The sequence below is a fragment of the Podarcis raffonei genome, chromosome 6 (assembly GCF_027172205.1).
Source record: "Podarcis raffonei isolate rPodRaf1 chromosome 6, rPodRaf1.pri, whole genome shotgun sequence".
In the NCBI taxonomy this organism is placed as follows: domain Eukaryota; kingdom Metazoa; phylum Chordata; class Lepidosauria; order Squamata; family Lacertidae; genus Podarcis; species Podarcis raffonei.
The window spans coordinates 98,419,697-98,557,648 of NC_070607.1; the positions used below are offsets into that span (position 1 = coordinate 98,419,697).

At 49.8% G+C, this 137,952-nt stretch overlaps 1 protein-coding gene across 1 annotated transcript; it reads right to left on the minus strand.

Moving 5' to 3' along the window:
* Window positions 1-5,274: 5,274 nt before the first annotated feature.
* CTNNBL1 (catenin beta like 1) lies at window positions 5,275-103,728 on the minus strand. Its single transcript, XM_053394748.1, has 16 exons — window positions 103,670-103,728; window positions 72,977-73,162; window positions 72,213-72,319; window positions 67,479-67,618; window positions 62,628-62,725; window positions 58,342-58,435; window positions 56,794-56,885; window positions 54,820-54,892; window positions 54,456-54,514; window positions 53,071-53,219; window positions 43,161-43,342; window positions 21,822-21,919; window positions 19,041-19,121; window positions 12,283-12,420; window positions 11,037-11,109; window positions 5,275-5,514 (listed from the first exon to the last, which is right to left on the minus strand). The coding sequence occupies exons 1-16, from the start codon at window positions 103,697-103,699 to the stop codon at window positions 5,426-5,428; spliced, it is 1,689 nt and encodes a 562-aa protein (XP_053250723.1). The 5' UTR covers window positions 103,700-103,728; the 3' UTR covers window positions 5,275-5,425.
* Window positions 103,729-137,952: the final 34,224 nt, after the last annotated feature.

Sequence of the window (137,952 nt, forward strand, 5' to 3'; positions counted from 1 at the left end):
TGCTGGAGGAGGGATAGATTTGCTCGCAGCCTGAACTCTGTGACCTGACCGGTCTCGCCTGTTTCCAGGGCTTGTAGTCAACCGCTTGTCCCCTGTTCCTCCCCTCCAGGTTGGCCTAGTGGTTAGAGTGTAGGACTAGGACCTGGGGGGCCAGGGTTCGGATCCCCCCTCATTGGCCATAAAGCTCCCAGGGTGTGACCTTGCTCTGCTCACTGCCTCCCAGCCTAACCTACCTCTCAGGGTCGTTGTGCGGATTCAATGAGGAGGCGAAACCCTGTATGCCCCCTTGAGCTCCTGAGAGAGGAAAAGGTGGGTTATAAATGCAATACATAAACAAAATAGCAATAAATAAGTTTGGAAGGCACTGGGATTGCAGGAATTGTTTGACAGTGGAATTTGCTGCCAAGGAGTGTGGTGGAGTCTCCTTCTTTGGAGGTCTTTAAGCAGAGGCTTGACAACCATATGTCAGGAGTGCTCTGATGGTGTTTCCTGCTTGGCAGGGGGTTGGACTCGATGGCCCTTGTGGTCTCTTCCAACTCTATGATTCTATGATTCTATGAATTTAGCAGCGTTGGTTAGTGACAGCCACTCCTGGCCCAGATAACAGGAATTGTGTGCTTAATGCCTGCAACATATGGAGCCTCGTTCAGCATCCATCACACGGACGAGATACCAAGATTGCTTTGTACTCCGATAAGCTATGGCATTTCAGGTTTTTTTAATAATCCCCTCAAACATTTCTTTCATTTGGGAGAAGAAACGCAGAGAGGGGGCGAGGAGGAAGACAACAAGCAAGAATTATCTTTGCAGGCTTTGGGCGGGGGGAGCTCCCGCTGTTCTTTAGAGCCTCCTTCAATGCGAAGGGAAGCACTTTCATCTTTAAAGGTCGGTGCAAAGCACTCCGTGTCCAGAGATCTGGCGTGTGAACTCCAAGGGTCAGAGCAGGTTCTTGACTCATCCTTTCCATTGCAGGGGGTTGGACTAGATGGCCGTTGGAGCCCCTTCCGACTCTGCAATTCCATGACTCATTGGAGTTTCTTTAAACAGGTTAGATGGTCACCTGGCAGGGATTCCTGAACTGTGATTCCTGCAATGCAGGCGATTGGACTAGATGACCCCCCAGGGTCCCTTCCAATTCCATGATCCTTAATGAAAGCAACTGTGTCAAGGAGGTCCCATTCCCTAGAGCTGGGCTGTGGGGCAGCCCTTTCCTCTGAAAACCTGCCAGGAATCTCTCAGTGGCCCAGAAGCCGACACGTCTGTCTCATCAACTTCTGGGAGCAGCTGCACAATTCCTTTACCTGCAGCTCAAGAGAGCAGCAAGCAACACATGCATGTGGGCGGTTTTTGTCCCCTGGTGTGTGTGTGTGTGTTGTCAGTCTGGATGATGCCCTGAGTCCCTTCCATTTCTTGGGGTCCTGTACCCACTGAGGGTTAGAATCCAATAGAGGGTTCTGTTGTTGAGCTGGTCAGGCAAGTCTCTTTGTGAGACAATGGCCTTAAAGGTAAAGGGACCCCTGATTATTAGGTCCAGTCATGGCCGACTCTGGGGTTGTGGCACTCAACTTGCTTTACTGGGCGAGGGAGCCGGCGTACAGCTTCCGGGTCATGTGGCCAGCAGGACTAAGCCGCTTCTGGCGAACCAGAGCAGTGCACGGAAACGCCGTTTACCTTCCCGCCGGAGCGGTACCTATTTATCTACTTGCACTTTGATGTGCTTTTGAACTGCTAGGTTGGCAGGAGCAGGGACCAAGCAATGGGAGCTTACACCGTCACGGGGATTCGAACTGTCGACCTTCTGATCGGCAAGTCCTAGGCTCTGTGGTTTAACCCATAGCACCACCCAGTTAAGTGTCCTCATCAGTATCCCAAAAGAACGAGCTAGGCTGCAGGAGCTGCAACCCAGCTAGCAAGGTCCTAGTGGCTGGCGCTGATGGGAGTTGTAGTCCAAAGCATCTCAAGGGCACCAGGTTGGGGAATGCCAAATCCAAATTCTACGTGTGCGTTAGGGCATTTGATCTCCAAATATTCCGTAGCTTGGAGAGATGTTGGGAAAAATGCAAGTCAATACAGTATGACCACATCTTACACAGGGGTTTATGTTTCAGATGGCGCATATGCTCAAACCGCCCTCACGTGAGCATCCCTAGTGTGCTGGAGACGGTGGCACGAGAGAGACTTGCCCCCCCCCACTCCCTGGACCAGAGAGCTCAGAAGCTCCTTTTGCACCAGGTTATCCTGGCAGGAAAAGCGCTTTTCAGCTCTCTGCCTTGCTTGCATTTAGTTGGAATTTCAAGCATTCCTGCTGCTAATGGTTGAAATCAAGTGAGCTTAATGCATTTAAGATGCAATTGTTCTGAAAAGTACTCTGTCTCTCTCTGACACACACACAGGTACTCATTCCATATTAATCAGTATTTTGCTTTTCTGGACGCTGCTGTTTGACACGTCTGCAACATCTCCGAGTGGGCAAGACGCAACCCACGCAGAAATGCACAATATGGGTCCACACCTCCCCACCATCTGGTTTTCTCGTGGTTCTGGAAGGAAATGAGTTGCCTGTGGCCTCATTCAACGTGGGCCCAGGTTCTTTTGGACCAGCTTGCAGCTGCCAGTAAACAGCGCTGCGTGGGGAGGCCACGGGGGGTCTCTCGCATGGACTCCCTCCAGCGCTCCAAAGAATGGAGGGAGGTTATTTGTACAGAACGAGGAAGGAGGCAAAGGCCCCGAGAGCCTCCTTGGAAATGCTTCCACTGCTTTTCTCCAGCCAGTGGGCTCTGCAGATCCCAGGCTGGTGACCAAAATAACAGCCTCCCGGCCTGCGATGCCAACAGGCGCCTCTAAGCTTCCCTGACAAGGCGCTTTTTTGCAGATAAGGAACAAATGCTGCCAGCATGTAAATCTCTCCAAATGAGGCCCAGCCCAGGTCCATGGGAGAAGCGGCGTGGCTTTGTGCCGATGGACAGGGACAACGCTGAGAGAGCGGAGGCAGAGCAGCCGCGGCAAATCCCCTCCGCCCCACAGGGGGCACCTTGAAGGGAAAGGCACAGGAGGACCCACACCCAGGAAGGAGCCCCACAGCAGGAGCCGACCTCTTTCGCCACCTTGGAGGAAACAGGGCAGGACCAGAAGCTCAGGCTGGACAGGAAGGTCAAAGCTCTGGGGAGGAAAGAGAACTCTCTATGGCACGGGTAAGCAAACTAAGGCCCAGGGGCCGGATCCGGCCCAATCACCTTCTCAATCCGGCCCACGGATGGTCCGGGAATCAGAGTTTTTACATGAGTAGAATGTGTCCTTTTATTTATAATGCATCTCTGAGTTATTTGTGGGGCATAGGAATTTGTTAATATATTTTCTTCCTTCAAAATATAGTCCAGCCCCCCACAAGGTCTGAGGGACAGTGGACCGGCCCCCTGCTGAAAAAGTTTGCTGACCCCTGCTCTATGGGGATGGCACAAGCCTTGGGGGATGGAAAGCGACTCCAGAAAAACCAACCGCAGCAGGAGAAAAAGTTGGTTTGGCTCTGGTCCTCAAGGAACTTTGAATCATGGAGTCAGAAGGGACCCCAAGGAACATCCTAGTCTAAGCAGCTATTACCAAAGGAGCAACAGACACATCTTATGTTGGACTCTGTTCCAAGAGTTCAGCATATGCATGAGAAATGTGTGTGCCAAGACCCTTGGAGCTGCCCCCGTGGCCAGTGGGGAGAGAGAAACCTCCATACTTCAGGAGTCCACATACCAAGCAGGTCTTGCCCTTCTAAAGGAGGTTTTCAAAGTTCTTTTTGCCAGGTCTGCCCGGGGTTACCCAGCACATAAAGAGCTTTAAGGCTCTCCGCTTTCCGGGGAGGGGGGTGGACAAGGCTCGCTCCGCATGGTGGCTGGGCGATGCTTTCGCTGGACCTTGCCAGGGCTATTCAACTTCTTAGGGAGAATCCCAGGGCAGCCCTTGCCCCCACCAGGAGGGCAGAGAGCTTAAAAGCTCTTTCTGTGCTCAACTGGCCACTCCAACCAGCAGAAATGGTGCTGCTACAGAGGCCACACAACACGTATTCCACTTCTGTACAAACTTGATCATTTAGTGTGGCAGCGCCTACACTTTGGAACTCCCTGCCTATTGAAATAAGTGTTCATTTTGGCACCTGCTAAAAACATTCTCATTTAGACAAGCCTACCCAAATGCTAAGAAAGTTAAGGTAATTTTTATATGTTTTAGTATTTCATATTTTGTAAGCTTTTAAGTAAGGTAAAGGTAAAGGTACCCCTGCCCATACGGGCCAGTCGTGTCCGACTCTAGGGTTGCGTGCTCATCTCGCTCAAGAGGCCATGAGCCGGCGCCGTCCGCAGACACTTCCGGGTCACATGGCCAGCGTGACGAAGCTGCAGCTGGTGAGCCAGCACCAGCACAGCACACGGAAACGCCGTTTACCTTCCCGCTATAAAGTGGTACCTATTTATCTACTTGCACTTAAGAGTGCTTTCGAACTGCTAGGTGGGCAGGAGCTGGGACCGAAAGACGGGAGCTCACCCCGCCGCGGGGATTCGAACCGCCGACCATACGATCAGCAAGTCCTAGACGCTGAGGTTTTACCCACAGCGCCACCTGCGAGTAGGGTTGTACCTTTTTTTTATTTTACTGTTTTCTCTTTTGTAAACCACTTGGAGATTTTTTTCAGAATCAAGCCGTGAATAAATTTTATGAAATGAATAAATATTGTTTACTGATGGTTTAGCAGCTGGTTTTGATTTTAGGAATGCATCGTTTATTTATTTGTTGCATTTATATTCCACTCCCCCCCAGGGGGGGCTTCAGAGTGGCATAGCACATGGCTCTCTTCCTTCCCATTTAATCCCCACAACTGCCCTGTGACGGCCACCCCCAGTGAACATCATGGCTGCGTAGAGTTTTGAACCCTGGTCTCTCTCCCAGGCCCTAGTCCAATGCTCTAACCACTACACCACACTGGCTCTGTTCACAGCTCTGAGCTCCTGTGGGAGAAAGGAGAGTATAAAAATGGAATCAGTCAACCCAAAGGCACCCTGAGCTCCATACTGGGGGGTAAGGAAGCTGGGAATGCAGAGCAGCCACCATCACAAGATCTAATGGATGCTGCAAAGGACCATCAAATTGCATCAAGAACCCCTCAACTTTTAGCCTGCCCCAAACATGCAAATAAAGTGGGACAATAAAGTTGCCCAAAGCAATCCATTCCACTTCAAGGAGGTGGGCCTCATCCTGTGCTCCCACAGCAGAGAATCAGTCGGGAAACGTAAGGAAAAAACCAAAACAAAATATCCTTTAATATCTCAAAAAGCCGCCCAGAGGCTTATTTCCTCCAGCAAGTCCTTTCTGTGGCTCCAGAGTTGCAGCACAAGGTCACAGGGTCCTGAAAGAGGTGGTGTTGCAGTCGCTGAGTGGGGGACCCTCAGAAATTCTCCAGCAGCTCCACAATCCGCTTCTGCTCGCTCTCCCGGAATTCGGGGTTCTTCCCGTCCCCGATGTTCTCCGCATACTCTGCAGGGAGACAAGAGGTGGCTCTCAGGAGAAGAAGCAGCGGCTATAGCTCCACATCTGGGGCAACACGCCCCCCCTCCCCGCAGGTGAAACCCAGGTTAAGAAGGGGAGAAGCTTTGTCTTCCAAGCTTCAATTAGGAGGTAAGGGGCCCTATTAAGCAATGCCTCACAGCCCCCTAGAAACCAGCAGATATACTTGGCGCCATGTTTGGGGGCTAGTCATGGGGGTGGGATATTGATTACGAGAAGGAGGGCAGCTGAGGGGAAGCAGAGGGGGGCAGCAGGGCCCAGAGCCAGGAGCTGAGCAGGGCATGGCAAACCGGCCCATCCTGTGACCACATAAGAACTCAAGCAGATTCTGCTGGATCAGACCAGTGGCCTGTCTAGTCCAGCATCCTGTTCTCACAGCGCCACCCAGATACCTGTGGAAAACCTGCAATTCTCCCAGTAATTCCAGAGGTACCTCAGAGGGAAAAGGAGCAGCTTTCTCCGTTCCTGTGCAGGGTGCCACCCGGTCTCCAAAACAGAGCCGTAACAGCTTGCAGGGCAAAGGGCTCCCGTTAATACAGGGCAGGGGGGTCCGTGAGCCCCCTAATGCATAGGGACGCTGCTCCCCCCTCACCTCCAGCAGCACACACAAACAACGCTGCTCTGCTGCCGCATCTGCCAGGGCTCCTGGGAGGAGGGCCTTGAATATGCATGAAGCACAAGCCTGGCAGCAGCTGCTGCAATGGGGGCTGTGCCCTCCGTGGCTCGACTTGCTCCAACAGGCAGGGCAGGCTCTGCTCCTGACTTCCAGAGATTGCGGGGATGAGGGGAACTGAGCGGGAGAAGTCACAGCAGCAAGCAGCAGCTGCCCCCTCTGGGCTTATGTGAAAGAGAGGGGAGACCTGCCTGCCCAGCAGCCCTTGCAACATTTGCAGGCTGGAGGGGGGCAGAGCGATGGCCTCAAAGCTGGGCTTACATCCCTGGACCATTTGCACATCTCTCTCGCTCCCCCAAAAGGGTGGCGCTGTGGGTTAAACCACGGCGCTTCAAATCCCCGCGACGGGGTGAGCTCCTTTGCTTGGTCGCTGCTCCTGCCAACCTAGCAGTTCTAAAGCAAGTCAAAGTGCAAGTAGATAAATAGGTACCGCTCCAGCGGGAAGGTAAACGGCGTTTCCCTGCACTGCTCTGGTTCGCCAGAAGCGGCTTAGTCATGCTGGCCACATGACCCGGAAGCTGTACGCCGGCTCCCTCGGCCAGTAAAGCGAGATGAGCGCCGCAACCCCAGAGTCGTCCACGACTGGACCTAGTGGTCAGGGGTCCCTTTACCTAGCCCCCCCCCCCAGTAACTGGGGCACTGGAAGCACAAAAGAAGCAAGAACTGCAAAACACTTTGCATGCTATTAAGTGGTGTATCGATTCTACAAACCAGCCCCCCAATCTGGGCTTGCTCATCCCAACTTCTCCAAACAGCACCTTCTCGTCTCTGGTCACGTTCCACCACAGCCTCCCTCAGCTTGACCCCCTGCAGATGTTTCAAACTACCACCCCAGTCAGCCCCAGCCAGCAGGGCTGGAGTCCAAAAGGTCAGCAAGACACCAGGCCGGGAAAGGCCGTTCTTGGCTGGGAGTCCTGGGAGACCTGCTCCCTGCCTTGCAGGCCTTTTCCATCTGGCAGGAGAAGTGGGACCGGGACTGACTCCAGCTGCAGAAGTTGAAGCTGCCGAACAGGCTCTTCGGAAGGGGTCTTGTTTGTTTTTTTTCCCTTCAGGTTGTTGCTGCTGCTATCAGTATTAATTTGTTGTATCTTTAGATTTTATTATGCCATATGTGGAAAGTGTTCAGTTTGGTTGCATACTTTTTGATGTTTTATTTATCGTTTCCGCTTTTGGTTATGTTTGTAATTGTGTGTGTTTTTCATGCTGGTGCAGGTTGTGGGGTGCCAGTGGGAAGTGGGGCAGGGGCTTGGTTAGAAGAAGTCTGGGCTGAAATCTGCTCCTTTGCAATTCTTTCTCCCTCTCTGTCTGCCTTATCCTACCACACAGGGCTGCTGTGTGGATAAGTAAGAATTTCAAAGTCATTTTGCACACAACCGGTACAAGAGATGTTATTTTTGCATGAGCCAATTCTGGCATTTCTCTTACTCTGCTTGGACCTCAGACAGGAGGCTCTCCTATCACGCTCAGAAGAAATGCTACAGGCACCATTTCCTAAGGTGTGAGTCTCACCCCCCTTCCCGTTCGGCCAGAGAAAAGCCTCCACACAGTGCTGCTCTGTGCCAAACAAAGGCATCGGCAACCGAGAGCACACCTGGCAAGACGTGTCAAACTGCAGGCCCATCACTCAACTCCTGGAGAACCGATTCTGGCCTTACACGCCCCACGGACCATGTCCACGAGTCCTGAGCACAACGAGGCACCAGCTAGCAGCCCCATTAGGGAGAGAAATGGCTTCTCCGCATCACTTGCCAAGGCACCTCAAGGTCACTGCTCTCCCCTGCATCTTCAGCGCTGGGCTGTCGAGATGCCATTAGCCACCTAAGGAGGCTAAACTGGAAGAAGCAGACAAGCGAGCCAACACTCTTCTCAACCAACCGCCAGGAGGCCACTCTTTTGGGGTGGCAAATTCAGCAGCAGCAGCAAGTCAAGTATTCTTCTGGAGAAGATGGGAAGCCCTGTGGGCTTCTGATGCCTAGGGAAGTTAGGGTGGGGGTGGAAATGGGAGGGCGACTCATTGCTCTGCCGGGTGGGATGTGCCCCTTTCATGTTCCTCTACCTCCTGGGAAGTGAGCGGACGCCCACACCGAGGCACCCAAAAGGAATCTGCTCCCACACTTTGATCTAAGGGCAGGATCCACACACAGCCAAACTGATTAATCTGCGCTGTTCAAATGACTATGTGTCCCAGGGAGTGAACGAGACACAGAAGAGGCAGGAAGTATCTGCAGGCAAGGAGCAATTTAATGCATTCAAGCTCAAGCAAATAAGCAGAGGCCACTTGGAGAAAAATATACGAGAACACGAGAAAAGCCTCCTGGATCAGGCCCTGGGCCCATCTAGTCCAGCATCCTCTTCTCACAGCAGTCAACCAAACGACCCAAAGAGATGGCAACAGCAATTTCATCTGGCTCTCTCTTTTTCATTACTATTATACCCCATGTAAGAACATAATCAGAGTCTGCTGGATCAGGTGATGGCAGGAGGAGGAGGAGGAAACCTGCTTCATCTTGCAAACTGAGAAGGGGAGCCCTGGCTGGCAGGACTAAGAACATAAGGAGAGCTGGCTGCTGGATCAGGCCCATGGCCCATCCAGTCCACCATCCTGTTCTCACAGTGGCCAACCAAGTGCCTCTTCTGGGAAGCCCATGGGCAGGATCCAAGCCCAAGAGGCCTCTTCCCTCCTACTGTCTCCAGCAACTGAAATTGAGAAGCATGGCTGCCTCTGACTGTGGAGGCAGAGCCGAGCCATCCTGATTAGGAGTCCTTGATAACCTCCTCCTCCTTCTTCATGAATCTGTTGCGTCACCAACAGGGCTCCCCCAGGTGCCCTCTGCTTGAAAGAACTGTTCACCTTTAAGTGCAGACCCAGGTCATGGAGCCTGAGCCTCCACAGCCACCATCTGCCACAAACCACCATTGGAAGGACTGTCAGCAACAACAGCAGATACGTACTGTGCTTAAGATGATGTTTCAGTCTCTTGCTAGCTATGCTGTTTTCAATGTGCATGTTATATCTTATTTCCTTTAGCAATGTTTTCTTTTAAAATGTCTACTTTTTTGTTAACTCTGCTGCATAAATGTGCATTTTGTAGTTGACCTGTTTTGCAATGTTTTATTTTGCAAATTTTAAGATAGCATTTTAGTTTCCTGTTGATTCCTGCTCTGAATGTGTACTTTATTCAGTAATGTTTCGTTGTAGATTGTTTTAATGTGTTGTAGACTGCTTTGATATAAAGTGGTATAGAAATGCTAATGCTAACAATGTTATCTAGCTTGGTGGCACCACTCCCATCAATACAGCTTTAACAAATCCCAAGAAACATGACCCCATACATGGCACTCAGAGAGAGGGAGAAGGAGCTAAGCCCATCACTACCACTTGCTTCAACAGTTATTGGATCTCTCACACCCCAATCGACACCCCAAAGTCCCCTGCCTCAGTGGGGCACCCAGGGTGGTCTGTCTCTCCTAGACGCTGTCGGTTCCCACACCAAAGCAGCTGCACCCCCAGCTCCAAAATTTCTCCCCAAAGCCCAGCCTGGTCAGCCATCAGAGAGGAGCCTTAATGAGGCTGTTGCCCCTCCCTGCTTGCCTCCATCCCCACTTAAAATAAATGGAGAGCCCAATTTCTCTCTCCCTTTGCATCCGAAGCAATTCTTGGCCCTCCCCAGGGACCCATCAGCTGTCAGGCTGCCAGAGAAACAGGGAAAATATGTAGGCCATAAAAATCAAACTAAGAAACAGGCTTCCAATTAGCATGCAAAAAAGCAGGAGAGAGAAGGGGACCAGAGCCCTGCATGCAAAGCGGGAAAAGGGAAGGAGGCAGAAGATGCTGAATTAGCTGAGCCTCCGCTGGTGGGGGACGGGGGGAGAGACGAGAGCGGCTTCTGCTGCTGCTTGGGTGCTCCTGCCACTCCCCACCACCATCTGGCTCCAAGCCCCAGAGAAACCCCCTCCCTCCAGAAAGAACCTGTCTTCCTGCAGCAAGAATGGCTTACGACTCCAGCTGTGCGAGGCTCAAGGTGAGCAGAATCCCACACCGGAGGAGAAAGGCAGGAATCCAGCTCTGCCCCCCCTACGCAGGGGGAGGGGGTGGCTACCTGGAGCCTGATGGAGGACTTGAGGAAGCCCCGCTTGCCCCGGACCCTTCTAGGGTGGGTCAGACCGCCTGGGTCAGAAGGTGAACTGTGAATTTCTCAGGGCGACTCAGGACCCAGCAGTGGGGAATCTAGGTCTGGGGGGCTAGAGGTGGTGGAAGAGGAGCTCAGCAGCAATTTTATTTATTTCATGTTTAGTTATTTATTGCATTAATAGTCCGACCCTCTAACCACTACACCACACTGGTTCTCTCCCCAAGCCTTGCCTGCCATCAAAGCATCCTGCATCTAAATTTAGGGGTCTCCTAAATGCCGCCGCTCCTCTTCAGTGCAAAAGCATAGCTGTCAACTTTTCCCTTTTCTTGCGAGGAATCCTATTCGGAATAAGGGAATTTCCCTTTTTAAAAAAGGGAAACGTTGACAGCTATGTGCAGAAGCCCACAGGCCAGGAGCCACAGAGGCCAGCCCAGACTTGCTGCTGGCGACGGCTTTGCACCGAACACTTCCTTTCGACAATCTCGCAGGCAGCACAATGGGGCTGGAAGGCAGGGTCTGCCCAAAGGGGTCGTGGCGGCCGGATGAATAGGCAGAGAGGCGGTCTCTTGCCCAGTTCCATGTACCTGAGTCTGCAAGGCTGGCTCCCTGCTTTCTGCTGGCCAAACAGGAGCCTGGGTGGGGCCTCAGAGGAAGCCATTCCCCCACTCCAGGGCTCAAGGACTCACCTTTGATGATGTGCCGAACTATTTTGATGGAGCTTCCCCTCATGTTCAGGATCTGATGGACTCGCTGACGAATCTGGCCAGGGAATGAAAAACAGGAGAGGGAGAGAGAGAGAGAGAGAGAGAGAGAGAGAGAGAGAGAGAGAGAGAGAAAGCTGCAGTAATTGTAATGGACACAGAGAACAAAAAACCCACAGGAGAGTTGGGGTTTTTTTTCCAGGGAGGCAGCTTGGTTGAACTGTGCCAGGATCTTGACACAGCACACTCACACGCCCCCAAAATGGCCAGAAAGGAAAGTGCCTTTATCTGTGTGAGCAGGAATGAGCAGCCCTGCATATCTGGCCTTGGGATCAGGGCATTGCAGGGAATTGAACCCAATGACCCTTTGGAGGCCTTCCAATTCCATGATTCTGCATGTGGCAGGAAGCAGCCCATGTGGGCAAAGGAAAACCTTGCCGAATCCCTCCCTCCCCCCACCCAGGTGTGTTAGCCCAAGGAGGGGAAGGGAAACAGGGACACCCACCTTCTAGAAAGGCTGCCACCTTAATTAATAAATAAAATAATAATAATAATAATAATAATAATAATAATAATAATAATATTTATTTATATCCTGCCCTCCGCAGCCAAAGCCAGCCTCAGAGCGGCTAACAACAATAAAAGTAACACAGCATTCTAAAATCAATTCATTCTAAAATCAATTCAGAATCAAATTCATGGCAACCATTGGGCTAGAGTTCTGTCGTGATTACAGAAGGAGAGAAGGGGTCAGACTGTGCCTTGGCCAAAGGCCTGGTGGAACAGCTCCGTCTTGCAGGCCCTGCGGAAAGATGTCATGTCCCGCAGGGCCCTAGTCTCTTGTGACAGAGCGTTACACCAGATCGGGGCCACAGCCGAAAAAGCCCTGGCTCTGGTTGAGGCCAGCCTAACTGCCCTGTGGCCCGGGACTTCCAAGATGTTTTTGTTTGAAGACTGTAAGGTCCTCCGTGGGACATAGCAGGAGAGGCGGTCCCATAGGTACGAGGGTCCTAGGCCATATAGGGCTACTGCCTTCATCCCAAGCCAAGGGGAAACTCAAAAAAGGGGCTGCAACATAAAATGTGTGCACCAAGCACCCCCTGATGCAGATGCGCTGAGTTCTAGGTCCTCCCAGGTAGGGAGGGACAGAAGCAAAGACACAGTCCAGTGGGGGCCCCCAGACAATGAACACTGGGGGTGGGGAGTAACGTGGTAGCCGTGCTGCCCTCACCTGGGGAATGCTGGCATTGCAGATCTCCGCCATGATGTAGCAGATGAGCTGGAGGACGAAGAGGCCGGCGTCCAGGCGGCGGAGGTAGAACTCATCTTCCATGTCATCATCAATGATCTCTCCCCGGCGGACCATGTCCTGGAATCACAGAATCACAGAGTTGGAAAGGTCCCCTAGGGTCCCCTGGGATGCGGGTGGCGCTGTGGGTTAAACCACTGAGCCTCTTGGGCTTGCCGATCAGAAGGTCGGCGGTTCGAATCCCCGCGACGGGGTGAGCTCCTGTTGCTCGGTCCCTGCTCCTGCCAACCTAGCAGTTCGAAAACACATCAAAGTGCAAGTAGATAAATAGGTACTGTTCTGGCAGGAAGGTAAACGGCGTTTCCATGCACTGCTCTGGTTCGCCAGAAGCGGCTTGGTCATGCTGGCCACATGACCCGGAAGCTGTACGCCGGCTCCCTCGGCTAGTAAAGCGAGATGAGCGCCACAACCCCAGAGTCGGCCACGACTGGACCTAATGGTCAGGGGTCCCTTTACCTTTACCTAGGGTCCCCTAGTCCAGCACCCCACAATTCAAGAGTCTCAACCAAAGCATCGCTCAAGACCCGGAAGAGAAGCACCAGGAGCAGCTCCGATTGCAAAGTCCGCAGAAATCCCTCGTGCAGTGAAAGAGCCATTTGTTCCCGGGCAAAACACGTCCCTGCGGGCCCCCCACTCCCCGGCGCAAGCCTGCCAGCCCACCCTCTGCTTCTTGCTGGCCCTGCTCCAACAGTAATGCATGCCACACGTGACCTTTTGCTATCCTCACGCTGGAATTTTGTTTTGCCAACCCGCGAGCTCCCTGCTGCTTCTGTGATTTATTATATGGCGGCCCAGCAGGTGCGTGGCAGTCCGCCGGAGCAATGTCTCCTCATTAGAACGGGCACCCGCTGTACCTGCAAGACTTGGCAAGGAGGGACCCCCCTCCTGTGTGTGTGTGTGTGTGTGTGTGTGTGTGTGTGTGTCGCAGGCAAAAATAGGGGAAAGGCAAGGCTGTGCGGCAGCGGCAAGCTCCTCTGCCCCCCCCCCCAGCCAACTGCCCAGCCCCAGACCTTCCTTCCCCAGAGCCCACATGAAGCAACAGAGGTCCCAGACGGAGGAAGGTCTGCAAGCAAACTGCTGAGCAAAGCACCAGCCCACAGGAAGAGTCCAGGGGCAGCAGCGATGTTAAGAACTTAAGGCCCTAAGAACAGCCTGCTGGATCCGGCCAATGGCCCACCCAGGTCAGCATCCTGCTCTCACAATGGCCGACCAGATGCCTTTGGGAAACCATGCAAAACAACAAAACCTTCTGCCTTCCTGCGCTTTCCAGCAATGGGAATTCAGAAGCCTCGCTGCCTCTGACCTTGCAGGCAGAGCCCAGTCATGATGGCTAGTAGCCACTGAGAGCCCTTTCCTATGTGAAACTGTCAAAACCCTCTTTTAAAGCCATCCATCCTGTGGCAGTGAGTTCCATAGTTTAACGAAGGGTATTATCAGGGGAGAATGGTTTCTATTTACCTATTTATTTATTAACTTTCACCAAAAGAGCACAGGGTGGTTTGCAACAGAAAAATACAAAACGAGAACACAAAACACATAATAAAAACAAAAACAAACCAATAACCGCCCCCCGCCCCCACCAAACACACTGGAAAGGACACAGAATGTGAATCAGTCAAAGGCCTGATGACAGAGAAACGTTTTTGCCTGGCGCCTAAAGATATGTAATGAAGGTATGAGGTGAGCCTCCCTGGGGAGAACATTCCACAAATGGGGAGCCACCGCAGAAAAGGCCCCGTTCTCATGTTGCTGCCCTTGGGAGCTCTCGTATTCCTATACTGTCCTCCGACTTCCACCCAACGGGCTTCTTTTGCCCACCTGACCAAGACCGAAAGCCAAGCAGCACAGCGTAGGACTCGCCCAGCTTCATCTTGTGGTGTGTCGGGGCCTTGAAAACACCCCCTCTTTGCCAAGGCAGGTGACAAAAACAGGTGTGCTCCCCTTCCCCTGAGAGTTTGAGACTCTAAAAGGGACCGCCCTGTTCAGCTCCATTCCTGACTTTTCACTTCTTCCACTTCCCTACTCCAGCTTTTACAGGACCACACCTTGCAGTCTGGGTTTTGGATGCTCAAAACCCGCCGCCTTTTAGCAAGCCACCACACCCTTTTCTGGTTTGATAGTTTTAAGGAGAGGTTGGGCCGCCATCTGTCAGGGACTCTTTAGGTGTGGCTCCTGCATGGCAGGGGGTTGGACTAGATGATCCCTAGTGCCCCTTGCACCTCGACAGTTCTATGATTCTATGACGCAGACCCTTTGCTACAACCAGGTCCTGCCCTCTTGTGACCAGGCACTGACCTGGCTTGTGGCGGCTGCCTCTCAGGGGATGCGTGGAGCCTCAGAGACCCTTAAAACCCTGGCTCAGGATTAGCAGGAATGTCACCGGCAATCTACAAGCCATGGCACGAGGCTCTCCGCCCTTGCCTCTCCAGCTCCTAATTTCTACCCTTCCGCCTTGACAGCTCTTGATTTTCATTTTTTAGAAATGCGAATGGCAAGTGTTTTCGAAGCCATCAGCCGTGGCAGCTCAAGCTGACATCTGAGGCACAAGGCGCACGACACCTGCAATCCAGGATAACGAAGTGATTTGGAGGCCGGATCCGCTGATTGCGCAGGCGGAAACCGGGACGGCTTTTCTCTCGTGCAAAGCGGGAGCCTCTCCCTACGGGGCTGGCAGCAAGACAAAAAACGCGGTGAGCTCCGGCAAACTTATCCAAAGCTGCTTGCCAGTGCGCAGGGAGCTGGTGCCTGGATGGCTGCGACACCACCATGCCATTTTTTAAAGCCCTGTTCACAACCACCATTCCTCCCCCTTCAAACTGTTGTTAATCTTTTTCTCTCTCTCTCCCCCACCCCAAACCGCTGCAGCCGTCAAGATGCTAACCTCCAAATGAGTGCTCAGGTGCCATTCCTTATCTGCCGCGAGATGCCCCATGCTGATGGGAGACGACAGCAATAAGATGGGCTCCTGTGAAACTGAAGCAAGCTCCCCTCAGTAATGAGGCTGGACTGACAGTCGGGGAATGGCAAAATGACGACTGCCAAAGCCCAGCGGGGCCTGCTGCAGATTCAAGCAGGGAGGCTTCCTGATCTCAGTGGAGATTCTGCCCCTGCTCCTCTCCTCTCAGCCACCCTGGCCTGCCACAATGGGTGGCAGGATTCTGGGTGCTGGAAAATCAAGCATCAACGCCATTTCCCTTGGGTACTCCGCCGGTGTGCAAGGGGACAGGAAGTGGCTGGCTGCTTTATTGCGGCTTAGGAAGGATCTTCCTCCTAGTCCTCTGCCAGGGGGTCCAGAAATAATAATAATAATAATAATAATAATAATAATAATAATAATAATAATAATAATAATTATTATTATTATTATTATTATTATTATTATTATTATTATTATTATTATTTCCCCGCCCATCTGGCTGGGTTTCCCCAGCCACTCTGGGCAGCTTCCAACAGAACACTAAAATACAATAACCTATTAAACATTAAAAGCTTCCCTAAAGAGGGCTGCCTTCAGATGTCATATAAAAGTCTGGTAGTTGTTGTTCTCTTTTGACATCTGAAGGGAGGGCGTTCCACAGGGCGGGCGCCACTGCCGAGAAGGCCCTCTGCCTGGTTCCCTGTAACTTGGCTTTTCGCAGCGAGGGAACCGCCAGAAGGCTCTTGTAGCTGGACCTCAGTGTCCGGGCAGAATGATGGGGGTGGAGACGCTCCTTCAGGTATACTGGGCCTTTGAGGCCGTTTAGGACTTTAAAGGTCAGCACCAACACTTTGAATTGTGCTCGGAAACGTCCTCGGAAGGCTACTTTGCTGCTTCTTCCACTGCTTAAAAATGAAAGAGGATTGTGCTGGATCAGGCCTGTGGCCCATCTAGTCCAGCATCTTGTTCTCCCAGTGGCCAACCAGGTGTCTGTGGGAAACCCACAAGCAGGATACGAGCTCAAGAGCCTTCCCGTCTTCTGCAGTTCCCAGCAACTGATATTCATAAGCATTGCTGCCTCCAACTGTCCATAGTCTCCTCCACAAATTTGTCTCGTCCCCTTTTAAAGCTCAAGTTGGTGGCTGCCACTGCCTCCTGGAGGAGCAACTTCTGCAGGACGTGGCTCGGTGGCACATGCCCTGTTGGCACACCTTTTCGCGGCCAGGGGGCACAGCAGTGCAGACCGCTCCGGCTGCTCTGTGCAAGGTAAGCACGAGTGTCAGGCTAGATTATCTCTTCCCGCTTCCCAATTAAAATCAGCTGTCAGGGTGACAGACAGGTTGGGACAGCCCGTCAGGCCCGTCAGGCCAGCTGGGGCGTGAGGAGCAACTGCGGTGAAGCTGAGCAAAGGCTGATGAAGGAGGCTGGCAGAAGCAAGATCTTCCTGCTTCCACCAGCTGGGGCTGCTGGCAGAGGGGAAGAGGCCAAGGGGGCCAACCCAAATCTATGCCAGGCGGGGAGGGAGGAGGACTGATCCTTGAAGGCCGGCAAACACACACAGACACACATCAAACCAAGGGAGGAGAAAACTCTGGACTGAAGGCCTGATTTCTCTCTCCAGCTTCCAGAGTTGGCACTGAAGGGGCATTTATGTAACACCTGCAGCCTCAAGAAGAAAGGCTCAAAACTTCCTTTAGAGGCTGAAGTGTGAGGGAGAGCTGCAAGTTTGGCACCAGATGTGAGACCCGACACTTGGAGGGCAAAATGATAAGCAATGCAAAACGCACACAAATGTGGAACCCCTGCAGGATGAGTCGGTGTTGGCTAATGGGAGGGACAACGTTGCTTGTTGCTGGTCACATTTGCAGAAGAACATAAGGAGAGCCTGCAGGATCAGGCCCGTGGCCAATCTAGCAAAGCGTTCCCTGTGAGCTGAGTCGTCCCATATAAAACAGGCCTTGCAAGTTCTTTCACTCTGTTTGGGATAAGACGTCATGGGGCTTTTAGGATGAGCAGCTGTGCTCTCAGCCGGCAATGGATGTAAGGGGCTTCAGCTCAGAGCCCAGGTGAGGAAGGTCTGAGCAGCTGAGGAAGTTCAGCTGGGCTGCGGAGCTGAGCCTCCAGCAAACGCTGCTGTTCCTCACGCTCCGCATTAACCCCTTTCATGATCACCCTCTCGCAAGGCACTTCCGTGCAATTCAAGCCATTTGCTGCCCCACTCAAATGCCAGGTTAATTCCAAAACCCCATTTAGGCTATCAAAGCCCACGGAAGCCGATTCTCCCTTTCAAGGATGGAATGACTTAACAGTGGCACAATTAGCATCTAATTTGTAAGTCGTTATGGCGCAAAGTATCCGGTGAGAGCGCTTTTATTGAATAAACCTGCTGAGCATAATTTCCTCGCAGAACTAAGAAGAAATGCATTAAGTCATCACCTGCCTCTGCCTCCCTTTCTGCAGAGATCACCGCTGAGGCTCTATAATTGCACCTCGTCTCTGAGGGAGTTAAAGAGTGTGGTGGCTTGCCACCTTTTTCTCAAATAAAACATGAAATGGACTGGGGAAGAGGGGAGACTTTTTCACCACAACCTGACACATTGAGATTTTCTGAGCGGCAGCATTCCTGGGGTTCTTGCCATGTCCTACCTGGGGGGACACCTGCTCCCTCTCTGACTCTCTGCCGCGTTTCAGGGCTCCAGTGCACAGGGACGGCTGCCTTCTCCACGGGACACTGAGAAATCTGGCTTCTCTAAGTACTCTACCAACCAAATATAAAGCCACTCTTGGATACACTGTGCTGCTTTTTTGCTATTATTTTTGAATGGATTTGATAGACTTAGATAAAATATTTTTTAAAAACTTTAAAAACCAAACTCGTGGTAGGTATTATTTTTATTATTAATAATAATACTACAGTGGACCCTCTGGATACAAATTTAATTCATTCTGGGGGTCTATGCACCCCCCGAAAAATTCGTACCCAGAGGCGCCGCGTCTGTGCATGCGCAGCGGCGAAACCCGGAAAAATACTTCCAGGTTTGCTGCATTCGAGAGTAACGTAACCCGAGGGTCTACTGTATTATTAATTGAATTTATAAACCACCCTATAACTACAGGTTTTCTGCAAATTATCTCCAGTGCTTCATTGAATGGAGAACCACACATGCATGCCCCCTCGCTTAAGCTGGGCAGCAGGCCTTCGTGTCTGGAGGGCGCTTTGGTGAGCTCGCAGGCAGTGTGGCAGGAAGCACGTGAGCCCTTGAGCAAACCACAGCTGCCTCTTTAAGAACCGAAAAATTATTAATACTATTATTTATTATTAATAATATTAATTAAATGTGTTAGTCACTTTACCTTGCCCGAAGCAACTCAATGCACTAAAAGCACAAAAAGGTAAAAGGAACCTGACTTGTGCATCAAATTTGGGGGGGGGGTTACATTAAAAACACCCCACCCACTTCTAAAAGGCCACTGATAGTTAAAGGCTGAAGGCCTGGTTACAGAGCAAAGTTTAAGCTAGTGCCTAAAGATAATGTCATGATGGCGTCCAGCAAGCCTCTCTGGGAGAGCGTTCCACAAAGGGGGAGCCAATGCAGAAAAGGCCCTGTTCTCGTCCTCTGGATCTCTCACAGAGGGGGCACACAAAGAAGGGCCTCGGATAACGGCTGCAGGGTCTGGGTTGGTTCATATGGGGAGCTTTTAGCATTTCAGGGAACTTGCAGGCACCATCTCATAATGAATTGACAGGGGTGATGACACCTACATGCTTTTCTCCTTCAATCTTCTTATCAGCTGCTTGCATTGCATCCAGGTACTTGAAATATAACTCCATCAGTCTGTCAACCTGCCGGGGGGATGGGGGGGGGAGAGAAGAAGAGTGGAAAAGGTTTGAACTCATCACACAGCCATCCCACAATAATAATAATAATAATAATAATAATAATAATAATAATAATAATAATAATTTATTATTTGTACCCCAACCATCTGGCTGGGTTTCCCCAGCCACTCTGGGCGGCTTCCAACAAAGATGAAAAACACATTAAAATGTCACACATTAAAAACTTCCCTGAACAGGGCTGCCTTCAGATGTCTTCCAAATGTCAGGTAGTTGTTTATCTCTTTGACATCTGAAGGGAGGGTGTTCCACAGGGCGGGTGCCACTACCGGGAAGGCCCTCTGCCTGGTTCCCTGTGGCTTTGATTCTCGCAGGGAGGGAACCGCCAGAAGGCCCTCAGAGCTGGATCCGGGCAGAACGATGGGGGTGGAGACGCTCCTTCAGGTACCCTCGCAAGACGAAGGGCCCACGGACAGCGAGGTGCCTCTGCATTGAACAAGCTGGGCTTCTAAAGCCAGGGTGCCACATCCGTACTGAATGGGACACCGGAAAGCAAACAGCCTGCAAGGTCCTGCTCACAGACTGCACGGCACCCAACAGCCCTGGATGCTCTGAAATCGCACTGATTCTGCTTACCTCAGCACCCAATTCCCTTCCAGCCTCCTTGATCACTGCTCCTCCAAGCTGGCCTAACTTAGGGGCTCCCTTTACACCGTTCTCCGTCTTGCCAAAGCAGCTGCATCCGCGTCTCCCGAGAGGAAAGATTTCCAAGGCCAAAAGGGGAGAAATCAGCACTAGGCTCCCAGGCAGGTGCTGCCAGGAAACTCACAAGGAGGGCACGGGAGCAACCTCCCTGCCTCTGCCCCTCGTTGACAGCTATCTTGGCCAGCACCCTTGCCAGACCTGCTCTCCCACATATATTTCATGGTGGGTGCCTGCGGAGACGGCAGATTTTATTCCAACGGCAGACGTCTGAAGCTCTCAGGATGCATTAGCGGCTGCTCTTTGCAGAACAAAACCAACAGCAGCCCCTGGGGACCCACTTTGCAAGTCCCACCAGAAGTGCAGGCTTGCACAGGCCCTCCCCTCCAGCGGGACATCCCTGGTTCCCTCTCCGCTCCTCTAATTGATTTCCAAAGAAGATACAGGTCCTCAGAGCCAATATCAATTTTCAGGAGCACTGAGAGCACTAACCATTTCCTTAGCTTGAAATGCTGGTGGTTGAAACTGCAGGTTTCCCCGGAGAAGCCAAGGATTAAGGACTCCGGCCCACCCTATCCATGCAGCCGGGGCAGGGCTGCGCTCCAGGGGGTTGGTGGTCTCAAGAAGGGTCCCTGCAGGAAGCCTATGCCACTACAGTCATACCTCATGTTACGCTCGCTTCATGTTACGTCCTGCGGAGATCCGGAAGTACCGGAAAGGGTTACTTCCAGGTTTCACCACTCGCGCATGTGCAAAGCTCAAAATGACGTCATGCGCAGAAGTGGCGAATCCCAACCTGCGTGTGCGCAGACGCGCTGCTGCGGGTTGCGCTCTTTTCACCTTCAGGTTTAAGGTGCTGGTTTTAACCTTTAAAGCCCTATACGGCCTAGGACCCTCGTACCTACGGGACCGCCTCTCCTGGTATGTACCACGGAGGAACTTACGATCTTCAAACAAAAATATCTTGGAGGTCCCAGGCCACAGAGAGGTTAGGCTGGCCTCAAGCAGAGCCAGGGCTTTTTCAGCTGTGGCTCCGATCTGGTGGAACACTCTGCCACAAGAGTCTAGGGCCCTGGGGGACTTGACATCTTTCCGCAGGGCCTGCAAGACAGAGCTGTTCCACCAAGCCTTTGGCCAGGGCACAGCCTGACTCCCTCCTTTGGCAATCTTCACAGAACTCTAGCCCAATGGTTGCCATCAATTTGATTTGAATTAATTTTATAATTAAATGATTTTGGAATGTTGTATTATTTTATTGTTGTTAGCCGCCCTGAGCCCGGCTTCGGCTGGGGAGGGCGGGATATAAATAATTATTATTATTATTATTATTATTATTATTATTATTATTATTATTATTATTATTATTATTTTGCGAATGGGCCTCTGGAACGGGTCCCATTCGCAACCAGACGTACCACTGATTTCATGCCACAAGACACCCACGCAGCACACACCTGGCTGTGAGGGAGAGCTATGAAGCCATGACCCTGCCATGAAGCCGGCGGAGGGGTTGGCAGGATGTGGGCAGCAGCGCTGCACCATGGGGCACAAGCCCCACTGAAATAGGAAAAGGGCAACAGCACGGTGGGTCTTGTGCAAGGGAACTCCTTTGGAGGATTGTCATAGAATCACAGAATTGAGCAGCTGGAAGGGACCCTCAGGGGTCATCTGGTCCAACCCCCCTGCAATGCAGGAATCGCAACTCGAGCATCCATGACAGGTGGAACATGGTGCCAAATGTTCACTAGTAGAACTTGTGGGGGCAGGAGGCAGTGTTTGCCTGCTCACCTGGTGAGCTTTTTATGGCTGAGTGGGGGATTTGAACCCAGGTCTCCCAGGTCCTGGTAGTCCAACACTCTGACCACTCCACCACACTGCCTCTCACCATCCTAGATACCATTTGGACAGTATCACTGAGGCAGTGCCCAATTTCTCCAGCCCCCACCAGGCTCTGAACCCCCCTCCTGTTCCCAGCTCCCCAACACTGCCCCCCGTCTCTCTCACCTTCTCGCTGTCGTTCTCCGTGAACTTGTTGAGCAGCCGAGTTCTCTGCTGTCCCCTCAGATTCCTCAGGAGGGAGGCCAAGATGGAGCAGATGTGCTCTGGGGGCAGAGAAAGAGATGCACACACTCAGGTCAGGTAACTAAGGCCGTCCCCGTCCCCCCATCCCTTTGCCAAGGGGCAGAGGAGTCAGTGGCTTCCTGCGCATATGAGTGTGACAGAATCATAGAGTTGAAAGGGACCTCCAGGAGTCATCTAGTCCAACACCCTGCAGTGCAGTACGAAGAGAAGCAACTCGAGAGAGGCTTGCCCCTTCTCCTGAACAAATTCCCATTGAAGGGATGGCAATTGGGACATGACAGGAACAAACGGCTCCTGACCGCGGAGCCTGAATTAGCTGCAGCGGGAGCGGATTCTGCAACTAGGCTTGCATCTATTCACAGAAAGGCCATTGTGCCAAACACGGAGTTGGGCACAAAGGCTGCCCAAAATAATGAGCTTTCTCTTGCCTGCTTTGCAGCCTCTCAGATTTTGCTGACAGGTCAAGTTCAAGGCAGCACAAGTCTTGGGGAAAGAGGGAGAGCAGAAGCCCCCAAAGGAAACTACTTTTCTTCTTCTGCTGCTGCCGCCTCCGCTGGGCTCTTGCTGGCACCAAGACCAACAATTCCACTCCAAATCTCCATCCTGCACCTTCACAGGCCTGACCCTGAAGGGCCCAAGGCGAAGGCATCCTTCAGCGAAATGGGAATTTAGAAATGGAAGAAGAGCCCTGCTGGATCAGGCCGACATCCCAGTGGCCAAAGAGATGCCCCTTGTGGGAAACAAGCAAGCAGGATTCGAGCACACGAGGCCCCCGCCCTCCCTTGGTCTCCTGCAAGTGGTATTCAGAAGCACTGCTGCCTCTGACCCTGAAAGCAGAGCACAGTCCCAGATAGCCGCCTCTCCTCCTCCATGAATTTCCCTAATCCTCTTTTAAAGCCAGGTGGGCTGCTAGCCATCACTGCCTCCTGCAGGTTGGAGTTCCACAGGTTAACCATGTGCTGTGTGAAGAAGTCCTTTCTTTAATCTGCCCTGAATCTTCCAACAACACTTTGCTTCCTTGGGTTCAGCTGCAAGCAGTGGGGCCAGCAGCTACGGCTAGCAGTTGCTTATATGGCACCAGCAGCGGCCTCTGCTAACCTGTTGCCCTCCTGAGGTGCCAGCTCACATCCCCAGACAGCACTGCTGTTGGCAATGACAGGCAGCCATGGTCTAGAGGCACCAAGTTGGGTTTAGGAGGCACTGAACAGTCAACATAACAAGCAACACCAGGGTGCAAAATTGTTCCAGGTTTTGCATGACAAGGGCCCAGTGGGCTACTGTTCCAAGCCTGAGGATTGGTTTGCTAGACCCTAAAAGGGAACACTGAACGCTCACTGCTGTGAACACCTTGTGTCTGTCTTCGCTGTAAAAGAGAAGCAGAGCTGTCCACTTTTGCACTGAGGGAGCCCAAGCGCAAATCCTCTTGCCAAGGCAGGTGCGGCTGCTCCCTCCTGCGCTCAGAGCCGGCCTCGCCTCGCAGGCATTTCAGAGCAAATGCAATTCCAACCTCTCCACGCCACCTTTGCTTTAATCCCGCCGATTAAGATTGATGAGGCAAGGGGGGCCATAAAATTTGCCTCTATTGGCTTGCCGGAGGAGAGGGGTGTCAGAATCTGTTATTTTTCAGAGAGGAAAATGCAATGTACGGCAAAGAGGGATCATCTCCTCATTGCTGTCAAGACAGATTAACATGAGTTTCCACAGCTCTGCCTTAGCCCGGGGGCCTGAGAGAAGCCGCGATCAATTGCTCGTGGAACAGGAGCGACAGGCACCTCTTTGCAAGGGGCTTTCAATAAACCGGTGTCTCGGCCTTTCGCGAGAAGGGCTCTGCAACAGGCATGGGGGATCCCAAGTGACAGAGGAGCCCCTCTCTCGTGCCTGGGGACCCCACACTCTGCACCTGGGCAGCGCAGGGCAACAAGCAAAAGGAGAGCCTGCCGGGCGAACAGGTTTTCTAAGCCGCTAATAAATGTTCCTCCTTCAGCAACAGATTTCAACTTGAGGGGGTGTCAATTTTTCATGCACCAAGGAGATTGGTGGAGGGGAGAGAGAAGCTGACAGCAGGAACAGGAGAGGCGATAAACCTGTTATCTGGTGGGCAGCCCGGCTCAGTGGCTCCATTACTCCGACAGAGCAAGATGGAGGTGAGCTGGAGAGACACCAACGCACAACCTGTTTGAGCAAAGCGTACAGTGGCAAGCGACCACATTGTAACACATGCGCGCGCACACACAGTCTCTCTATCAAATCAGAACCTTCTGCTCTAAAGGAGTGTGGGGAGAGAAATTCAGAACCCCAGGCAAGGCTATTTGCAAAGAATACCAGTCCTGGGAGTTCTTGCCTTTATGTGGAGAGATGCAAGGGTGCATTGCCAACGTGACTTTGGTTCATGCCAAAAAAACTGAAGATAATCCCCTTTCCCCATGAAAGACAACATCAACTTCTTTTTAAATCTTTGCACTTTCTTTTTAAATCACAGACACCAACAGCCTAGGAAAAAGCAGCTTGGGTGAAATGCTGAGGCAGGACCAAATGCCAGGAGTTGACATGGCTCAAGAATTGGCCCACCTTCCCTAAGCAAGGTTCCCTCCTAGCCAAACCTGAGATCCTGCTGTTTTTGCAGCATCTGTGGGGAGGGAGAAAGGGGGAGATGGAGCCAGAGCTCTCTCTCCTTGCTCCATGCCTGGCCATTCTGCTGCGCATTTGGTGTGCTTTGTGTTAGCAGCGCCAGCCGCAGGGGAAAGGGGCACAACCAGAGGGGTGCTCCTGCCGTTTTGGTACCTGCTGTTTTTGTACCGTCACCAAACTAAGCACACTCAAGCACACTCAAAACAAACGCACCAAGCACAGCTCTCAGCCGGATCCGAGAGGGGCCGAAGGCGCCAGCACACACTTTGAGCCCAGTACAAAGCGAGGCGCCTGTAGCAGATCGCATTTGATCTCCCCCCCCCCCCCGCTGCGGGGCCAGTTTCAGCATTCCGCAGACTGCTGACAGGCCTTGGGGCGACACTCCAGGCATCGCAATTGAGAGCCTGCAGTTTTGCAAAGGAAGCTCCCAGACAGAGGAAGCAACACAAACAACAAAGTTAACTTTCCCAGCCTCATAAGTCCCAGGGCGGGACGGAGGAGACAAGAGTTCTGAGCCAGCTATGTGGGCTGCCATAGGCCTCCGCTTAACAGAAAGGCAGTTGATAATTCCCCGTGGAACCCTGATCTCTGTCTTCAGCCTGGGTCCGCCCTTTCGGCAGGGCTCCACCTAGCTCTGTGCGGCTTCTACTCTGACTGGCAGCAGATGTCGAGGGTTTCCAGGCAGGCAGTGTTTTGTAGCCCTACCTGGAGATGCTTTCTGGGATTGAAGCTGGGACCTTCTGCACTCCAAGCACGTGCTCTGCCCCTTCCCCCAATTAAAGAACGAAACCAAACCCCACACAGATCCACAGCCCCATGAGCAAAATGCGCAGCACAACGCAGGCACTATCTCCCCAACGACCACTGTTCTCCGCAGATAAGAGGGATGTTCTGCAACTGCGGATCAGGCGCCAGGAAGCCGGCTGCCCTGCTTTGCCATTTGAACCAAGGTGCTGATGTCTTGCCCCGCTCTACCCCGTGGAGATTGTGTTCAGGCCAGTTCCCAGCCACCCCCTCCTGGGCAAGCGGATGGGGCTGGGCTGGGGAGAGACTTTGGGATGCAGGGAGTGTCGAAAACATCCTAATGAGATTGATCTTGACTTTGGCGGCTGAGCGGCGGAATGCAGATGAGTCTATTCCGTGGCTGGCGTGCTGGCAGCTGCAGGAGGTCCCGTCAAACCGTGCCTCAACCCGGCAGCGTTGTTCTGCCTTTGTTGTTGTTGTTTTCCCCTTCTTCCCACCCCCTTTTGCACTGCGTTATAATGGACATCTGCCCAGCAGGGGAGGCGAAAGGCAGCAGGCCGAGTGGAAGCCTGTGCACACTCGGGCAGAATACTGATGCCGGCTCGGAAGAAAACACACAGCCCCCTCAGAAAAACCAACACGGCAACGCACAAAGCGCTGCGGATCCTCGCAAAGGGAGGGTGTTGTGGACTTCTTAGAGCAGATCCAAGATAAAACGCAGCAAGACAGAGGGTGGAGGGAGCTGGGAGGACAGTTTCCTCGCTAACAAGCTCAGGAAGGGGAGTGGAGCGAAGCCACAGGAGCCGCCTGAAGACCCTCTCCAGATCCTGGCTTGATTTCTGATGAGGAGCAGAAAGGGAGGAGAGGAGCTGGGCTTCGTGCCCTCCATGCCAATCGGCTTTGTCCGTTTGCTGCGTTTGCCAAGATGGAACAAGGTGTTCACAAGAGGCTCCGGAGAGCTGCTCCTCACCGCCTGTTGCTGTCCCCCCCCCCAAAAAAAAGAGGGTCAGGCTGCCTCTTTCGGACAAAGTGCTTCCCGGATCCACAGCTGAGCTGCTAGAACAGAAGGAGCCCCCCACAAGGGTGCTTTGCATTTGCCAGAGACTGTCCCCCCAACCCACCCCCCATCTCCACAACAGGCAGAGGCTCCCTCCGTGCCACAGGCACGAGTCTGTCTTGAAAAGCGATGGTCAGATCACTGGCTTTACTATGTAGACACAGAGACGAGAGCAGCTTTTGACAAGGGCATGGAATGCTCCCTTAAAGGAAAAGCTGGCTGCAGCCCGCACTTCACCCCAGGTGTTGGAAATCAAAGCCTGGCCAGCAAGAACGTCTGCCTTCTTTATATTTAGCTATAAAGACAGCAGTGGCAGTGTCTGCCTGATATTTAAGGGGAGGGCATTCCAAAGGCAGGAGGTGCCACAGAATTGAAGACCTGGTCCCTATTTCGTGGGGAATGAACCTCCTGAAAAGATATCTGCAGAGCACAGTGATCTATAAGGTACACAAGGGGTATGAGACCAGGTCTCCTGGTCCCAAAATGCATAGGACTTTGTACACCAACGTTGCTACCTTGAACTTGGCCCAGTAGCTAACTGGAAGCCAGGTCAATTCTTTCCACAGTGGGGTGGCATGTTGGGGGTATCCTACCCCAGTGGGCACTCAAACCACTCCATTTCGCACCGTTTCAATCAATCAGCTACTTTTAAAATGCATTTGCACAATATATCAACATTCTCAACAGATGCCTTTGTGAGGTGCTGCAGGAATCACAGAATTGTGAAGTTGGAAGGGACCCCAATGGTCATCTAGTCCAACCCCCTGCAATGCAGGCGCAAAGGTAGTACGGGATGACTTACAATGCAAAACAGGCAAAGTCGCCACTTATCGCCTGCAGGTGAGGATGATCTCTGGGGCAAGCAAAGTCATGGTGGTCCTAACTGAATTTGAGGCTGTCAAGTGTCCCGCCCTCCGGTGTGGCTGCTCCTTGGGCTTGGCCACAGAACCCTGGCATGCTGACTCTTTTGCAAGATCACAAACAAGGGCACAGTTCTATAAAAGTGCTGCAAGGCGCACGTGGCTGCAGCAATATATTGATAATGAGGCCGTAGTTTTCAATAAAAGTATCATTACAACTGCAAAGTGCGCATTTCAGCAAGGTTCACAAAGAACCATACAGCACAAAAATAATTATTATAGCGAAGAATGCTTCAAGCAGCTGACAACAGACTGGCTTCCAGATAAGGTCCTGTCTGGAATATCTTCCTCGGATGATAACACCTTAAAAGAATTTCAAGACCCTGATTGCAGTTTTCACTACTGGGGTGGACTTCAGGAGTGCTTCTCTCTCTGAAGAAGTTACCAGATTCCAAGAGGATAATCACACTGCAAGACTCAAAAACCATAGGCAGGCGCATGTGTGTATGCAGACAGAGACTCTTGTGACTGTAAGGAAACACAGCATCCTGGCAACAGCCTAGAATGTGGAGCCGTGCTGGACTGAGAGGGAGCTGGTGTGATGGCAGCATTGAGACACGTTGCACATTGCCTCTGTGTGCAAAAAACAAAACAAAACAAAGCCCCTCTCTTGGTTCTCAGAGCATTGTCAACAGCCGTAGATGTGCTAAAGGGATCTTGTTAAGGTATTATGAAGCTGAAGAGACTGAAAATATTTGCACTGTCAATTAACCATGGTGCAGTGTGGGAGGGGAAAGAGCTTCCATGTAAGACTCGATGAAACAAACAGGGGCTGCAGCAGAGCTCAGCTGTGCTTTCCGCCCCCAGGCTGGCACAGAAGCTCCAGCTGAGGCACAAGCAAGACTGTTTCCAAAGGACCACATGAAACTCTACTGTGGATTTAGGATCTTGCTCCCTTATAAGATCCACCCCTGTCTGAAAACCTGCCAGGGAGTCTTTGGGATTCAGCTGATGCACTTATTTGAAAGAGATCCTTCCATATTTCCCCAAAGGCTCAGGGCAGGCAACACCTCAGAGCATGTAATAAATGCAGCGTCTGCCCAAAACAGGCTTGTCTCCAGCCCCAAATGCTGGCCCAAATAAGCAATGTTTTGCATCTGCTTAGGGAACCATTTCAGGCTGTGCAGGCAAGGAATGTGGAAACTAGGGAGCAGCCACCAGGAATGCCTTGCTGTGTGACTTTGCAAATTTTGTGTATGGAAGGGATCCCCTTCAATTGTCCGAAGACATCTTGGTGGGATGCAGAGAAGGAGGCAGGTGCAGAAAGGGGGTCTGACCCGCTGATGGACTAGTGAGATCTTCAGCCCAGCTGGGAAATGTGCATTTGAGAAAGCCTGTCGGCAACTCCAACATGGTGCCAACTCCCGGAGCATGAACCATTCACCCATGGATCTGACTCCCACACCTGTGAAGACAGGAGACACACCCAATATCCGTGGGGTGAAAGAAGCGGATATCGAGGCATTCCACCACACAGCTTGCTTGCCGAGAAATGTATTTGTTACATTTATATCCTGCCTTTCCATGCTTTCTCACTTCCTGGAATAAATAGAGCCTTCTGGATCAGGCCAGTGGCCCACCCAGTGCAGCATCCTTTTCTCACAATAGCCGCCCAAACGACATTATGGGAAACCCGTGAGCAGGATCCAAGCACAAGAGCAACTCTCCCGCTCCTATGGTTTTCAGGAACTGGGATTCAGAAGCTCTGCTGTCTCCAACTGTGGAGACAGAGCAGAGCCATCCTGGCTAGGAGCCACCAATAGTCCTCTCTTCCATGAATTTGTGTAATCCACTTTTAAAGTAGTCTAGGTTGATGGACACCACTGCCTCCTGTGGCAGCGAGTTCCACAGTCTAACTTTGTGATGCATGAAAAACTAGCACCAGAATGGTCAGCTTTGTTTATGTGCAGCTGCTGGCTTGTTATGGGCGCTGCTCAGACCCAGAACAATTCCATAACCTGCAATCTTGTGCTGGCTGCTTGGAGGGGCACCCAAGCCTCTTCCGAGGTGGTGATTTTATTATTCTGATCACACAGCCGCCTCCACTTCCCTCCTCCTGCCAGGGCTCAGTAACAGCAATGAGGTCACAGTTTGCCTCCTACTTGAGCGTTTCCAAGTCTTCCCTTTTATATTACCCCGAGTCTGAGTATGCAGGCAATTAACAAATTCATTTTCTTCAAGCTACTTGACACTTTGATTCATTACTTTCGTGATGCTGCAAGTGAGATGCATGTTTTGGTGGCGAGGCGATTTACACATTTGACGCTGGATGTCAGCTTAGCTTGTCACAGGGAAAGTTAAACAGGCAGCTGATTGAAGCCTAGAAGCACCGCAGCTCTGTGGCCCAAGGACATCTGGCACGGCTCTGAAGGATAGCTGAGAAAGGAGGATTCGGGAGCAGGACTGGTTTGTGCCACCAATTAGCCTGGGACAAATCCCTCCACACGCAGAGAACCAATGAATTGTAGAGTTGGAAGGGACCACAAGGGCCATCTAGTCCACCCGCCCTGGCAATGCAGGCATTACAACCAACAAATCCCTGACATCTAGCCACCCAAGCTGTTTAGAAACCTCCAAGGAAGGAGAGCCCACCATCGTCTAAGGTGGTCCATTCCACTTTCAAATAGCTCCTACTGTCAGAAAGAGCATCCTATTGTTTAATTGGAACCTCCTTTCTTGTCCTCTGGAGCAGCAGAAAACAAGTCTGCCCGCTCTTCCAGGGGACATCCCTTCAGATATTTGAAGATGGCTATCACCTCTCAGTCTTCTTTACTCCAGGTTAAACATACCCAATTCCCTCAACTGCTTCTCATAAGGCTTGGTTTCCAGACCCCTGATCATCTTGGTTGCCCTCCACTGCACATAGTTCCAGCTTGTCAACATCCTTCTAAAATTGTAGCGCCCAGAACTGGAGGCATATCAACTTGGAATGTGTTTCCACGTCCCCCAAGCATATCTGTGCATGAAGTGAGATGAAAAGCAATCCATGGCCACTGGAAAGCTCAAAAAGGATTTTTTTCACTAGCTCCTCTTTCATCTGTTCTACAGATACCACACAAAGAGCTCTATGAATGGCCCAGGTGGGTGCCTGAAATATCTTTTTGCATGCACTGGAGTGCTTGTCAACTCTTCATTTTACCTGTGATTGCAAATTCTGAGTGAACCAGCCTTCAAACCCCACCACCTGTGAGAATGAAAGTGCTGTTTCATAGAATCATAGAACTGTAGAGCTGGAAGAGACGCGGAGGTTCATGTAGTCCAATCCCCTGCAATGCAGGAATCTCAACTAGGTGGCCATCCAACCTCTGCTGAAAAAACCTCCAAGAAAAGAGAGTCTCATCCCTATCAAGAGCCAAAGGCTTCCTCTTGACAGGCGATGGAAGTCACTTGCTCCAGGAACGAGGCCTCAACTCGGGCTGGGCCTTCCTCTTGCCACATGTACGACTCTGATCATTCTTGTGTATCTGTTGCCGATCCACAAATCTCAGGTGCAACCATACCTCCACATGTGGTGGGAGTGCCCCAAAATCCAACTATTCTGGACAACAGCCATACGAGAAATATGTAAAATAACTAAGCAAGTATTAGACACCACCCCAGAATTGGCCCTACTAAACATCTTCCAAGACAACAATGCCCATTTACACCACAAAGAACTCATAACCCACCTACTTTTAGCAGCCAGAAACACCATAACCAGACACTGGAGAGACCTGTCAGGAGTAAGCATGGACCAATGGTACCAAATAGTATGGGAAACAGCCCTACTAGAAAAATTAATCAATAAACTGAAACTGACACAGGGACAAATAGAAGAAGACGCCTGCACCTTTATCACATACACAGCCCAACAAGACAATGACAATAACCCACCAACAGCATACAAATCAATATGGCTAACCTGATCCAAAACACCCACCCACACCACTCACCCATGGAAACAAAGATCACCACAGCCAACCACAAATGGACAACCACACCCTAGGCCAACCCCAACCTCTCTCACCACCAAAGAAACACAAATGAACAGCAGAGAACCTGCACGAGCAACGCTGACACCAAACTCCACATACATTAAGCAAAATAGAAACACCGCCACCCAACCCCACCCCCACCCATCTCCCCACTCCACCCCTTCCCCCCTCTAATGTCTCAACAAATGAAACTGATTTGTAAAAACGTTACATGGAAAAAATACGAGAGACATTACACATCCTTCTGTAAAACAAGAAAATCTTTAATAAAATTAAAAAAGAGAAAACCACTGAGGTGCAACTATTTCCTCAGAGCCACAAGATGTAGGCGGGAGTTCACGCAAGATGCCGTGCCTAAGATCTGAGCACAGGTGTGCTCTTTGCAGGGGCAGACGTCTCTCATCAACACAAAAGAGAAGGAGCAAGTCTCTCTGCTCCCAGCATTGGCCTTGGCTCTTAGCAGCAACAAAGGGCTCTCTCTCTCTCGGCTGGTCCAAGTAGCTGCCCATCGAAGGCATGGAGACATCTCCATACAGCACATCATTTGGCTTCAGGAGAGCCTCCCGCAGCCACTGGTTTGTCAAGCATTTTTCTAGTCCCCGCTGGAAGAGGGGAAAGTTTCAGATGCTGAAGATGCAGGCTTTGGTTGGCCCTCTGGGCACAGTTTGCCTCTCCCATTGCTGAGGAGGAAGTGCCCACCAACGCCTCCAGGTGGCACGCTTCCTGTCAGAGGCCAGCTGTGCCCTGTGCCAATGGAGCCAAGAGCAAGGGCCGCTACCCTCAGCCACAAAACTTCTGCTGAGCTCTCTGGATTAGCTGCCTGCCTGGGAAAGGTCACTCCCTCCAAGCGCGGCACCGCAATGCACATTGTGCGCGGCGCTCCGCCGGCTCCTGGGAGGCTTGCCTGGCTTATGCTTCTAAAGGGATCATAATCCTTAATCAAGAAGATTACAACAAGCAGCTAATCCCAAAACAAACAGCCCCAGCGCCGGGCAGAATTAAACTTTTTGGTCGGCGCTAATTTCAGTCATTAATGTGACATCACTGGAAGCAATTCCCTGTGCGGCCCCCTCCTCCCTCCGGGTAACGTGTTGTGGGGGGTGGCTAACGGGTTTCATTAACGCTAAAGGCTGCTTTTAATGTATTATACAGGGCAAACCTGGATTTGCTGCTGTGCCAGTAGATCTTGGCTCCCAGGTGAGCATACCTGTATCGTGTGATACAGGCTGCAGAGGGCCACGACCGAGGCTCTCCGATTGTGATGGGCACTTCAAAAGTATATGGAGCCAAGAGATATCTTCGTCACTAAATGATCACATTGAGCTGAGGCTATTGGTTGGGTTTCTGTTCTGGCGGCAGCGTCTGTTTCGCCTTGGTGTGATTTTCCTCCTCCTCTTCCTCCCTCTTGAGAGCCAGTGTGGTGTAGTGGTTAAGAGTGGTGGACTCGTAATCTGGGGAACCAGGTTCGCTTCCCCGCTCCTCCACATGCAGCTGCTGGGTGACCTTGGACCAGTCACACTTCTCTGAAGTCTCTCAGCCTCACTCACCTCACAGAGTGTTTGTTGTGGGGGAGGAAGGGAAAGGAGATTGTTAGCCACTTTGAGACTCCTTAGGGTAGTGATAAAGTGGGATATCAAATCCAAACTTCTCCTCCTCCTCCTCCTCTTCTTCTTTTTCTTCTCTTGGCCCAGCTTGCCTTGGCTGCCCATGTGTGATTTTGTCAACAAGTGATTGTGCCCAGGCCAGGTGGCATTGCCAGAAAAATCACCCAGAGCAGTGGCACCGACTGGGTTGAATGACAGTGAGAGCCTCACCTGAGGCAGAGGAAGTGGAGGAAAATGGCGCTAAGAAGAGCACTTGAAACAGGGCAAGGCGTGTTTCACACTGAGGTCAAGGTCAGTAGATATCAGAAGCAGTTTGCAACCGCCTTGGCAAAGAACACAAAAATGAGGCTGACCGTTTAGGGTCACAGCCTAGGTCTACACTTACTGGAAGGCGCAAGTACAAACGCAGTGTTTTGGAGCAACCTGTTTTGGGGAGACCACTAGAGAAACTAGTAACTTTAGAAGGCATCTGCAATCTGCCCACCCCTGTGAAAACATCTGCCAGATTGTCCACTGCTTGCAGCATCTTCTCGCCTAGAAAGGACGGTATTTCCAGGGAAACGAAGGTATTTCAGGCCTGCTAAAACCATGGCCCAGCCTCTCTTGACCGAAGTTTGATTTGATCCCATAGCTCACCTTCAACCTGCAGGCAGATTCCCCCTGCTGCCCTCAACTGGGCAAAGTTAACAGAGTCAAGCACATTTTCTGCCAACATGAAGGCTGTCACGACACAAGGAGACACTGGAAGGCATCATTGGTTCTCCTGGATGTGTTTCCAGATACATGACTCCCCTCAAAACTATACGGCAGTCTCTACAGGGACAGGCAAAGGGGAAAAGCAGCTCTCCCTTTTTGACATTTGAAGAGGCTCAGGCAGCTGCAGCTGCAAGCCACTTCGTTATCAAGATTTTAGTGCCACCTGCGGACCTCATGAATAGCAATTAAATTCTAGATTTTGTCGGCTGCCAATCTTTGCTGCCCTCCATAACCTCAGAGGTTCTGGGTATAGAAATCCAGCTCATCGGGAGTGCAAAAGGTGGCAGGATTCATGAGGCTTTGTCGCAATCTTCAAACACTCCCAAGTTCACCTCGATTAAATTTATACTCCCTATCTCTGCCGCGCAGCCAGGAGATTAGGGCGCATGCTGCGGCCTCCGGGCTGAGGCAGCAAAGGCAAGCAAATAATCTCTCCTATCAAAAGAAGTTTTGTTTGTACATACAAGATCAGAAGGGGGCATAAACAACAGGCAGGCTCTCCAGGCTGCAGCGTTATCGCAGGAGCAGATAAGAGCAATAATTAAAAATTTATAGGAGGAAAAATTGGCTGCTTTGTCTGGTTGGAGCAGGTTGGGGGGGGGGGTCCTAGCAGAGATCCTTCCCACGCCGGTGTGCTCACTTGTAACCCGGAGGCTGGAAAAGAGGCAGTCAAGTCGGTTCTGGGTGTCAAAAGCCCTAACTCAGACCTCCTGAATCAAAGAACAAGGGACCCCGAGGGTCATCTAGCCCAACCCCCCGTAATGCACTAGGTCATAATAGATGCGGAGAAGGCCTTTGATAACGTATCGTGGATTTTTTTTTAAAAAAATCTATAGAAGAAACAGGACTTGGTGAAAACCTTGAACACTTGAACACTATCCCAGAATGGCCTGAGGGGACTAGGAGTCTCGGGGTGTCAGTTGTCCCCTTTCTCCACAAAACCTCTCCAGAAGGACTTGCGTAAGAACATGCAAAGAGCATCTGCTGGATCAGGCCAATGGCTCTTCTAGGCCAGCATCCTGTTCTCACAGTGGCCAACCAGATGCCTATATGGGAAACCCTCAAGTAGGGTTTTAGCATCACTGCCTCTGACAGTGGAGTCACAGCATAGCCATTGTAGCTAGGAGACATTAACAGCCCTCTCCTGCAAGAATTTGTCTAATCCTCTTTAAAAGCCTTCTAGGTTGGTGGCCCTCACTGCTTCCTGTGGGAGGGAGTTCCACAGTTTTAACTATGCACTGCTACTTACAGAAAAGTATTTCTCATTAAAGTATTAAAAATCTAAGTGGTATGGTGGCAAATAGGAGAATTAAGAGTTCCGCAGAAATTGTTCCATTGTGAGGCATTGATACCGCACCATAAACTTCCCAGAGATAAATAGCTTTAAAATTTCTCCCCTGTAATATACTTTAATGAGGGCCCATGGAATTCTGTAACAAAAGGAAAGCTGCCCAAGCCACCTTGATGAAATAATACATGCCGGCAGTTGGGGGAAGAGCTTTGGCTAAGAGGATCAATGTTATTCTACACGTAATCCGACATGAAATGCAGGAGGGCTCAGTTGCATTCCATCTCATCGAGTGTGATGCCAGGGTGGGCACCCCTTGTGGGAGCTCCAGGATAGGGAGGAAAAGGCACTGCCACCCCGCCTTCCAAGTGGGGCTCCTCTCTGCCCATGGAGCCATCTACCAGGGGATGTGCATTGCCTTCATAAATCTCGGGCCAGGTGAAAATGCTGCCCCATCCATTAAGGGCAACACCATCTCTCTGCCCTTGAGCTGTCACAGAATGGTAGCGTTGTTAGGTGCTCCAGGGGTCAACTGTGGAGCAAGAGTGTCTTCTGCTGCTCCACAGGGTGGGATCCGGACCAACAGCTTCAAGTTACAAGAAAAAAGATTCCGATTAAACATCAAGGAGAACTTTCTGACAGTAAGAGCCTTTGACTGTGGAACGGAGAAGTTGGCAAGCTCTTCTTCATATGGGTTTCTTTAAACAGAGGTCGGGTGGCCATCTGTCACGGAGTCTTTCACTGTGGTTCCTGTGTTTCAGGGGGTTGGACTAGATGGCCCTTGGGGTTCCTTCCAGCTCTACAGTTCTATTACCTTGACAGGCAAACCATGTTTGGATTAGATCCACCTGCTGGACAGGTGTGCTCCTCTGTGCGCATTGCATCTGACTCAGAGAAAGAACCAAGGGGTCATCGCAGGAACAGCTAATTATCTGCAGCAACCTCCAGGAAAGCGCCCCCTTGTGAGCCGCTGCCAGCAGACCTGCTTTTGTAAGACATCCTTCTCCGCTTAGCGCTTAAGGTGCCCCCTCCCTTCCGGGGAAATTTGCCCTGGGAGCGTGTGCGTCACAAGCAGATGCAACCAACACATTTTTCACTGGCAAAGCGTTTCAGGAAGGTTGTCATCTCAGCTGGCGTAATTAGACTTCTGAGTTAATGGGCCATAAAGGCGGACAAGGAGACGTGTGCCACACGCAGGGCTTGCAAAACGTCTGGCTGGCTGCCGCTTCGGCCCAAGGACGTGTCCTCCTTCCCGCCCCAGGCAAGCCCCGCCCCGCCCAGGTATCCGCTGTAGGCACCAACTGCCAGGAAGGTCTCCTGTACAAGGGAAGGGCAGGCAAAGAGTTGGAGGGATGGCGCTGAAGCATTTCCTCCTAGGATAAGAATGTGGAGTGCAAAGATCAAGAATTTTGCAAGGGAGGCACCACAGCCTAGTGACAGAGCTTTGCATGCAGGAGGTTCCAGGTTTGTTCCCCGGGAGTGTCTGCAGTTAAAGGGATTGGATGATGACAGGTGATGGGAAAGAGAGGCAGAGAGACCACCGGCAGAGCCACTGCTGCTGGCCAGAGTAGACAAGACAGGAATGGATGGAGAAATAGTCTGACCTGCAACACGGCAGCTACCTATTTTCCTAAGCAGAGCTAAGAAGAGTCTGCTTCTACATTAGCCTTTCATGAGGCTGTGCCTTTAGACCTCAAGGCTGCTGCATAGTCGGATGTTTGCAACCCCACATCTCTGCAAAGAGAGGCTACTGTTTTTCATCTGGGGGAAAGAGACGCTCATGAGAGATGATAATCGCCTCCCTAGGCCCAGAAAACAATGGAGGTGAAGCTGAAGGAGCTACTCCAGGAACCAGACGACTCTTCCCGTCTATTCCTTTCCTGCCTTTTCTAAATGAAAGTGGTTCTACATGGTCTTGTTCAGTCCTAGCTGAATTGGATCCTTTCAGCTGGAGGGACCAGAACTGCAACTAGCTCTCTCCACACAAACACACAAACACCCAATGGAGTCTGCCCACTGTGTGTCGTAGCCCTTCTCCCAAGGACATGAACTTTCAAAGTTCAATAATCTGTACAAACCCACATGCAAATCCCAAAGCACTAACCCACACAGGAAGAACACCATGAACTGTCCCAAACAAACACATTTGCACACTCAAATTATGTATTGCCTTGACACCCCACCTTTCCACCTAAGCTCAACGTGGCGCACAGCAGTCCCCCTCTTTACTTAATCCCCACAACAATCCTGCGAGGCAGGTTCTGCGGAGCGGCAGTGACTGGTCCAAGGCACCCCAGTGGGTGAGTGGGGATTTGAACCTCGGTCTCCCATATGCTGATTTTAATGTATGGGTGTTAATATTGTGCTTGCATAGCAACACAGAAATATATATATAATAACACTGGCAACAAAACTCAACCCTAGGGTAGCAACATTTTGAACCAAGCTATAGGGAGAGAGACAGAGTCTGATCTCGATGCTGCACTTATTACCTCAGAAACAAACACAAACACTGCTAATAAGAAAGTAAAGCTAGTTCCAGACTTCAGTTCCCAGTGGTGCTATTTTTATGAAGTTTGCAGCAGCAAATATTACAGTTTCCAAGAGCCTAATGGAAATCACCATGGTTGATGATGACTTTGTGAAATCCCACCAGGGTATAGAATTGCAACTGCTTCCCTCCCTCCCTCCCTCCCCCCCTCTTTTACACACACACACACACACACACACACACACACACACACACTGTTCTCCATTAGTTCATCATTCTCTGCAAGTGTTCAATCCCAGAACTGCTGCTCTTCTTCCACCAACCTTGCACAACCCATTTCTTTCCACTATAGGCTCTTGGACCTGCTTCCAATCCAACTCATGCAGGCGACAGTTAGTGCACTGAAAAAGGCTGGAGCTGGTGGGCTATCTTCAATAACTGGCCGCTCTTTCCCTCCAGTGCTAGGGCTCAGCCGGACACTGAACCTGAACAAGACTCAAGGTGCATCGTTGCTATCCAAGGCAAGCTTGGGGAAATGCTCTTTGAGACACAAGCACTTCTGCTACGGTCTGGCATTTCAGGTACTTCCCAAACTCCAAATCCCAGCCCTTGAGGAAGTGAGCCCCAAACCTGAGAAGGAGGTTAAAAAGGAGGGAAAGAACCAGAAGCCATCTCTGAAGCAAAGTCAGATGCAGAAAGCAGTAGAAAGGAGAGGCAGAGTTTGGGAAAGGATCAGAAAAGAGAAACCAAAATGATCAAGGGGATGGAGAAAGGCTGCAATGTTTGTGACTTTTCAGTTTAGCGGAAAGGTGACATTATTGCATAGCATGGAGAAACTGGGAAAATATTTTCTCTCCCTCTCCTAACTCATGAGCATCCAATGAATCTGAATGTTGGAAGATTCAGGACTGAGAAATGAAGGTCCTTCTTCACACATTGCACAGCTAAAACTATGGATGGCTTTAAAAGAGGATGAGACAAGTTCACAGAGGAAGAGAGGGCTATGGGTGGCTCCTAACCCTGATGGCTCTGCTCTGCCTCCCCAGCTGGAGCTAGCAATGCTTCTGAATCCTAGTTGATGGAAACCAGAGGAGGTTCTTGCTTGCTGGTTTCCCATTGAGGCATCTGGTCAGCCACTGTGAGAACAAGATGCTGGACTAGATGGGCCGTTGGCTTCAGTCAGGAGGCACTTCTTATGTTCTTGCTCCACGCTGAAATGTATTTGAAGGAAGTATGCAAGGGCCAGAGGTCGATGGCTGAAGGTCTTGCCTTATTGTCTTCAGTCCACAACCTCAAGCATCTCCAGTAAGCAGGGATAGCCAAGCCCCCCTGAGCCTGAGATCCTGGAGAGCTGCTGCTGGTGAGAACAGACACTAATAGGCTTAGATGGACTAAGGGCCTGGCCTGGTCAACATCCCTTGCAGCGCTCAAATTATGCACCAAGAAAAGCCGGCTTTCTGTAACCTGCAGAAAGCACGCGCCTTGAAGCAAAAGCAGGTGTATATTTTTTGTTCGTTTGAAAGAATAGTTTCTGCTTCTTACTGGTCCAGGGGTAGGGGGAATAGCTCTGAACAGCATGGAAGAGACATCCCTCCCCCCGCTCATGCCAGATCTTGCTGCTCAGCTGACCCAGCTCATTTCTTCTCTTTTCCTTTCCTCACCTGCCCCCTCTTCCCCATCACGCTCTGATTTCTGCAAGGTATTCTCCGCCTGCACTTTGCCACAGCTCCTGGGAACAGGCTTTCAAAAACATCAAGCGGCTGTTCTGAAGCAGAGTTTTCTTGCCGATTTCTGGGTCCGCTTTCAAATTCTGCATTTTGCAGAATCACATCGTGCAGGTCCCTAAGCGTGGATGATGGGGGCACAGGGGCTGGATGAACACTGGGCCCGTGGAGGGGTGGGGAGAAGTGCTTAGAGCCGGCAGGGATGCTGGAGGAATTTCGAAGCGAAGTAGATCCAAGCTCAGTGGTGAGATTTTGTAAACACCACCAAAAACCATCAAGACACACATTTTAATCCTTGTTTAACACAAAGTGCCTGTTAGTGAACAGCTTAATGCCATTCTTTAATTTAAATGGCATTGAGTGTTTAAGGCTTTATAGTCTGGCAGGAAAAAAAATCCTCTTTGGAGATTTCTGGCTCAGAAGGATAGGTGGCATGTATATGCACAAACAGGTGCCTGACACATGGAGGATTTTGCACCTCTCGGGGTCCAGCTAGGTGTTGCACGCAGGTACTATCCCGAAGGCTCTGATTAAGCAGGAAAAGCCAACTCCGAAGAGGAACTGCGATGAGGAGCGATGCCAGATCCAAGATGCCCACGTTGGGATTTAAAGCCCTAAACATCTCGGGCTCCAAATACCTGAAAGACCAGAGCACCCTCCCCACATCATATAAATTCCCGGAGGATGCACCTCTTTACAATGGCCTCTGACACCCGAGGATTTGTGTTTTTAGGGACCGCCCTATTCTTGTGACTGTAATTAGTTTTGAACTGTTTCTAATACAGCATTTTTAAAATATTGCTGCTATCTGCTTTAGGGCCTTAGGGTGAAGGGCAGGTGAGAAATCTTCATAATGATGGCCTTACAAGTGGGCGGTGTTGCTAGCTGATTTTATAGACACAAAATCCTATCAAGCTGCCATTCATTCATCAAGGACCACCAACGCAGACCAATTCCTTTCCAAGACTAAGGCTTCAACAAGAGCAAGTACTGACTCTGAGTACCCTTTACCATAGCTGTACCATGTCTTTTCTCAGTAACCACCTGTTTACCAACTTTTCAGACAACGGTGGTGCCAAAAGCACAGTTTGAGCATGCCTCAGGGTGACTTAAGATCTTAAATTCCATACGAGAAGAACAGAAAGATGACATAGGAGGAAGGAGGCAATGAAGAGGCCGCTGCTAGAAGAGGAAAAAGGTGCTGCATTCTGTTCTTTAGCAACGTCCTCTGAATTTTGGGTGTTTCCTGACACCCATGAGGTCAGCAATGAACTAGGCACAATGCGACTGAGGTTCATTATAGCATGCAGCCCAGCAGGAATCCCTGGGTAAACTAGAACACCTGCCTTTGCAAGCAAATACCGTCAAGAATGCAAAAGGAAGGTCCTGGTGGATCTTTGGGAGCAGAGGAGACAGTGACATGAGATCTTGCATGCAAGAATCCTGCAGCTGGTCTTTTGACGATGCTGCTCGGGACGGTAAGGGGGTCTGTGAGGGAGGGAGATTTTGTGGGCTGTGCTGTACAGTAACTCTGACAAGGACAGATGAGAGCAGACCAAAGTGGTTAAGTTGATGGACACGCCAAGGGACAAACTGAGCCCAGAGGTCTCTAATCAGCACGGAGGGCTCTCTGAGTGACATCTGTTGGAGGCAGGAAAACATTGGGCTTGATGGCCAGCTGGTTTGAGCTTGTAAATATGCTTGTACTGTAGCACAATTAGCCTTCCTTTTCATGCCCCCCCCCAATTTCACTAGGGCTGTTCTACTCACTGTTACAGTATACAAGGGGGTCACATCTGAGCACTGGAGAGAAAGCAACTCCCAAACCAGGTCAACTGGGGTTAACAGCTCCAGAGAATTCAGAGTTTTGCCTTCCCAAAATGGGCATTGTTCTGATAGATTGCTCTTTCTCAACCACTAAGCTGGGCTGACCCCCAAACATCCAGCGTTAGTTCTATACAGTGGTACCTCCAGATACGAACTCAATTTGTTCCGGAGGTCCGTTCTTAACCAGAATCTGTTCTTAACATGAGGTACTACTTTAGCTAATGGGGCCTCCCACTGCCGCCACCGCGCGACTTCAACTTGCATCCTGGGGCAAAGTTCATAACCAGCAGCATCTACTTCCAGGATAGCGGAGCTCATTACCCGAAGCATTTGTAAGGAGGACAGTATGTAACCCGAGGTTCCACTGGAACTTTTAAAGACTAAAATAGTTTGTGGACACTACAGGATCGCATACAAAGCAGGGGGCAAGCTCTGCATCCATTGTTACATCAACTGAGCTGAAGATGGTCCAGCTGTAAATATAGGGCCCAGGTGAAAAGGATGGCCCAGCAGTGGCTCGTGTGGGGCACAGGATTCAGTTTCAGAAACGGCTAGACCTAGAGACCCTCTCAAGCCATCTATGCCTATAGCCCTGCTGGGTTGTCCGAGCACAAGGAGAAATCTAGCATGGCTTGGGAAGGATGTGAAACTGCTGCACCACACACAAACACACACGTACACACACTCCTTCATCAGTATAATGGCCAGCCAAGCTCTAGGGAGGCCGGTAAAACACCTCTATTAACTGGAATTGCTACAATCTCAACAACTCACCTGCCCAGCGATGCAAAACAAAGAAAACTGAACCCACTAAAAAAAATAAAAATCTACTATTTTAAGTCTATCAAGTCCACTCCTGGATTCTGTGAATCCTGCCCTGCTTATTTCCTGGGAACCTTAAGAGACAGGCAGGGCCTGGGAAACAAAACCAGCCCATTCTCCCCTGTAACAACCTTCACCCATTGGACACCATCGTTCACCAACCAGGGTGGTGAACTGCATGCTGGGTGCAAGGAAAGCTGCACCCCTGCCAAGTCTCCCATGCTTCTATCCCACCCCAACTCAGAAGGAAGTGAAAATTCCACTTTGCCATACAGAATTGGCTGCCTCTGTGCAGCAAGCAGGCCTCCCTCCTCTTCCCACCCCAAAAGCTACCATCCCTGATGGCAGCTTTCCAAAGCCTCCTGGTGCTCTGCCTGGAGTCCTCTCTGCACCCGTTCCCAGTGGAGAATCCAAGGCGCAGAAGCTCAACTGGGCAGCTATTACAAGCCCTGTGAAAACGTGTCTTGCCAACCCATTGCCTTCATTAATATAACGTTATCGCGTTCCTAATGCTGGTGCTCTAAAGCAAATGTTCTGTTACCAGCTCACCCACTGGCACATTTTTCAGCAGGGAAACAGCTGCTCGCTGAACCAGTCACACACCCACCCGCCGCCCCTCGCCCCCAAGTGCAATCTTGTCAACAGCACAGCTCAGGCTTCTGCCCTCTCCTTTTCCAGCAGGCAGGAAAAAAACACATCTCTCAGCTTATGTTCTGCTCTGGAGAAGTAAGGAGAGTGGGGAAACGACATCCCATCTCTCCATTTGGAATGTCCATTCCACTGCGGTTTTCGCGACACTCGTTTTTTCAGTGCAACAAACAATACTGTCTACCTGGTTTGTGTGTGTGTGTTTAATGGATAATCCTCACCAGTCAGTGGTGAATCATTTTCATTCACCACTGCCTGCCACAGGAGGGTCAGCCTTTCCTGCCAGCATCTCCACCCCTTGGCAGTAGCGGCAGCAACGCCGCCGAGACCAGCGGCAGATCAGGTTGGTGGGGCTTCTGGATCTCCTCCAGGGAGCGGGCGGCTGGGTGGTGGAAGGGAACCGAGAAAGGGATGGCGGGGGAACACAGGAGAGTCACAAGCAGTTTGTGCCTGCGACGCCTGATGTTCACGTCACACTTCAGTGCGCGGAGCCAGGAAAAAACACGGCTTTGGAGGTGACATTTGCAGTTGGCTCATTACTCTTTTCAAAAGAGCCTGGCATCAAAGAGACAGCTTCAAACGGCAGGCTCACATGCACATATGCAGGAGCTAATTAACCGCCATGCTGGTAGCAGCCAGAGAGGAGGAGACGCTGGCAAGCGACTCAGACTTACAAGTGCTTCCTGGCGGCGCAAGTCTACTGAGGCTGCACTTTGAACTATGAGGCTGGCGAAGGGTTCGTGGTCAGCAAGGCAGCCTGTGTGGGAGTAAATCCTACCTTCGTGCTCCTTCTCGGAGGTCCCAACCTTCTTTATTTTCTTGGGGGACTTCATGAAGAGCGGAAAGATGGTCCGAAGGCCGAGGATGTCAACAAACTTGTGGCAGTTGTCTGCTCCCTCAGGCCCAATCATGGCGTGGTCCAAAACCTTCAGGGCACTGCTCCGGGAGATCTTCTTCTCTCTGTAGAAGCAGAAGGACTTTTGTCAGTGAACTGGGCAGTGCACTTTGCCACAAGATACGGAAGGTTTTCCTCAGCCAGTAGGATGAGGCTGAACACAATGATGAACAAGCAGCAAAGTTCAGTCTTAGTCCACAGAAGAGAGAGGATCGGAGCACTCTCTATTGTGGGTTGGCCACTGAGACACAGTGAACTTCTCTGCCTCCTTTCCTCTTGCACCAACTGCTAAAAGGGCTCACTTGATCTTTTAGGTCCACTGCATAAGTAAGCACCGATGAATGAGAAACTTGCTTGCACATAAGTAGGCAAGAAACCAATCCTTTCACACAGTTAGAATCAGAAATCGGTAAGTTGGAAGGGACCCCCAAGAGCAATCAAGGTATCTCTCTTTTTTTTGGTAAATAATTTTATTGGTTTTTTTCAGAGTTAATTTCCACAATTAACCACAAAAAACTAAAACAAAAATCCCCCCCATCCCCATTCACAAAAACATTTCAAAACCTTATCTTTGAACTTCTTTAGACCTCATGACTTCTCTCCATTCTCTCTTCTGTTCCTTATATTAACGAAATTCTGCATTTTCATACACATACTTCATCAGTTCTTCTTCTGATTCTAACAAAATTCTTCTGCATTTCCTTATGCATACAGTGGTACCTCGGGTTAAGTACTTAATTCGTTCCGGAGATCCATTCTTAACCTGAAACTGTTCTTAACCTGAAGCACCACTTTAGCTAATGAGGCCTCCTGCTGCCGCCGTGACCCGGAAACTACATCTAATCCAGAATGCGGCAGCTAGACTGGTGACTGGGAGCGGCCGCCGAGACCATATAACACCGGTCTTGAAGGACCTACACTGGCTCCCAGTATGTTTCCAAGGACAATTCAAAGTGTTGGTGCTGACCTTTCAAGCCCTAAATGGCCTCGGTCCAGTATACAGGAAGGAGCGTCTCCACCCCCATCGTTCTGCCTGGACACTGAGGTCCAGCGATGAGGGCCTTCTGGCGGTGAGAAGTGAAGCTACAGGGAACCAGGCAGAGGGCCTTCTCGGTGTGGCACCCGCCCTGTGGAACGCCCTCCCACCAGATGTCAAAGAGAAGAACAACTACCAGGCTTTTAGAAGACATCTGAAGGCAGCCCTGTTCAGGGAAGCTTTTAATGTTTAACAGACCACTGTATTTTAATTCTTGTTGGAAGCCGCCCAGAGTGGCTCGGGAAACTCAGCCAGATGGGCGGGGTATAAATAAATTATTATTATTATTATTATTATTATTATTATTATTATTATTGCTACTACCTTAGTGCTTTACGGTCTTCATTGTGCTTGTGACCATAGGGCAGATCAATGCTCTACCCATTTCACAGATGTGGAAACAGAAGCTGAGAGAGTGACTAAACCAAGACTGCACAACAACCACATGATGGAGATGGGACCCAGTTCCAAGTCCAACTGTCTATATGGAAAACCAGAACAGCCCCCAACCATCTCAGTGCCTGATTGGAACCCTTTCAATTCCAAAGCTTGATTTTGTACTCTACTCCAGCTTTCTTCAACCTGCTACCTGATCCAGATGGCTTGGACTACAACTTCCATCAGCCCTAGTCGGAATGTGGAAGGCGCAAGGTCAGGGAAGGCTAGGCTAACCTTTCGAGAGAACCTGGATTGTCAACTGCACACAACCTCCCTTTCTGAAGCCAAGAGAGATTCCTTTAAGCTGTATCCCCAGTACAGGGGAGGATGGAAGTCAGCCACGATTACGGTCTAATTCTCAAACATGAAACAGAGTGCAAATTTATTTCACACAAGGTGTTCTTGTTGTTTTATTGACCTTTCGTACATGGGGACTGGGTCTCCCCTCTTACAGCTGTAACTAGCAAGAGGGATGAGGCGCAATGGATATGTCAAGGGGGGGGAAGCACTCCCTACTCATAGCCATATTGATCCGCTAATAATGTTTCATATTTCTTGTATGGCAGCTACATGTGTGTGCAAGGAAGCAGAAACTGGGAATAGAGGAAAGGAAGAAGCCACATTCAGGCTCTTACACCTGCTCAATTCCGTTTCACATTTTCATTTCAAACGTACGCTTAAAGCATGCAATATGTGGAGTGGCCCTTTATAGAATGCCATCCTCTCACACCCACCCACAGAACCCAGCAATCCACAATGGTTTACCAGCAACCAACATAATTATTTTAGGTGTGTGTTTTTCTTCCCTGTGTTCAAGAGCAAAGCTGGAACTCAGCCCTCATTTTGGCCTGTGAATGCAGAACACCAGTAAGCAAATCAGCCAGGATTTTCTGCCTTTTTCCATGGCTGTTGCCAGCAGCAGGGAATGAAACAGGCACTTCACAAAATGCTACTGCAAAATGCCACTGCGGACGTATGTTTGAAATTCATGCCAACAAAGAGAATGCAAGGAAGCGGGCGTTTGATTGCCGACACAGCTCCATTCAGCAAAGCATAACTCCCAATTTGTTCGGGGGCGGGCGTCCGATTTGGAGAAACAAAAATCCTAAAGCAAAACCAAAAGAGAAGAACAGCCACCAAGATGCTTGAATTGGAACATGAGCAGATGAGAGGAAGGGAAGAAAGAGGATGAACAAATCTTGGCAGCTTCTGGTAAGTCAAAGCCAACTCCTTCCAACACGACGCTAAAAAGGCCAGCACAGCCTCACGCTGGGCTCAGCCAAGGAGGGTCAATTCCTTGCCTCCTTGATCCCAGAACACAGGGCTGCGTTGCCAGAGGCAGAGGCAGAGGTCAGGCATCCTGTTTGCCCTATGCTGTTCAGGGAAGCCTCCAGGGAAGCCAAGAAGGCATAAGGAGGAAGAGGAGCAGGATCAAGATTGCACACATGGCAGCGGCAAATAGCAGCGGCTTCAGGATTAATTCCACCACCACTGCCCTTCCATAATGTGCCGTCCAACTTGCCCATGGCCAGAGTGCCTTTCTGCCGCGTGTTTCACAGCCAGTGATGCAAATGATGCACAGGGAAATGGACATGGGGTATGCGTTAGACTGCAGGTCTGTGGAATCATATGACTGTGGAGTTGGAAGCATAGCTGTCAACGTTTCCCTTTTTTAAAGTGAAATTCCCTTATTCCGAATAGGATTCCTCGCAAGAAAAGGGAAAAGTTGACAACTATGGTTGGAAGGGACCCAATGGTCATCTAGTCCAACCCCCCTGCAATGCAGAAATCACAGCTAAAGAATCCCTGGCAGACGGCCATCCATCCAAGCAACCAAGCAACCAAGCAACCAATCAATCAATCAATCAATCAATCAATCACAATTGCACCCTAGAGAAGGAGCTCAAGGCAGCACACACATGTCACACTCCATGACTCCATTTTATCCCGACAAAAATTCTCTGATGTAGGTGAAGCCACTTCTGAGATCTTAACACCAAGAGGTAAATCGAGAGGTAAATTATTGCAACTTAAATGTGCAACCATATTGCCAGCTGCTTTATTAGAAGCCTGCCCTGATTCACCTACTGAGAATATTTCTACACCCCTTTTCACAAGATGTCTCAAAGGGGTGCACAATGTAAAGCGATACAGAAAGCTACCCAAGAAATCTGAACCTTGTACGGTGGAGCAGGCCAAGTGAGCTGATGCTTGGATGGAACGTCATTGTAAGACGAACCCATTTCACAGGCTACCCTTCTGAGTGCTCAGCAGAGCAGCACAGACTGTTTACAGGAAGGAGCCTGCTGTGGAAAGTAATCCACTCACCTCCTCCTCTCTCTTCTGCCCTTGCCACTTCCAGCTCTCCTTCACCTTGCAAGCAGCAATAATAAAAGGCTAAAAAATAAAGTTCAGGTTTGGCTGGAGAACTTCAGGACTCCTTTTTCGGGGGAAGTAATTGCATATTGATCAGCATTTAGGCAGGTTGCAGGGAGCTGATCTCTGGAATATTCATTGGGTTTAAGTTCAGGCTTGTAGAGATCAATAGCTGTTTGACTGGACTGTCTCAGGTTGATTTTATTTGAAATATTTATTCTACTAGAGGGCAAGCAGTTTATCTTAGTCTCATCTTGGGCTTATTGAAATCTCTCTTGGGTGAGAACTAATTCAGACACCACAGCCTGGCAGCCTCACCAAACGAGCGACTGACCTGGACCTTAAGAAGACCAGGAACAAACTCATTGCACTGACAATTCTTGGCACTGGAAGCCCACAACTCATGCGAAGGCTCAAAAAACCTCCTGGCTTTGCTACATGTCCAAAACTGAAAGAAATGGGGGTGGTGGTATATTAAGCACCCAGCAGGTCACCAAGCGCAGCTAGTGGGCTGCCTTTGGCTTGGTGAGTCACAAGTTGTGCAAGCAGACAGGAGAGTGAAGGTGGATCAGCCTCCAAGATGGAGAAGAGGACAGCCACAGGGGTGGCAATGGTGGTGGAGGGTTCTAGGAAGGAGGCCGCCCAAAGAGCGCTTCAAAAAGCATCCAGAAACCACTCTTGGCGGAACTGTATGCTACATGCTCTGCAGCTGTTAGGAGTCAAGGGCAGCCCCTGTGTGGCAGTCTAACCTCCAGAATTAGAGAGGTGAGAACGGCAACTGCTGGGTCCAACCCCTCCTTCCCTCCCCAGATACCTTGAAACCCTGGCAATCTATGGAAGAATGACTTCAGAAGCACCCACAGGGCATTGGTGCCAAATGACCAAGAACATATTACTAAGTCAAGCCAGTGGCCTCTGCCATCCAGCCTCCAAGTGGCCAACCAGATGCCCATTATGGGAAACCCACAAGCAGGATTCGACCACAAGAGCAGCCCTCTCCCCTCCTGTGGCCTCCAGCAACTGGTCTTCAGAAGCACTGCTGGCAAACCCTGCCCATCAGGCAACTCCCTTCCTTGTCCCTGTCAGGAAGGAAGACAAAAGGCCCCAAGAAACTCCCCCAAAGCAGGGTACCAGAAGCCAAAGTCACTTCACCGAAGGACTGTTATCGCAGGATGTTTGCAGAAGGGTGTGCATTAGGAAACAGTGGCACGAGGCTCTGATTCTGCTAGATAAACACAGCGTGAGGCTGTGCTGAAAGGAAATTTCAGTAGATACACATTAATTTTCGGGTTTCCAAGGAGCTGATGTGACATGAAAACAAGAGACGTAATGAAATATTTTTGCAGGGGCTGCTGCAGTGCCTTCTGCATGCAAACGCACTCCTGACTTTCATGCGTTATTCCTGACTGGGCCCACAGCCCTCTTGCAGCCAGCAAAGGTGGACAAGGGAAGTGACCACAAATGGCTTTGCAAGAGAGCCTCCCCACTCCACCCCGCCGAGAAAAGCTTTATGAACCTTCTCCCCCACACTCAATATGTGTCTCCATTTCCCCTATGTGCTTCCTGGCACTTAAAAGTCAAGACAAGCTCATTCCCTGCTTGCTATAAATACAGGGTGAGGCCTTCCCAGGCAGATGCTTGAGAGAAGGAGGGTTTCTCCTCCACACAAGAAGGGGTGTAATAAGTCTCGTGCCAATGCTCCCAAGGGACTTGACAATGCGAGTCTCTCTCTCTCTCTCTCTCTCTCTCTCTCTCTCTCCCTCTCCCTCTCCCTCTCTCTCTCTCTCTCTCTCTCTCTCTCTCTCTCTCTCTCTCTGCAAGCCTCAGAAGGACACCTCACTTTCTCTCCTGGAAGCCTCAGGCAGCTCCCAATCTGGAGAAAGAAATTGAATTGTGCTTGGGGAGAGACCTTAATTGGATGTGACATTTCTAAACCTCCAGTTGGAGGCCACCAACTTGCAAAGTGCATTTGCTCATTTGCAGCCAAGGCAAATACGCTCCCCACTGATGGAACGGAGTGCACACATGCAAGCAAGCAATCTCGCCTCCTCCCTGGCCTGGCCTTCTCTCCTCCTCCTCACGTGGGACGCATCCAATTTACAGGAAGGTGGTCCGAGGGCAAAGGCCCTCCCCACGTCCCTTGCTGAATAAGCAAACAGGAATCCCACCCATGCAGACTCTTCACACTTGGACCAAAAATGATGCAGCTCCTCCCAGCAGCCTCCCCTTGCCCTTCACGGAGAGAACGTGCCCCATCTCCATACGGATGAGGCACTCCTAACTGCCCTGGCCCCCTTCAGTTCACATGATCCACATTCACAACAGAAAACACTGCTTTCTTGCCACTGAAACAAGCAGCCTCAGTGCAGTCTAGGTGTAAGTAAAACCAGCGCAACTGGTATTCCAGCAATACCAGTCGCTGGAAGCCACTGGGGGGGGGGAGGTGTCCTTGTGCTCGAATCCTGCCTGTGAATTCCCCCAGGCCTCTGGTAAGCCACTGTGAGAACAGGATGCCCCAGCCTGATCCAGCAGGGCTCTTATGTTCTTGTGCAGAGTCAGACTCATCAAGCTGTCTTCTCCAAGCGAGAGGAGCTCTCCTAGGCCATCTAGAAATGGTTCCTGCCCATGACCAGCTGCCAAAGATGCTTTCCGCTGGAGATGCCAGCGATTTAACCTGAGCCCTTCTGTGTGCAAAGCATGCATTTCACCACTAACCTATGGACCATTCCTCCGGCATGAAGGGAAGGATATATGCTGGAGTTTAATTCCTTCCCCTCTAGAACATGGAAGATTTAAAGTCCAGATTCTCACATCTTGCTGCACCAGGTTCACCTCTAGCCAGTGGCAAAGCCTCTCATTGAAGCTAGTGGAGTTTGAGGAGGAGGTGAGGTTGGGTCAAGTTATACCATGATCATGATGATCTGCCCTTCATCACCAGGTCCAGGACAGGTCACAACCATTTAAAATTCAGATTTAAAATGAAACAGATTAGAGGAAAAGGGTAGGTCCTGAAAACACGCATCTCAGGGGTCCAAGGCACAAGTAGAGGTGCATCTTCAGCAGTCACCAAAAGCTGTGGAGTGAAGAAGCCAGATGCACCTCTGTGGGAATGGAGCGCCACAATTTAGGGACTGCCACAGAGAATGCCTTTCCAGACTAACCCCTCCCCAAACTTCTGAGGGAGCTGGAACTAACAATGGGGCTCTCTCTGCTGATCTCAACACCCGAGAGGGTTTGCAGGGAAGGAGGCGGTCTCTAGGGTCCCCGGGGCCTAGCCCTTTAGGGCTTTGAACACTAGAGTGAGTGCCTTGAAGTGAACGGGGCAACGAACTGGCAGCCAATGCCGCTGTCTCAGAACCGGAGCTGCAGGGGTTCTGAAGGCAACCCAGCCAGGAATCGGACCGCTGCATCTTGGACCAGCTGGAAGTTTCAAGAGTCGTCTTCAAGGGCAACCCCAAGTATGCCACACTGTAATAATTTGGTCCAGATTCTGTGGGCTACAACTGCAGTCAGTCCCAACCAACGGCCAAGTATGATGCTGCTGCAATCTATAGCTTATGGAGGCACCATGCTGGCTGTGCCCTGGCCTTGAGTATTTGGAGGCCGTGACGCTGTGCCATCTGAAGGCTCACGAATACAGCCATGGGAAATGGCTGCTCATTTTGGGTTGTGCACGACCCCCCCCCCATGCCCAGCCATCCTTATCAGGGAAAGAGACGTCCCACCCCATTCTATGGTGGAGGCAGAGGTGCTACAGCAGCAGCAGCAGCAACAGATGGGGCTGCTGGTTTATTTACGCTTTGCCCTTCAGAGCTCCTTTTAAATGCAGCTGCGTCCAGGGAGCCATTTTCTCCTTGTTGTTATTTGCCAGCTAGTACCAGGGAAGAGAAGGGTGGTGAACAGCACAGCCCCCTCCCCACTCCACCCAAAAAAGGAAGGGAAGCCATTAAAAAAATTAAAAATTAAAATGCAAGGTCCCACCCATATGGCTCAAGGACTCCAGGTGATTAGTTCTGCAAGGCTAGCCGTGCAAGCTTAGCGTTCAGAGGAGAAAAGGATGGGAAATCCAGGAGGCGGCGAGGGGGGGGGGAGAGAGAGAGAGAGAGAGAGAGAGAGAGAGAGAGAGAGAGAGAGAGGAGAAGCCTCCCTCTTGTTCAGGGTTTCAGAGCTTTGCAGCTTTGCTTTAATTAGCCTTAAGAAAACTCAGCACTCCGGTCTGAATAATAATCCACGTTCCTGGTTATTTATTCAGTTCCCTGCTGCTGCTGCCGTTGCACATTACCAGCCTTAGTCTGCAGGAATAGATCATTTCTTGCCAGCCAGCACTTGCCAGCCGCCTCTCTGCGCTGCTCAGCCCACCCAGGGAAAGCGAGCGAGCAGGCAGGCAGGCAGGAAGCCCTGGGCAGGGCACAGTTTGGGGACGGGCAAGGAGAGATGGATGCCAGAGGGGCGAAGGAAAGCATCGAGGCTGGGACTCGGGCACGCAAGGGGGAACAAAAAATGGGAGGAGGGTCCGGAAGCTGTTTCATTAAAAAAGCTCACTCTTAGCAGGGTTAACAGAAGGGGGGAGCAGGGAGAAAAAGGAAGGCAGAGCTTTTTATCTAGCTCCACAGAATGTCCGTCCATAGCCACTCGTGGGACTCGCAAGAAACAATGATTGAGCGGCCAGCAAAAGCCTCCAGCACAAAGCCTGGTTGGCAGCACTTTGATTCCAGCTGTGAATTTTGGACATGCAAAAGACAAAGAAGTCTAACGTGAGAAGTGTGTGTCTTGTGTAAGCCGAGAGGAAGTGGGCTGCCATTCAGACCCACCTCCCTCACAGAAACCGTAAGGCTCCGAATACAGGCACATGTGGGGTGCCTTCAGTCCAGTACACACACACCCCGCCCCAAAGCACAAGCCGTTTGCACAGATGCCTTTGCTGCTGTATATGAAAACATCTCTGGGAGAGCAGGAGCTGGCGGCAGAGGGAGGAGTTTCCAAATGGGCCTGCAGCCTTCAGTGACCACCATCAACATCTCAGGGTGCCATACAGGCCTTCAGTCTAGTACTTCAGAAGAGCATCTGCTGGATGAGGCCAATGGCCCACCTAGTCCAGCATCCTGTCCTCACAGTGGACAACCAGATGCCCCAATGCGAAATGCACAAGTAGGATTGGAGCTCAAAAGCAACTCTCCCTTCCTGCGGCTTCTGGCAGCTGGTATTCAGAAGCATCCAGCGTCCCATCCTGGCTAGTCAGCCTCTCCATCGCCCTCTCCTCCATGCAGCTGTCTAATCCTCTTTTCAAGATATCCTCCTTGTCACAACAGCTCCACCAGCTATCGGTCAGTTTCCAGCACAATGCAAAGTGCTGGTTCTGACCTATAAAGCCCTATATGGCTTAGGTCCAGGCTTTCTGAAGAACCGTAATATTCCGTATGAACCTGCTTGGCTTTGAGATCTTTGGCAGAGGCCCTTCTCTCAGCCCTGCCACCTTCACAGGCACACTTGGTGGGGATGCGGAAGGGGGCCTTCTCGGTGGTGGCTGCTATCAGGAAACTTTGGAACTCCCTGCCTAGAGAAGATAGTCCTTTTGCTGGGAGCTGAAGGCTTTCTTGTTCCAACAGGCTTTGGGGAACTGACTGTTTTTAACAAAAGGCCTGGTCCTTTGCTGTTTTATTGTAATGGTCTGTATATTCTAATAGGGCATACATACACAGGCACATACTGTTAATGTTTAGTTGTTTTTAAATGATTGTTTTCTGCCCACTATGCTTTTATCTGTTTCTGTTTTAGCTGTGAGCAGCCTTCAGTCCCTGGTCAGGGAAAAATAAGGGATCAAAATGAATATAATACTAGTACTAATACCCAACTCCTGGATATATTTGGGGGGGGGGAGGTGGGGAGGAAGGCCTCACTGCCACAAGGGGCCAGGCACCATGTCTCACGTCCGCCAGTTTTCACCTGAGCATGAGGTTCATCAGCTGCAGCCCCTCCCCTTTCAGGAAACGGTCTCGGTTGGAACTCAGCATCAGCGAGGAGCAAAGGGAGTCAAAGAGGTTCTCCATCATCTCCTGCTCTTCTGCCGCACCGGGGTTGTGGCGCTTGAACACCTGCATGGGGAGGAAGCCGGAAGGCTTTACTGTCTGTCTCGTCCCTCCCCGAAAAGCAACATCCCCCAAAAAAACCTCATAAGTATCAGCTGCATGTGTGCACCCCCTAATTACTGACATCCAAGTGCAGTGAGGAAAATAAACTAGGGCAGCACAGGAAGACATAGGCAGGGGACCTGCAAGGTCATATCCAGCTCTCACTGGGAGGTGGGGCTGGTCTGCTCATCGCCAGCACCGCAAGGAGGTTCCTTACAACCTGCATGCAGGAGCTTTTTAAAAAAGGCATTCTGCGCTGACATGGTGGCCGAAACAAGGGATCATGGAGGCTTCCGGGAGCAGCCGTGGGTGGGTGGGTGGCAGTGAGGGTGGTGTAATAGTATCAGACTAGGACCTGGGAGGCCAGGGTTCATATCCCCACCACTCGGCCATAAAGCTCCCTAGATGTGACCTTGGGGGCTACTCACTGCCTCTCTCAGCCTAGCCCGCCTCCCAGGGTCCTTGGGGGGATTAAATGAAGGGGGGGACCATGCGTGCACCACCTTGAACTCTTCGGAGAAAAGGGGATGTGGGTGGCGCTGGGATGTGGGTGGCGCTGTGGTTTAACCCACAGGGTTCTAGGCCTTGCCGATCAGAAGGTCGGCGGTTTGAATCCCCGCGACGGGGTGAGCTCCCGTTGCTCAGTCCCTGCTCCTGCCAACCTAGCAGTTCGAAAGCATGTCAAAGTGCAAGTAGATAAATAGGTACCGCTCCGGCAGGAAGGTAAACGGTGTTTCCGTGCGCTGCTCTGGTTTGCCAGAAGCGGCTTAGTCATTCTGGCCACATGACCTGGAAGCTGTATGCCAGCTCCCTCGGCCAATAAAGCAAGATGAGCGCCGCAAGCCCAGAGTCAGCCATGACTGGACCTAATGGTCAGGGGTCCCTTTACCTTTATAAATGCAATGAAATAAATAAAGCAAGTAACGACAAGGAGCCCCTGGTGACCAAATTCTCCATGAATGCCCCAGGAGGTTGGACTAGACCCCTTCCAACTCTATGGTTCTTTTAAAGTCATCCAAGCTGGCAACAAGCTGCCCCCTCTCAGGATGGCAGACATGCACCTGGAAGCGCATAGATGCTGTGAAGCACCTGCCATTGCCACTGCTGGGAGCTGCTCTCTGCTCCTGCCCTTCCTCCCCAGTTCTAAAAGCCTGGCTCTGGGTCTCCCAATGGCAGGGAAGATGGCAGCGAATTACTCACAGATAACTGCTGAAGCAGCACATCGATTCCATCCAGTTCCCCGAGCAATTCCCTGTTGTCTACAGGAAGAGGGGGGGGGGGAGAGAATGAAGCCAACTGTCAGATTTTACAGCCATCTAACACCGATATATCAGCAAACAAAATCAATATGGCTTGACAGAGTACAGAAGCTGCGGAGAGAAAGAGGAGGGAAGGAGACAGAGAGTGAGCAGAAGGAAGGGGAAGCCAAAGGCAGGAGGGGCGAGGCACCGATGGGGAGGGAGACAGAGAGGGAGAGTGAGCGAGTGCGGAAGCTGTCATGATCTGAAACAAGCCAGAGGCACAGCCCAGCAGAATACCAATCCGCCGAGGTCAGCTCTCTCACCGTCCTTATTCTGGAGGAGGATGGCCAGGACCTCGCTGCAGTAGAGCTTGTTGGCGTCAAAGGGCATCTTTGCCTGTCGGAAGAGTCAGAGCAGAGAAGCCGGTCAGGTGAGAGCGTCAGGAGAGCATCTGCTAGGTCAGGCCCAGCATCCTGCTCTCTCATGGAGGCCAACTGTGAGAAACCAGAGAGCAGGATCCGGGCACGAGAGCACTCAGCCTTCCTGTGGCTTCCAGGAATTTCCTCTGCGAATTTGTCTAATCCTCTTTTAGGGGAGCCAGTGTGGTGTAGTTCAGAGCGGTGGACTCGTAATCTGGGGAACCGGGTTCGCTTCCTTGCTCCTCCCCATGCAGCTGCTGGGTGACCTTGGACTAGTCACACTTCTCTGAAGTCTCTCAGCCCCACTCACCGCACAGAGTGTTTCTTGTGGGGGAGGAAGGGAAAGGAGATTGTTAGCTGCTTTGAGACTCCTGAAGGGGAGTGATAAAGCGGGATATCAAATCCAAACTCCTCCTCTTTTAAATCCTTCCAGGTTGGTGGCCATGGCTGCCTCCTGTGGCGGGGAGTTCCACCGCTTAACTATGGGCTGTGTGAAGGAGGGCTTTCTTTTTTCTGTCCTGAACCTTCCAAAATTCAGCTTCACTGGACGTCCATGAGTTCTTGTGTCATGGGAGAGGGAGGGAAACCTTTCCCAAGCCACTATCTCCACGCCATGCGTGATTTTATCAAAATCTTACCCTCCCTTTCTCCAAGCAGGGAGGAGAACCCTGGGAAGGTCACCAGGTCACTGCCCCACGGACAGGCAAGCTCCCCATTAACGACCCTCCTCTATACTGGGATGTCTCTGTCACCTGGTCATATTTCATCAAGCCCAGCGGAACCCTCCAGTGTGGGAAGTAAGAGGGGAAAGGTGTGGATCCTGCACCGAGGACTGAGAATTTTAAAGGTGGCGAGGCGACGGTGGTGCCTCGAAATGGAGGAGCTGCATTGCTATTTCTAGATGCCCCAGTTTCTAAGACATTGAGTTAGCAGGATAATTACAAAGCAGAGACCAGTTTTATGCTCAAGACAGACTTGCGTAGAATAAAATTAGAATGGGGGGGGGAAGAGAGCAGAAAACGTAAGTTCTGTTATCACCTGCAACCAGCAAATTACAAATTGCTTCTGCTAACAAGTGCATAGGGTCACAGAAGAACATTTATGGGTTTCTGCAGCAGGTGGCATATTCCTTACAGGAGTGCGCAAGGGGACTTGTGGCAGCCAGAGAGCAGGGGAAGATGGAAGGACAATGGCTCTGCTCAAACGATAAACTGGGCCCTTGGGCATCCCTGGTTCAGCCAGCTTATCTGAAAGGAAAGGCATGAAGGACAAGGATAGCGCAGACTGGGGGCACACTGCCTTCATTTGCCTCCTCATCCCAAAAGAAAGCACTTCTTCACACAGCGCAGAGTTAAACTATGGAACTCCTTGCCACTGGAGGCAGGGATGACCACAAACTCAGGTGGCTTTCAAAGAGGATTGGACAAGCTCATTCAATCGGAGAGGGCTGCCGATGGCTCCTAGCCAAGATGGCTCTGCTCTGCCCTCCACAGTTGGAGGCAGCACTGCTTCGGAATACATCTAAGTTCTAGGACCTCTCCGGGTATCGATGTGAAATTGACTGGTCAGTTGGCAGTACCTAAGTCTTTCCCCCCTTTTTAAAGATGGGGACAACATATGCCAGTCTGCAGGGACTCCACCTGTTCTTCAAGAATTCTCAAAGATCTGCAAGCTCCTTTAGTACTCCTGGGTGCAGCTCATCAGGCCCTGGAGATCCGAAGTCATTTAAAGGAGGTGGGAGAAGAGCTGGCAAGGAAACACCTATCTTGGGCCGCAGCTCCCTCCTTGCACCACGGAGGGAGAGCAATAAAAAGGGAGGACAAGAGGTGCTAAAATCAGTGCCTGGCGCATGAATCAGGAGAGGCCTGGGTGACTTGCCTTCAGCCTCTTCAGGAGCCACTGCATGAGGCCCTGCTGGGCAGCGTCTGAGCACATCTCTGGCCGGAACTCTGCCATGTTCTCAATGATCGCTTTGGAAGGAAGGGCGGGGAAGGGACAGGTAAGAAAAAGAAAGATACGGCACGGTTTTATTTCTTTTACAGATATTAAGGCACATGGTGACTCAGTGCTGTCACAGTACATGCAAATTTCTGGCTCATTTAATACTATATAGAAACTTTATTCTCGATTAGGATAGAACTCACAGATGAAGAATGCTTTCGTATTTCATATTACTTGTAAAGGGAATCTTTGTATGACTTAATACTTTACCATTCCTCTTTGGAGTTGCTCTTTATATTTGAACTATTTGCCTCCGGAGCTGGGACACTTTATGATTTAAACTTTTGATTCTTGGTGTGGGGAGGGGTTTCATCTTGTTAAGATTGCACTTTTGGGGCAGTTAATAAATCAACAAAAATTAAAAAGGAAATGAATATCCAGGCTTAAACCAGAATTCATAATTATGAACACACACACACCCTACCCCAAAAAAACCCCCAAACCACCAGCTGCTCTTCTTGAATTGGTAAAAAGCCTTACACAGCAGAGGGTCTTTTGTTTTTGTGGCGTTTTTTTCTCTGTTGACAAACCAACCGGCTCTGACACAAATGCCATTACTTTGGGGTCATTCTTTGCAATGTCACCCAGGAAGAGCGATTCTGTGTCTGGAAAAGGCATTTCTTGGCTGCTGCTTGCTCTGTTTATGGGGAGAAGCAACTTCCTTTTCCAGCATCCAGATAAAGTGAATTCTCTCCATACACACAGAGAGAGATAACCTCAAGTTCCTGCATCCCCTGCCACTCTCCCAGCTGCAAAACTCCATTTTCATCTATCCACATCTACACCTCAATAGCTATTGCACCCAGAAGGAATTTCAGATTCCCAGGCTCCAGCACCAAGTCTTCAGATATTTTCCTTCCCTCTTATCTCCTCTACAGGTATATCTAGTCAGCAAAATATCAACCTTTTTTTAAAACTGAGCGGAAGATGACAGATTCAGAGGGGCTGCTGGCCATTATATTGTGGTGGAGCCGATTTAAGAGATTGCTCCAAGGAAACAGGGCACTTAAGTGGATTGTCATCTGATTCCAGCACCCGGCTGCGAGGGAAACATCAGTATGAATGAAAGCAGGGTAGTCGCAGATACACCTCAACTCATTATTTCCACTCAATAATGGATGGCTGGAGGTATGTCCCTACATTCCTAAAGTGATGTGGAAGCCCTCGCTATGGAACAAGGTGAGCGATGGAGTTATTAGTCAGCTGATTGCCTTCAAATATACTGCTAAGAGATAGCACAGCTGACATTTTAAAGGCCTGGCTGCACTCTAAGGCCTGATCCAAGACCCCTACACCAGCAGGTACATCTGCTCTCAAATGAGATCCACCACGTGGAGCTCTATGAACAGTATAAAACAGTGACACACATCTGTGTCCTTGCAGACTGGGTCCATGATGAGAGGTTGTCCTTCAAGTCCTCCTTACCCAGAGTGTTATGGACACCATCTGCCTCCTCCTTGACACTTTCATCCAAGCGCTCCAGATTCTGGACCAGCAAGGCGACCACCTGCCCATCAACCTGAGCCACAAAAGAGGGAGACATAAAGGTTAGGAGAGGGGTTCCTAGGGGAGTGGGGGTGGCAGAAATCAGTGCAAAGCAGAGGAGTTGGTGGAAAATCAGAAGTCAAAACATAATAATAATTATAACAACAACCAACACTGCAGTGAGATGCACTCTGATAAAGGAACAAGCTGGCTCTCAAAGCTCCCCCCCTTAAACTCCACTGCAGTGTTTCCCCCGTAATTAATTGGACAACTTTCCTACGTCAGACACAACCGAAAAACACCTGAAGAATGTGGACCTTGTCACAAGTCTGCTATTCCCTAAATCACGCCTTGATTGACTTATAATCTCCCCGAATTCCAAAGTGCCAAGCGGAACAACCCAACTGGGCATCAGCTGCCTGTCAGCTTTGAAAGCAATTGCCAGTTGCGGATGGAGCAGGATTCCAGTCCTGCTCGCCTGCTGAGGGCAGAATCTGAGGGCCAGCAATTACGCATAATGAAAGCCTTAGGGAAGAAATGCCGCCTTTTCCAAAGGGGGAGGGAGGGGGAACACACACCAAGCAATCACTCCCTGCCTTTTATGATGTAGCCTACACAACGAATGCAGCTGAAGGCAACTTTATCTGATTAAAATTATCTTTGGACACGAACAACATTCACTCTGAGCACAATTTAGCAAGCCAAGACATCTGCTATTATGCTGCAACCGATTTCACTGAGCTGGTTCTCATTGTTTATTTCTATTATTTACTGAATTTAATTCTTACATTCTTACATTTAATTACATTAATTCTTACATTTAATTCTTACATTCGTAAGAAGAGCCGGCTGGGGTAGACCAAAGGGGCCCCATCTACCAAGCATCCTGCTCTCACAGGGGCCGACCAGATGCCCCAGTGGGAAGCCCACAAGCAGGATTCAAGCACAAGAGCCCTCTCCCCTCCTGCAGTTCCAACAACTGGTACTGAGAAGCTCTGCTGCCTCCAACTGTGGAGGAATAGCAGAGCCACTGTGGCTAGGAGCCATTGACAGGCCTGCGGGCAAACATTAGGGTGGGAAAACCTAAACACAATGTGTTTAGGCTCTGCAAGGACGATCCATAGGACCCTGAGTTCTTGGGTGGGTAGGAGTCCACAGGATGGACCTGAAGCAAGGAGAGTCAGTAATGGTGTGGGGGTTCATGTCGGACTAAGACCTGGGAGACTGTCATGGCCTGGTCTACGGGTGATCTAAGTCCCGGCTGAGGACGTTGGGACCGGGGGCAAGATGGCGGGGTGGACGCAGGAACAAGAGTCCAGAAGCCAGGGGTCCGAGGGTCAGAGAGCTGGGAGTCAGGAAGCCAAGGGTCCGAGGATCAAGAAGCAGGGAGTCAAGAATCCACGGTCCAAAGATCAGGAAGCAAGAAGCCAAACGCAGCAAGGCAGGAAGCGTGTTACTGTGGCAAAGAGCCAAAGGGAAATGCGGACCTTCTATCCCTTCCCAGCTCTTGCCACCAGGTGCAGCGAGTTACCAAGCAGCCTCACCTGTGCGGCCGTGCCTTGCCTCTCCAGAACAAACTTAGGAAGGCCCCAGTCCTGCAAAGCCCTACTGGTCCCAGGGCCTGGCTCCTGCACGCACTCCTGACAGAGACCAGGGTTCAAATCCCCACTCATCCATGAAGCTCCCTGGGTGTGCCTTAGGCCCAGTCGCTGCCTCTCAGTCTAACCTACCTCACAGGGTTGTTGTGGGGATTAAATGAAGGGTGGGAGAACCATGTCCACCCCCTTGAGCTCCTTGGAGGAAAAGGTGGGGTATAAATGCAAAAAATAAACACAGTAAGTCATACGTTTCCTTGATGCTCCATCCTGAAGGTTTGCTGGCACAAGAATCATTCAAGAAAGCATCCCCTGGAAACTAACCATGTGGACAGAGCTGAGCATGACCAACTCCTGCCCTTCCAGCAGATCTGACTAGATGGTCCGTTAAGATACCCTATCCAGTTCCACGGACCACAGCACCCTCACAATTTGATGTCAGAAAACCACAACACTCGTGGGGTGCGAAATCATGTTAGCGGGCAATCCAGTGACCTTGGCTCGAATGTCCAGAAAGTAATTATTCCCGCAAAATAAAGGGGAGTCATTCAGAAGTCAACCGTGACCCATTTCGCTCAAGGTAGACAATAAAGCACTCTCGAAACCTGGCTATTGTCAGAAGGGTTGGAAGAAAGGAGCAGGCACAAAAGGAGCTTTTGTCCAGGGTTTATTGCTTCTCTGCGCAACAGATTCAGAACACAGCCTCGGCACCTACTTCTGGTCTCCCCCCCCTACCCCCACCCAGCCTCGCCATCTCATTCATTCGGCCGGCTCTTGTAACGAAGAGCCGGTAATTAAAAAAGCTCAGAGGCCAGCCAGAAGAACTCATTTGGGGCAACGGTAATTAACCTCTGGAAGGTAACATCACAAACGGAGAGGCAGGAGAGATTGCGGGGGAGAAGGCTGCAGCCGCTGCTCTGCTCCTCCAAACTGACAGCTCCCTGCCCTCTCCACCCCCGCAGAGCAGCCAAAAGGCCGCAGAGCAGCCCAGGTGTTTCACTAGCGCAGCAACCCCTTCCCCTCAAAACGGAGGGTGGAAAGGCTCACATTGAGATGTTCGCACTAGCGCTGACAGCTGGCCTGGCGTCCCTTCCAGCACAGCCCCATAGAGCCCACTCAGCTCGGCAGTTCTGGCCAGCTAAAACTCAAGAATTCTCCCCAGGAAAAGCACCTGGGAAAGGCGAGCTTCTGATTAGGGCATGGATGCATTTCCCGCAGTGAAGGAGGAGCGCCCTTCAACTATGTCAGCCGCTTTGCCTATCATCGCTTGCTGCGAAACGAGAGGGGCTGGAAGAGAGAGGTGGAGTGGGAGCTCAGCAGGGAAGAAATGGAAGTTTAGGAGGAAGAAGGGAACATCAGAAGCGCCTTCTGGATGAGGCCAATGGACCACCTAGCCCAGCATCCTGTTCTCACAGGGGCCAGCCAGATGCCCCAAAGGGAAACCCACAAGCAGGAACTGAGCACAAGAGCAGCCCTCTCCCTTCCTGTGGTTTCCAGTAAGTGGTATTCAGAAGCATGGCTCTCTCTAACCATGGATATTCTCTCCTCTCATTCATATTCCTATTTAGTCCTTTCTGTCCCTGGATTTCCCATGGAGAAACCATTTTTCAAAAGGGGAATTGTATCCATGGCTGCTAGACACAATGGTTGAGCTTCTCCACCCGCTGTTCAGAGCGTATTCAGACGCTGTGCTCCCTTCCAGGTTGCTTGGGACCATGAGTGAGGAGAGAGGTGTTGTACTCAGGGCCCACCAGGTCCAGCTGTCGGCTGTGAGAACAGGGTGCTGGACTAGGTGGGTTCTTGGACTACTGCAATGTGCTCTACGTGGGGCTACCTTTGAAGGTGACCCAGAAACTACAACTAATCCAGAGTGCAGCAGCTAGACTGGTGACTGGGAGCGGCCGCCGAGATCATATAACACAAGTCCTGAAAGCCCTACATTGCCTCCCAGTACATTTCCAAGCACAATTCAAAGTGTTGGTGCTGACCTTTAAAGCCCTAAACAGCCTCGGCCCAGTATACCTGAAGGAGCATCTCCACCCCCATCGTTCTGCCCGGACACTGAGGTCCAGCGCCGAGGGCCTTCTGGCGGTTCCCTCCCTGTGAGAAGCCAAGTTACAGGGAACCAGGCAGAGGGCCTTCTCGGTGGTGGCCCCCGGCCTGTGGAACGCCCTCCCACCAGATGTCAAAGAGAAGAATAACTACCAGACTTTTAGAAGACATCTGAAGGCAGCCCTGTTTAGGGAAGCTTTTAATGTTTGATTTATTACGGTATTTTAATATTTTGTTGGAAACCGCCCAGAGTGGCTGAGAAAGCCCAGCCAGATGGGCGGGGTATAAATTATTATTATTATTATTATTATTATTATTATTATTATTAGCCTCACCCTGCGAGGTTTTTTGCATGCTCTCACGAGAACAGCAAATGGCAATGCACACCGGCCCTGACCCTCTTCTTTCAAGCTGAGTGCTTGCCTTTGAAATCACTGTTCATCTCTCAATCGTCACAACCTCCGTCAAACAGATGATTGTGCATGGCCACCGTAAGAAAATCCTGGCTTGGTGTTACAAGAGCCAACCACAGAGGGCTCTCACCCAGGCAGGTGGGTCTGGCCAGAAGGGGCTACTTACCAGTGCGTCTATGAGGACCTCAGCTCCTTCCTCACTTTCATGAAGGGTGTCAATGTCTGTAAGCTCCTGCAGAAGATCCACCACAGCTATAGACACATGTACAGAACGTTAAGGAACGCCAGGTTTTCCAAGTAGGCAAGGCTGCTTGCAGCAGCAATGAAGACACCCCTTTTCCGCTGTGTGCACACACACACACTGCAACAACAACAGGATCCCTTGCAAAATGAGATTCCAGTATTTAAGTTAATCAGTAACCTATGTGGCAATTGCTTTATTTGGTATGTTTTGACATGCTTTTTATTCATTGCCTATGACTGCTTTTGTTATATTTTTGTAATTAGGCAAATCTTTTCATGTTGTAAGCTGCCTCGAACAGAGTTTCAATGATGGAAAAGCGGCATACAAATCAAAGGTTCTGGCGATGATGAAAGAAGTGATGTCAAGGGTGACACCTGGCTAGGAAGTGGTGCTGGGGAGCCTGGGAGTGCCAGGTGCTGCCTGCAGTAATTGCATCTGAAAGTGATCATTAGCCAATTTAGATTTATCTTTTTTGTTGTGGCTTGGAAGCAGTAGCTAGAGTTTATCTGCAATCCCACCTGGCCCTCTAATTTCTTTGACTCCCCCTTTTCTCAGGAGACAGCCCAGAGTCTCTGCAAGGCCCATGACATCTATGGCTCTACCCCAACCACTTGGCTGCTCCTGGGGGTACGACCTGCCCTAGACTTGATAGCCCCACTTATCTTCAACACCTGTCCATGGAGCAGCAGGGGACCGAGGTACCAGGACCCATGTTTGAATTAGCTGACAGCAAGCTAGACCATTTGGGTATGGCTGCAGGGCATGTCACACAGGCAGAGTAGAATCACAGAATTTAGTATGGACAGCAGCCCTAATTTTATTGACAAGGAAGGGAGGTGATCTGACAGCCAAGGCATCCTGCAAAATTCACAGCTTCTGGGGTCAGCCCATTCCTGTTTCCCTGTTTTTTGCTATCTTACTTGGGAATAATTTCAAAGACTTTGTGGGCAGGTCCACAGAAAACAGCGCCCTGCAAAAATCCAATCTGTGGATGTCATGCTGCCACTGCGAACTTGAAAGCAAACAGACTCCTAATGAGGCTGCCATGCTCAACTGGGCCAGGATGCTGCTGCCCACGAAAACTTCTGGTTTCCAAACTTCTGGTTTCTTGTTCCCAAACCTGTAACTCAGGACTTATGTAACAGATAGATCCTTTAAACCGCAGTGCAGCTCCGTCAGAAACATGCCCGCTCGTTAGGCCTTCTTGACTATTCTCCGATATGCGATGATCAATCCTGACCTATTCTCTGCACATCACAAAAGGCAGGCCACATTTTGAGGTGTCCTACATAGAGGCCTCCTTAAGTAACTTCCTAGGGCAGCAGAGAAAGCTCACAGCCTTCATCTCATGCTCCTCCTTTCCCTCCTTCTGGAATGCATAGTTGGACTCCAAGGCCAGGCTCCCCAACATAGCGCAGCACCAGAGTTGTTGCTTCTCCACAGAAGATTGAAGCTGCTTGCAGCAGGAAAAAAAAGGCCCTGCTGAATGTCGAGCCCACAAAGCCTACTTCATAAATGTTGAATATTTTCTCTGGCCCACCAGGAAAGAGGAGTTGTAGCTGTTATTCATTAGATATGTTGTTGTTGGTCCTCTACAATGGGGTCCCAGAGAGGGCTACAACTATTTAAAAGTACAGTGTAAATCAGTTAAATCAATTAGGTGTCAGAAGCAAATCTGTGAGGAGAGGGCTCCACAGTTCAGAGAACACCCTGGCTGTGCTTTCTGGGTCAGGGGGAGGTAGAAACTCCAAGACAAAAGATGTGATAGAAATGCAATAAACAAATAAAATATATTATATGCTGGAGTGATGGCTCCACCAGCAGCCTCCCAGCCCACTCAAAGGTCCCACTGGGATCACCAGGAGGCTTCTATCAATCAAATCAACAGCATACCAAACAGGCAAGCTGTGGGCTCGTTTGTGTATCCTGAAACTTGCTCCATCATGTAACGAACTCTCTTCCACTCTTGCACACCTCCCTCACTTTTGTTAAGACAAGCATCTGAAAGCTGGCTTTCTAGTGAATGGGGGCAAGTACAATGGGAGAAGGGATATTTAGCTTGCAGTCCTTATCTGGGTGGATCAGAGAGTGCGGCTTAGTGTCAAGATTTATCAGGGTGGGGGCTTAACTTATCATTGTAAACTGCGGCCCTTGAGGGATGCAGCAGGATAAATATCTTTGTGCACAGCTCTGCAGGTAGGGAATCAAGAAGATGCTGAAGTCCCTGTGCCGTTAATTCATCTTGGAAAGGCCAAAGGGGGAGAAAAGGAGGGGATAAGGAAAGCAGGATTTGTCTCTGTCAGCTATGCCCTCAAGCCTCAGCTTGGCTACACACACACACACACACACACAGAGAGAGAGAGAGAGAGAGAGAGAGAGAGAGAGAGAGAGAGTGCTCTCTTCTGCGTTCCAGTTGCCATCGCTGCAAAATAAAATTTCAAGTTCACACAAGGCCTGTTTCAAGTCTGCAATCCCTCTCCATTAAGAGGCAGCTTTTTCAGAATCAACTTGCTGCAGATGTTGCCAGCTGGGCTGAAGAGGTCTGGAGAAGGAAGCAGCTTCTCTTCCCAGGAGGCTCTCAGCCTTTGCTAATTTAAGCCACCACCTGAGCATTACCGCTTCCTCGCATCCTTGGCTCTGGTTCAGCAGAGGAGCTGCCTTGTCCACAAATTAATTTTATCGCTGGGGATTTTATCCACCTCGCCTCTCCGTCCTCCTCCTGCCAAAGCACCAACCTTAAATCAAGTGTGAAGAGCCAGCTCAGTTTAGCACTCCTTTCGGGGGGGGGCGGGGGGAGCCTTCAAAACATCTCTCTGGTCTCACTTTACACAAAGCCGCATTTGCCCAGGTACTTCACTTCAAATGATCCTTGCATTCTCACTTCTGCTAAAACGCAGTGTTTCAAGTCTGAGGATTCGGTTTGCTCTCTACTGCTTTGCCTTCCAGCATTTCAGAGGAGCTCCAGCAGCTCTTGGCAACTGCGCCTTCCCCAGGGGGGCTGCAGGTCACCAGCTGAGCCTCTGCCCCCAATCTAAATGACAGATACAGGATGACCCCGCTTTGCTCAATGCAGGGCTGAGCGATGGATATTCTGACAAGTCGTCAGCAGTGGCCGTCACTCCCAGGCATTAGCTTCTCAGGGCTGGAGAGACACAACACTCTGCATTCCTTCCTCTTAAAGGTCACTGCAAGCAAGACCACTAAGCCCCAGCCAAACCCCCCACTGTTTGTGTTTTTCCCCGAGAATGACAAATCCATGCTGACCTTTGGGTACAAAATGCCACTCTCAAGCTGCCCGCAAACCTCGTCTCCAGCCAAAGCTTTGCACTGCCACGAACTAAGGTGACAGAGATGGCCAGACACAGCAGGCGCTTCCTGCTTTGCTGCACTCACTGGGCTTTAATACTCATTCATTGTTCTGGTAACCTGCTCTTCCTGCAACTGCAGCACAGGGTGGCTAACGTAAATTGAATCAAGTGAAGCAGCACAACAGTAAGACACAATTAAAACCACAAACCCACAAGTCTTAACAGAGTGCAGCTGACACAATTATCTCCAGCACCACCAAAAAAGCATTTTTCTCCAAACCGTATATCTGGACAAATAAAGATGTATTTAGCCTTTATCTACAGGTTTCTCCTGCAGGGTTGTTTGATGTTATTGTTAAGCAAACGGGGGGGGAGTTCTGTGAGCACAGGCACCACCACCAAAAATGCCCTGTCTCCTGTGACTGGCCCACTCACCACTCCAGCCAGCGGGACCAAAGACAATTGACTTCGCAATTTTTCCACTCCAGACCAGGGAGAAGATGAGCAGCGGGGTTTGATCTGCAGAACGTTGTTCTCTGCAGAGGCGAGCAAGCAGCAAAAAGCCTAATACAGAATCCCGCTAAACCCAGGAGCAAAGAGTTTGTCTTGCTCTGAATGCCAGGTGAGAAACAGTCACAGGTTGGAGAGCTTCAGCTCACGGGAAAAGCTCTCCACAAAAACCACGTACATTTTCATGGAGGAATCTGGCCTGCACCTTTTGGACACACACTGCCCAACTTGCGATTAAACATTCCCACTGCAACAGGGTCATCCTTAAATGACTCAGAACTTTGGAAAATCCTTATAAACAAGTCGTGTGTGTGTGTGTGTGTGTGTGTGTGTGTGTGTGTGTGTGTTTAGCCTGCCTGCTCATTTGCAGTCCTTTTGCCATGGCACTTCTGTGCCTAGCAGACCAAGCTCTAAGACAGTCATAGTTTCATTTGGTGTGGGATGTGGGGGGAAAGGGGGTAGTACTTCTGATGAAGAACATGCTGTGCTCCTTCTGGGGTCCTTTGTCCACCTTTGGTCCCCCATCCTGCACTCAACTCTCACCTGTGGCTCCTAGCAGCTGTCAGCATGTGTCTGCACCTTCTGAGAAACACTGCGCTCTCTGCAGCCTTGAATTACTATTCCCAGTCTCTCCTGCTCCCAAGACGTGGTCTGCTTTTTCTTCTTCTGCTTTTCCCGGACTGGGTTCCTCCCCTGCCAAGACTGACCTCTGCAACATCAATCCTATCAGCACAGCTCACGCCCCCTCTAGCCCAAGGTCCCCCCGCTGGCTTTGAAGCCGAGTGACAATGCCACAGCATGCTGCTCTAAGCATGCATGCCTGGCTTCAGACTCTCACGAGAATCCCAATTGCGCTGTGAGTGGTAATACACAGAAAGGGGCAGCAGCAGGAAACCAGAACTGCAGAGAGGGGCACTGACAGCAGAGCCTGGCTCATCCACCCCAGAAAGGATATCTGTGTTGTCGTGGCCAAGCAACCCGAGGAGGGAGTGGACAGCGTTGAGCTCCACCAGCAGGTGGTACAGGTCCGGCATGGTCGCGATGACGTGCATCTCCTGGATGATGTCGTTGAGATCCAGCTCGGACTCCATGAACCTGCAGGAGGAAGCAGGGCAAAGTTCAGCAGGGCCAGCAAAGGTCCATGGCCCACCGGCCAGCTAAGTGCCCCCTGGGGCAGATATGGCTGCTGTCATCTCACTGGCCATAGGAAACCCCGAAGCAGGAAGGGGATGAGGGAAGGCCGAACTGTTGTGTGTCTAGTCCAGCATCCTTTGATGCACTTCTTCCCCTAAGGCTTAATAATAATAATAATAATAATAATAATAATAATAATAATAATAATTTATCATGTATACCCCGCCCATCTGGCTGGGCTTCCCCAGCCACTCTGGGCGGCTTCCAAAAGAATATTAAAATACTGTGATACATCAAACATTAAAAGCTTCCCTAAACATGCTTAATAAATAGGCAGAATTCTGCAGCCCTGGACTAGCCAATGTGGGACAAATTCCCTTTGGGGGCTCATGTACAGAGATGCACACCAAGTTCCCAACTGCTCAGACTTTCTTCAGGAATGCATTACAGGGCAGAATCCAAAGAGAGCTCTCATTAGAATGCAAACTATATAGGCAAGATGTGTGTCCCTTGGCTGTTTCATCTTCTCCTCAAACACCTTCTGCCAGGCCCATTGCCCCATCGCTCAGCCAAGCACAATTCTTAGAAACACTCACTCAACCCGGTGTTTTTATTACTGTACATATCAGAACCCTCCTTGTACCTTATTTGGAACTGTTTTTTCACTCTAGCATTTAGCTGTTAGGTTACTCCTTAACTGGCTCTTACTGGTTTTGTGGTCAGACCATACTCTTGCACATTAGAACTTGGCCTCATTGATAATGGGTTTTGCTGGTGCTTTTCTCCTCCATGTTCTTCCGAAGCTTCTTGGCTTTCCTTATCTCCCTCTCAACCTTCACCCATTTTCCTGACCCTTGCCTTCCCTCATTTCTCTAGACCTAACCCTGCTCAGACTTACATTCTAGACTGTAAGCAGCTGAATGCTGCTGTCACCGAGACAGTGACAAGTGGAGCCAGATGTATGTCCGGTGCCCACACTGCCACCATCTCGCCTGCAGGAGTTCCCTTCCTATCAAGGCCAAAGACACTCCCCAAATCCCAAACTCAGCAGATCCTATTTATGCAGAGCCTGGAAACCTCCCCCCACTCCACCCCCATCCACCCACACAGCCACCAGACTACCTTGTGGGCTCTTCTGTGTTCCAGCAATCCCCAAAATTTAATTTATAACTCTGTCATTTAGAAGAGAAAGCATGCAAGAAGGATCCAGGCATTTTGTGAAATTGAAAGCTACAGGACTGTGGCGAAGACCTGATCAGCCAAAACTGCGCACATCAGCATAACTGCCCATATCAGGGCACCAAGTGCCAAGGCGCTGAATAGAGAACGCTGCTGCTGCTGCTGCTGACGACTGATCAGTAAGTTACATGCAGTGCACGTTCTATTAACTTCAATTGGAAAGTAAAGGAGGCAGGGCGCAGAACTTCTCAAAGGCCATTTCAATATTGCAAAAAGCAAAGCAGAGTTTGGAGGAAGATTTTGCTGGGTTTTCATTTTGCCAGGACCCAGAAAAAACGTTATGTTGTTCTTTCACAAGATTGCATACTTAGAGCTGTAAAAACACCCACCGAAAATGATGGCACATATTCAGCTCATCCTGGGCATTCCTAAGAGAGTGGCTTCAGATGTAAATTAATTATACAAATTCCAAATGCATCCAGTTTATACCATGGGGTTGCGAACTGGAAATCCGAACAGCTCAGCCCAGCTCTTTTGTGTGGATGCCGGCAGGTCCAACGCTTTGGGCTATTATGATATTGATCCGCAGGAGATGTTTGTGCACAAACAAGAGGAAGGACCCTCCTCTCACTGCATGTCTTCAGAACTGCCTTCTACCACAAACAGGACTGCGAAGCCCAAGCCTGCTATTTTGGGGACACTGACTGCCTTGGAGAGCGTCCAGTTAAAATGTGATTATTTTTCCATGCAGTATTTTAACAACATTTTTTTAAAAAACACCATCCATCTTCCCCGTGTGCTTTGGTGCCATTATACTTGCCAAACAAGAAGTCCTGTTTGAAATTCATAAAGTAAGGCTTGCAAACACACCTCTGGCAGAGACTAAATTTGAACCAGATACAATATTGTGATTCTGCCCACAGAGCAAAGGGGGGTTTCGTTTTGTTTTTCCACACTGCCTTTAACTCGCCCACTGGGACCCTATCAATTCCGTCCAAGGCGTTCTGCTAAGCAGCTTTTTCTCCACACTTGAAGGAAACTCTGCCCTCCAGAAAGGCTCAGGGTGCCCTGGGGGATCCGGCATGGATCGACTGCTTGCAATTCACCAGCTGGGAGGAACAGCCGAAGCAGGGAGCTGCAGCTCAGCTTCAGCACACCCGCCTGATGCTCTCAGGGGACACAAACACGGCCTGATGGGCCGCGAGAGATCTGGATTCTCACTGGGCTCTGGAACTCAGAAAGAGCAAGTGCCAGCAGAGGCTAAGCAGGGTAGCAGACGGCCAAGATAACCGGCAGGGCTGATGAACGGTGACAGCAGCTGCGGGAAGGAAGAGCTAGAAATGCAAGAGCCCCAAAGAAGGGGAAACGGTTCCTGGTCCGTAAGAAACTGCCACTCAAACAGGTCTGCAGCAGAGTGGCAAAACCCATTCCTGCCACTGAATGGAGAGCTGCTCCTCCTCCCTTCCTCCCTCCCTGGGTGCAGCGTCCAATGGTTTTCATGAACCAACAGTCAGCTGCAGCTGGAAGTGCCATTCAGGCAAGCTGGCAAGTCCTGAGTACATTCTAAAAAAATGAGGGGAACCTGGTGCAGGTGAGAAGGCAGGCCTGCACCTGGCAGACAACAAAAGTCACCCTAGGCTGAGCTTACGGGGAGTGTAGCAGGCTTGTCAGAGGCTAGAGTGGAGATGCGGGGTGCAAAAAGACATGGACCCTGGAGCACAGGAGATGCTGGGGCACCTAAGGGGCAAGAGACCAAGCTGCAAATCAGGAAATCCCGGATTCAAATCTCACCTCTCACCTGGAGTACTGTGTCCAGTTCTGGGCACCACAGTTCAAGAAGGACACTGACAAACTGGAACGTGTCCAGAGGAGGGCAACCAAAATGGTCAAAGGCCTGGAAACAATGCCTTATGAGGAACGGCTAAGGGAGCTGGGCATGTTTAGCCTGGAGAAGTGGAGGTTAAGGGGTGATATGATAGCCATGTTCAAATATATAAAAGGATGTCACATAGAGGAGGGAGGAAGGTTGTTTTCTGCTGCTCCAGAGAAGCGGACACGGAGCAATGGATCCAAACTACAAGAAAGAAGATTCCACCTAAACATTAGGAAGAACTTCCTGACAGTAAGAGCTGTTCGACAGTGGAATTTGCTGCCAAGGAGTGTGGTGGAGTCTCCTTCTTTGGAGGTCTTTAAGCAGAGGCTTGACAACCATATGTCAGGAGTGCTCTGATGGTGTTTCCTGCTTGGCAGGGGGTTGGACTCGATGGCCCTTGTGGTCTATTCCAACTCTATGATTCTATGATTCTATGTCACTAGGTAGGTGGCCTTGGGGAAACAGCTCTTGCAGCCTCAGTTTCCCCATCTGTAATATGGGGGTGATAATAATTGACTTGCCATTTAAGGTTGTTTTAGGATTACAAGAAGATATTGAGTAGGCAGAGATCTTTGAACACTCAGAAACACTACATAAATTCTTTAAAGGGGAAATAAAAGAATAATTGACTGAGAGGAGGTGGACAGAGAGAAAACTGAGCTGTAAGCAAGCATGAGCTCAAAAGCGTTCAAGGAGGAAGAAGGAGCAAGCTGGTTTTCGGTACCCAATCCACTGGATTCAAATTACATACAGGAAAGGAGATTCCGACTAAACCTTAGGAAGAAATTCCTGATGGTAAGAGCTGTTCCAACAGTGGAATGGACTCCCTGGGAGGGTGGTGGGCTCTCCTTCCTTGGAGGTTTTTAAGCAGAGGTTGTACAGCCATCTGTCTAACTACCAATACTTCAAAATGAAGCCATAGTGTTTTGCCCCGATGCTCAGCCGGTTTCTGTACTAGCTCATGCCACTTTCTGCCTTATATAGCTTTCTTAAATGCTACTTGAGCTTCAGTGAAGCCCCTCCTGCTACTTTCAAACGCTGTTCCTGAGCTATATCTGGCATGATGAGAATGTAAAGCAAAGCACATCCCTCTGGTCAGGTCTGTTTTCTTGACACCAAGCGACAGAAGGGCAGAGCCTCGCTGTACAGATTTGCACTGAATAACAGCTTGCCAGATCATGTGCAAGAACAGAAGCTGACCTATCGAATTCACAAGCCACTGGATCCGCGAGAAATTGCTGAGAGCTTTGTTTCTGAACCAGGGAGCCGCCTGACTTTGAAGGCTTATTTCCAAAGTATAAAGAGGTCTCAGTTAAAAGCCTGTGAGTGCCCAGCTCTCATTCTGCAAAATAGGTTTCTCTGCATTAAAAAGCAACGAAGATTTATCCACCAGCTGAAGTCTCTCTTGGCCAGACCTTTTGTTAACAGGGAACTCGAGTTAGTAACCTGAGTATGTTGGACGAAGCAAAAAAAAAAAAGAAGCCAAATCATTACAAGACTTACTTCTCTGGGTTATCAGGGAACTTGATCCGGAGTTCCTGGTTCTTGTAAGACCTCTTCTCAAAAGTGAGGATCATCTTCTTCACGGAGCTTTCATCCAGAGGTTCCTCCTGGCCAAACACACAAATTAACTCATCGTACGAGACTGCATGATTTCCTCGGCTCTCACAATCCAACAGCTGTGAATTGGTTCTAAGTTGTGCAGTCTCCCCACCTGCCCACCTCCCTTTACAACCCTTACACAGAAGCAAGCTTGCTAAATGTCTCTCCTCAACCCCCAAGCCTCGTTCTGTCCCCCGCCAAATCTTCCAACAGAAAGGGCAGTCCTCCATGAGTGTTTGGATCACCCACAAATAGAGTGGGGTCAGCTCCCAAGCCCATGGAATATCTTGCTCCTGCTGCAGGGGTGGTGGGGGGGAGAAGAGGAGAGGAAGAAATACACTTGTGGGTCCAGATGGAAGGGGTGCAACTCAAATCTTATCTCCTCCACATATGCACAAAACGCTGTTCAACCAAAGAGGAAATTCAGCATCTGCGAAAAAAGTGGGTATTTACTAAGCTGAAAGCTGAAGGGCACAAATTCCTGCATTGGGGTTCCTTCCAACTCTACAGTTCTATGATTCTACAAAATGATCCCGTCCAGCTTCCATGGAAATTCATGCCATGCTGCTGCAGACCACAAGCCATTGTACACTGAATTCATGTGCCTTTGCTTTCCAGAGAAAGAGAGGCAGAGGGGCAGCACAGCCTCCTCGTGAGAAAAGTACCTCTTCCTCTTCCTCCTCGCCCTTCTCAATGATATGAAGGACCTTCTTCCTCTCGTCCTCCGTCTCCTCCGTCACAGGTGCCTCCTCTTCCCGGTGACGGCCACGCTCCCGCGCACCGCCCTGCTTGTGCCGCACTTTGAGATCATCTTCCTCATCTTCACGAGGCCGTTTTGTCCCTCTGTTCGGCTGGGGACAGGGAAAAAATATATATAATGATCCAAGAGAACCCACTTCCATCCCTTTCCCTCACACAGGCAAAAATAATAATAACAAATGGTTATTTCTTTTAAGGGTTCCTCTTGACACATTGGCACGCTTTGTAAAGTCCAGATACATACAAGAGTTCCTCCCTCTAGTAAGCAGGCACCCAGATTTCTTAATGTTTACTTCACGTTTAAATGTATTTATATATTGCTGCAATGTCATCACAATCCATTTTATAAATGTATGTGAACATTTGTAGCAGTCATTTAAAAAGTAACCGACAAAAGCACCAGCTGCAGCTCCAATCTTACCATACAGGTAGAATTGCTGGGATTGGGGAATCAAGTGGAACTGAGACAGAAAGCTCTCCCCCCACTTGTTCAGAATCTTCCATCAGGATGTAGGGCAAGTCGAGTTGCCTGGGCAATCCAGCTACAAAGTTGAAGGCTGCTGAACAGGCCAGAGACCATGTTTGGACCTCCTGGCTCGTTGTGCCCAGAGACTCTTGGGTTGGGGTTTCCTTCAGGGGTTTTTGGCTGGGGTCAAGATTTAATTTTGGAGGTGCTTCCCTTTTGCTGCTATTGGTACTGATTTCTTGCATCTCTATTGTTAGGCCTTAACATGACATATGGAGATTGTGTCTTTTCACTGAGCACTTATTGAGACAATTTATTTACTGCTTATGATTACTTTCGTTGTATTTTTGTAATTATGTATTTTTTTTACGTTGAGTGTGGTTTAACTATGGAAAGGCAGTGCACAAACAAACAAGGATGATGATGATGAAATGCTGATCCCACTCTCTCCTCCACTCTCACATGAGCTGCCCTTGCACTAACCGTGGGTAGGCAACCTAAGGCCTGGGGGCAGGATCTGGCCCAATTGCCTTCTAAATCTGGCCAATGGATGGTCCGGAAATCAGCGTGTTTTTACATGAGTAGAATGTGTCCTTTTATCCAAAATGCATCTCTGGGTTATTTGTGGGGCACAGGAATTCGTTAATATATTTTTTCTCTCCAAAATATAGTCCGGCCCCCCACAAGGTCTGAGGGACAATGGACCGGCCCCGTGTTGAAAAAGTCTGCTGACCCCTGCACTAGACCCTTTAAGTGGGAGGGATTGGCATGAAGCGGAGCAGCTGCAGGGGGGAAAACACCCCACATTCAGTCCCAGAAACCACAGCTGTTTGGGAGTGCTGTGGGGAAGCACTGTTTGCAACCCAGCACTGCCTTCATGATTATAGACGCTCTTGGCCCACAAGGAAAACAGACGCGGTTCAGTTTACGGTGCCCAAAAAGGAGGTGTGCCAAGACTGGAGGCGCACATTAGTCTAGCGTTACAAAGCAAACCTGGCATTTGCCTTGGAATGAGGAAAAGAGGGGAAGGGTCCAGCTGGAGAGCAAAAGGTCTTGTGGGAGGGAGGAGGGGCTTAGCAGCAAAAATAGGAAGGTGTCGGAAAGGTCAAGCAAGCACCTCCTGCTGCCAGTTAAATGCCCCTCTTTCCCTGCATGCACTTTACTTGGGCAAACAGAAGTCTGGAAATAAGCACTTAATGGAAGCAACATGTAATTCCGCCCTCACTCAGCTCCACTTAAGGGGCGAAAAAACATTCTGGCAGGGAAGATGCCCCGCTAAGCTCCGTTTCCTTGAGAAGGAACGGCTCTCGCACCCAGCTTGAAATTGCAAGTTGAAAGTTCTGAAATGGCTACAAGCGTTTGCTTTCGACTCTGCCTATCGAGGCAGCGTGCAATCTAAGGCTGCCGGTTCTTGTTTTTCTCCCTCCATTTTTTTTTTAATTAAAAAGCAATGAGACTGCAGCCGTAATGAGGGGCTAGGGGAGCACACCGTTTGGTTGGACGCAAAGTAATGTACCATAGAAGAGGGCTACATCACCAGAACAATTGCTAAATTAAAACTCCACTACAAAGCCAACTCCATTTCCTCCGAGCCTGCAATCGATGTCATTATCGGCAGTTACGATCTGCTTCGACCTCAATTGGGGAAGGCGGGGGGAGAAATCTCCTCTAATATGCAGTAACGGAGTCATTAGGATAAATTATGAAAGTGCCTTGAGTGTAATTATTAATGCTGCCAACCCTCTGGCTCCCGAACGTCACTGGATCCCTAGACAAAAACTATGATGCACAGATCCCAAGGCGCATGGGAGGAGTCTTTCTACGACAACCTTCCCCAACCTGGTGCCCTCCAGATGTTTTGACCTACAACTACCATCAGACTCAGCAACATACAGCCGTGCCGGTTGGGAGTGATGTGGGCGGCAGTGATGGAAGTTGCAATCTGAAACTTCTGGATGGGACCAGGTCAAGGAAGTATCAAACGATCACCAACAGGAAGCCAAACCATGTCAAAGTAAAACAGCCATCAATACTGCAACAGGGAGGGAAATGAGTGATCAGGTCACCAAAACTGTCTCAAAGAACAAACCTTCCATATTCAAGGGCAATACACCTCTGAATGCCAGGGAATGTTGGGGAGAAATAAGAGGGGAAAGATGCTATTTCTCTGTCCAGCCCCCCCTTGGGCCCCCCAGAAGGGGAAGAAGAGACTTTGGGATCCTCCTTTTCATATCCTCGAAAATAATAATAATAATAATAATTTATTATTTATACCCCGCCCATCTGGCTGGGCCTCCCCAGCCACTCTGGGCGGCTTCCATAAAAACCAAAAATACAGTAAAATATCACACGTTAAAAACTTCCCTGAACAGGGCTGCCTTAAGATGTCTTCTGAATGTCAGGTAGTTGTTTATCTCTTTGACATCTGCTGGAAGGGCATTCCACAGGGCGGGCGCCACTACCGAGAAGGCCCTCTGCCTGGTTCCCTGTAGCTTTGCTTCTCGCAATGAGGGAACCGCCAGAAGGCCCTCGGCGCTAGACCTCAGCGTCCGGGCAGAATGATGGGGGTGGAGACGCTCCTTCAGGTATACTGGACCGAGGCCGTTTAGGGCTTTAAAGGTCAGCACCAACACTTTGAATTGTGCTCGGAAACGTACTGGGAGCCAATGTAGGTCTTTCAAGACCGGTGTTATATGGTCTCGGCGGCCGCCCCCAGTCACCAGTCTAGCTGTTGCATTCTGGATTAGTTGTAGTTTCCGAGTCACCTTCAAAGGTAGCCCCACGTAGAGCGCATTGCAGTAATCGAAGCGGGAGATAACCAGAGCATGCACCACTCTGGCGAGACAGTCCGCAGGCAGATAGGGTCTCAGCCTACGTACCAGATGGAGCTGGTAAACAGCTGCCCTGGACACAGATTTGACCTGTGCCTCCATGGACAGCTGTGAGTCCAAAATGACTCCCAGGCTGCGCACCTGGTCCTTCAGGGGCACAGTTACCCCATTCAGGACCAGGGAATCCTCCACACCTGCCCGCCTCCTGTCCCCCAAAAACAGTACTTCTGTCTTGTCAGGATTCAACCTCAATCTGTTAGCCGCCATCCATCCTCCAACCGCCTCCAGACACTCACACAGGACCTTCACCGCCCTCACTGGTTCTGATTTAAAAGAGAGGTAGAGCTGGGTATCATCCGCATACTGATGAACACCCAGCCCAAACCTCCTGATGATCTCTCCCAGCGGCTGCATGTAAATGTTGAAAAGCATGGGGGAGAGGACAGAACCCTGAGGCACCCCACAAGTGAGAGCCCAGGGGTCTGAACACTCACCCCCCACCACCACTTTCTGAACACGGCCCAGGAGGAAGGAGCGGAACCACTGTATGACAGTGCCCCCAGCTCCCAGCCCCTCAAGACGGTCCAGAAGGATGTTATGGTCGATGGTATCAAACGCCGCTGAGAGATCCAGCAGAACTAGGAAACAGCTCTCACCTTTGTCTCTAGCCCGCCGGAGATCATCAACCAGTGCGACCAAGGCAGTTTCAGTCCCATGATGAGGCCTGAATCCCGACTGGAAGGGATCCAAATGGTCCGCTTCTTCCAGGCGTGCCTGGAGTTGTTCGGCAACCGCTCGCTCAATCACCTTGCCCAAGAATGGAAGATTTGAGACTGGGCGATAGTTGGCCATCGTGGCCGCATCTAAAGATGGTTTTTTAAGAAGCGGTTTAATAACCGCCTCTTTCAGCGGGTCTGGGAAGGCTCCCTCACGGAGGGAAGCATTCACCACCCCACGAAGCCCATCGCCCAGTCCTTCCCGGCTAGCTTTTATAAGCCAGGATGGGCAAGGATCCAGGAGACAGGTGGTTGGTCTCACTCGTCCAAGCAGCCTGTCCACATCCTCGGAGGTAACAGATTGGAATTGATCCCACTCAACTTGACTAGACAGAACTCTAGCACTCTCCCGCCCCGGCCCTGCTCCCACGGTGGAGTCTACTTCTTCCCGAATCTGAGCGATTTTATCTGCAAAAAACTTTGCAAAATCATTGCAGGAGAACATGTGGCCCATACTGGGCCCCGATGTTGCAGGTGGTTCCGCTAAATTGTGAACCACCTGAAAAAGTCTCCTGCTGCTATTTTCTGCAGATGCAATAGAGGCGGTGAAGAAATTCTTCTTCGCCGTCGCTATCGCCACTTGGTAGGCTCGACGTTGAGCTCTAACCTGTGTCCGGTCAGATTCGGAATGAGTTATCCGCCACCGGCGCTCTAGCCGTCTCAACGATTGTTTCATTGCCCTCAGATCCGTGGAAAACCACGGGGCTGTCCGGGCTCCATGCAATCGGAGAGGGCGCTTCGGAGCCAAACAGTCAATAGCCCTGGTTAACTCCGCATTCCAGCGGGCCACCAGGGAATCAGCTGAAAGGCCATCAACATGGGATAAAGCATCCCCTACCACTCTCTGGAAACCATTTGGATCCATTAAGTGGCGGGGGTGGACCATCCGAATTGGTCCCACCTCCCTGCAGAGGGGATGGGTCGCAGAGAAGTCCAGTTGCACCAGGAAGTGATCTGACCATGGCACTTCTTTCGTTTCGCTTTTACTTAGTGTCAGATCACCAACATCCATAGAGGTAAACACCAGGTCCAAGGCATGTCCACGGCTATGGGTTGGGCCAGACTTATTCAGGGACAGCCCCATGGAGGCCATGCTTTCCACGAAGTCCCGAGCGGCCCCTTGTAAGGTCGTGTCGGCATGGATGTTAAAATCCCCTAGGACGACCAAGCTAGGTGTCTCCAGGAGAACATCCGCCACGACCTGAAGCAGCTCGGGCAGGGAATCCTTGGTGCAGCGGGGAGGTCGGTACACCAAAAGGAATCCTGTACTGCCCCTATTGCCCAACTTCCAGAACATGCACTCGGAAAACTGGGTCTTCCCAATAGGACGCCTGGTGCAAACTAATGACTTCCTAAAAATCACTGCAACCCCCCCTCCCCGCCCACATGACCTGGGTTGCTGTGCGTAAGAGAAACCTGGTGGACAAGCAGCGGCAAGGACAGGCCCATCTGCTTCATCCAACCAAGTCTCTGTTACACATGCCAGGTCAAGTCCTCCATCCATGATCAAGTCATGGATGGCAGTGGTCTTATGAATCATTGACCTGGCATTGCACAGCAGCACCTTCAGGTCATGTGGGTATCCCTTGCTGATTCTAGTATCCATCCGGTCAGGACCAGACCCGGAGGCAGGAATAGTCCTCAGACAACGACTAAACCTGCCCTCTCTGTAATGACGTGGTCTAGTCTTAGCGTAACTCCTCCTCCTACCCGTGATCACTGAGATCGGTTGCCCCAGTGCATCCCCCCCTGTGGAACATGCCCCAGCCATTTTGTGGGCTGGGGCCCACTCCCCGGCAGCCCTGACCCCTCCCCCTAAGAACAAAATAACACCTTAAACAAACAAACAAAAAACCAATAAAACAATACAAACAAAAAAATTAATAATGTAAAAATTACAAAAACATCAAAATAAATAAAAAATAATAATTCCCCAAGCCCAACCAAACATCCATCCCACCCCCACCCCCCACATACAAAAAATCCAAAAGAAAAATTTTAAAAACATTTTAAAAACACTCTGTGCCCCCCGGCAGTAACAACTGTCCTCGTGAGGCCTGTCAGGCCCTGCCCTGGGCCAGGTGGTAAGTGGCAAGAGCAGGGCCCTCAGGCACTCACACAGGGGAGTCCTCCTGGGCAGCAGGCAGCAAGCAGCACGCAGTCCTTATGAGGCCCCAGGCCCGCCCCAGGCCAGATGGTAAGTGGCAAGAGCAGGGCCCTCAGGCACTCACTCAGGGGAGTCTTCCTGGGCAGCAGGCAGCAAGCCGCACGCAGTCCTTATGAGGCCCCAGGCCCCGCCCCAGGCCAGATGGTAAGTGGCAGGAAGGAGCAGGGCCCTCAGGCACTCACACAGGGGAGTCCTCCTGGGCAGCAGGCAGCAAGCCGCACGCAGTCCTTATGAGGCCCCAGGCCCCGCCCCAGGCCAGATGGTAAGTGGCAAGAGCAGGACCCTCAGGCACTCACACAGGGGAGTCCTCCTGGGCAGCAGGCAGCAAGCAGCACGCAGTCCTTATGAGGCCCCAGGCCCCGCCCCAGGCCAGATGGTAAGTGGCAAGAGCAGGACCCTCAGGCACTCACTCAGGGGAGTCCTCCTGGGCAGCAGGCAGCAAGCCGCACGCAGTCCTTATGAGGCCCCAGGCCCCGCCCCAGGCCAGATGGTAAGTGGCAGGAAGGAGCAGGGCCCTCAGGCACTCACACAGGGGAGTCCTCCTGGGCAGCAGGCAGCAAGCCGCACGCAGTCCTTATGAGGCCCCAGGCCCCGCCCCAGGCCAGATGGTAAGTGGCAAGAGCAGGACCCTCAGGCACTCACACAGGGGAGTCCTCCTGGGCAGCAGGCAGCAAGCAGCACGCAGTCCTTATGAGGCCCCAGGCCCCGCCCCAGGCCAGATGGTAAGTGGCAAGAGCAGGACCCTCAGGCACTCACTCAGGGGAGTCCTCCTGGGCAGCAGGCAGCAAGCCGCACGCAGTCCTTATGAGGCCCCAGGCCCCGCCCCAGGCCAGATGGTAAGTGGCAGGAAGGACCAGGGCCCTCAGGCACTCACTCAGGGGAGTCCTCCTGGGCAGCAGGCAGCAAGCCACACGCAGTCCTTATGAGGCCCCAGGCCCCGCCCCAGGCCAGATGGTAAGTGGCAAGAGCAGGACCCTCAGGCACTCACACAGGGGAGTCCTCCTGGGCAGCAGGCAGCAAGCACCACGCAGTCCTTATGAGGCCCCAGGCCCCGCCCCAGGCCAGATGGTAAGTGGCAAGAGCAGGACCCTCAGGCACTCACTCAGGGGAGTCCTCCTGGGCAGCAGGCAGCAAGCCGCACGCAGTCCTTATGAGGCCCCAGGCCCGCCCCAGGCCAGATGGTAAGTGGCAGGAAGGAGCAGGGCCCTCAGGCACTCACACAGGGGAGTCCTCCTGGGCAGCAGGCAGCAAGCCGCACGCAGTCCTTATGAGGCCCCAGGCCCCGCCCCAGGCCAGATGGTAAGTGGCAGGAAGGAGCAGGGCCCTCAGGCACTCACACAGGGGAGTCCTCCTGGGCAGCAGGCAGTGTGGAGTTTGGAACTGACAGGGTCAGATCTCCGAGGTGTCCTGCGTCTGGGAAGAAAAGGAGGGGGAGAAAAAGGAGGAGTCTGCTGTCGCAGAGCAGTGACGCAGCGCGTCTCTCTGTTTCAAGACTCACTTTCACTCTTCACTGAACAGCAGCTGAGCAACAGAAGCTGCGTGTGTGCTCTTGGAGCACGGCTGAGAATGTCGGAAGTTTCGGACGGATTTATTGCCTTGTAAATAAACGCTTTAGAGATAAGAACTGAACTGTCTCTGGACTTGATTTATCCCTCATCTCACACGGATGGGACCGCTGCTACTCTGCTCCCTGCCAGGTCAGCTTCTGAACAGAGCTGCGCAGCGGAAGCGTGACTGGACGCAGGGTTTGATTTATGCAAAGGTTATGGACGTATCGCGTTTCCTGACAAGTGTGAGAAGGGAGAAGGCTGCCAGCGACGTGTTGCTGTAATCTCCTGCCAGGAAAGGGCAGAAGGGAGATGCCGGAGAGCGGAGCCAAGAGCCAGAAGGAACGGCTGCTTCGGAGGTCCGGCATGCTGGCAAACTTGTGAGTACGCTGAAGCCCCGGGGGGAGGAAGAATGGCTGCTGCAGAGGCACTGCAGAGCCAAGAGAGCTACCCCGGTGAGAGGCTGAATGGGGCCAACTGGGAGGCCTGGTCAAGAGGAGCAAGGGGGTGGTTTGTGGCCACAGGGCTCTGGAGTCCAGTCCAGAAGGAGCCGGCCCCACCCATGCAGGCTACTGCTCTGCAGAGTGAGAGAGCGCAGAGAGAGCTTTGCCTGCTGAAAGCAAGTGTGGACGCTTTGCTGTTGCCCCACCTGGAGGGCGTTGAATCGGCTGAGGCCGTTTGGCAGGTGCTGAGGAGCCTGTGCGAAGGCTCAGCAGAAGCCAAGGGCCGGGAGAAAGCCGAGGGCCAAGGGAGCAAGCTCCAGGCCGGAGTGGGAGCCAGATCAGAGGGGGCTAGAAGATGCCCAGAGGAAGCCAGACCAGAGGGGGCTGTTCTGGGAGGCTGTTTCTATGCTTCGACACCTCTGTGTGCTGGAGAGCAGCTGGGAGCTGTGGAAGAGAGCGCAGGCTGCACCCCAAAAGGCAGTGGGGGGGCAGGCCAGGCAGGCCATTCCAAGAGCTCTGAGAAAGCGAAAGGCTTCGAAAGTTGTTTGTGCTTTGAGGCAACGTCCAACAGCGCTGGGAAGCATCTGCTAGAGGCCCAGGCTGCCAAGGACACTGGCCGGCGTGGAATGTCAACAAAGCAGGTTCCCAGGGCCGGTTCCCAGCAACGACGTGGGAAAGCAGCAGGCCAGGAGAAAAACAAAGACAAGGCGTCTTATCACCTCACAGCTGCGCTGGCGTCTCTGAGAAAAGGCAAGAGCCCTAGCCGGGAAGAGGCTGTGGCCATGGCAACCGATGGGAATGCTAGCAACGCCACGGCATCTGTGGAAAATAACCAGAGACACTCTTTATCTCTCGTGATCGATTCCGGAGCCACGCATTGTCTTGTGACCTCTAGAGGGCTCCTGAGGAACTGCAAGACAGTTAAAACTGGACGCTATGTTACTTTAGCAGATGGGTCTCAAAGACCATTGACTGAAACTGGTCTTCTTTATTGCTCTTTCATAGACCATTGGGTAGAAGCTTTTGTGGTACCAGAGCTTGCCCACTCTCTTTTAAGTGTGCCAGCCCTTATGGCTGCTGGGTTTGATGTTTTGTTTTCTAACAATGTGTGTTCCTTTTTCAGGAATGGGAAGAAGATCCACAGTGTCCAGAGAAGAGGCACGCTCTTTCTGGTCAAGATGCCCATTGAAGATGGGGCTGGTGGGAAAATGGGGCTGGTGGAAAATGGGGCTAGTGGAGAGTCCATTGACGATGCCCAAGGGCAGTGTGCCAACATCCCACCACACCATGATTGCTTACACTTATGGCATCGCAGGTTTGGACACGCAGGGTGGTCATATGTGAAGAAGGCCACAGACAACACCATTGGGTGCAGGTTCAAAGCATGTGACAAATACCTAGATTGTCAAGCCTGTAAGCAATCAAAGGTCGTAACATGCTCATATCCCAGGTCTGAGAGGAAAACCAGTAAACCCTTTGAACTTGTCCATTCAGATTTGTCGGGACCCATGCCGACACCTTCGTTAGCTGGATCTAAGTGGGTTCTGGTTCTGGTTGATGATTTTACAAAACATGCATGGCTATTTGCGCTGCAACAGAAGTCAGAGGCAGCTGCACTGATCAGGGATTGGATCACAGCGGTAGAGCTACGGTTCTCTACCAAAGTAGTTTCCTTTCAGTCCGATCGTGGGGGGGAGTTTACAGGTTCTGCGCTGCAATCGTTCTTCAGGCAGAAGGGTATCAGTCATCGACTGACGGCCCCCCACTCTCCGCAACAGAATGGGGTTGCAGAGAGGAAGTTTCGCACGCTACAGGAGTCAGCGAATGCTATGCTGGCAGACTCGGGGCTGCCACAGCGCTTTTGGGCCGAGAGTTATAGAACAGCTTGCTTCCTGCAGAATAGAGTGTTCAATTCCAGTGTAGGAGACACACCGTTCTTTCTGCTTCATCAGAAAAAGCCCAAAGTACATTTTCTGCGCACTTTTGGGTCTACGGCTTGGGTTCTGATTCCAAAGGCCATGCGCAGGAAAGGGGAGCCAAGATCCAGGAAAATGATCTTTGTGGGCTATGAGCCGGGTTCAAAGGCGTGGCGCTTCGCATACCCTACTGGCAACCAGTCCAGGCTGCTTATTAGCGGCAGTGCTGAGTTTTGCGAGCAGAGTGGGTGGAAGCGGCTTCACGGAAACCCGGATGTTCTGGAAGACTCAGATGAGGAAGAGGAGGGCGAGGCTGAACCTGTTGCTGATGAGCACAGTCCACAGCCACAGAGTCCAGAGCCGGGATCTCCAAGGGAGAGGCTCCGTATCTCTCCAAAGGGGAGTCCCAGGACCCCTCCACAGGTCTCTGTCAAGTCTGAGCCAAGGAGTGAACCATCCTCGCCAGCAGGACCAGCTGTTCGCCCTAAACGGCGCAGCAGGTCAGAGGGGGATGATTCTGACATAGAGGATAGGAGGGTTGATCCAGGTGAATCAGGCGCAGTTCCAGAATTCACGCTGAGGAGGTCAGCAAGATCAACCAAAGGGAAGCCACCTGAAAGGTATGAAGCCACGAGTGTCTGGGTTGGTGTGGCTAGATGTGAACCTGAATCCTTTGAGGATGTTCAGAAGTTGCCTCGGGAAGAAGCCAGCAAATGGCATGAGGCGATGCAGAAGGAGATGAACTCAATGGAGTCTCTTGGAGTGTTCTCACTCACACAGCTGCCGGCTAACCAGCAAGCTGTAAGCTGCAGATGGGTTTACCGTCTTAAACCCACAGAAGCAGGAGAGCCACAGTACAAAGCGAGGTTAGTGGCGCGTGGATTTACGCAGAGACGCGGAGTCCACTTCACAGAGGTCTATTCGCCGACCTCTAGGGCGGAGACTTTGAGAATGCTTTTGGCAGTAGCAGCACAGAGAGGTTGGAAGGTGAACCATTTTGATGTAGATGTCGCCTACCTGAACTCAGATCTCCAGGAGGAGTTGTACATGCGTCCTCCTCCAGGGTTCGAAGTCAGTGAGCCAGGCGTTGTGTGGCGATTGCACAAATCCATCTATGGGTTACGCCAATCTGCCAGGAATTGGAATATGTGCCTACATGAAGCCTTAGAAAAGCTAGGTTTTAAGAGATCTCTTGCAGACAGTTGTCTTTACATTAGAGATTCAGGCTTGCTACAGCAAGTGGCACAGGTGTTTGTTGATGACATCTTGTTGATGGCAAGGACGAGTGAACAGGTGGAGAAGTTTGCTAAGGAGCTTGGTAAGCGGTTCAAGCTGAAGCAACTTGGAGATGTCAAGTCCTATCTAGGCGTAGAAATCGCAAGAGCAAGTGATGAAAGCTTTTTGCTTCGCCAGAAAGGTAAGATTGAGCAGTTGCTTGAGAAGTTCAGGATGTCTGATTGTGCAGGTGCCAGATCACCCATGGAGGCTGGGTATGTGAAGGAGTGTCAGCAAGTAGAACGCGTGGTGTTCGAAAACACTGAACTCTTTCAGTCAGCTCTGGGTAGTCTGTTGTATCTGTCACAGTGGAGCAGACCAGACATAGCGTTTGCTGTCAATCTGCTCAGTAGAGAGGCTTCAAGTCCTAGTGTGCAGGCCTGGAATGGTGTTAAGCGGGTGCTACGTTACCTGCAAGATACCAAAGACTTTTGCCTCAAGATGTCAGCTGAGGGTGATGTCAAGCTGACCGCCTGGGTGGATTCGGATTGGGCTAACCTTGAGGACCGCAAGTCAGTGTCAGGCCTAGTGGTGAAGTTTGGGGACTCAGTGATTGGGTGGAGGTCCCGGAAGCAAAGTCTCATAGCGCTTTCATCTACTGAAGCTGAGTTCAGTGCGCTATCAGAGGTTTGCAGAGAACTGGAGTTCTATGTGTGTTTGGTCGAGGAAATCTGTGAAGAGGATTGTCTGCCCGTTGTGGTGCATGAAGACAACCAACCATGCCTTAAATTAGCTGAGACAGGGCAATTCAAGGCGAGGACCAAACATTTGGACATACGTTTCCAGAATGTATGTCAGAGCGTTCATGAGGGGCTAGTTGCTCTGAAATACTGTCCCTCAACAAAGAACCTCGCTGATGGTTTCACAAAACCATTAACCTTCCAGAAGCACGAGGAGTTCTGTGAGGGTCTGTGTATGGGGAAAGCATTGATGGCTACTGTCTCCAGACGCAGGACAAGAGGGGGTGTGGAGTTTGGAACTGACAGGGTCAGATCTCCGAGGTGTCCTGCGTCTGGGAAGAAAAGGAGGGGGAGAAAAAGGAGGAGTCTGCTGTCGCAGAGCAGTGACGCAGCGCGTCTCTCTGTTTCAAGACTCACTTTCACTCTTCACTGAACAGCAGCTGAGCAACAGAAGCTGCGTGTGTGCTCTTGGAGCACGGCTGAGAATGTCGGAAGTTTCGGACGGATTTATTGCCTTGTAAATAAACGCTTTAGAGATAAGAACTGAACTGTCTCTGGACTTGATTTATCCCTCATCTCACACGGACGGGACCGCTGCTACTCTGCTCCCTGCCAGGTCAGCTTCTGAACAGAGCTGCGCAGCGGAAGCGTGACTGGACGCAGGGTTTGATTTATGCAAAGGCAGCAAGCCGCACGCAGTCCTTATGAGGCCCCAGGCCCCGCCCCAGGCCAGATGGTAAGTGGCAAGAGCAGGACCCTCAGGCACTCACTCAGGGGAGTCCTCCTGGGCAGCAGGCAGCAAGCCGCACGCAGTCCTTATGAGGCCCCAGGCCCGCCCCAGGCCAGATGGTAAGTGGCAAGAGCAGGGCCCTCAGGCACTCACTCAGGGGAGTCCTCCTGGGCAGCAGGCAGCAAGCACCACGCAGTCCTTATGAGGCCCCAGGCCCCGCCCCAGGCCAGATGGTAAGTGGCAAGAGCAGGACCCTCAGGCACTCACTCAGGGGAGTCCTCCTGGGCAGCAGGCAGCAAGCCGCACGCAGTCCTTATGAGGCCCCAGGCCCGCCCCAGGCCAGATGGTAAGTGGCAGGAAGGAGCAGGGCCCTCAGGCACTCACTCAGGGGAGTCTTCCTGGGCAGCAGGCAGCAAGCCGCACGCAGTCCTTATGAGGCCCCAGGCCCCGCCCCAGGCCAGATGGTAAGTGGCAAGAGCAGGACCCTCAGGCACTCACACAGGGGAGTCCTCCTGGGCAGCAGGCAGCAAGCACCACGCAGTCCTTATGAGGCCCCAGGCCCCGCCCCAGGCCAGATGGTAAGTGGCAGGAAGGAGCAGGGCCCTCAGGCACTCACACAGGGGAGTCCTCCTGGGCAGCAGGCAGCAAGCCGCACGCAGTCCTTATGAGGCCCCAGGCCCGCCCCAGGCCAGATGGTAAGTGGCAGGAAGGAGCAGGGCCCTCAGGCACTCACACAGGGGAGTCCTCCTGGGCAGCAGGCAGCAAGCCGCACGCAGTCCTTATGAGGCCCCAGGCCCCGCCCCAGGCCAGATGGTAAGTGGCAGGAAGGAGCAGGGCCCTCAGGCACTCACACAGGGGAGTCCTCCTGGGCAGCAGGCAGCAAGCCGCACGCAGTCCTTATGAGGCCCCAGGCCCCGCCCCAGGCCAGATGGTAAGTGGCAAGAGCAGGACCCTCAGGCACTCACACAGGGGAGTCCTCCTGGGCAGCAGGCAGCAAGCAGCACGCAGTCCTTATGAGGCCCCAGGCCCCGCCCCAGGCCAGATGGTAAGTGGCAAGAGCAGGACCCTCAGGCACTCACTCAGGGGAGTCCTCCTGGGCAGCAGGCAGCAAGCCGCACGCAGTCCTTATGAGGCCCCAGGCCCGCCCCAGGCCAGATGGTAAGTGGCAGGAAGGAGCAGGGCCCTCAGGCACTCACACAGGGGAGTCCTCCTGGGCAGCAGGCAGCAAGCCGCACGCAGTCCTTATGAGGCCCCAGGCCCCGCCCCAGGCCAGATGGTAAGTGGCAGGAAGGAGCAGGGCCCTCAGGCACTCACACAGGGGAGTCCTCCTGGGCAGCAGGCAGCAAGCCGCACGCAGTCCTTATGAGGCCCCAGGCCCGCCCCAGGCCAGATGGTAAGTGGCAGGAAGGAGCAGGGCCCTCAGGCACTCACACAGGGGAGTCCTCCTGGGCAGCAGGCAGCAAGCCGCACGCAGTCCTTATGAGGCCCCAGGCCCCGCCCCAGGCCAGATGGTAAGTGGCAAGAGCAGGGCCCTCAGGCACTCACACAGGGGAGTCCTCCTGGGCAGCAGGCAGCAAGCCGCACGCAGTCCTTATGAGGCCCCAGGCCCCGCCCCAGGCCAGATGGTAAGTGGCAAGAGCAGGGCCCTCAGGCACTCACACAGGGGAGTCCTCCTGGGAAAAGAGAAGGTAGAGCGCTTTCATCCTGACCATCAGGCTGAGGTTCTTCTGGAAACCCATTTCACAGATTGTTCCTCGCCCCCCACAAGAAGTTCCATACATTTCTAATTAATAAAACTTTTAAAGCACCCCGCATGCTATTAGAGACGGGCAATTTTGTGAGGGCCTGGGACATCCACCCAATTTTTTAGCTGGGGAGCAGATGTCCAGGAAAGGGTTGTGCTCTCCTAGCCACAGCATCCACACAGAACATATCCATACATATTGTGGCATTTCAATGGCTTTTTGAAAAAGCAAGCTTTTTGGAAGCCTCGCAAATGCTTCTCTGGCTGATCTGCTGCAGCTGCAACTTGGCACAGGTGACCAGACAAGGGCCTGTTGACAGCAGCACTGGCTTCCCGAATCAGTTCTTTCCGGAGAAGGCCTCCTTCCCTAGCTCCTTCCAGTAGAAGAGTGAATTGAGGAGCTAAGCTCTAGCACTGGCAGGCCTTCATCAGCAACTTGGTGTGATTGGAAATGGAGAATAAGAAGCCGGGGGGGGGGGGGGGAGAGAGAAGGGGAGGGGGAGAAGAATCAGGAAATGAATTAATAAAATCTGCTTAATAAAAGCAAAGTGCCTGCTTTGCATGGTGCAAAAGCAAAATAACCTTGTTACCGTGGAGCTCAGAAATCATTTGTTAAAAGAAATGTGAAATGAATCTTTGGAAGTGAAAGGGCTCCCTTTGTGCGTGGATCTCCGCCGGTTGAAAGCTGGAAAGAGCCATCAAGAAGAACTACCTATTAGCTGTCAATTTAGAGAGACTTCAGGAAGCGAGCCTCAAATCTCCAGCGATATCTTTCCAACCTCTTAATCTTTTTTCTAACACCTGTGTTAAGCCAGCCTGCCTTCAATCCTGCTTTTCTCAAAAGCAATAAGCAGTGTCAGGCAGAGCAAGAGCTAAACACTCCCCCCCCCCACCCTTTCGTTTTAGGAAATTAAGCTGCCTTGCAGAGGAAAATTCATGGGCATTTCTAAAGGGTACATTTCATACTAGCTAACAAGTGAGCACAGAGAAAAGAAACTGCATGCATACAGCTCTGCATGGAGAGACTAGAATTCTCACCGCCATAAACTCCAAAGGGATGAACCTGCCCATTCTCCATAATGAGGGCAGGCTGGCGCAAAAAGAGTGGGCCAAAAGCCTCAAGGTGCCCTGGGGCCTGCAATGGCTCCCCACTGCCCCATAAGCACAATTCAAGATAATACAGTGAGGGGGGGGGAGTATTTGATTCCCTGCTAAATTTGCCTGTTTGCCCTCTGACAAAGAAATGACCAGTCCATAATTTTAACAGTAGGTTTATTGTAGCTGTGAGAGACAGAATAACAACAGGAAAACCCCCAGAAAGCCAGAAGACAAAAGTCAGAGATCGATGTGCATTATAATGAGTGAAATAAGTATTTGATCCCTTTGCAAAAGACGACTTAGTACTTGGTGGCAAAACCCTTGTTGGCAATTAAAGAGGTCGGATGTTTCTTGTAGGTGGCCACCAGGTTTGCACACATCTCAGGAGGTATTTTGTAATTGCCAACAAGGGTTTTATTGACTTTATTTTTTTTATTATTGCTTTGCTGGTAGGCAGTGTAATACGAGTATAAATTGCATAATCCTGACCAGACCAGATGGATGCTGCCGGTTGCAAATTCTACTAATCTGGTGAAGAGACACAAACTATTTGGAAGGGCTCAAGGGTACTCCTGGATCCAGGATTAACCTTAGATGCTGAGATGGTATAAGCAGCTAGGAGCCCCTCCGCCAGGATGCTGGCCAGGGCATTTCGCAATAAGGCTTCTCCACTTTGGCACACTCCGTTTACCGCGTAACTGTTCCATTGTCTTCCGGCAAGCACAGCAACCCCAAACTTTCCGACAAACCTTGGAGCTACAGGAGAAGGTGAGACTGTCAGCTGAAAAAAGTGGTCCCTCCTTACACCATCTTCCCATTTGTTCAATTTTGGAAAGCAACGCAAGGAGGCATAACAAGGGAGCAAATGAAGATGCAGAAGGAGCAAACTGCCCCCCCCCCAGGCACGGAGATGCAGGAGCAGCCACTTTTGGTACACCCAGCACTGCTTGGAAGTTCTGCTTTGGCCATCTGGGCCATAATGGAGGCAATAAGCAGACTGGCAGAGTTGGAGAGGAGCAGCACCAGAATTCCTACAGATCAGACGCTCCACATCAAAGTCTGTCAAGACAGCTTTTCCTGTTGCCTCCGGAGACATGAGAAAGCAGACAAGCATCCACTTTGCGGAATGTGAAACAGATTAAAGAACCAGGCGACTCTCAAGATTTCCCTGTCTGGCATTTTGCTGAAGGGGTGTGTGTGAGTATGTGTGCGCCATTCTTGTTTTATTTGCCAAGACAGCAAAAAGAGAGCTTTTGACAGCAGCCCTCTCAAGAAATTCCTTCGGCTGCAAGAGCCACCGGATCCTATTCCAGCACCACGCATTTCCAGTGGGGAAAAAGACACAATTGCAAGTTGGCCCTTTTACAGGTTAGGAGGGTGAGCCTCAACTAAGCTGAACGTTTCTCAGAGTCGCTATATAACCCACAGACTAGAACCGTTCATGAAAGCCCACAGCTGATGGAAAAGTTTTAAAAAAAACATTGGTGTTCAGGAAATGATCTAGACCACTGCTGCCAGGATGAACACAGACAAAAGAAAATTAAAATACAGAGCAGATCTATGGATTCCTGGCATACTAAAGCAGGAACCGCAACAAAATATTGCGGCTAATAATCCTGCAGGACACTCCCGGCTGGTTAGTTCACACCCGTCCCATCGTCCATTTTTATCTTCTAGCCAGCACTCAATGTTCTTCTGGAGGCCACTGAGCATGCTCAGCCCCACATGGGGTTTTTTATTTATGATTCCTATTAATTAAATGTATACAGTTACACACACACACACACACACACCCCTTTCATCCAAAGATCGCAAGGTGGCAAGTTTACAGTACAAAACATAAAATGCATAAGGTAACAACAACCCCCCGCCCACGGATACATTTAAAAGGCTATAGATTGTTTCATTGGTCAAAGGTCTAGAAGAGGAACGTTTTTTCCTGGCACCTAACAATATGCAGTGAAGGCTCCAGGAGCATCCCACCATTGGGGAGCCACTACAGAGAAGGCCCATCCTCATGTCACCGTCGTCCAGACCTCTCATGGAGGAAGAACACAAGGAAGGGCCCCAGATGAGGATCAAAGTGTTGGGGTAAGTGGGGGGGGTGGACCTTGAGTTACTGCAGTCCATTAAGGATTTATAGGTCAACATTTTGTTCTTTGTGGGGGTGCCCTTTTTATATCTCTGCATCCCCTGGGGTTCACCCTACCATTCTGAAATCTCCCTATTTTTTTCTTGTGGTTCCACTGGGCCTCCAAGTCCATCAACACATGAACACAGAGTCTGCTATTCAAGGGAATGAAAACTGAATTTAAAAAATCAGTTCTGGCATGTTTTAGAACTTTGCAACTTCAGGCAAAGCAAGTGGCTGAGCTTTCCACTGCCCAGGCCCCTCTCCTCATCTCCTGGGTGGCTCTTTGAGGAGTGAGCCAGGGCAAGACTCTCCCACGGAATCCCACTAGAAAATGGCCTCTCAACTGTGGGGAACACAGGAAGGCTGTGAGGGAAGGGGCTTGCAAGAAGGCTGCGTCTTGTCAAACTGGCTGCCCCTGGCATCTAGTGGGCTTGCTACAGGCAGATTTATAGCCTGTTGCCTACCAGAGCAATCTCAATTGTTTTTGCACTGCCGCTGGCAACAGGCAGAGCCCACGATCCATCCTCGTCTTGCCTCTCTCAGCTGTCCTCAAGCATCACGCAGGCATTCTGTTCCGAGGCCCAAAAGTGGCAACTGGGAATTGACTGACTGCAGCAGCACAAATCAGCTTTTGGCAATCGTGACAATTGCTTTCCCCTCTGCTCTCCCGAGATGGATTGGAAGAGGAACCCTTGGAAATAGCCGGACTTGGCTGCGACCCCTTAATTACCCGAAGTAATCAGAAACCAGACACATGGGGTATGGGCACAGCCTTTCTGGGCAAAACAGCAGCAATATTTAATCATCAGTTTAGGCCATCTGCAACTGTTTTGCTGCGCTGTGTAAAAGTTTATGGGTTCCTGAGCTCTTTGCAAACCGACAGGTGCTGTACTCAATGCAATTGTTGCAGGCGGGGCCCTCCTTCCCTCCCTCCCCTGACCAAATGTTTGGTGCCGAATTAAGAGGCACGGTGCCCAGCGTCGCCCAAGCCAAACCTGGCACGAAGGCAGAGCCGCTATTTGATGGAGCACAGCATAGATTAAATGTTTAGAGAAGAGAAATCCAGGACAATCAAAATGGGAAAGCAATTAGTCAAGATGGCTCAGAAAAGGGGGGAGCCGTGTTCCTAAGGACCTCGGCAACCCAATCACAAAGGACCAAGGGAGCCGTCCAAATGGCACTTCTGCACAACCACCAATCCATTTCCGTGTCGGGACCAAAAGCCTTGCCTGGAGCAAACACATTACACCTGGAAGCAAACTCTCCAAGCCTCTGCACCAGAATTAACTGGCCTCGGAATGGGAACACAATAATACAAAGCTGGCTTCCATTTAATCGGGCTGCTGGCAATGTCAGCAAAACCACGCATGGCTCCTCCCCTGACCCACACCTGGTGCCAAAGAATAGCTCACCGCCAGCTACTGACAGCGGTGCAGACACAGCATTCTGTCCTCCGGTCCGGAGGGTGCAAACAAATCACCATCTTTTCCCTTGACTCCGTGGAATAAAGATCATAAGCACACTCAACGCAGCCCAACATTGCCTCAAGCGCGGAAAAACAGAGGAAACAAGGGCATGCACGCCATTAACTGCCACTTTAAGATAATGTGTTCAACAATTGCCTCAACGCAGATAGCCCAGAGTCTTTGTTTTCAAAGAACTATTTCAATGGCATCGGAGGAGGAATGAATGCAAGGCCGAAGGAAGTCCATGGAGGCGGTGCTGTGGGATCCCCACGTGGAGGCCTGGGCTCAAACTGATCTACTGGACTCAGCCCTCCAGGGGGCCTTGCCATCCAAATGCAAGACAAGCGGCGGCAGCAGCATCCGAAGGGCATGCACATATAAAAACCCTGCTTTCTATTGCACCCCACTTCAAAAACATTTGTTCCACTAAATAAATAAATAATTGCGGATCTTACAAGAAGGGGAAGAATCCAAACCTTGGACCAGTCGTCCACAAACTTTTTTCTTTGGGCCACACTTTCAGAACAAAAATTTCCTCGTGCCAAACCAAATTTTTAATTGGTAATAAATGCATTGGAAAACACAACTAGGATTGTGCTTGGTATCACTTGATGCTCTTGCTCTCATTTTGAAAAGGTACCTATCTATATTCTGCAAAATAATAATGATAATATTTTAATACAATACTGTACTATACTACACTGAGCTGTGTGAATGTTTATTTGATTGTCCTTGAATCTTCCTGCCACCCTTGCCATCCTCTGCTGCCACACCCTTTTGAGAACCTCTGCCTTCTTCCTTCAGGGGTGTTTTCACATCTCCCTGTAATCATCACATATATTGTGAGTCTGGTAGGAAGAAGGTGGCTGCAAGCCTCCCTGCTCACAGACTCAGCCTCCGTAATCCCCACAGGTCATGCGTGGCACCAGCACCAAGTGGGAGTGAACAGGATGCAACCCCAGAAGGGATATCACCAGACAACAGGCAGTAAACCAAGCCTCACACAACTCCCCGGGGGATGAATGAATGACAGCGTTCTGATGTGATGGGGCCATTTCATTGAAAGCGGCAGGCGGGTCACCCAAGCGCAGCGCAGGCCAACGCCTGAGGGGGTCTGAGAAGCGGAAGGGAGAGGAAAAACGGGCAGAGGCTGACTCCTAAGTAATACCCAGACTATGCTTTGAAAACAGGCAAACAAATAAGGAAATGAATGTTTATTTTCCCCAACCTTGCTTGCAAAAGCCTCATCTCACTGGGAAATGTGAAGCTTGGGTGGGGGGGAAGAAGAAGGGGGGGGGAAATGTTGCAGGGATTTGAAATATGCCTGAATAGATGCCGGCCCCCCTTTCCTTTCACTGCGGGAGCCTTTCATTTCTAAAACCGGGAAGAAAAAATATGAGCAAAATCAATCTTCTTTTCCAGACGAGCTGTTGAAACAAGCGGAGCTCGATGAAATACAGCGCAGCATTACATTTTCTAATGTCTTCTGTGCCACATGCAAATTGCATCAAAAATACTTAGAATTAAATAAGAGGGTAATAAATAATAACGAAACCCATGAAAACTGGAGAGACAACGACAGGAGAAAAATGAATGTTTTCACTTGGGATTAGAAGCAAGATGAAGAATTTGTACAATGTGTGGAATGTACAGAAGTCAGGTTGGGGGCGCGGAGACGGTGGGGAGAGGGAATTATATCAAGAACCTGTGAAGATCCACGCACTGCACAGAGGGAGAAGGGATTGTGGCAAAGATCAGCCAGAGAAAGGCAATTCAGAAATGTTTCCAGGAAATCCAAAGTATACTCAGAGGTGAAGCTGTCGGGAATTGAGAAGTGTCCTTGCAGTTCCTAGAGGGAAACTCTAAAGCATGGGCAGGTAAACTAAGGCCCAGGGGCCGAATCCAGCCCAATAGCCTTCTAAATCCGGCCCCTGGACGGTCCGGGAATCAGCGTGTTTTTACATGAGTAGAATGTGTACTTTTATTTAAAATGCACCTCTGGGTTATTTGTGGGGCCTGCCTGGTGTTTTTACATGAGTGGAATGTGTGCTTTTATTTAAAATGCATCTCCGGGTTATTTGTGGGGCATAGGAATTCATTCATTCCCCCCCCTTCAAAATATAGTCTGGCCCCCCACAAGGTCTGAGGGACAGTGGACTGGCCCCCTGCTGAAAAAGTTTGCTGACCCCTGCCCTAAAGCATCCTTTGCCTACCTGGCGCCACCCAGATGTTTTGAACTAACACTCCCATCAGTCCCAGCCAGTGTGGCCACATAATGCTGTAGCTGGTGGGAGCTGCAGTCCAGAGCATCAGGAAGGTGCAAGGGCTTTTCGGCTGAGGTAGTTGGGCATGTTTAGCCTGGAGAGGAGAAGACTGAGAGGTGGCATGATATATCCATCTTCAAATATCTCAAGGGCTGTCGCATGAAAGATAGAGTAAGTTTGTTTTCTCCTGCTTTGGAGGGTAGGGCTCAAACCATGGGATTCAAGCTGTACAAGAAAGGAAACTGGACTAAACATTAGGAAGAATTTAATGATAGTTAAGAGCTGTTAGACCAGCCTTTCTCAACCTTGGGTCCCCAGATGTTTTTGGCCTACAACTCCCATCATCCCTAGCTAGCAAGGGCAGAGCTCAGGGATGATGGGAGTCATAGTCCAACAACATCTGGGGACCCAAGGTTGAGAAACACTGTGTTAGACAATGGAATGGACTCTCTTGGGAGGTGGTGGACTCTCCTTCATTGAAGGTTTTTAAAGAGAGGTTGGGTGGCCATCTGCCAGGGAATCTTTAGCTGTGATTCCTGCATTGCAGGGGGTTGGACTAGACAATCCTTTGGGGTCTCCTCCAACTGTACAACTCTATGATTCTGACGCAAATAAGGTATCGCCCCAACAAGCCTATGCAAAAGGAACCACACAGGGTGAGCACTTCCCATTATACTCTAAAAGCAGCAGACTCGCACCCATCTACTCCCAGCCGCTGCCACTGCTGTGAAGAAGATAAAGCATCTTCACAAGTGTGATTGCAGCCGAAGCAACAGCAAGGTTACCAACAGAAGCTGCTCCCAAGACATCTCCAACTGCTAGACTCTGAGGAAATCAATCTAGCTGAACCTCCCTTAAATGAGAATGTCCCTCTGTAATGACTCCGGTTAATGCTTTAACTGCTTTTTGGCTTCCCACTGAATTGTCAGATGAAGAATAAGCTTGTTGGAGCATGAAACTCCGGGCCCTGCGCAAATAAATGGATCAGAACACTGTTATAAAAACATCAGTCAAATTTAGCGAGTCTGCATTCGGCTGCCCTTGCAGGGTTATTCTGGCAAGGGGAGGGAAAATCAACAGTTGGCCACAGATTCCTGGAAAACTATCCCTGAGCACTTGAACAGGTCGCCAAGGATGCCAGCCAGCAAAAAAAAATCACACCATGGGACAGTTGTTGGCCTGCTGCCCATCAATGGAGCCATTTCCCCAAAAGGCTCTTAAAAATGCTTTTCACATTTTTGTGTGTATCAGAATGATAAGCACTGCTTCTATTTGCACACTCTTAATGCCATCAGCTCCAGAGTTGAAAAGGCTACAGCAGAAGGCAGAGTACGGATTGCCACAGAAGAAAGGGCGTCATGAAGACCCTATCGATTAACGGGAACAGAAAGCACCAACCCACTGCCACATTCCTAGGGGATATCACATGCACAGCCAACCTTTCTGATAACTGTTTTCACATTTCAAACACCCATGAAGGCGGCTTGGAAATAAATTCCATTTGCCACATGAAGAGAGCTCAGTGAAATGTGCTTAAGATACAGATTTCAGTTTCACAAATGCCACGTCACGGGTAGTAGTGAAGTGACGCACGGAGGATATCATTATAAAGGCATGGCTATAATGAAAAGGGGTGTGGAACACTTGCGGGGGGGGGAGAAGATGTGCAGATGCCGCTGAACTAGGACTCCCAACATCCTGGACTGCTGGCCATGCTGGGACTTGGAAGCCAAAACCATCTAGAGGGCTCCAGGTACCCCATCCCAGATACAGTGGTACCTCGGGTTAAGAGGTCCGTTCTTAACCTGAAACTGTTCTTAACCCGAGGTACCACTTTAGCTAATGGGGCCTCCCGCTGCCGCCATGCAATTTCTGTTCTCATCCTGAAGCAAAGTTCTTAACCCGAGGTACTTTTTCTGGGTTAGCGGAGTCTGTAACCTGAAGTGTCTGCAACCTGAAGCGTCTGTAACCCGAGGTACCACTGTATAACAGTGCTGCATTTTTAGAACTGGGGAAGGAAGGGAAGAATTATATGAACCTAACTTGTTTGACCTCATATGTGTTATTCCCATTTCAGACTGGACACTGAGATGATCGGATTGCTCGAGGCTACACAATAGGGTGGCAGCAACTTTTCAGCAAAACAGCATGTGCTCTAAGAGTCCCTTGCAACTACAGGCGCCCCAAGAGCTGTTCCTCAGTATCCTCTGCAGAACTGCAAGGAATCCAAAGGTGCAACGACTGGGATCAGACGTCACTTTCTGGGCACCTCCAAAAGAACTTTCCCTCAAGGGACTGCTCGGGCTGGCAGAGCAGAAATGACAGACCCCCTGGGCACTGTAGCAAAGAGATTTTTTAGAAGAGGGGCTGGAGGCAACTTAAGATTCAGTAACAAACCTTCCTCTTTCCCAGCACAAGCAGCTGCTCCCCACAGCCTGAAAAGTGTTGGGCCCAATACAATAAAGAGGGCAGACAGCTGCTCTGGATTTAATTGCTCTGTTAGAAGAGATTAGATGGATTTCATTCTTTTATATAAGTTGCCTTGGGACTCCTGAATCAACTCAGCTGCCTTGGTTGTGGGTGGGGGGACCACTTTGTAGTGGTTCTAATTGCTTTTGGATGAAAGTGATGCTTGTGGGGGATGTTCCAATATGGAATTCTACAGCAGCTGATCATACTCCCCAAGCCGCTTAACATCTACACGAAACGGCTAAGTGGGGTCACCTGAATATTTGTTTTGCAATGTCATCAATATGCTGGTGACACGCAGCACTATTTCTGCTTTGTACCTCTGCAGGTCTGGCAAGAGCCAATAAACTGGAGCTCAATCCAAGCCAGACTGAGGCACTGTTAGTGGGTGGATAGGAGCCAACCTCTTCTGGATAGTGCTGCACTCCTTGGATCCCAAGAAAGACAAAATGCTGCAGGCTCAGCTGTTCAACTCCAATCTGTTACCTCCGAGGATGTGGACAGGCTGCTTGGACGAGTGAAACCAACCACCTGTCTCCTTGATCCTTGCCCATCCTGGGTAATAAAAGCTAGCCGGGAAGGGCTGGGTGATGGGCTTTGCGGGGTGGTGAATGCTTCTGTCTGTGAGGGAGCCTTCCCAGACCTGCTGAAAGAGGAGGTCATTAAACCGCTTTGTAAAAAAAATATATCTCTAAACCCAGCCAATATGGCCAACTACCGCCCAGTCTCAAATCTTCCATTCTTGGGCAAGGTGATTGAGCAAGTGGTTGCCGAACAACTCCAGGCATGCCTGGAAGAAGCAGACCATTTGGATCCCTTCCAGTCGGGAGTCAGGCCTCATCATGGGACTGAAACTGCCTTGGTCGCACTGGTTGATGATCTCCGGCGGACTAGGGACAAAGGTGAGAGTTTCGTAGTTCTGCTGGATCTCTCAGCGGCTTTTGACATTATTGACCATAACATCCTTCTGAACCATCTAGAGGGGCTGGGAGCTGGGGGCACTGTCATACAGTGATTCCACTCCTTCCTTCTGGGCCGGTTCAGAAAGTGGTGGTGGGGGATGAGTGTTCAAACCCCTGGGCTCTCACTTGTGGGGTGCCTCAGGGTTCTGTCCTCTCCCCCATGCTTTTCAACATCTACATGCAGCCGCTGGGAGAGATCATCAGGGGGTTTGGGCTAGGTGTTCATCAGTATGCAGATGACACCCAGCTCTACCTCTCTTTTAAATCAGAACCAGTGAAGGCGGTGAAGGTCCTGTGTGAGTGTCTGGAGGCGGTTGGAGGATGGATGGCAGTTAACAGATTGAGGTTGAATCCTGACAAGACAGAAGTACTGTTTTTGGAGGATAGGAGGCAGGCAGGTGTGGAGGACTCCCTGGTCCTGAATGGGGTAACTGTGCCCCTGAAGGACCAGGTGCACAGCCTGGGAGTCATTTTGGACTCACAGCTGTCCATGGAGGCGCAGGTCAATTCTGTGTCCAGGGCAGCTGTTTACCAGCTCCATCTGGTACGCAGGCTGAGACCCTTCCTGCCCGCTGACTGTCTCGCCAGAGTGGTGCATGCTCTGGTTATCTCCCGCTTGGACTACTGAAATGTGCTCTACGTGGGGCTACCTTTGAAGGTGACCCAGAAACTACAACTAATCCAGAATGCGGAAGCTAGACTGGTGACTGGCAGCAGCCACCGAGACCACATAACACCGGTCTTGAAAGATCTACATTGGCTCCCAGTACCTTTCCAAGCACAATTTGAAGTGTTGGTGCTGACCTTTAAAACCCTAAATGGCCTCGGTCCAGTATACCTGAAGAAGCGTCTCCTACCCCATCATTCTACCAGGACACTGAGGTCCAGCTCCGAGGGCCTTCTGGTGGTTCCCTCATTGCGAAAGCCAAGTTACAGGGAACCAGACAGAGGGCCTTCTCGGTAGTGGCTCCCGCCCTGTGGAACGCCCTCCCACCAGATGTCAAAGAGAAAAACAACTACCAGACTTTTAGAAGACATCTGAAGGCAGCCCTGTTTAGTGAATCTTTTAATGTTTAACAGACCACTGTATTTTAATATTTTGTTGGAAGCCACCAAGAGTGGCTGGGGAAACCCAGCCAGATGGGTGATGTATAAATAAATTGTTGTTGCTGCTGTTGTCGTTGTTGTCGTCGTTGTTGTATTCCCAAATATTATGGCCTTGCAGCAGCACAAAGCAAGGATAGGGAACCTCTGGCCCTCCAGGTGTGCCTGCTTCACAGCAGGGGATCTGCAGCTGGTCCTTGTGAGAAGGGGAAGGGAGAGTCCCTCAAACTCACCTAGCAGGGGCCCAGGACTAGAAGCTTGGAGAGGAAGGGGCCGGGGGGTGGGGGAAGTAGGTGGGGGAGGTAGGTGGGGGAGGAAAATGGAAAGGGGCGAGACGGAGCATCAAATTGGTTCTCAAAATCACCTATTTTTGTTACATGGAAACTGGAAAAGCAAATGAGGTGCAACTTTAATTTAGCCCATTTCAAATACCTTCAGTCTTGAGAAATTATTCAACTGTTAAATAGAAGCAAAGCTGCATCTCCTCTTAGCTTTCCATGGATAGAATTGCATCTCCAAGCATGACTAGAAACTGTCGCGGAGCTATTTATTTCAAATGCACCTCCCAGGTCTGCCTCCTACAGTTTTCCTGCTATTGGTACAACCTTCTCTCTTTTGCATGTTCTGCTTCATTTGAGCACTGAGCTTTAACAGGGGAACTTGAGGCCTTCCAGATGGGTGCTGGACCCCCAACTCCCACCAGCCCCAGCCAGCGTGGTGAGGAATGCTGGGAACCACACAGCAGCACAGGTCTCCCATCACTGCTCCATGGCACCTTAAGTGATTGATATTTATGAGGTGGGCATTAGAATGAACGCAAAAGGCTACGTGCCTACCACCAAAGGCCACACCACCCGCATTTCAAGAACACGAAAGTGACAAAGTATAAGAAAGAATCCAAAAATGTTAGCTAGAGGCATCATCATTCTCAGCTACAGCAGCCCTAACGGCTTCCCCCCCCCCCCCCGAAGTGATAAAAATCTTAATACTGTAACTATTAAAAAGCAAACAACAAACTCAAAAATCGAATTTTCAGAAAATAGAGAAATCAGTTCTGAAGGTAGCTTAGCTTGGTGCAAGATGTGAATTCAAGCGCACACCTGTGTGATGGTGAAGCCACTCTCTGGAAAGAGGCAGAGCCAAGTACCTGCAATCAGCACATGTACAATCCAGGTGCAAGAGAGACACACCTGGCTGCTCCCCAAGAGAGACTTTGTTTCTTCAGCCATCTTCAGCCACCCTTGATCCCTTTCTCCAGAGTTACTTGTCTGTCCCCGTTTTCTTCCCCAAAGCTGGAAGTGGAACCCAGAGAGGCCACACGAGGCTTCCTCACAGAACACAAGCCCTGAAGGTGGATCAGATGAAGGCAGACCATTCAGTGCAGCAGCAGCCTGCTGCCCAGTGTGGCCAACCAGAAGCCACTTGAGGAACCCATAAGGGGCACCTGGAGGCCACAGTACTTCCTCAACTACGCCTTCCCAGCAAATGGTATTCAATGGATGGAGGGCATCATTGGTTCTAGTATTATGGTGAGACAGGAAGAAAAAACTGGCATCTACCCAAGGCCTTATGTGAGTCCTTCCTAGTCCTGATGACACCTGTGGTCCTTTCAACGTGGAGATGCTGAGCCCTGAACCTAGGAACTTCTACACACAAAGCTGGTGCTTCTATCCACCAAGCCACAGCTTGTTTCTCTTTCTCCAATGTTTATTACTTTTTAAGAGACTTATACAGTCATACCTCGGGTTCAATATGCTTCAGGTTGAGCGCTTTCGGGTTGCGCTCCGCGGCAACCCGGAAATAACGGAGCGCGTTACTTCCAGGTTTCACCGCTTGCGCATGTGCAGACACTCAAAATGACATCACGCGCATGCGCGGAAGCGGCAAAACGCAACATGCGCAGTCGCGTCTTACGTTCCATTCAGGATGCAATCGGGGCTCCGGAATGGATCCCGTTCACATCCCGAGGTACCACTGTATACTGCTTTACACTGTAAAATTACCCAACTGGTACAAGAACAAAACAACACAATACAATTGCATCAAACTACATGCAGAGACAAGAAAACAGTGAGCAGAGGACAATTAAGTCAACAATTTAAAACCCTATTTGAGTTTGGTTTTTTTACACTCAAGCAATGTATAAATTTTATGAAATAAGCACCAATGGCCAGTAAATGCTTATGGGAATAAAAAGGTTTTATATATTTAATAACAAAATATTATTATTCTATAGTATTCTAATGATTGCTGAATGTTACTTTATTTGATGCAGGTTGCTTATTTTAAAGTTAAGCTTTATTATCACATTTTTGTATTGCATTAGGTTGTTATGGAGGCGCTGTGGTCTAAACCACTGAGCCTAGGGCTTGCTGACCAGAAGGTTGGCGGTTCGAATCTTTGTGATGGGGTGAGCTCCCGTTGCTCGGTTTCATATCCTGCCAACCTAGAAGTTCAAAAGCACATCAAAGTAGATAAATAGGTACCTCTCCGATGGGAAGGTAAACAATGTTTCTGTGTGCTGCTCTGGTTTCGCCAGAAGCGGCTTAGTCATGCTGGTAACATGACCCGGAGAAACTGTCTGCGGACAAATGCTGGCTCCCTCGGCCTATAGAGTGAGATGAGCGCCGCAACCCCAGAGTTGTCCGCGACTGGACCTAATGGTCAGGGGGCCCCTTTACCTAGGTTGTCATAAGGTGTGCATTCTTTGTTTCTTCAGCTTGTAAACTGCCTTGGGTATTACAGGTAGGTAGCCATGTTGGTTTGCCGTAGTCAAAAGAAAATTAAAAAATTCCTCCCAGTAGCACCTTAGAGACCAACTAAGTTTGTTATTGGTATGAGCTTTCGTGTGCATGCACACTTTTTCAGATACACTGAAGCAGAAGTCACCAGACCTTTATGCAGTGGTACCTCGGGTTAAGTACTTAATTCGTTCCGGAGGTCCGTTCTTAACAGGAAAGTGTTCTTAACCTGAAGCACAACTTTAGCTAATGGGGCCTCCTGCAGCGCCACCGGAGCACGACTTCTGTTCTCATCCTGAAGCAAAGTTCTTAACCCGAGGTACTATTTCTGGGTTAGCGGTGTCTGTAACCTGAAGCGTCTGTAAACCGAGGTACCACTGTATATAGTGAGAGGGTGGGGAGGGGTATTACTCAGAAGGGGGGTGGGAATGGGTGATTGACTCAATGGGTATGGTAAACCTGTTGACGACTGCAATTGGTCTTACAGGAAAAAGCAAGGGGTGGAGTGGCTAAAAATAGCTTTATCATGTATAATGAGATAAGAATCCAATGTCTCTATTCAGGCCCTAATCCTGACCCACCCTTTCACTATATATAAGGGTCTGGCGACTTTTGCCTCACTGTATCTGAAGAAGTGTGCATGCACACGAAAGCTCATACCAAGAACAAACTGAGTTGGTCTCTAAGGTGCTACTGGAAGATGTTGTTGTTGTTTAGTCGTTTAGTCGTGTCCGACTCTTCGTGACCCCATGGACCACAGCACGCCAGGCACTCCTGTCTTCCACTGCCTCCCGCAGTTTGGTCAGACTCATGCTGGAAGCTTCGAGAACACTGTCCCACCATCTCGTCCTGTTTTCCCCTTCTCCTTGTGCCCTCCATCTTTCCCAACATCAGGGTCTTTTCCAGGGAGTCTTCTCTTGTCATGAGGTGGCCAAAGTCTTGGAGCCTGAGCTTCAGGATCTGTCCTTCCAGGGAGCACCCAGGGCTGATTTCCTTCAGAATGGAGAGGTTTGATCTTCTTGCAGTCCATGGGACTCTCAAGAGTCTCCTCCAGCACCAGAATTCAAAAGCATCAATTCTTCGGCGATCAGCCTTCTTTATGGTCCAGCTCTCACTTCCATACATCACTACTGGGAAAACCACAGCTTTAACTACACGGACCTTTGTCGGCAAGGTGATGTCTCTACTTCTCAAGATGCTGTCTAGGTTTGTCATTGCTTTTCTCCCAAGAAGCAGGCGTCTTTTAATTTCGTGGCTGCTGTCACCATCTGCAGTGATCATGGAGCCCAAGAAAGTAAAATCTCTCACTGCCTCCATTTCTTCCCCTTCTATTTGCCAGGAGGTGATGGGACCAGTGGCCATGATCTTCGTTTTTTTGATGTTGAGCTTCAGACCATATTTTGCGCTCTCCTCTTTCACCCTCATTAAAAGGTTCTTTAATTCCTCCTCACTTTCTGCCATCAAGGTTGTGCAAATTAAAAGTGATATGCAAATTAAAAGTGATGATGATGATGACGATGATGATGACGACGACTTCCATGTCGTGAGCCGCCCTGTGCGATCTTCGGGCGGCCTTACAGGCACACATTTAACAAGTGACGGGAACCAGTGGGGGGGAGGGGCAGGGCTACCCCGGGCCCCTCCCCCACCCCGAAACAACAACAAACAAAACCACATGATGCAGCCCCCAGCCCCCTCCGGTAACCATGGCGACACCTCAGGCGCCCCCTCGCCCCGGGGGGGGGAGGTTGTGGGGAGCCCTCCCCTCCCCTCCGCCCCCGCTGACCTGGTAGCTGAGCAGCTCCCCGACGTCCATGCCGGCGGCGCCCCTTCCCCGCCGCTTCTCTCGCCGCCGCCGCCTTCTTCTTCCGGACTGTCGCAAAAGGCCGCGAAGCTGCCGCAAAGCGCCCGGAAGGGGCGGGGGAGGGAGAAGAGGCGCCGCCCCCGCCGTAAAGCGCGCGCGCCGCACGTGGAGGCGTCGCTCGGCCGAAGGTGGAGCTGCGGCGGCTATTGCGTCTAGCGCCCCTGGCGGCCGGGCTGGGCATCGGCGCGCTTGCTCGCGGCTCACAGCATTCCTTTCCCCCGCCCTCCCTTCGAGGGAGGCAGTGTGGCCCAGCGGTTAGAGCTACGGCTCCCAAGCTTTTTTCCCGTCCCCATCATTATGATTATGATTATTTTCTTGGCCTGCGTCTTGTTTAGGTGGTTTTGTTGCATGGAGGGGAGGCTGCTGCCGTTGATTTTAATCTTTTCTCTCATTGTTTTAGATCTTCTTATGATGCATATGGAAATCTGTTGTGTGCCTGTTGGTGTTTTATTTATTGTTTATAGCTACTTCTGTTATGTGCGTAATTATGCGCGTTTTTTCATGTTGTAAGCTGCCTACAGCGTGGTTTTAAACTATGGAAGGGCAACATCCAAATAAATGATGTGTGCATGTATTATATTTGTTGGCTGCTTGTCACCCAAAGGGGAGAAACAAAAACAGAAGGAGATGAAGGGGAAGGGGGGTCATAATGCATGAATATTTCATAACACTTATGAAAAAATAAAAACCACACACCCACTTTATAAATAATAAAGAAACACATTAAAATTCAGCAAAGATAGGGTGGGGGAGATTCCTCCCTTGACAGGTGGGGGAGCTTCTGTATATGCAGATGTTGTGTCTAGATTCGTATCAGAGGACACTTTGCATGTAGAAAATCCCAGGTGTGGAAGTTCCAGAGAGGAATGGTTGATGAAGATGATGGATTATGCCAAAATGGCGAAACTGACTGGGAAAATCGGAAACCAGGAAGAGAAGAGCTTAAGAAGGAATGGGGGGGAGGGAATCTATAATGTATTTATGAGAAATACATTATATTTCTCCATCTTTCCCAACATCAGGGTCTTTTCCAGGGAGTCTTCTCTTCTCATGAGGTGGCCAAAGTCTTGGAGCCTCAGATTCAGGATCTGTCCTTCCAGTGAGCACTCAGGGCTGATTTCCTTCAGAATGGAGAGGTTGGATCTTCTTGCAGTCCATGGGACTCTCAAGAGTCTCCTCCAGCACCATAATTCAAAAGCATCAATTCTTCAGCAATCAGCCTTCTTTATGGTCCAGCTCTCACTTCCATACATCACTACTGGGAAAACCATAGCTTTAACTATACGGACCTTTGTTGGCAAGGTGATGTCTCTGCTTTTTAAGAAGCTGTCTAGGTTTGTCATTGCTCCAACACGGCTACCTATCTGAATTTTCAAAAAGACAGGTGTCGTAGGAGTGATTTCCACCGTTTTAACTAGATGCTGCGTGAACCTGACTCTTCCCACATTCAGCTTCACTGAATGTCCACAAGTTCTAATGCTATGAGAGAGGGAGAAAAACCTTTTCCTATCCACCTTCTCCAGATTTGCAAATAAACCCCACTACTATTTCTTGCAAAAGTGTGCTATGTGTTCTCTGCTGGAAAATGATTCTGCAGACCTCTACCCTGAGAGCCCCCTCATTGCTCAAGGAAAGCGGAGAAAAACTCCTCGGTTAAACCAAAGACGTGATCCATGTGTTTCATTTGCAGGAGATCTGAAGTAGTGAAAAGCAAAAACTGCCAGGGCAAATTGGAAAGGAAAGCTAATTGCACGGAATCCTGCAAAACATTGTGTAGTATGTCTTTTTCTCCCACCCCCTTTAGGAAAACGAGCAAACAAACAAACTCCTGTATCATTAACAGCAGAGTACGCACAGTTATCTCTGTGGGAGTTTTCTTGAAAGATAGGCCTGAAATTAAAAACATATATAATTTTTTGACAGACGCCTTCAGCCAGCGCCCCAGTCGTTTCAGTGTAGCTGACGACGAACCAGTCAGGATGAAATTAACTCCACAAATCTCTGCTCTAAAGAAGAGATAAATGGCACATAATTATTGCATCATCCTTTTTATTGAGCATCCACATAGAGCCAGCTGTGACCAAGGGACACAAGTGCAGTTACGCTGCGGAAATCAGTGTATCCTTGGGAATGTTGAAAAGTCACTGGGAAGCTTGCACTTTGAGGTGCTTTCGAACTGCTAGGTTGGCAGGAGCAGGGACCAAGCAATGGGAGCTCACCCCGTCGCGGGGATTCGAACTGCCGATCTTTGATCGGCAAGCCCTAGGCTCTGTGGTTCAACCCACAGCGCCACACCTCCTGGATATACACTAATCACCACATTGTTCTGCTTTATTTATTGATATTTAAATGATTTTTTTATTGACAGCTTCTCTGTCTTTACTGATGCATTTCTTTGCCTTTTTGGTTTTAATTGTTGCATTGCATTTTTCTTTTTAAAATCATCTTGTTGTGTTTTATATAAACCGCTTAGCGGTATATAAATATTTTTGATGATGGCTACAATGAATAAAATGGGTGTGGGTTGGAATCCTCAAACAAGTTATCACTGAGGTTGGAGACGGCTGTCTCCGATGGCTCTTTGCTGCTTCCTCAATTTGCTAACTTGAGAAAAACAGACAAGACCTTGCAGAGGTCTGGCTTTCCCAGAAGCCCCTGGGGTTCCTCTCTCGCACACCTCCGAACCGTAGCGCCGTTCCTGGCCTCCAAAGACTCCAATCCGGCTTTATTGGTGCCAGGGAAACTAAATTCTCTCCCCCACGATTGCGAGGGAGGATTCAATAACAGAGCAGTGTTATCCAATAAAGGGAGATGGAGCATGGGGACAAAATATTGAATTAAAGGCAAATACAGAAAGCAAACGAAGACGAGAAGAAGCTGGAGAAAACAGGAGGGGCGGCTGGGAGCAGGTTGCAGGCTGGCTTACTGCTAAGGTGGAACTGTAGCCTCAGGTAAAAAGGAGGCAATGGGGGGGGCACCAAGCAACCACATGTCCGCTCTCATTAAATCATTTTTTAAACACATAGAGCCTGATACAGCACAGAGGGAAGTGTAAATGTAAGAAGAAAACTCGAATTAAAATATCTTCCACAAGTTTTCCAGGTGCTTGGGGTTTGGGAGGGGTCAGTCTGAATGGTGCCCTGACCTCCTTCCATTGCTTAGGGTTCCGTACCCAGTGGAGGTGGGAATCTAATGGAGGACTTTGCTGAACTGGTCAGACAAATCTCTTTCTAAGGCTGAAATATACTTGGAGTCGAGAGTAGATTTCCTGCTCTTTATTCAGCTCATAGTGCTGAGGAGGAATGGAAGTTCCCCCATAATGTCTGCTTTATATACATTATTTACACAATGGGCCCCACGTGATTGGCTAATTCTGGGATTCTCCTGTAGGCCAACCAGGTTGCAGATTCACTTCCACCTGGAGCTGGATTGGGTGGCTCCTGTGGACCAATCAGACTGCTGCATTCTGAATCCTATTGTTCTAGGACCAATCAGACTGCTGCATTCTGAATCCTATTGTTCTAGGACCAATCAGACTGCTGCATTCTGAATCCTATTGTTCTAGGACCAACCAGACTGCTGCCTTTTGGATCCTATTCAACTCAGTACATAACAAAGGCAGTGACCTTAGCTGGCCACCTTAGGCTCCTCATCAGCACCCCAAAATAATGAGCTAAGGTTGCAGGAGCTACAGCTAAGAGATGGGGCTCTCCAAGCTTAAGGGTGGGCCTTTCCTCCCCTCCCCTCCCCTGGCTGCTAGGTAGGAGAACAAGAGCCCGTCAGGTGTGAGAGAGCTAGCCTGGAAGCCAAGGTGGAAGCTGGAGACCCAGAGACCTGCTTGCTCTGTGCTGGAACCAAATCTGTGACTAATGGAGAAGTGAGATCTCCTGGGGTCTTAACGCTTTGGACTTTGGCTTGGTTACAGTTGGATGTGAGGTGGTTTCGGTTTAGCCCAGCGGTTCCCAAATTGGGTGGTAACACCCAATGAGAAGCAGTTCGATGGCCGGGGGGGGGGGACGCTAAGAGGGAGGGGGCGGGGGAGCACTGAAGCTGTAAATGACCAACAGGCATTGAAAAGCTAGTATCGCTGGACTGAGTCCATCTGTTTTGTTGAATTAATTGAACTCATTTTAACTGGATTTCGAATAAATGTGCAATTGTTGCCATTTTGAATTTTATTCCTCAGTGGGTTGTTAACTATTCTTTTTATAGGGTGGGGTGAGACTCACTAAAGGGGAGTCTATGCAACTGAGAGGGCATTGACCTGAAAAAGTTTGGTAACCACTGGTATAGATAGATGATAGATGAACGGGACGCGGGTTAAACCACAAAGCCTAGGGCTTGCCGATTGGAAGGTCGGTGGTTCAAATCCCTGCGACGGGGTGAGCTCCCATTGCTCGGTCCCTGCTCCTGCCAACCTAGCATTTCGAAAGCACGTCAAAGTGCAAGTAGATCAATAGGTACCGCTCCGGTGGGAAGGTAAAGGGCGTTTCCGTGTGCTGCTCTGGTTCGCCAGAAGCGGCTTAGTCATGCTGGCCACATGACCCGGAAGCTGTACGCCGGCTCCCTCGGCCAGTAAAGCGAGGTGAGCACCACAACCCCAGAGTCGGCCACGACTGGACCTAATGGTCAGGGGTCCCTTTACCTTTACCTTAGATGATAGATGATAGATGATGATAGATAGGTATAGATAGATAGATGATAGATAGATAGATTAGATAGATAGATTAGATATAGATAGATAGATGATAGATAGATATAGACAGATAGATAGATAGATAGATAGATAGATAGATAGATATAGACAGATAGACAGACAGACAGATAGATATATAGATTAGATGATAGATAGATAGATAGATGATAGATAGATAGATAGATAGATAGATAGATAGATAGATAGATAGATATAGATAGGATCATGTTATCGCAATTTAGATAAGTTGGATTTGCAAGGCGCCATATCAACACTGCTTTCCTTTGTGCAAACAAACCAGCAACTGCAACAGCAACTGCAGCCATTGTCTTTTCTTTCTCTCTCACCCCCCAGCTCATTTTTCAGCTGCAAGGTTGCTCCGCTGTGCCGATGAGGAGCCACGCAGGGGATGCGCCTCGCAGGCTGCTTCTGGCCCATCCATCAAACCCCCGACAAAGCGCTTGTCTCCCACAAATAAAGTTATGACAAGAGCCCCCAACCCCTGGCTCCTCTCCCTGCCGTTGCCTCCACAACTCCATCATCGGCGGCATTATGAAGCAGCCGCCGAGCTGTTTGTCAGGGCCTCTGACAGTCCCCAGTGAGCGCCTGGAAGCAGTGCGGGGGCAGCCATGGCGCTGGAATTGGGGGGGGGCTCGGTACGGAGAGGCTCCCCCCATGTAATGCATGCCAGGAAAGAGAGGCCCAGATGCGGCTGCCTGGAAACAGCTTCCAATGAAGCCCAAAATTAGCTCGCCTGGAAGCAGAACCTCATTCAAAAGCTGCCCTTGCAACTCAAAAGGCATTTTCCCTCCCAGGATCACCCTACAGTAGTCTCACTCCCCCACCCCAATTTTCTGGGGTGCTGATCCTGCTTCTATATTCTGGGATCACCCATATTCTGGAGCTTGAGAGGGAGCCAGTGTGGTGCAGTGGTTAGAGTGCTGGACTAGGGCCTGGGAGATTCAGAACAGATCCAAGGAAAGTTAAGTGGTTTTTAGTTATAATACTATAAGGAGTATGAAAAAATGGATTATTAATAAGTAAAAATCTAATGTTACATTATTTTAAGATTAAAGATTAGGATAAGTAAAGAGGGGAAGGATTTGCTGAACTGATAAATTAAACTGGAATACAAAAAGGGAGGTTAGAGGAGGTCCAGAAAATTAAGTAAATGAAAGAATGTAATGGAAAGATGGAACTGTTTTTTTATTTGTATTTTTCTTTTTCTTTTTTCATTTGTAAAACTTTAATAAATATTTTATAAAAAAGAGAAAGAAAAAAAGCAGAACAGATCCAAGGAAGTCCTCCTTCACGCAGTTAAACTATGGAACTCCCTCCCACAAGAGGCAGTGATGACTAACTTGGATGGCTTTCAAAGAGGATTGGACGAATTCATGGAGGAGGAAAGGGCTATGGGTGGCAACTGGCCAGGATAGCTCTGCTCTGCCCCCACAGCTGGAGGCAGCGATGCTTCTGACCTGCTGGGAGCCAGAAGCGCCCTGCCCTGCTTCTCTCCACCTGGCTTTGGGTGGGGCCTGACAGGCTCCATAAAGGAGTGCTACTGCTGCTGCTGCTGCTGGGCAGAGAGGACTCTGTTTTGGTATTTGTTTACTCCTTGTTTTCAAATTGTTTTTATTTCTTATCTACAGTGGTACCTCGGGTTACATACGCTTCAGGTTACAGACGCTTCAGGTTACATACTCCACTAACCCAGAAATAGTGCTTCAGGTTAAGAACATTGCTTCAGGATGAGAACAGAAATTGGGCGGTGGCAGCACAGCAGCAGCAGGAGGCCCCATTAGCTAAAGTGGTGCTTCAGGTTAAGAACGGACCTCCGGAACGAATTAAGTACTTAACCCGAGGTACCACTGTATGTCATTTTAAATTTTGATTGATATTAATGCTGTATGGTCATACCTCGGGTTACAGATGCTTCAGGTTGCATGATTTTGGGTTGCGCACTGCACCGAACCCGGAAGTACCAGAACGGGTTACTTCCGGGTTTTGATGCTTGCGCATGCGCAGAAGTGTCAAATCATGACCTGCACTTGCACAGATGTGACGCTGCGGGTTGCGAATGCTGCGGGTTGCAAACGTGCTTCCCGCACGGATCACGTTCACAACCCAAGCATCCATTGTATTCTTAGTTTTAGATTTTATGATTTATGTGGGAATTGTTTTCCATTTGGTTGTGTACTTTTTGATGTGTTTTATTTATTGTTCATGACTTTTGTTACGTTGGTAATTATGTAAATCTTGTCATGCTGTAAGCCGCCTTGAGCATAACTATGGAAAGGCAGAATACAAATAAAATGATGATGACGACTTGTACAGTTGGCATCCATCTGTCCCTGGAGACAACGGGGGAGTGCTCCTTCAAGGGAGAAGTCACACTGGTGAAAGGTTGCATTGCCTGCTGTGGCTGTAGAGACTGACAAGGGAGAGACATGTTTAGTTGCAGCTGGGGCAGAGGAAGGCATCTGGTTGTGCTGCTGCAGATGCAACAGGGCGCTTCTTCTCTTTGTGCTCCTCCCAGCGGCCATTCCTCCTCTGATCACTGCAATGGAAGCAGGACCTGTCTCCAGCACTGCAGTCCTCCACAAGGCATTCCCACAGGGCAAAGTTGATGTTGCCATCCTTCATGTCATGTTTGCAGACATCTCCGGTTGCTGGAAACCACAGGGGGAGAGAGAGTTGCTCTTGTGCTTCCTGGTTTCCCACAGGCGTCAGGCTGGCCACTGTGAATACCCAAACAAACCCCTGTGTTGCAAAAGAGAACGTCGACAATGTTTAGGCGACACAATGACCATATACACACGTAATAGACAATCTTATTACATGAGCCCTGCTCCACAGCATTTGATATTTTCATTCAGATATATTCATTCAAAATAAGATGGGTTCATGAAACAATTCTATATTCTCCCACCACGCTGACGAAGATCTACGAAACAGCGGTCAATATCCGGAATCTCTGTTCAGTGTTGGACATTATATTTGCTGAATACACAAAGCTCTACAGCTTATCTTTCATCATTCAAAGTTTGGTACCTCGCTTCATTTAAAGATTTTCAGAGACTTTGAGACTAAGATTTCATTTTGAACTTGTTATGTTTGCAGTGAGAGATTTTACTTTCTTGGGCTCCATGATCACTGCAGATGGTGACAGCAGTCACGAAATTAAAAGACGCCTGCTTCTTGGGAGAAAAGCAATGACAAACCTAGACAGCATCTTAAAAAGCAGAGACATCACCTTGCCAACAAAGGTCCGTATAGTTAAAGCTATGGTTTTCCCAGTAGTGATGTATGGAAGTGAGAGCTGGACCATCAAGAAGGCTGATCGCCAAAGAATTGATGCTTTTGAATTCTGGTGCTGGAGGAGACTCTGGAGAGTCCCATGGACTGCAAGAAGATCAAACCTATCCATTCTGAAGGAAATCAGCCCTGAGTGCTCACTGGAAGGACAGATCCTGAATCTGAGGCTCCAAGACTTTGGCCACCTCATGAGAAGAGAAGACTCCCTGGAAAAGACCCTGATGTTGGGAAAGATGGAGGGCACAAGAAGGGGACGACAGAGGATGAGATGGTGGGACAATGTTCTCGAAGCTACCAGCATGAGTTTGACCCAACTGTGGGAGGCAGTGGAAGACAGGAGGGCCTGGCGTGCTCTGGTCCAGGGGTCACGAAGAGGCAGACACGTCTAAACGACTAAAAAACAACATTATGTATGTATATGGTCATCGTGTTGCCTAAACATTGTTGGCCACTGTGAGATCAGGATGCTGGACTGGATGAGCCATCGGCCTGACCCAGAAGGCTCTCCTTTTGTTTTCCTGTTCCCAACCTCAAGGGGAGGACTGTGCATCTAAGCCACCTGGCCACCCCCTATAGCCAGCCGCTGGTTACCTGGACGTTTGCTTGCAGCTGCGCGTTGCGCCCAAAGGGCTGTAGGGACGGAGAGGACTCCCCACTTCTTACCACAAAACTGCCGGCAGGGAAACAGAGGCTTTTCTCTCCAGCCCTTCCTGGGGACCAGACGAGGCGCCTGCAGGAATAAGGCGGAGAATCTCCCTTTTTTCTGCATTGTATTCCTCGGGTCCTTTCGCAATGCCGATGCCTCCAGATCTCATTCCGAATAAATAATTGTACTGAGCCACCCAGGTCCCCCGGTGATTAACTAAACACACGGAGGCTCGGCGAAATTGAATTAGTGGTGTGCACTCAGCCGTCGTGGCCCTCCCCACGTCATGAATATTAATGAGGGGTTATTAAGAAATGTAAATGATGCCTCAGGGGGCTGGGAGTCGGAGTGGGGCGGGGGGGGCGCTCTCTCTCTCTGGGAGCTGCAGCTTGATATGACAAACCATTAGGAAAACAGCCTGATCGAAGCCACTTTTTAATTATGTCAGATCTGCCGTTTTCCCGGGCACCGCGGCGTTTCCGGATGCTTTCGTTTTTATTAAAACGAGAAAAAGCGAGCCGCTTATAATTGAAGAGTGAAATTAGCATGAGCAAAGGCAGCAAATCTGCAACAGCAGCAAGCAGCAGCAGAAGCGGTGTTTGGAGAGGCCACGGGCGCGCCGTGCGTTTGGACATCGCCGGCCGGGCGCGCGCAAGCCGGGCGGGTTTTGCGCTTCGAGGGAAAAGTCCCTTGGCAGGGATTTCCTCCTATGCGCAAAGACGCGCGGCGGAGCGGAGAGGAAAGCAGGCACCTTAGCAAATCGTGGCAGCGCTTTCCTCGCCGGCTGGAACAACCCCCACTCGATCGCTCTTTGCACAGATCCCTCCGTGTGCTGTCCTCTCTCTTTTGAATTTTATTAAGTAATCGAAATGTTCTATAAAATGATGGAACTCCTATTTGGGGACTTCCCTGGCTTTTTTCTGGCCCACGTAGGACCATTCTGGATAGTTGGCCTTGGTGAAGATTTGTCGTTTTCATCCCCAAAAAGTTTTTGATTTGAGTTTCCACTGAAATGAGGCTGTATTTTAATGTTTTAATGTTGTATTTCAATCTTGTTTTTAAGTTGTATTTCAATCAATTGTTTTTATATCAGGTGTTAGCCCCCCTGAGCCCGATCTTGGCTGTGGAGGGTGGGGTATAAATAAAATTTATTATTATTATTATTATGAAGGAAACCGAAGAATCAGGCCACTCGCTCTTCTAGATCCATAGTACATACGGGCTGATAGGTGCACAGTACTTTCTGGTCGACGCATCACCTCAAAAAGGGATATTGTAGATTGGGGAAAGGTTCAGTACAGGGGCACCAAAATGATCAAAGGGAGGGAGAGACTCCCGTGTGAGGAAAGGTTTCAGTGTTCCAGTCTTTTTCGTTTCCAGAAAAAGTGTGGCGTAGAGAAAGCGGATTGCGGAAACATTATCTCCCTCTCTCATAATGCCAGAACTCCTGGAGATCCCGGGAAGATGAACGTCGGAAGCTTCAGGGCAGAGGAAAAAAGTCCTTCTTCATGCAGAGTTAAACTGTGGAACTCCCTGCCACAGCAGTGATGGCCACCGTCCTGGATGGCTTTAAAAGAGGATGAGACAAATTCACGGAGGAGGAGGAGAGGACTTTCAATGACTACCAGCCATAATAACGACTATGCTCTGCCTCTTATGGTTGGAGGCCACAAGGCTTCTGAATACCAGGTGCTGGAAAGCAGGGGAGAGTTCCTCTTGTGCTTGAATCCTGTCATGCTTGGATATGACACTGGAACATGAAGAGGTTTGATCCAAAATCAGAGAAGAAAATGGGAGCTAAGAGGGGGCTAGAACTAGCAGTGGATATTGGTATGCAGCCTAACAAAATCAAATGGCCAGCCATGAGTTTCTTTTTTAATACATGTCAAAAACATCCACCGTGTGGCGGCCTACTCTGTTGGCTTGGCCGTGCCTTTTGAAACAAGAACCGAAGGAGTAATCTCTTATGGAATTTCAAAATGCAGAGTCTTCTGAACGTGAAGGGGAAAGTCTGATGTATTTCTCCATCATTGGGACGCATATTACAAATATACAATAAGAGTTTTACAAACTAGTTATGAATTGGCATCTTTGAAAGTTGATGACGAACATAGCCTGGCATAGATATTCACTGCTCTGCCTGCAATCTCATAAAAACAATACAGCGTCAGACATTAAAAACTTCCCTAAACAGGGCCTCCTTCAGTTGTCTTTTTAAAGCAAAATAGTTGTTTATTGCCTTGACATCTGCTGGGAGGGCGTTCCACAGGGCGGGGGCCACTACCGAGAAGGCCCTCTGCCTGGTTCCCTGTAACCTCACTTCTCGCAGTGAGGGAACCTCCAGAAGGCCCTCGGCACTGGACCTCGGTATCCCTATAAAACTCCTCTCCAAAATTTATGTACAGATTTGCAGGTCCACCACATGTGGGGGTTTGGCCCCCTATCAGTGCATCCCATCCCTCAAGGTGGACTAGATCAGTGTTTCTCATTGTATTATCTGATGTGGAGAACCAAAAATTCTTTTCGCCAGCAACCGGCACCATATTTGGTCTTTGAAACATCCCACCCAACCTGGGTTGTGGTGAGGTTCTTGTGGGCCAGCAGTCAGTCCTTGGTGGACTGGCACAGGCCTCTGGGCCACCGCTCTGAGTAGTAGCTGCACTGGATGACTGCAAAGCTTCTTTGTTTCAGCCACACAAGAGAAAGAGGAAAATAAGCACAACTGCCCCATTTTCTTGCATTGGAAGAAAGGAAACCATTGTTACATGCAGTCCTGATTTCTGAGTGGTGTGAGATCCCTGGGGTTCCAGGCATTTACTCAGGGTCTGTGTTTCCTTTTAGAAGTGAGGCACAGCAGAGACTGTGTGTCTTTATGAAACCGTGGCACCTCGGTTTTTGAACAACTTAGTTCCCGAACAACTTGGAACCTGAACGCTGCAAACCTGGAAATAGGTGTTCCGGTTTTTGAACTTTGCCCCGGAAGCCAAACATGCTCCTGAGCTTCCGTTTTCACTGTTGAACAGTTATTTTGAGTCCCCCACATAGTAATTAAGGCTTCTCCCCTCCCGTTTAACACTGAAGCAGCAAATTTAAGTCCTCCCCATCGTCATGAAAGCCTTGCGTTTCTGATTGCAGTGTTCTGAGGTGATATTTGGTGCTCTTGTTTTTGCTATTTTTTGCATTTTTGTTTGTGTGGCTTTTTCATTTTTGTGTCTGTGGCTTGTTTTTTGTTTTATGATTGATTGATTGATTGATTGTGTGACTGTGGAAATGGATAAAAGCCCCCCATCCAAACAATGACTATAATCAATGCAGGTAAGACAAAATTTTAATTTTAATTTTTATCATCTACAATACTGTCTTATTTATTTTATAGTACAGTACATTGATTATTGCTTTCATTTGATGGTTCAGTGGTCTCGTTAGGCAGTAAAATTCATGTTAAATTGCTGTTTTAGGGGTTGTTTTTAAAAGTCTGGAATGGATTAATCTGTTTTGCATTACTTTCTATGGGAAAGCGCGCCTTGGTTTTGGAACGCTTTGGTTTTGGAACGCTTTGGTTTTGGAACGGTGTATGGTTTATTTACGCATATATGCAACCTGAGCCTCCAGTAGAGGGGCTCACAGCATTGACACCCCACAAGGGTCTCACTTTCCCCATAGACACGACCTAAGATTCAAACGGAAAGATCAGAATGTGGCTCTGATCTTCTCTCCAGCTTCCTGACTTTTACAGACTGCAACCTTTCTGCAAAAACTCAATCCTAAACTCTCTCTGAAACTTTGGCCTTTTGTCTTCTCACTTCCCCTGAGCTGAAGGAGCCTCCCCTCCTCTCTGATGAGATTCCCAATGGCTCATCACTTTCCTTTTGTTAAAATCATAATAATTGTAGAGTTGGAAGGGGCCTTGAGGGTCATCAAGTCCAACCCCTTGCAAGGTTCTTCTGGATGACCCACCCCAGGCATTCTCCTAAGCAAGCTAAGCCAGGCAGGCTTGATTTGAACATGCTAAATCTAGTGTCTGTCACCCAGGCATTGGAATAGGAGTCCAGGTACCCCACAAACTCATAACATTATAGTTGGAAAAGAGCACCCAGGCCAGATATTCTGAGTAAAGGAGTGTGGAGAATGCTAACTTTGGAAAAGAGCACTCTGAGAAACTATTTTGAGAAAGGGAGCATGAAGGAGGCCAACTTTGGAAACGGGCACTCTGTGCTACTGTTTTTACTCAGGAGGACCAGAATAGTCCCATTCTGCTCTAATCAGGACCTTCTGTACTGTCTCAATGAGGCCACAGCAGACAGCCATGAAAAACACTAGTCAACTTTCAACACTGATTTTGCACAAAACTTCAGCTGGTCAGAGGAGAACACAGCAGTACGAGGGAGTGCATCTGTTATGAATATAGAATCATAGAACTGTATAGGAGGGACCCCAGAATGTCATCTAGTCCAACCCCCTGCAATGCAGAAGTCACAGCAAAGAACCCCTGACAGATGGCAATCCAATCTCTGCTTTAAAACCTCCAGTGAAAGAGTGTCCACCATTTTCCAAGGTAGTCCATTCCGCAGTCCAACAGATCTCAGCCTTCAGAAAGTTCTTCTCAATGTTTACCCTCCTCCTCTCCAGGATAAACAGACCCAGCTCCCCCAATTGTTCCTCATTACAATACGATAATCTTTATTGTCATTGTCCCATACAGAACAACGAAATTGTAAAAATCTACATCAGACATTCAAAAACCAACAAGCCTGCTATCCCAGCTATCCCAACCTGGTTAACCCCCTAAAAACTCTGATACCCCATAATTAAATACAATATACTCCCATAGATGCTTTTGAATTCTGGTGCTGGAGGAGACTCTTGAGAGTCCCATGGACTGCAAGAACCTCTCCATTCTGAAGGAAATCAGCCCTGAGTGCTCACTGGAAGGACAGATCCTGAAGCTGAGGCTCCAAGACTTTGGCCACCTCAGGAGAAGAGAAGACTCCCTGGAAAAGACCCTGATGTGGGGAAAGAGGGAGGGCAAAAGGAGAAGGGGACAACAGAGGACAAGATGGTGGGACAGTGTTCTTGAAGCTACGAAGATGAGTTTGACCAAACTGTGGGAGGCAGTGGAAGACAGGAGGGCCTGGCGTTCTCTGGTCCAGGGGGTCATGAAGAGGCAGACACGACTAAACGACTAAACAACAACAACTCCCATAGAGACCACCTTACCCTACATTTAAAACCAAAATCGCATTTGGATAGAAACTGTTTCTCAGGCGGCTAGTCCTAGCCTTTATAACCCTGTACCTTCTTCCAGAAGGCAGAAGCTGAAAAAGATCGTTTCTGGGGTGCGCACTATCCTGCACTTGGTTAGGCTTGGTTTCCAGACCTTTTTATCAGGACTTAGCTTACAGGGCAAAATGGAGTCTATCAATAGTCCTACAGATTTTCCTCCTATTCGCACTCTTGGTCTCCCAGCTCTTTCTGGCTAATGCTGCCCTGCCCAGCACATGTGCGTACATGCACACGGGCACACACACCTTGAGTTCGCAGCCGCAGCCCCACAAAGCTGCTTTTGGCAGTTGTGCTGCCTCTCCCTTTGGGCATGATGAAAAGCTTCCTGGGAGAACGCAGATAACAACGTACAAGCTCAGGTCAGCTGAGGCCCCTGTAACCCATCCATCAGGCACGGGGGTGGCTCCGCGCGCCTCTCCCTTTGCCACCATCTGATGCGCGTTATCCGGCACAAATGTGTTTCTTCCTCCAAGGTTAAATGGATGAGTGAGGTTTAGGCGGTGACAGCTCTGCTTCCGAGCTGCGACAATAAATGAGCGAAGGAGGCCTGAAAGGGGGAGGAGGGGGAATGGTCCTTCATCGCCGGCGCTTCCCACCTGCCGTGCTTTGCCAGGTTGCGTAGTCCCACCCACCCGCCTTGTGCTGCCACTGCGGTTTGGTCGGCTGAATGCAGAGGCGGCATTTCCAAGGCAGAAAGGCTGGTGGCTCCAGAGGCAGGATTCGCAGCCAGACCCCTTGAAGCAAATGAATATGGCTGCCCTGAGAGTTTAGTTGAAGGCAGGGCAGGAATCTTCAGGACAGACAGACAGACAAGTTGGTTGGTTGGTGATTGGTTGGCCATCCCATGAAGCAGAATGCTGGATGAATGATGCTTTGCAGGGTTAAAGAAAGAGGAAAATGGTGTAAAAAGTATAAAGATAGAAGTAATCTACATTAGACACAAGAACTTAGAAAGAGTAAAAATTTTGAGGTCTTAGAACAAAAGAATGAAGTCAGTATGTGTATATGTATTGTGTATATGTATGTAATAACTAGATTAGAATGATGATATGGTTTTATTTGTAGATGTGTGTTTTTGTTTTTTGTTGTATTTTTTATTTTGTGTTCTGTCCCCCCCCTTGTTTGTACTGTTTTTTTCCAGATTCAATGTTTGTAATTTTTGTTGTAATTTTGCATTGAAAATAAAAAAAAAATTATAAGAAAGAAGCTGAATGCTGAAAGATTCAGGACAGATAAGGTACTTCTTAACGCAGTATGTAGTTAAACTGTGGAACTCCCTCCCACAAGAAGCAGCGATGGCCACCAAGGTAGATGACTTTAAAAATGGATTGAACTAATTCATGGAGAAGGAGAGGTGCGTCTATAGCTACAAGCCAGGTTGGCTATGCTTTGCCTCCCCATTTGGAGGAAGTGATGCTTCTGAATACATATAGCTGGAAACCAGAGGAGGGGAGAGGGCTGCTCTTGTGTTCAAATCCTGCTTGCTGGTTTCCAACAAGAGGCATCAGGTTGGCCACTGTGAGAAGAGGATGCTGGACTGGGTGGGCCACTGGCCTGATTCAGAAGGCTCCTCTTATTTTAAGATATAGATTGATAGATGATAGAGCAGACCCAGGGAAGTTAGTCAAGACTGACAGCTTTTCCTCTGTGCCTGAGAGTCATAAAGACAATAGCAGTATCTTTCCACAGTCTTACATCCTTATGCCTGTTAGTACTTCACCTGTTGAACTTCAACCTCTGTAGCCAAGAGTTCTCCTTCTACTACCTGCAGGATCTGATTTCTTTCTGCAGGGCCTGTAAGACAGAGTTGTTCCGCTTGGCCTTTGGCTTGGAGTCAATTTGATTCCCTCCCCCTCTTTCTTTTTCCTTTCTCCTCCTGTGATGAGGCTGCATTTTAATTGTTTTAATGTTGTATTTTAATCTTGTTTTTAAGTTGCATTCATTCAACTCATTTTTATTATTGTTTGTTAGCCGCCCTGAGCTCAGCCTTGGCTGGGGAGGGCGAGGTATAAATAAAATAATTTATTATTATTATTATTATTATTATTATTATTATTATTATTATTATTATTATATTACTACTACTACTACTACTACTGCTACAGCTACAGCTTTGCAGGAATTTCCAGAGGCAGCCCCACCTAAAGCATATTACAGTAATCAGTTTCAAAGCTACACAGGCACGAACCTGAGGAAACCACCCTGTGATATTCGGATGAATTTTAATAAATAATAATAACCATTGTGACTAGAGCAAGCCTATCCAGAAAAAAAGATGGAGCTGATGATCCACCAGCCTAAGAAAGGGAAAGGGAAACTTTGGCCATCGCCTGATCATTCAGCAGTGATGCCAAAAGTCCAAGAGCGTCCCAGAAATCCGGGAAGGGGGAGGCAGGTGGAAGCAAAGCAAGCAAGAGCATCGCTTGGTCCAATTTCCTCTCTCCGCACCACTCTAAGTTTCACAAGCCTTGCTATCAGGCAGCCCCTCGTTCTTCTAAGCTAAGAAGCGCCCCTGCATAAGCCTCCTTTTGTCCCAGAGTGCCCTCATCCCTGGCAAGCCTTGGGCAAGGGAAGGCTTCTCGGGGGCATCTCTCCAGAGCCTGCGAGCCTCAGCAGTGGAAGTAATGGGATCTCTCTAAGCCCCGGCAGGATTAATGAGGGCAAGCGCCAGGCAGCAAGGCAGGCCAGCCGCCGAGTTTGCTCTGCATCTGAGCACATGGCGCTGATGACCCAGTCTGGTTTGCAGCAGATAAGGGCCGCACAAAGGAGGATCTCAGCAAATCGCCTTTGGGGCGAAGAGTCCGTGTGCCTATGTGGAGAGAGCCTAGGGCTTGGCCTCTTTAGAGAGGCGCTCAGCGCTGGCCAGGAATCAGCAGTGCGCAGCATTGGACACAGGCGTTTGCCTTTCAAAAGCAAAAGAAAACAAATTTGGCTTCTCCATGGTAGCCTCTTCATCCTGCAAGGATGCAAGTCTTCTGTACAGCGGTTTTGAGGTCTTAGTTATATGTTAAATGTTCATAAGTGTACCAACCAAGCACATACATAGATCAGCACAGGAAGACCGACCTGGAACCATTTTGATTCCTAAACTGAGCAAATGTTTTCTCTGCAAGGTCAAAGGAAAATGGAAAAGCCTCCCCATTGTCTCTTTCCTCACAAATCCTTTCTTAAGTGCACATTTAAGATATGAATAGGGTGTGAGCTGTGACCTGGCCCAGGAACTAAGTATTTATCATTACAAAGGACTGGCCAGGCTCCCTAGGCAATCCAATCAAGTAACCTGCCAGACAGGAGATAAACAAGACAGGAGAAAAACAACATTCAAATTTCTGTTGTAGACCACCTTTTCTGTGATTTAGGTATGATGTACCTGGGGGGTGGTCTTGGGTTACATGCCTTCTGTGATGTATGTATGATGTTTTGGGGGTGGTCTTGATCTACAGGGTGGCAATTTCAAAAGTCTATATAAGGCCTTGCACACCATTGTTCTGGGTTCCTTCTCCCTCCTTCATGTGGTGAGTGAGGACCCTGTTGCAACAGATCAATAAAGATCAGGCTTACTAGCTGCTTTGCTTCTCAATATTCTCTGGTTGGCCTCTGTTATTTTCTCCTACCAATAGGGAACCTATGTAAGGACTCTATATAGGCTCTTGGATACCACATAAGGGAAAAGGGCAATTTTTGTTTACAACACGGTTCTCAGGAGAACATAAGCACATAAGGAGAACCTGCTGGATGAGGCTAATGGCCCATCTAGTCCAGCATCCTGTTCCCACTGTGGCCGACCAGATGACTTGTTCGGAAACTGGCAAGCAGAACAAGAAAGAGCAGCAGTCTCCCTTTCTGTGCTTCCCAGCAGCTGGTATTCATGCAACCATGTTCATGGGTTTGCATGCTCTTGCCTCCCAACCCGTCAGTGCTGGCCTGCTTAAGCAGAGCATGAGGCTTTTAATCCCAGGGTCGTGGGTTGGAGCCCCACGTTGGGCAAAAAAAAAATCCTGCATTGCAGGGGGTTGGACTAGATGACCCCCATGGTCCCTTCCAACTATACAATCCTACGATTCTGTATTCCATCTGGCGCTCTCCCAATATCCGTCTGTTTGGACCAAGCTCCAGAAGGGACACATTTCAGACCTTTTTGCAACCACACAGAATCTATTCTTTTCTCTGACGGGGACTCAAGGAGGTTTACAGCTGAAATAGCTGAAAACAAAGCCACAATAACCAGCACTTTGAATTGTGTTTGGATGGGGAAATGAAGAAAAGAGTGTTTTGCATCGCAGGCAGCAGTCCCTCTTCTGCTCTGCCACCTGCAACGTTACCTCTAACAGTTTAGGACCTGCTGGAAGGCTGTTCCTACACTTGCCTGCTCAGTAGTGTTGGCAAACTCTGAGTTTGAAGCACCGCTAGGCTCTCTTTTTTTGCATGCCAGATTCCCCCAGGGCTGCATCAGTTCCCTGGATTGACACCTTTTGTTCTTAAGACAAATAAAATTAAAAACCAGCCTCTCGCCATTTTGCTTGCGGACCTATAAGGGAACAAGCATTCCGGATTTAACGCTGTGAAATCCTTTTACACATACAGCATTAGGCTTGCAGTGTTTACTTAGGTTCTGGCTGTTCTGCTGGGATCCCTGCTATGCCCCCCCCCCCACGGTGGAGGGAGGTGCATAGCTGTCAACTTTTCCCTTTTCTTGCGAGGAATCCTATTCGGAATGAGGTAATTTCCCTTAAAAAAGGGGAAATGTTGACAGCTATGCTCCAGGAGGTATCTCTGTTTCTGCAACATTTCTGCCTTCAACTTGCCAAAAGGTACAGCCTTTTAGGGTTCATCGCTTAATTGGTGTGGATGAGATTGCAAGGGGGTCAAGAAGGGAGGAGACCCGTGTGCGAGAGACAGGGAGAGAGGAGGGGGAGGGTGTGTGTGTGGGGGGGGAGAGATGAGGTTCATTGCTCCCACCATCTGGTAGCTTTTGATAGCAGGCAAATCCGTTCCTTTCCTTGGCACTGTCGCCCTTGGCCTAACCCGTCCAAATGCAGAAGGTTAATTGCACCAACGATTTAAGGGGGGGGGGCGGTATTTTCTGGGAAGCAGAAGAGGGGAGGGTGCTCTTGTGTTTGGGTGCCACTATTTATTTTATTTACTTATTTTGCAAAAATTATACGCCGCTTTATTGTAAACAGCCTCAAAGCGGTTTACCAGAAGATCAAACAATAAAACTGGAGGGGAATTCACGACCGTACTTAAAAACATACAAAAAGTTGCCTCAACTTCCTAAGCATCTGGGTGGGCTTGTCTTGTTTTCAGCAGGCACCGAGCAGAGTACAGTAAAGGCACCTGCTTCATCTCAATAGGCAGGGAGTTCCAAAGTTTAGGCGCCAAGTTCTTACAAATGTGGCGCTTGTAAAATTCTACCAGTCGGTTGAGTGGGCACACGTGGCGTCAAGGCAGCCTCGCAGGTCAACTGGTCTCAAGTTGTTAAGGGCTTTAATAGCAACACCTTGAACTTGGCCCAGTGGCATATCAGCAACCAGGGCAGATTTCTGAGCACAGGTGTTGAAGGATGACAAGGTCTCACTGCTGTCAGCAATCATGCTGCAGCATTCTGCATTAACTGCAGTTTCCAAATCAAGTGCAAGGGAAGCCCAACCTAGAGAGCACTGCAGTAATCCAGTCTGCTTATGAGATTCCCATGGGGCAAATGGTCCTCCACTGTGAGAACAGGATACTGGACTAGGTGGGCCATTGTGTTAGGATCGTCCTACTCTTGTGTAGGACCCTGATAGAGACACATGCCTGACTGGCATGTTCTCTCCCTCCTGGTCGGTCATTCGGGAAGCTTTCTTCAGCCTGAACATCACAGCGACTGATACCAAGAAGCACCAGCACACTTAGGATCCTGCAGAGTATTGGCTGTTCACGTAACAGACTCAATAGCTCAGGGTCTTGGCTAATCTACTTTATTTACATATAATATACTCGGAGCATTCTGCTTTAGCTCCTTCCTCTTTCTCATCAGAAAGAAACAAAAGACAATAATCCCACACCACAGAACACAGTAACACAAAACATCCTGTCTCCGTCACTTCCCACACTGTGGAACAAAAACATAAGCTGTCATGTGATAGACAACAATCCCATGACTGCAAACATGGAGCAAGAATTCTAACACATTGGCCTAAACCAGTAGGACTCTTCTGAAGTGATGATGAAAATGATGGTGATTTATATACTGCCCTTTACTGAAAGATCCCAGGGTGGAGGAACATATTTTACTGAGCATAATAATATAAACATAATAAAATAGTAATAGATAGCATAATGATGAAATAATAATTACAACCCGCCATAGATTGGTTAACGGCCAGAGGCCACGATGAGCCTCCTTTGGCCTCAGCCAGCAAGTCTTGTGTTCTTCTGGTGTTCTTCATCCGCACCACATTTCCCTGGGTTTCGTAGAGGAAGCCTGCATGGCCCCCGCTTGATCTCCCCCAAATGCCCCTGCCCTCCCTCCCCCTCCCCACCCCGCCTGCTGCCTGCCTTTGCCCTCGCTCAATGTCACACTCGGAGTCTGTCAACTTGAAAAAAGGTTTGCATCCGATAAGCGATCGGCCTGTCAGGCGCCGAGTGTCGCTTGCCCGTGATTTACTGCAGCGCCGCTAACGGAGCACAGATTTTTCTTAATCTAAATTGAAAACTGCTCAAGTAGAAAAATAATTTCATTGCTTCATCTTAAAAGGAGGGTGGGGGGGAGATGGGGGCAGGTGAAGGGGGAGACATGTGTCAGCTCTGGGCTCACTCAGAGAAGAAGCAGAGACCACAGCCAAGCAGCAGCGTCCCACAGCACAGCACCGGGGCGGCCTCATCCTGCCATGCCCAGGAGGAGGAGGAGGAGAGGGCAAAAGGCCTGCAGGGACAGGTGATGCTTTGGGGCAGGTGGCAGCTGGAGGGAGGCCAGGGAGATCTTGAGAATATCCATGCAGCAGAAGGAGGAAGAAGAGGAAGGGGGCAGAATAGAATCAGGGCTCCCCTTTGCCCCGTGATCATAAACCTAAGATCTGGAGAATGTTTGTGTGTTGCAGTTGCCCTGGCTTTGATCCTTCATACTCAAGAAGTCTGTCATCCAGCTCTGTCCCACCCCTAGCTATGGCTAAGAGGCTCTTCTGGGGTAAGAGGCTTGGCTAATAATAATTTTATTATTATTATTATTTATATGCCGCCCTCCCCAGCCGAAGCCGGGCTCAGAGAGGTTAACAACAATAAAAGTAACACAGCATCCTAAAATCAATTTATTCTAAAACCAGTTCAGAGTCAAATTAATGGCAACCACTGGGCTAGAGTTCTGTGAGGATTACCGAAGGAGGGGGTCAGATTGTGCCTTGGCCAAAGGCCTGGTGGAACAGCTCTGTCTTGCAGGCCCTGCGGAAAGATGTCAAATCCCGCAGGGCCCTAGTCTCCACCAGATCATTCCACCGGATCGGGGCCACGGCCAAAAAAGCCCTTGCTCTGGTTGAGGCCAGCCTAACGTCCCTGTGGCCCGGGATCTCCAAGATGTTTTTGTTTGGAGACCGTAAGGTCCTCCGTGGGACATACCAGGAGAGGCGGTCCTGTAGGTACTGTAGGCTACAGTGCTATATCAGATGTGGCCACATCAGCAGAAGTCTAGTGTCCAGATCAAGGAGAGTAATAATATCATTCTATTCTGCCTTGTTCGGACCCCACCTGGAGTCCTGTGTCCAGTTCAGGGCACCACAGTTTAAGGAGGATATTGGCAAGCTGGAAGATGTGCAGAGGAGGGCAACCAAGATGATCAATGGTCTGGAGACCAAGCCTTGTGAGGAACGGTTGAAGGAGCTGGAGAAGAGAGAATGGGAGGCAATATTATAGTTTTCTTCAGATATCTGGAGGGCTGCCACATGGAAGATGGAGCAAGCTTGGTTTCTACTGCTCCAGAGAGGAGGACCTGAATCAATGGATTCAAGTTACAAGAAGGGAGATTCTGACTGAAGATTAGGAGGAACTTTCTGAAAAGAGTTTTTAAAGTCTTTTAAAATATTTTAATCAAGATTTGTACTTTGTAACATGGAAATATATATTTGTGTGCAAGTACAGATTTAAAACTATTGTTTATGGTAAATATTTTTCTGTTGTCTAATCTTTCTTTTTTCTTTCTTTTTTCTTCTTTTCTACACATTGCTTGAAATATGTAAATGATTATGTATATATGCATATGACTGAAATTTGTTTTTATTTCTTTTTTTTGACATTCTTGTATTATTTAATTAAAAAAAAAAGGAGGAACTTTCTGACAGCAAGAGCTCTTTGACAGTGGAAAAAAGACCCTCAGAAGGTGGTGGACTCTCGTTTGCAGAAGTTTTTTAAGCAGAGATTTGGTGGCCCTCTGTCAGGGATTCTTCATCTGTGATTCTACACTGGAGGGGGCTGGACTACATGATCCTTGGGGTCCCTTCCAACTCTACAATTGCATTATTCTATGACGACCAATAAATACACGTTAAAAAAGAATACAATAAAATATAACCCAGAAAACAGGAGAGATACAAAATCATTTCCCACTTTGCAGAATCAGTTGCCTGGAGCTCACGGGCGTCGTGGTCCCGAAGTTTTCGAGAGCACCAGGTTGGCAAAGGCTAAAGGGACAGAGTAGTTTGGGCATGGAAGGGCAGCCTCCGAGAGCAGGGCTGCTCAGAGACGGTCTCCCCACTCCCAGGGCTCCCCACCAGAAATCCCACGCCACGCCGCGGGCCAGAGGGGCGACGGCCGGCAGTTAAAATGGTAATTTCCGAGAGGCAGCGGATGGCGGGCGCCTTTGCTGAGCTGGTAATGACGTGCCCAGTGAGCTGCATCGCACCGGCGTCGCCACCAAATTAAAGAAATTCTTTTTCCCGTTTAATTTGAAAGCCACCGCTGGGAAATCTCCCGTGGCTTCGGCGATGATTTCCCCCCAGGCTGGCTTTCTGGAGAAATCTTTAATTTTGATTGTCACACTTTGCGGAGTTTTAAATCAAAGGGAGCGGAGCCATAAATAAAAACCGCCAGCTCAGGAAGCAGAAAAACAGAACGGCAGGCGCCGAGGGGCGCAGCTGCTGCAGAAAGCCACAGGTCTCGCTCCACGGATGGGCGCAGGCTCAGGATGGGCGCAGAGACCTTTGCCGGGGCCTGGCACTGCGGAGTTCATAGAGAAGCACCGGGGGGGGGGGAAGGTTGACTTTTAAAGCACTTATTTCATTTATAGAAACATTTCTAAGCCACTAATTCATGAGGGCGAGGGGAAATATCAGAGCGGTGCAGGAAGCCACAGAACATTCAAAGAGTTAAAGTCAGAAACCAGGTAGCTATTGTGGGGAAATGCGTTCTTCGTTCCCTGCGCAGGCTTGGCAGAAGAGAAAAGTTTTCAGCAGGCATTTAAAGATTGAAAACAGAAGGCGACTGCAGGATCTCTTTTGGCAGAGCATTCATCCGGGGGTATTAGGGGAGGTGGGAACCATTGCTATTTCTGTTATTATTGTTGTTGATGTTCGTTTATCATAAACATATGTGCAACTAGCGCATAACCATAAACACAATAACCATACACGGATTATATTCAGTAAAAAAAGCCATCACTAATTCTGAGGAATCTGAAATTTTAGCTATTGGTTGTGTCTAATGGCTCTTTCCTTGTCCCTCCGCTGGCAAACAGAGACCATTTTCTCCAACTGGCTTTTGGGAACGGACTGTTTTTAATGAAAGGGCTGGTGCAATGCTTCTTTTTATCGTAATTATTTGTATATTTTAAGCAGATCGTATACCTTTATTTAGTTTAAATTTTATCAATGTTTAAAAACATTAATTCCCCCTCTGTTTTTCGTGATTCTTTTTTTTTATCTGTATGCTGCCTCGAGTCCCATCAGGGAAAAAGGCGGAGGGTAAATAATTATAACAGACCCCATTATTTTATGGAGCTTTTACCAGACATATATAGACTCTTGAGAGCAACTAAGCTCAAAACAAAACACCTCCCCAATATAATGAAAATGCCACCAGACTGTTGCCCTTTCTTTTTCTCTGGGGACTTGCATGCCACACTCCACAAAAAGCCAGGCTATTTTACTGCAATCCTATCAGCAGAGCCCTCTCTTGAAATTCTCCCAGCCAGTTGTATTAAGGACCCTCAGTTCTACTGAATTAACTTCAACCTGTTCTCCATAACCAGGTCTCCCAATTTCCATCTGCCTGGAAGACAGTCCTTCTTCTTCCAACTACTACACGGCCACCCCAAGTTTGGTTTCCTTGGAATGAAGGTCAACGGAGACCGTGGTGTCCTTAGGTTTCATTTACACATCTCTAACACCCCAACCAATCTTGCTTCTCCATTTAGTCCAAGCTTTGGATCTGGCACAGAGCAAGCAGCTCCCTGTATCTCAATGTCCCAGCTGAGCCCACACATCTACCCAGGTCATGGTTCTCCTACCTAGCAGCTGGGGGATTGGGCTGTGGGGTGGAAGAAAGGCTCACAGATGAGTCTGCAGGGTCACGTCACTTAAATTTGCCTGACTTGTTCAGTGACCTCTTTTCTTTGATTCTAACCCTCCCCAGGCACAGGACCCCAATAGCTGGAAGCAACTCAGGGTGTCCTTCAGACTGACCTGCTAAACCCAAAGTTTTCTTTTCCTTTTTTTTGCTACAGTTCTACAGCTCTTTTCCAATATTTTCACCATCAGTTTGCCCAATAAAAACGCTGCTGTGTTTCTTCCTCTTTCCCCTCCCTCCCCCTCTTTTTCTATATAATAGTGTTAATCTGCAATAACAGAGGCGCTTTTTAACTCTCCTGTAATGAAGACCTTGGAAAGGGATCACTTCTCAGCTCTATTAGCAATTAAAATAATGAGGGTGGGGGGGGGAGACGAAAACTCCCAGTGCCGGCCTGTGTATGAGCCCCCTTCTCCCCCCTCCCAGACGGCAGTTCCAGTAGTGAACTCCGCAAAGGTTACCACTGATTTGCATTTTACTCTTCAGTAATTTCCACACTTCAGGGTGCAATTAGATAGAAGGCTGGAGTTATGAATCTGTCGGCATGGAGAGACCTGAATGCTAACCGACTCGATTTATCCGTGATAAAACCGCAATAATGCCGGCAGATTTTTCCACCGGCCGCTGTAATGGACCTTGACTGCATTAAATGCACATTTTTTATTTTATTTAATTTTTTTAGCATATCTGATGGCCTGGTCTTCTGTGAGGCATTTCTTTCAGTGAAGGGGTCTAGTTGATAGGAGCAGCTGATAGCAGGAGTGAGAGAGAGGCCATGTAGCAGCTTGAAAAGCAGCAAGGTCACCTGTCCAGCCCTGCACAAACATTTCCAGTTGCATTTGCGCAGTGCTGTGCACCCCAGAGATGGGGAGGGGGTGTCTTCACCCCAGGCACATTACTGGATTTGTTTCCCAGCGCCTGCTACACCCCCAGCCCCCTAAACACCTCTTCAGGGAAGCTGCAATCTGCACATGTGCAATGGCTTTCTGAACTGTGCACAGTTCAGCGTGACCAGGGCTTCCCTTTCAAAATCTGATGGAAGGTGGTTTGAGGGGAAATGCATCAAACAGGAGTATTTTTCAAGAAGCTACAGAACTGCGGCTTAGGTCACGCATACACAGCTGCAACCACCCGCTGACAATATTCTCAGAGGATCCAAGCTTCATGGACAGGCTTCCTTTTCCTTTGCGAAGCGCACAGTCCCGGCTGATTTCCCCCCCCTGGCAGGAGAGGGCTGTCCCTTTAAGTTCCATCACAATTTAGCTGGATCTTTCTGATCTTCAGTCGCATGATTTTCTCTCTCTTTCTTTGCCTCCATCAATTTGGCCTGAGATTTCTTTCTTTCCCTCTATTATCCGCCCTGATTAACTCAACTGCACCTGTCAGCTTTTATTCCACAGAGCGGGGAGCAGGAGCGAGAGCCTGTTAAAATGCATGAGTTTTTATCACATTTGCTGTTTCCCGGATGGCAACGCTGAACCAGAAGCGGGCAAAGGGGAAGGAGGCAGCCGCCCTGGGCTCACGGCTCCACTGGAGAGCAACCTCTCAGGCTGGCAAAATAAACTTGCCACTTCCAAGCGGCTCAAGACGCCCAAGAAGTTCAGTTCTCACTCCAGGAAAACAGACAGCCTGGCTCTTCCAGAAAGCAAACTCTCTCTGAGCTGCGCTTCACACAGCCAATGCAGTCCTCTCACAGTGTGGACCATTTCGATTCCCAGCTAGGTTCATTTTTCCTTCTTTTCGTTCCTAAGAACATCAGAGGGGCCTAAGGGATCAGGTCAATGGCCCATCTAGTCCAGCATTCTGTTCTCACAGTGGCCGAGAAGATCCCTCAAGCAGGATCTGAGCACAAGAGCCCTCTCTCCCTCCTGTCGTCTCCAGCAACAAGAGCTTGGACTTGTTGTTGCACATAAAGAAGGACTTTGATGAACTGACTGTATTATTCCCAGAAACAACTGTGGTTTTGGTTCTCGCTTCTAAAAAGAAGAGTTCGGCATGGCAATCATGCTATATATGAATGGCCACATGATTGCACACCCTGACATCTGATTCAGCGATGTGTTTCTGTTTCATGACAATGGCGTCCATCTTTCCAATCAAGGGAATGATGTGTGGTTGGCTGACATCGTCAGAAGTATTAGGAAATGGTTGCAGCAGTGAGGGTATTGGCCTTTGGCTCGGGTGGCGGTTAGGCATTGGAATATGTGTGCTGTGTTGGAGGATTGGGTATGGGCCATCATCTACCCCTCCTCTTTTGGGTATTCCGTTAAAGGAATCCGGCAGTCGTGGACCCTGTCCGATGCCCTGCTGGTGGCTAGGGCCATGGTACGACCCACCCGTGATGTTATGGGGGAGCTTCCAGTTGTATTTGCATCAAAAAGCTCCTCCCACTGGTTGTTAACCCTGATATGAGTCCCGTGGAGTCTTGCATTGCTGTTTCATCCAATGCCTAAGCCAATACTACTCACATGCTGTAACCAATAAAAGTTGTGGCCTAATTTCGCCCATTAACCTAAAATAATGTGTCTTTGTGTCTTATTATACACCTATGCGGGTGGACGGTCCTCGACTCACAAGTGGCATTCATAAGCACTGCTGTCCCCAAAAGTGGAAGGCAGAGAACAGTCATTGGCTGGTGGCCATTGATAGCTACATCTGCTGTGATTTTGTCCAATCCTATGTTAAAGTACAGAGTGTAGAGGTCGGGAGAGAATTCTACCATGATCTTAGAAGGTCCACAAAATCCCCAATGAAACTCATTACTAAGTGTGTGAGCTTTACATTTTCTTCGGTTATTTCCAGTGCAAAACATTGGAAAATAGGAGGGTGTTCGCTGTCTTCTTTTTACTGGAATTTAAGGATATAAAGCATGCAATAACCGGGCCAGATTAAGATTGGTTGAAGCCTTTAAGCTGTTCTAATTTCACAGAAGCATAGAATTGTAGGCTCATCTGGTCCAATGCAGGAATCACAGCTAAAGAATCCCTTATGAGCAGCCATCCAAGCTCTGCTTAAAAACCTCCAAGGGCGGAGAGGCCACCACCTTCCGAGGGAGTCCGTTCTCCTGTTACCATCAAAAGTTGGTCAGACCTCACCTGGAGTCCTGTGTCCAGTTCTGGGCACCACAGTTCAGTAATGATCTTGAGAAGCTGGAAGGTGTGCAGAGGAGGGTGACCAAGACGATCAAGTATTTGGAAGCAATGCCTTGTGAGGAATGGTTGAGGGAGCTGAGTATGTTTAGCCTGGAGAAGAGAAGACGGTGAGGTGATATGAGAGCCACTATGAAATATCTAAAAGGCTGCCACACAGAAGATGGAGAGGGCTTGTTTTCTGCTGCTCCAGAGGGCAGGACCCAAAATAATGGATTGAAATGAGAAGAAGGGAGATTCCGACTAAACATTAGGAATAACTTCCTGAGGGTAAGAGCTGTGTGACAGTGGGATGGATGAGCTCATAAGACGGTGGACTCTCCTTCAAACACACCATAGATGGCAGGTACACCCTCAGGTGGGTGCCGTCGAGAGAGCAAAGTGGCAACCAGGAAGGATTCCTTTCTCTCTTCAGAGATTCCTGCATCTGCTTTGGCTGGAAAGAGGTTGTCATTTCTGCCACCGAAAAGGCAGAGTGAAGTTTGTAAGAAGGACCATGGCTTGCAGTTTGCATGCAATCCCACCCTTGCCTTTGGTCATCAAACTGGCCTTTCCTGTATTGGAAGTCTCCCATATCCCATATTCCTAGAGGTGACCAAAGGGCTTGTCCACACTGGAGCTCCACGTTTACCCCCTAGGAATTTAGGTTCGCCTGATGTGGGAATAATCTGATAAGCTCTCAACCATTCCACTCAGGGTCACATGCAATTTGTTTGCCTATTTTTGAATGTGTGGATCAATGGCCACTTTTTGCTACTTTGCTTTCAATGCTCACTGCTTCTTCCTAAGCGCTTTTGCTCCTTTTCAGGCAGTGAATACATACATACATACATACATACACACACACAGTATTTGATCTGATCCATCAAATTTGCACAAAACCAGAAATCTGCACGAGCAAATTTCTAGTCACCCAACTGTGCTTTTGCACACTTCTTGGGCAGGTAGTTTTTTTTTTCTTTTTAAAGAAACTGCCAGTGCTTATTTGGCATAACAGAACCAACAAATTAGAAGGCAGGGAGGAACACAAAAGGCAACTCCTATTGGTATTGATGGGGAAGACTAAAGTTGCAGATTCCTCATATGCAAATTCTAATACGCACAGGTCTGGACTATTCCAGTCTGATTCAAACGGGGAGGCAGAAATGGATTAAGAGCTAAGCAGTGCTCAAGTGTGGATTCACAGTGAAATTACATTCCAATGTGGACAAGCCCAAAGAGGCAGAAAAGAATCTGTGTGCACATCTGCCTGGGAAACAAATCCATTGCCTGCCAAAACACTCTTGACGCCCTCTTTAAAAATGAGTGTCTGTCTCCAGCCTCTGCAGAGTGCATAACTTGAATCGATCAAACTGTTATTTCTGGTGCAGCAACAGCTCCCTCAGAAACTGGAGCCCCCCCCCCGTCAGGCAGGCACTCAACTTCCTCACATTGCAGTCACCATGGAAATGGTTCTCAAGGGCTTGGCGGAAGGGGAGGGAGGGGGCAGGTGTAGGGAGCGCCATACTAAAAAAATAATTGCTTCTGATCTCCAAAAGAAGAAACGAATCGGCAAATAGCAACAGATGCAGCCCCTTTCAGGTGCATTCCTCTAAACTGAAGCACAAGCAAGCAAGCCCAGCCTGCTGTGTCCCAGAGTTTTAGTTGCTTTCAAGATCAGGTTCAGTGATGTGTTTGCCTCCCACTGCAGGAGATCTGGGGACAGGTGTGTGTGGAAAATATAGGTACATTCCTCTGAGGTGTTCTTTCTCTAGATGAAGAACTTGTGCAGGCAGGAGATGGTCCCAGTGCATGCTCTGAATGCACCCCCTCCTAGTGTGAAGAGAGCCAGTGTGGTGTAGTGGTTAAGAGCAGTGGACTTGTAATCTGGTGAACCAGGTTCACTTCCCCACTCTTCCACATGCAGCTGCTGGGTGACCTTTGGCTAGGCACACTTGTCTCAGCCTCACTCTCCTCACAGAGTGTTTGTTGTGGGGGAGGAAGGGAAAGGAAATTGTTAGCCACTTTGAGACTCCTTGTTGTTGTTTAGCCGTTTAGTCATGTCCGACTCTTTGTGACCCCATGCACCGGAACATGCCAGGCACTCCTGTCTTCCACTGCCTCCCCCAGCTTGGTCAAACTCATGTTGGTAGCTTCGAGAACATTGTCCAACCATCACACAATCTTTCCCAACATCAGGATCTTTTCCAGGGAGTCTTCTCTTCTCATGAGGTGGCCAAAGTCTTGGAGCCTCAGATTCAGGATCTGTCCTTCCAGTGAGCACTCAGGGCTGATTTCCTTCAGAATGGATAGGTTTGATCTTCTTGCAGTCCAAGGGACTCTCAAGAGTCTCCCCCAGTACCATAATTCAAAAGCATCCATTCTTTGGCTATCAGCCTTCTTTATGGTCCAGCTCTCACTTCCATACATCACTACTGGGAAAACCATGGCTTTAACTATACAGACCTTTGTTGGCAAGGTGATGTCTCTACTTTTTAAAATGCTGTCTAGGTTTGCCATCGCCTTTCTCCCAAGGAGCAGGCGTCTTTTAATTTCGTGGCTGCTGTCACCATCTGCAGTGATCATGGAGCCCAAGAAAGTAAAATCTCTCACTGCCTCCATTTCTTCCACTGGCCACTGGCCTGATCCAGTAGGGAGAACTATCTAATAGTAAGGGTTGTTTGACAATGGGACGGACAACCTCAGAAGGTGGTGGGGTGACCTTGAAGTTTTTGCCCAGAGGTTGGATGGCCGTTTGCCAGGGGTTATTTAGCTGCGATTCCTGCATTGCAGGGGGTTGGACTACATGACCCTTGGGGTCCCTTCCAGCTCTATAGTTTTATGATTCTATGAATCCAAACAGGTGGGGTCTTTTTTCTTTGCTGAGTCTCATAATTCAATATGCTGGAACCTTTGGTGGTGGTGGTGGTGGGAGAATAGTCTTGAACCAACGGATTCAATTTATAAGACAGGAGATTCTGACTGAACATTAGGAAGAACTTTCTGGCAGGAAAAGCTATTCAACAGCAGAACAGACTCACAGAATCATGGAATTGTAGAGTTGGAAGCAACCTCACTTCCACAAGAGTTGCTGGACCTCCTTCCTTGGAGGTTTTTAAGCAGAGATTTGGTGGTCATTTGTCATGGGTGCTTTGGTTGAGATTCCTGCCTTGCAAGGGGGTTGGACTAGATGGCCCCTGGGTTCCTTTCCAACTCTACAGTTCTGTGCTTCTACCACTGAGCCACATCTTCCCACCTCCACTACAAGGAGTCCAGACACAGAGACCAAAACTAGGACATCTGCCAGACAGCAGAGGCCCTTCTCCATCCTTCCCGATGCAGCCTGACCCTCCCTGCCACTGCATAGCGAAGCATCCATGTCTTGCGCAGCCTTGATGGGAAGCTCTTGGTCTGCATGCCCGCAGGCAGCTGCAGGAAGGGACGGGAAACAAATGAGTCTGTTTATGGAGCCCATAATGTGACCGGCCAAACAAGTCGCTCAGCGAAGCGTCTCCAGCCCTGTAATGGGAGGTTATTTACAGCCATCCCTTCTGGGTGCCACGCAGGAGCGGCTGCGGAGCAAGACACCCTTCTGACAGTGTGCCAATGTCACTGTGAAGGAGGCTCAGCTGCACATACAGACACACAAACACCTTCCCGTCCTGGGAATAATAATAATAATAAATAAATAAAATTATTTATATCCTGCCCTCCTCAGCTGAAGCTTGGCTCAGAGCGGCTAACAACAATAAAAGTAACACAGTTTACATAAAATCACAATCAATTAATTGAAATGCATTCTAAAATCAGTTCATTCTAAAATCAAATCAAATCAAATTAATGGCAACCATTGGGCTAGAGTTCTGTGAGGATTGCCAAAGGAGGGGGTCAGACTGTGCCTTGGCCAAAGGCCTGGTGGAACAGCTCCGTCTTGCAGGCCCTGCGGAAAGATGTCAAGTTCCGCAGGGCCCTAGTCTCTTGTGACAGAGCGTCCCACCAGATCGGGGCCACGTCTGAAAAAGCCCTGGCTCTGGTTGAGGCCAGCCTAATCTCTCTGTGGCCTGGGATCTCCAAGATGTTTTTGTTTAAAGACCGTAAGGTCCTCCGGGGGACATACCAGGAGAGGCGGTCCCATAGGTACAAGGGTCCTAGGCCCGTATAGGGCTTTAAAGGTTAAAACCAGCGCCTTAAACCTGATCCTGTACTCCACCGGGAGCCAGTGCAGCTAAATGTGATCCCACAGCGAGGACCCCGTAAGGCGTCTCTCCACGGCATTCTGCACCCGCTGGAGTTTCTGGGTCAGTCTCAAGGGCAGCCCCACGTAGAGTGAGTTCAGGGCTCAGCAGGCGGGGGGGGGGGGTTCAGGTGGGGATGAAGTTCTCTACCGAGTGTGATGCCAAAACCACTGTTTGACAGTGGAACAGGGTCCCTCAAATCATGGTGGACTCTCCTTCCTTGGAGGTTTTTCAACAGAAGTTGGGCGGCCATCTGCCCAGGATTCTTTAACTGCGATTCCTGCATTGGAGGGGGTTGGGATAGATGGCCCCTAGGGGTCCCTTCCACCTCTACCATTCTGTGATTCTGTGACTGCCTATGCACCAGGAATGGCCTGCCTCTTCTTGGGCACAGAATTCAGGCCAGCTCACTCTTCCTTGTCTTCACTTGAGTCCACCCTCTCCCAGGCAGCCACCCTGCAGACCTCATCTCCTGGGTTTCATGGCCCTGGCCATCACCACATAGGTGCACAGTGAAGAACCAGGGCAATCCTAAGCTTGAGGGGATCTGAAGGTTGTTCATTCATGGCATTTCGCTTTCCCCACTTCCCTACCAGTGGTGAACAGTTACGGATATAGTGTTGGTCATCTTTGGGTTCCTGCGGAGGAGAGGGTGTGAGGAGAATCAGGTGTTTCTGTATTTGTTGTTGTTTAGTCGTTTAGTCGTGTCCGACTCTTCGTGACCCAATGGACCAGAGCGTGCCAGGCCCTCCTGTCTTCCACTACCTCCTGCAGTTTAGTCAAACTCATGTTGGTAGCTTCGAGAACACTGTCCAACCATCTCATCCATGGCCCTCTAGTGGCTCTGGTGGCTCATGTACTGGAAGTAATGTATTTAGCGATAACTCTAGAAGTGTAGACTCCATTCTGACCTATGTATATTTTGCTCTAGGCGGCTTAGTTTGGTCAGCAGTGCATTGGTTGCCAGATGCAAAATTTGTTGTTGTTCAGTCATTTAGTCGTGGCCGACTCTTTGTGACCCCCTGGACCAGAGCACGCCAGGCACTCCTGTCTTCCACTGCCTCCTGCAGTTTGGTCAGACTCATGCTGGTAGCTTCGAGAACACTGTCCAACCATCTCACAATCTTTCCCAACATCAGGGTCTTTTCCAGGGAGTCTTCTCTTCTCATGAGGTGGCCAAAGTATTGGAACCTCAGCTTCCGGATCTGTCCTTCCAGTGAGCACTCAGGGCTGATTTCCTTCAAAATGGAGAGGTTTGATCTTCTTGCAGTCCATGGGACTCTCCAGAGTCTCCTCCAGCACCAGAATTCAAAAGCATCAATTCTTCAGGGATCAGCCTTCTTTATGGTTCAGCTCTCACTTCTATACCTTTCCCCCCCCCAAATATATAAGTCAGTGAAGGAACCAGGAGAGACTCTTGCCAGAGAGTCTGCCTCTCCTCTACATTGGACCTACAGAGAGAGTCCTTGGACCTCTAAGGAGCCAAATTGACAGCGACATCTATCTATTACAAACACCCCTTAAACAGGGCCCTCCCCTTATTTTCTCTGGGCTCTGATACCTCTCTCCTTCTGAGGGATCTCCAGCTATCAGAAGGGCCACCACATAGAAGAAGGAGCAAGCTTGTTTACTGCCACTCTGAAGGGGAAGATCCAAACGGATGGACTCAAATTCCAAGAAAGGAGATTCCGAGTGAACATTGAGAAGAACTTTCTGGTGTTTCGAGCCAGTTGGCAGTGGAACGGACTCCCTCGTGGCTCTCCTTTGTTGGAGGTTGGGTGGCCCTCTGTCAGGGATTCCCTAGCCTTGATTCCTGCATTGCAGGGGGTCAGACTGGATGATCCTCTGGGGTCCCTGCCAACCCTACCATTCAATGATTTGCCAGTGCTGAGCCCTGGATGGCCAGAGTTTCAGCACTATCTCCTTCTCATCTTCTTCCATAAGCAAGATATGAGAGAGAGAGAGAGAGAGAGAGAGAGAGAGAGATAGGGGGAAGGCTATTTTTGTAAAATTCTGCTGCCTGTCCCACCGACAGCCAGAAAGAACAAAACAAACCCCTTACCTCCTTCATCTCTTTCCTCCTCCTCCTCCTCAGCCACCCAGAGACCAGAATAGATGGCTGTGGAGCTGAAAGGCTCCAACTGTGGAGGTTATATCCCGGCGACAGCCGCATCCATCACCAAATTTTCATTATTAAGAAACATTCTGTACACAGGGACAGATTTCGCACCTTATCTGAACCCAGCAGCTGTGCCCTAAATTCTGAGCATGGCACTTGTCTGGAGGAATTCACTTGCCCGTGTTTAAAATTAGTGTTAGCATCTATCATTTCCCTGCACCAAATGGGTTTGTGTCGGCCGCTGGCAGCC

What these genes read in the sequence shown, in the direction of transcription:
- CTNNBL1 (XM_053394748.1), bottom strand. Translation starts at nt 103,699, where the DNA reads ATGGACGTCGGGGAGCTGCTCAGCTACCAG. An exon ending in TGCTGCTTCAGCAGTTATCT is followed by an intron (nt 53,220 to 54,455) that starts GTGAGTAATTCG and finishes CTCCCCATGCAG; the next exon opens with GTGTTCAAGCGCCACAACCC. An exon ending in AGTTCGGCACATCATCAAAG is followed by an intron (nt 5,515 to 11,036) that starts GTGAGTCCTTGA and finishes GTCTCCCTGCAG; the next exon opens with AGTATGCGGAGAACATCGGG.